Source organism: Lissotriton helveticus, chromosome 7 (assembly GCF_964261635.1).
Source record: "Lissotriton helveticus chromosome 7, aLisHel1.1, whole genome shotgun sequence".
NCBI classification, from domain to species: Eukaryota; Metazoa; Chordata; class Amphibia; order Caudata; family Salamandridae; genus Lissotriton; species Lissotriton helveticus.
The window spans coordinates 171,094,299-171,238,477 of NC_136068.1; positions in this window are offsets into that span (position 1 = coordinate 171,094,299).

Consider the following 144,179-nt stretch of genomic DNA (forward strand, 5'->3'; position numbering starts at 1 on the left):
TACTAACTCTGTTGTGGTTTCCAGTTCTACAGCTCAGCTGGTTCATCCAGAGGAGGTTGATGTAGAATACAATTTACGCCCCTTCCCACGACCCTCTGTCCCAAGTCAGTGTTGTCAGTGAAGTTCCCATGAGGGCATATCACAACCTCACACCTCACCCGAACTGGCTTCTTCCCTTCAATTCCTGTCAGGAATGCAATAAGAGAATATGGAGAGGGTCAGCAAGTCGCCCTAGTAGACTCTAGGCACTTTAGTGGCGGGGTTGGGGTTGGGGATGTTTATTGCAGCAGTCTCCTGCAGCACGGCTGTGCTTAAAGAGCTGAACCATGGCTTCAAGGTTCCAGGTGTTATTCACATTTGTACTTTGCAGGAAACTCACAAATGCAGGATTAAAGCAACACAAACATGGGGTAAATAAATGAGTGTTTCAAATACGCAGAAATTTTATAAGATGTCCCTTTTTATTTGAATGGGTGTTTCAAATATGCAGCACTGTTATAAAGATGTGCCTTTTTATTTGAAGGGGTGTCTCAAATATGCAGCACTGTTATAAAGATGTGCCTTTTTATTTGAAGGGGTGTCTCAAATATGCAGCACTGTTATAAAGATGTGCTTTTTTATTTGAAGGGGTGTCTCAAATATGCAGCAATGTTATAAAGATGTCCCTTTTTAGGTCTCGCGACCTATCGATGCGCGCAAGCGCATCGAGCGGAGCGAGAATTCAAGTAGCCAAAATCCTCATGAAACCACCAGCTTTTTGCTGGCGTTTTCATGAAGTTCACGTGAAGCACGTGATTAAACAAGCACGCGCATCGGCAGCATTTCTCCTGCACAAGGCTCGCAAAAGGCTCTCCTCCCTCCCCATATCAAAGGCATCAATCACCCTCCCACAGGCTTCCCCAGCGCTGCCCCGCCCCCTGCTTCATGGCCAGGCCATCTGTTCCCTGCTAGACCTCTCACACCTCCGTCACAGCATGCCTGTTTATGTGCTTGTAATTATTCATGGCCGGCCGCAGGCCGGCCTTACACTTTTAAACTGTTTCTTTCTCAATGTTTCTTACAAGCGCCATTCCTTCATTCATCTTTGTTTCTTTCTTTTCTTCCCTTGTGTTCGCTTCCCTTTTATCCTTTCCTCTGCCCTTTGTACCTTTCTGCTCTTGTCTACAAAAGCGATCGCGAAACCGATCGTTTTCAGTCCCGCTTCAAACAGCCCCTTTAACGTGATCCCCCCCTTGCTGTAAGTGCAGTCCTCTTGAGTAAATGACAATCTCTTTCTCTTCACGTTGCTAACCTGAACTCTTTAAATAGGTTTTGGTGAAAAGAGACACACAGTAAGCTCAACTTTTAATGTATTTGGGCTAACCATGGCTTCAGTAATATCTCGTTTCAGATCGTGGGAGGGAAAAATGTTTTGCAACATTTTTTATTGTAAATATCAGGTGTCACCGAGACAGCACTACACGTCACTCCCTTTGCCAATGTTAAAGGGATGAAATTGAAATGTTGAGCGGTTCCAACCATGACTGAAACTTGTGACATTCGAACTGTGTACAAATCTCTGTGGCAAGTTCCTTATCTCACTGAGCTGTCTTACTCTAAGGTAAAGGCAGTGTTTCCTAATGTTCGAAAAGTAGCCCGAGCGTAGATGAATAGGTAAACCACTCAAACCAGTCCCTATTCTGCCATTTTATACTGACGCGACTTCTTTAAACCTAGCGTCTCATTTGTTTGATAGGGAATTTGATTTCTCAGCTCAGAAGAGGCAGATGAGTCGAGCATGCGTGCAGCGCGGTGCAGTCCGGCCGCTTGTCAGAGTTTGATGGGTTACATTTTTCAACATCTTTCTTCGCAGCAGGAGGTCGGGTGGGCACATTTTTTGTTTTCAGTAAAACAGTCTTCCCTGACCGACCGGTGGAGCTGGTTTCCCGGAAACGAGGGTCAGACAGAGTCAGAACTGTTGCCTTCCCCCGTCGCATGAGGATGTCATGTTCACACCCCGACAAAGGCGCGCACTCCACACCAACCCCAACCAAGCGTAGCAGGCGCCAAGAACAACTGCTCTGGGGTTCAGGGAGCGTTATGTGTGACATGCAAGGTAGGAAACATGCTGCTGCACAAACCTGTGTGAGCATGAATCTATTACCGTTTTGTTTGCACGTGGGTATTTTGCGTTCTTAACTTTAGTTTTTCTTCTTATGTTAATTGTTAATACACCTGAATTAAATGGAATTAAAGGTACACGCCTTGCATTTTAGTCACAAACATTAGTTAAGGATGCCCTCGTCCTCCTGTCCGATCTCTGTATGATAAGCTCGTTGTTTTACATTTTAGGGCAGGGCGGCGGAAGTACACAAGAAGGGAACGCTGCTCGTCTCATGCTGTGTTGCAGACTTCACCCCCTTGCTTTCTATCTCTTCAGACACTTATCTGATTTCCTCTTGCATTGTTTCGCCAACAAGTCTCTTTCTCTAAAACTGTGTCCGAGAGTTGGAAGACCCATGTTTACGCTCCGAAGTGGCCTCAGTCATCACCCGAGTCATTCAATAATAAACGAGAAGGTCCGGGTGAGATCTGTCACCTGCCTGGCCCGGGCGTGCCTGTTCTTTTTTCCATCTCTTGCTAAATACAGATCCTGCAGGGCAGATGGCCCCATCTGGCCGCCACGCACTCTGGTAGGTTTCCACTTCTTAGAACCAAGAGCCATCTTCCACATGGGGGACAAGCAGAGAAATTATACCAGTGTTTACTATTCAAACCTGCTGGCCCAGCTATCGCTGCACGGGATTTAATATTTTTATAGTGTGCAACAGGGGGGCTCACTTTTGGTACTGGAGTATTTTTTTCAGGCTGGAGGCAGTGCTCCTGATAATAAAAGCATACTTTGACTTGACTTGATAATCATATTACAGGATAGGTAATATTTAGCTCAGTGCTTAATTTGGAAATAAATAAGAGCCAGAGACCTAGTCATGAGGCCACTGCAGCTTGCACCACCCATGGCCTCTGCCAGCGCTGCCAAGTGTGACAATTCAAACTGTTCCCAGCCCCTGAAGCTATAAGAATGGCTTGGGTGAGGTGTAGTCTTTTTCAATGCACATTCAATTAATAAACTACTGTTTACCACAACCACACCTAACCAAACACACACAACCACACACGCACAACCACACGCACAACCACACACACAACCACACAATCACACCCACATAACCACACACACAACCACACGCACAAACACTCCACATAATTTGACATCAATCCACATAATTCAACTCAACAACACAATAACACAACCCACCACATACATCTAATCCACACTACAGAATTCCACATAATGCCACAAAATTCTACAGCACACCACTTAATTAAACTCCATCACATACCATTCCACAACACAAAATACCATTACACATAATTACTCAATAACACACAATCCCACTCCACACAATTCAAGTAAACTCAATACCACATAATTACTACCCACAACATTCTACCATGCCACACCATTTCACTACACAAATACAATTCACGCCACACAATTCAACAACTAACAATTCCAATCCAACCCACATAATTCCACTACACACCACATGCATACGCTCCATAACACATGGCTAAAAAACATTGCCATTTACAATGCCATTAGCTGTAACTCAAATAAATCCGAGACCTATTGCATTTCTAATAGCTCTCGCAGTAGGAAAGTTGGAGCTATTGGTTTTGTAAATGACAAACACCTTTATGTTTTTAAAATGAAAACAAAAATAAAAGGCATTGTTATTTGCAATTGTAATAGCTCCAACTTTCCTACTGCGAGACCTATTGGCAACGCCAGTGCTTGTTATTTGAAAGGGTGTCTCAAATATGCAGCAATGTTATAAGATGTCCCTTTTTATTTGAAGGGGGTTTTCAAATATGCAGCAATGTTATAAAGATGTCCCTTTTTATTTGAAGGGGTGTCTCAAATATGCAGCAATGTTATAAAGATGTCTCTTTTTATTTGAAGGGGTTTTTCAAATATGCAGCAATGTTATAAAGATGTCCCGTTTTATTTGAAGGGGTGTCTCAAATATGCAACAATGTTATAAAGATGTCCCTTTTTATTTGGTGCAAGAAGGCACCGAATTTTAGAAGATATTAATTTGCCCACATTCAATTGAAACGGTCTTAATATAGGATTATAAAATCTGTGAATGTGGGATGTTTCCCCCAGAATCTCCACTTGCCTGAAAGCAGATGAAATACTAGAATTACTGATTACCCCAGTAATTCCTCATATCTGAAGGGTCCTAGTGTCCCAACTTTAGTACCAGGGAACAAAATAGGGACATTTATAGTGAGGCGCTTAGCATAAGAAGAGAAGGAAAACTCTATGAAAATATGGGATGCAGGAACACAGGTCTCAATTGGAAATCAACATCTGAAACTGCAATGGCAGTGTGGGATGCAGACAGACAGGCCTCACTCTGATGGCAGCATGACTGAAGAACACGTAGGGCCTTATTTAGACCATGGGAGGCTGTATTCCAATAAGAAAAGGAACATCTCTGCCACGATCATGTCAATTAGATTTTTGGGAAAGTAGACATTTTCAGAAAAGGCTTCAATTGACTGCACCGATGAGTGCCAACAAAATAATTTTGGGTCTAATGTATCTTTGGGTTGGTCCTAAATAGTCGTTGCAAATTGTGCACCGAATTTTTTAGATCTGCCCAGATTTTAGCATTGCAACTGGTGTACTAATCAGCGGCATTACAAAATATGTTTTCATAGAGAGACTCAAAACTTCTGGTTTCATGAATATTAATGAGGCAGGTCACAGCTTATGACTGTCTATGAATGCAGGGATGCAGGCCTTTGGGATCAGCATGTCCCCATCCCTGCACTCGCATCCCCCGCATGTCAAAATGGGTTTTAAAAGAGCATTTGTCCTTTGCAGAAAAGGTTCAGGGGGAACATGTATTAGCCCTCTAAACCTCTATCCCAAGATTTCCAGAGTGTGAGGTATCCCACTGGGACTGCTTTCCACTTGCAAATCAGTTTCAACCTCAGCTTCTCGACTCCAGCTTCGGTAACTGATTAATGCTTTGCAAACCCACTCGAGGTCACTGACGCACCATTGTGATTGGCAAATAGGAGGTGAATGTCCCTTTCGTGCCCTTTCCTTTTTGTCATTCAGAAAGGATGCTACCACCCCTTTTGTGAACTGGAAGGACTCTTATCAAGCCGCACGTTTGCTGCTGCGAAGCCTGTATTTCGGTGATTTGTGACGGTAAAAGTGTTTTGTACATGAAAGCCCTTGTCTCACTTTGTTATGTTTTCTTTACTAGGACAAACAAAAGGCACGGGTAATATTAAGACCTATTTCTAGCACTGCTGGTGTTCTAACAGAGACACCAAATGTATGCATGCTATATTCTTTCTAAATGCGATCGGGCGCCTCACTGGATTTTATTGGACTTTCCTTGGCTTAGAAACATCTTATTTACCCCCCCAGAGCATGAGGCGTCCTTTAGGTAACATGCCAAATTTAGCTGAAACCTTACTATAGCGTGATTAGAGAACAATAAACAGACTCGGTTTCGAATAGCGCACAAAAACAATAAAAAGAAAGGTAGGAATGTAAAGAATCCCCTCTTTGTGATCAAATAGCAAGGGAGACATTTTATATCTCAGTAATCAGAAAGAAAGGAATTCTTTAAGATGACGCAGGATAGATTTCAATATTGAACAACACAACAGGCGGGATTGTTAAATCAATTGGAACGTGGAGTGTGGCCAATCAGACCTAAAGTTCTCAGCTGTTTTTAGATTCAGCCATTTTAATCCAACTTCCCTGAAAAGCTGTTTAAAGAGCTGTCGTTCAGAGTGTTTATAAAAAAAGACACTGCGCTATTGGATGGACACACAATAGCTTTAACAATGGCCGCCGCCTCGGCTGGGGAATGTATGGAACTTGGCCACACACTGAATCACACGTGCCAAAAAAAAAAACAGAAACCCCAACAGTAATCCTAAAAGGTACAGCAGTTTAAAATAAAGGTGTAGGGTTTGAGTTCATTAAAAGTTCAGATCACTCAAATGTTTGCTGTGCCAGTGAAAATAAATGTGGCATAATAAAACATGTTAGGAGGAAAAATGGTGATTATAATTATAAATAGTTGTTATAACCACTATACAGAGAAGATGGCGCTGAACCATGCTTGGATCTTCTCTGCTTTACACAAAGGGTCCTGGCAATGAGACTGTGCTCTGGTTCTCTTTAAATACCTTTTCTTATTACTGATCCACTTGGAAGATTAGCTTGGCATAAACTATCCATGCAACCTTTGTTGAGTGATTGTAGGGTCAGCATAACCTACTCGAGGTTTCACCTCGTGTGACTGTCGGTCCATTCCCCAGACGCAACAATGGTATTAAACAGCATGCTGCACTCTGTGCCTTTGCATATATACGCTCCTCTGGAATTAAGGCTGACACCTCACCACAGCTTGGAAATTCGATTTCTGTATCCTAAATACCTTTTTTTATCACCTTGTCCCATTTGCATTGCACTTGGAGGAGATTTTTGGGAACATCTCTAATAAGTCAAATGAGTCAAATGGTTTGAGAATGTAAGGGGTTCCAAATGTGTTTTTAATGATCATTAAAATAGAGTTTCTCTTAGGAAGTTTTGGTCCACACCTAACTCAGAGACTGGAGAATGGATGGTCACCACATTTTTTATGGCTCAGTGCTCTTCCCGTTATTTGGTGTCTATTCTTGGTTTGGTGAAAGTGAGTATAGCGATTTTGAAGCTATATAGCTATATAGCAAACTTGTATTGTCTACCTGTCTACTGGAAATTCAAACACAATAGAATCAGTGCACAAGTGCATTGGATACTCACAAATATTTTCCTCTCAATGTTTGGGAAGATTAGGAGGAAAGCCAAAGAAGTAAGCCTTTGCAATGCAATGACAATTCTTTTTATTTATGTTTTAAAAACCAAAACATAAAGAAAAGGCATTGTCGGTTGCAATGCCAATAGCTCAAACTCGCGTAAATGTGAGACCTATTGCATTGCAAATGGTAGGTATCACGGACAATGGGAGGGGGGGAAGGGTGGATGGACCGGGGGAGAAGGCACGGACAACGGAAGGGAGGGCGGGGGTAAAGAGGGCATGGACAATGGGGGGTTAAAGACGGCACGGACAATGGGAGCGAGGGTGGGGTTGTAAAGAAGGCATCAAAGCACCTCATACCTGCAGTGAGAGAAACTGGATAAAGAAAATAGTGCTTAAAGACTATATAACAAATACCTTGTAACAAACGTTCATGCACAAAACACGTGGATTGCTATAATGATCTCTGACAGACAGCAACATCACTTAGAACTCGCCCTCGCTTCATGCACCAAGTTAGAATGTGTTTCACTGTCTACAATGAGTTGAGTATCCATTAGCAATTCGCGGAGTGCTCTCATGAAGTCCTGATCTGCTAGTTGAAGCGTGCAATTTGCGGGCTACTTCAGACTTCCCCATAAAAAGTCAAATGTATTTTTAATGCAGGAATTCATAAACCATTGACCACTCATTGCCAGTCATGCTCCATGGAGTTCATCAAGCGAACTTGCTATGTCTTTGTGGGGCACAGCTATGGCAGTGTGGGTCTCCACCTACCTTTAAAGGAGTCCGGATTGATGGACTTCAGTGCTTCCAGCTCAGTGCACTGTTCCTCCTTGGTAGTCGATCATTGTCTGCGGCCTCTGTCCATGGGGCACGAGGCAGGCGGTGGGGTGCCTGGCAGCTACACACAGAGAGCATGACTGGAAGACGAGCGGGCAGCATAGGAGAAGCGGACCATCGGCCACTCGTTCATCGATTGAACTAGCCTGGTTCGATTTGTATGTCATATTCCATACAAACTGTTTGGTAACCGGGGATGCCTTTTTTTTCCTGCCACTCGTGTATCACAATGCTGTTGTAGAAATAACACAAAAATTCGAAGCCCTCACAGGTGGTCTAGTAGCATAAAAGGACAATCAATTTTTCTGGGGTGAACTTATCGGATTCCCTCAAGCAGACAAGGCACAGCAAGGTTCACTACGCAAATGTGCCAGCCATTTTGGCATGGAGAGATTTCGTCATGGAAGTTTAAGACTGTGGGCAAAACTGCAGGTTTATACAAATATACCAATCGTTACTCAGGTTGTCAGTCCAACAGAAACACATATATAAGAAAATGAGTAAACAGGGGGGAAGAAGGCACAGAGAATGGGAGCGAGGGCTCGGGGTAAAAAAGGCACAGACAATGGGAGGAAGGGCGGGGTGGTAAAGAAGGCACGGACAACAAGGAGGGGATAAAGAAGGAACGGACAGCGGGAGGGAGGGCGGGGTTGTAAAGAAGGCCCAGAAGCATGTTGTGTCTGCAGTAAGAAAAACAGGATAAAGAAAATAGTACTTAAAGACTAAGCAACAGGTACCTTGAACCAACCAAAGTAAAAGGTCCAGGCACCATGGTAGGTGACAAATGAAGAGGAGGAGGTACTAAGGAGGGACTGACAAGCCTATTTACGAATTAGAAGCCAGCATTTAGGACGGACAATGACACAAGCCAATGGCAAATATGGGCAGAGAGTGGGCGGGTTTCTGTTTCCTACTCCACTGCAAAAAGTCTTGGAGAGCAGCGCATGTGCGGTGGCTCTAGGCTTGAGCTAAAAAATAAATACAAAGAAAACTGCATGTTCTATCCAACAGTCTGGGGAGAGAGAAAAAACCGAGGTCTTTAGCCTTAAAGTCCCTTGCCAGAACGAGGGTTGTTAAACACAGACCTCACCTAACTGATCTGAGTGCAGTGAAGTTAATTGATTCCTGCTTGGTCCAGCCAAAGGGCCCATCAGGGCGTTACTGCCCCCTGTGTACTATCACCTATGCCTTGCTCAAGCTTATGGGGGGGGGCGAAAATGTCACATTACCCTCCCCTCTCCCAAGCACGGGGTGAAAATCTATTTCAACCATCATCATCTTGCCCAAGAGTGGGGCAGGGACGCATAGAGGGACTAAATCCCACAGCGGACCTACAGTCTACGGTGAGGCTGCAGTGCGGCGCACAGAGCTCTATAATGTTTTGGGCAGGGAGAACACAAGAGTTTCAGGAAGAACAGTATCCGACATAGGTGCCTGAGAGGTTGGTGGCATAAAGAGTGAATACAGGGGAGATGGCATACACACAGTGTGACAACTGAGGTGACATACCCAGAATTATATGTAAACACATAGAAAAACACACTGGCCATCACATGCCAAGACACTCATCATCAAAAGGCAACACACCCACCATTATATGGCCACATGACCACCCTAGCCTTTGTAGCCACACAATATTTTGTTAGACAAAGCTGTCAGTTGCCCTAGTATCCAATGGCCTATTCGCAGTTGCACACACTGCCCTTGGGCAGCTGTCAAACGTCCTGGTTCTCGCTAACCATCAAATATGCACTGGGGTTACTCACTACACCCAAAACCTTTGCAGGAATGGTGACCGGGAATGCTGACCTTGGACTTCAACCTTATCACGGGCTCTCTATGAAATGTAAAACTTATCAGGCAAGATAAGACCAATATCTTACTTTATGGCACCTCCCTCTGTGGCTGTCGACATTATATTAGGAGGGTAAAGCGGGTTAGTCCAGAGAGACATCATGTTGGCTGCCAATATATATACAGCACAAAGGCTGGATAATACTTTCAATAGAAGAATATGGAATGCCAACTTATGCAATTTGTGAAGAATGCAACAAAAGCAGACAACTAAAGTAGCTTAAAAAATGATGTGGCTTTTTAGCTTTATTCTGTACATTATACATATTTGTCAGATGTATGTTTTTTTATTTTACCTCACAGTTATATTGTACCCCTAGGAAAGTTATTGAATTCTATAGAATAAAATAGACTTGTAACAGACAAAAGTACTGAGAGGGATTGCTCTTCCACTGAGGACTATCCACCCTTGGGAGCTACATAAGTCATAGTTAATTCTGAGGAAAGGGGGCTGGAAGTAATTTCGAATTATGAAGTGTATCCTGAAGGTAACTGTAGAAAAGTGGCATTACGTTGTGAATACCAGACTCAATTTCCCCTGTAAATCCCCCATTTTCACCACAGAGGGTCAGCTGGGCATTTGGCTGTTCTCAGCAAACATAGTGCCCAAGAATACATCCTAGATCCAGGAATTTACCACAGATCTCATAATCCTGTTTTGTCGTTACTTCACATTATCGGTTCCATATGGATCAGAATGAGACTAGTAATAAGGCGATAAGAGGAGTGATTTGACTGAAAGAATGAGAATCAAGACAAAGGCTTCAACCAGACCCCGTCAACTCAATTAAAGAAAATGCAAGGTCCACACAGCTAAAGTAGACAATAAAATAACAAAGGCAAATGATTTTCATCTAAGTGAAATGCAGGACAAGAATGAGCAACCAATAATGGGACAGAAAACTGAAAACTTAAAGAGTTAGAGGGAAGTAATATTATTCAAAATAAATTACATGAACAACAATAATAGTTCTCTGCTAGAATAGGTGATTCAATAAGTGAAATCCAGGCTGCGAAACAACTTTGAGCTGAATTAAAAACTGAAAAGCAAACTCTGTACCTTTTATGAAGGAAGTTGATGGTATGAGAGACAAACAAGCCAAATGTACTGGTTGCTAATGATCAGATAAAGGTCCTAGCCGCTTTTAGGGAAACCTTTAAACCTAAACTTGTCATAGTTTACGTTCATTTAAGAATTGTAAGTAATTCTATACAGAGATTTCAGGCAGATGGAATTACTGATACTGGTTGGAATATCTACATTGAATACCTGAAATTAGGTGTTAGATCCCTTGGAAATGGGAATAACTGCACTGACCTGGAATTACCAAGTGGAATTCTGCACACTATTCACCTTTCCAGGTCGTTTAACACAGACATTTACCACCTGCTCTGCAGGACTCAAAGGCAGAGCAAGCAAGTATACAGGAAGGGTTGAGGATGGATGCGAGGGAATAGAAGAATATTGTTTTTTGGCTGAGAGTTAGGTGGCGGATTTAGAGCAGGCTGGCCTGGAAGATAGACCTTTCCTATTGTGATTTAATTGGTCGAGTGTTTCAGCCAGTAAAATCAGGTCTGATGAGCCTGCACCCAGAGAATCAGGGTGTGTGGTCACTGGCTATTTATAATTATGAAGAGTGGCCTCAGATTTAGACGACAAGTCAATGAAATGGATCATTACCAGTAACACAAGACCTACAAGGAGAGCAGTAACACAAGTACAAAAACAAAATCCCTCCTGCAGGAGACAAGAGATAAGCATGGGCGTAAAATCCGCTCCGCTCGCGGATTTTTCGGATTTTCGGCAAATTCGCAATCTGCGAACTCTCGCGAATTTGTCGAAAATCCGTGAATCCGCTCGCGGCGGATTTTTTGCTTGGTTGCGGCGCGCGGCGTGGTGCACGGCGTTCACTTTCCGTCATTTAGCGTTTGCCGAGTTGTTTTTCTTTGCGAGTGACGCGCCATTTTAGATCTTGCTGCGTGTTCCCGCGGGAGTTTGGCGCCCGCGAATACGTACTCGCGGCTTGCCACCTTGCACAGCACACCTCGCGAGAGTTCGCAATTGCGAACACGTAGTTGCGGCGGAAAGGAACAATCTCGCACTTGCGAAATAGAGATTTTGCAATTTCGCACAAGAAAATCACCAGCAAACAGGATAAACCTTCAGAAAATTATGATTTTTATCAGAATCACTCCTCAGGTTGACATTTGCATGGCCTTTTTTTTTGCAAGGAGTCAATTTTGGGGGGGGGGGGAGGAAGGAAGTGCCCCACAGTCTCCAACTTCCTGTTCCTGTCCAGCAGGCTCCTCCCAGTGCTTTGTCCATCTCCTGGTCACTTTCATTTGGATCTGGAGCTGGAAGGATTACTTTTTGTGGGTGCTGCTGGATATTTGGATTTGAGGCCTTTTTGACTGTCTTTGGATCACTTTTGGATTAGAAATCAACTTTTACAAGTAAGTTTGTTTGGGGCATTACAGTTGCTGTAAGTAAAATTTTGGAACTTTTTCAGAACATTAAATAAATTATATTGTGGGTAGCCACAGTATCCAGTAGGACCAGGGTTGGTTAGGGGTGCATGATACAACTGTTTTGTTGAATTTAAACATAATTGAGGCCATGGATGGGCTGGGATTGTGCTTATTTTATTGTTTTTTGTCGTTTTTGGGGGGGTGCTGGTGTGGTGGTGCATGGACTGAGTGTGCCTGTGGTGTGGTCTCACTCTCTTTAATGTAAACATCATGGATGGCATTGGATTGTGGTGATTTCTGGCTGTTTTTCTGTTTTTTGGGGGTGTACTGTTGATGTGGACTGGCCATGTGGGTGGTGGTGGTGGTGGCCATCTTGAGTGCTGGCTGGTACAGGCAACATGTGCTTGGGGTGTAAGGGGCCATTTTGAGGAGAGGCAGTGTCTGAGGCCTGCACTTATTTTGCCTACTTTTCATCCATTATGCCCAGGGGTAGTGAGTGTTGCATGGGCCTAGTGTTTCTGAGGGGTGTCTTCTTGAATTTAAACACCATTGAGGCCATGGATGGGCTGGGATTGTGCTGATTTTATTGTTTTTTGTCGTTTTTTTGGGCCTGCTGGTGGGGCCCTTTGGCCAGGGGTGGTGAGTGTTGCATGGGCCTAGTCTTTCTGTGGGGTGTCTTCTTGAATTTAAACATAATTGAAGGCCATGGATGGGCTGGGATTGTGCTGATTTTATTGTTTTTTGTCGTTTTTGGGGGGCTGCTGGTGTGGCCTTTTGCCCAGGGGTGGTGGTGCATGGACTGAGTGTGCCTGTGGTGTGGTCTCACTCTCTTTAATGTAAACATCATGGATGGCATTGGATTGTGGTGATTTCTGGCTGTTTTTCTGTTTTTTTGGGGTGTACTGTTGATGTGGACTGGCCATGTGGGTGGTGGTGGTGGCCATCTTGAGTGCTGGCTGGTACAGGCAACATGTGCTTGGGGTGTAAGGGGCCATTTTGAGGAGAGGCAGTGTCTGAGGCCTGCACTTATTTTGCCTACTTTTCATCTATTATGCCCAGGGGTAGTGAGTGTTGCATGGGCCTAGTGTTTCTGAGGGGTGTCTTCTTGAATTTAAACACCATTGAGGCCATGGATGGGCTGGGATTGTGCTGATTTTATTGTTTTTTGTCGTTTTTTTGGGCCTGCTGGTGGGGCCCTTTGGCCAGGGGTGGGTGGTGGGTGTTGCATGGGCCTAGTCTTTCTGTGGGGTGTCTTCTTGAATTTAAACATAATTGAAGGCCATGGATGGGCTGGGATTGTGCTGATTTTATTGTTTTTTGTCGTTTTTGGGGGGCTGCTGGTGTGGCCTTTTGCCCAGGGGTGGTGGTGCATGGACTGAGTGTGCCTGTGGTGTGGTCTCACTCTCTTTAATGTAAACATCATGGATGGCATTGGATTGTGGTGATTTCTGGCTGTTTTTCTGTTTTTTGGGGGTGTACTGTTGATGTGGACTGGCCATGTGGGTGGTGGTGGTGGCCATCTTGAGTGCTGGCTGGTACAGGCAACATGTGCTTGGGGTGTAAGGGGCCATTTTGAGGAGAGGCAGTGTCTGAGGCCTGCACTTATTTTGCCTACTTTTCATCCATTATGCACAGGGGTAGTGACTGAGTGTTGCATACTTGCATGTCCCACTCCCTAGTCTTTCTGTGGGGTGTCTTCAATGTAAACATCATGGATGGCATGGGATTGTGCTCATTTTTCTGTGCTTTGTCGATTTTTTGGGGTGTATAACTGAACTGATGTTCCTCTGTCTTCCATTGCTTTTAGGTGCACAAAAAGACTCAAGAGAACCACCAGTGCCAGGAAGACGTCCTGCAGCGGTGTGTGTGTGTGTGCAGCATAACGTCACGCGACGTCACGTCTGGACACAGAACCCTCTGCAACTCGTGCAACTGCTGCCGTGCTGACCTGCTCTGAAGAAGATGGCCCCAAAAAAAGTAACCCGTAGCTCCTCTAGCAAGAAAGGTGCCAGTAGGGAGCAGAAGAAGCAAGTTACCAAGGACACTGGTGTGCTGCCCGCCCCTTTTTTTGGAGTTAAAAAAAAAGTATGCCTGCAGCAGCGGGATCTGCTGGGGACCAAGCTGGCAGCAGCACCCCCGCTCCATTGGGCTCAGTGCCACCACCACCACCACGCCAACTTAAGTCCAAGCCCTTGAGTGCTGCAGAGGCAGCCAGTATAGTTCTTCAATCACCATCGACCAGTGATGTTGGCTCATCGCAAGAAAGCAGCAGCAATGTCCCTCAATCAAATCAGGTTGTTGTAGCTCATCTGACGAGTGTTGCACAACCACAGCCGCAACAACAATCACATGTGCAAGTACAAGCCCAAGTACATGTGGAAGGAGAGGCAGCGCAAGGAGATGCGCAAGCAGAGGTGCATGGAGGGTCACAAGTGCCCACAATAGTTGTTCCTCCCGAAGTAGGGGCACATCAGGAAATCGACAATCAAGGCGAGGTATCATTTGAGGAAGCCACTCCTCCTGATGATCCTTCATTGTCTTCCACACCCCTAGCAAGGAAGAGATCAAGGGTGGTGTCTACATCTTCTTCAAGCACACCTCCTTCTGATGATACGGATCAAACTTGGGAACCAGCACCACAGCCGTCTGAGAGTGAGGCACACCATGATCCGACAAAGGTAGTTAAGCGTAAAAGGAAGCTCGTCCAAAGTCTCAGAGTTATGGAGTGTGATGAGTCTCAACAAGAAGTGGCGGATACTGCTGCTGATGAAGACTCTGCCAACGACGACCCAGTCATCATAAAGGTCACTGCAGCCCCAGCGGGCATGCAGCAAACAGACATTTTGACCCTAGCCCGAAGAGCTGCTGAGTGTGATGATGATGATGATGTTGTCGATGAGGAGGCAGTGGAAACACCACAATCATTGGAGTTAAGTAGTACACCAACTCGTCCCGCTTCCATATTTCTTTCTGGCAAGAAGAGACCTCCGTCAACCTCGACCTTAATTAGTGGCGGTGAAAGTGCAAAACGTACAAAAGTTGGGCAATCCAGATCCTCCACTTCATCTGGCATTAGCTTCATGACCACCACCACCAGTATCGCCGCCTCCTCCATGTCCCACAGACACTTCAAGTCCCCAGTTTGGGACTTCTTTACTGTTTGTCCAAAAAATCCAAAGTTTGCCATTTGTACCATTTGTAAGCAAGCAGTTAGTCGTGGTAAGCCAGGTACCAACTATGGTACCGGAGGCCAGAGAGGTCATCTTAGGAGACAGCACACTGTCAAATGGTTTGCGCACCTAGATGCGATCAGGAAAGGCCAAATTCAAGGAAACGTTGATGTTTCATCTGATGATGACGAGCAGGAAGAAGACGTGTCAAACACTTCCCTTACACCCAGTACCCCTGTCAGCAGCACACCCAATGTGAGGCACACTAAGAGTGTTGGAGCGAGTGAGACACCAACGCACAAAAGTTCACCAGCGAGCAAAATTGGGTCAACGAAGTCATTATCAGCCCGTAAATGCTTGGTCCAGGGCAACATTAGAACAATGCTTACTTCAGACGTGCCATATGAACGCAACCACCCACTGACGCGTCTGTATAACACTAAGCTGGCTAAAATGCTAGCTGTGGACCTTCTACCTTTTTCTTTTGTAGAAGCGGTAGGTTTTCTTGAATTAGTGGCAACGCTCTGCCCTAAATGGAAGGTTCCGAGCCGGTTCTATTTTGCCAGAGTTGCGGTTCCAGCACTACATGAAGATGTGCTGGAGGCGATTGGGGCAGCTTTGCAGAAGAGTGCTGTTCAGACAATACATCTGACAACAGACATGTGGACCAGTGGCGCAGGCGCTGATTACATGTGCATCACTGCACACTGGGTCTCTTTTTCAGGTGTTAAAGCAAAGCTAAACGCAGGTGTTGACCCGGACAAAGTTTTCAAAGCTGCTCGGAAACATGCACAACTAGCCATGTTTGGCTTGAAGAAAAGTCACACAGCAGAAAACCTTTTGGAAGAGTTTGACAAAAAGGTCTTTAAAATGCTATCCCCCCCTAAAACGCAAGATTGGTTATGTTTCCACGGATAATGGCGCCAATGTAGTTAAGGCCATGTTGATGGGTGACCATGTTAGAGTGCCGTGTTTGGCGCACTGTATCAACCTGGTAGTTCAAAAATTCTTGATTGATAAACAGAGTCCAGCGTTCGAGGTAATGGCCACCTGCCGCAAAATGTGCAACCATTTCAGCCATTCTTTTAAGGCCCGGAAGCATCTGCGGAGACTGCTACTTCAACGTGGAATGCCAGTGAAAGCACTCATCCAGGAGGTGGCAACACGTTGGAACTCAACCTTCTACATGCTTGAGCGTCTGTATGAGCAGTATACGGTACTCGATCACTATTTCTTCACAGAGGGTACATCTCAGAAGGAGGACCTGCGGATGAGTGCGGCGCAATGGGACATAGTTAAAAGCCTGACAGACATGCTTCTTCCTTTTGAGTTCTTCACGCGTGCAGTCAGCCAGGAGGACTGTAATTTGGGAAAAGCTATCCCATTGTTGTGCATGCTGGAGCACCAACTGATGGCGGTGTCTTCTGAGTTTGAAAAAGATGTTCCAAAAAAAGACCATTTTATTTTGTCTGAGAAATTATTAGAGCGCCTACGTGGTGATGAACGTCTTCAAAAGATCAAGTCAGATCAGCATTACATTTGTGTTACTATTCTGGATCCACGCTACAAAAAGGCGCTGGCAGGCGAAGCATTCTTTCCTTTTGCTGATGCAGATGTTCAAAAGTACAAACATTGGTTAGCCTGGTCAGCCAAGAGGTTTGAAAAAGAACGGCAGGTTATTGAAGGAGAAGCCAGTACATCAGCATCAGCATCAGCAGGCCATCCCCAGTCACAAGAATCCACTTCTGCACCTGTGGCTGGGGCACAAGTGACCTCTCAGCCGTTAAAGACACCGGCAACTGGATCATCTGCACCACACACAACAAAAACAGTGGCTGTTGTAGAGGATTGGCTAAGTTTGCTTGGGTATGGTTCTCGAAAAAATGTCACAGCCACAGCAAAAAGTAAGCAAAGTGGAGGAACCGTTGATGACCTTGAGTCGATGGTGCAGGACTATCTGAATGACTCAACAGAGGTCTTTCTTAATGATGAGCCATTGCAGTATTGGCATGGCAAAAAACAATTGTGGCCACAGCTCTTCAACCTGGCTATAAACTATTTGTCTTGCCCACTCGCAAGTGTGTCTTCTGAACGTGTTTTCAGTGCTGCTGGTGGCATTGTAACTCCCAAACGGAGCCGCCTCTCGCCCAAAAATGTGGAGCGGCTGACAATGATCAAGATGAATCAGCACCTCATACCACCAGATTACAAAGTACGAGAAAGCACGCCGCATGAAGACGAGGAGGACGGCAACGTAGATGAGGGGATTTGTTCTCTGTTCGGTGGCACTGACCTCATCCAGCCTGAATTCGCAGAGTATGATGACGAAATCTTGTTCTTATTCCCTGACACCGAGCCCTGAAAATGAGACAATCAATCAAGAACTTTATTTTTCGTCCTTATTCACTTTTATTCCTGTGTGCTTTGTGTCTCTCTTTCTTTGTTTTGCACAGTTAATTTAATTCAAACTTTAATCACCTAATCCCAAAAACAAGACCATCATCAGAACTGTCTTCACTTGTTTGCTTATTGATTTGAAGGTGCCGCAGTCTACATTCCTCAGGTTCACAAGTTCTGAAGAACATGCTCCTCTATCCTCCTCCTCCAGACTGCGATTTCCCTCAAAGCAGAGTGCTGGATTACGCCCAATGAAGAAAGACTCAGCACTTGTGGGGGTGTTGTACTTCTTTGCGGGTGAGTTGACCGATTTGGGCCCATTGCTGTGAAGCTCTAATAATGGACAAAAGTGTTTTGGACCAAATATGAGGTGGAAATTTCTTGCCGTTTTTGCTGACTTGCTTGCCTTTGAGGTGCTCTTTGGCGGGGTTCCGGGTGTTTGTGGGTAATTTTTGGTGTCTGGGAGCACTGTTGCGACAGTCTAATCTTGATTGCATTTGCTTTTCAGGAAATCCGTGGTGGAAAACAGGAGTTATGATGATTGATGATGATGATGACCTAGCTGCACAGCGCCGCGTTTGGACCGAAGGCCGAGAGATATTGTAAGTATGAGATTTAGCTTTTTCGCTGTTTGGGGGTGTTGTCGGGTGGTTTTTTCCGGGTGGGTTGGCGGGTCTTGCCTGGGGCATTCCTGGGAAGGTCTAATACCTGATAGAAGTGTTTTGGACAAAATCCTGAAGGAACAGCCTTTTTTTTGCTATTTCTTCTGTCATCTTGCTCAATGTAGCGTTTTGGGGGGCTTCCTGCTGTTCGTGGGTGGGTTGCGGCCGGGGTCTCTGTCGAAGCACTGCTGCGACAATCTAATCTTGATTGCATTTGCTTTTCAGGAAATCCGTGGTGGAAAACAGGAGTTATGATGATTGATGATGATGATGACCTAGCTGCACAGCGCCGCGTTTGGACCGAAGGCCGAGAGATATTGTAAGTATGAGATTTAGCTTTTTCGCTGTTTGGGGGTGTTGTCGGGTGGTTTTTTCCGGGTGGGTTGGCGGGTCTTGCCTGGGGCATTCCTGGGAAGGTCTAATACCGGATAGAAGTGTTTTGGACAAAATCCTGAAGGAACAGCCTTTTTTTGCTATTTCTTCTGTCATCTTGCTCAATGTAGCGTTTTGGGGGGCTTCCTGCTGTTCGTGGGTGGGTTGCGGCCGGGGTCTCTGTCGAAGCACTGCTGCGACAATCTAATCTTGATTGCATTTGCTTTTCAGGAAATCCGTGGTGGAAAACAGGAGTTATGATGATTGATGATGATGATGACCTAGCTGCACAGCGCCGCGTTTGGACCGAAGGCCGAGAGATATTGGAAGTATGAGATTTAGCTTTTTCGCTGTTTGGGGGTGTTGTCGGGTGGTTTTTTTCCGGGTGGGTTGGCGGGTCTTGCCTGGGGCATTCCTGGGAAGGTCTAATACCGGATAGAAGTGTTTTGGACAAAATCCTGAAGGAAACACCAGTTTTGGCACTTTTTGTAAGTTAGGGTTCGTTAGGGTTAGCCCTACCAGCACGATTGCATGTGTTTCGGGGGGTTCTATTGCAACGCAGTTCTGGTGTTGTAGAGCACTGTTGGAGCGATGCTGGCTATGGATACTTTTGCTTGCTTGCAAGTGGTTGGAATACAATCCACGGTCTGTATTTGGGCCTACTGTTACTTTCAAAGTACGTTTTGTAACCATTTTTCTGCTAGGCATCGTTTTTGGAGATCTGATTGGGGTTCTTCTACATTTTTGCGACTGGCTTTAGTAAGGGTCTTGGTGGGAGCATTGCTGGGAAGGTCAAATTTTGTTCTAAAACACAGTTTATAGTACACCTTAATTGAGGGGAAAGATCCGCTATAATATTTTGGCCATACTTATTTATCTTTAAAAAGGTGAGTCCGACAGAGCACGCAATTTCAAAAATATTGTACTGTCTATTAGGGAAATCAAAGTGTCACATTTTGAACCACACAGCGTACATACCTTTTATTTATTTATCAGTGGTATTGTAATAGCACTTCCTGTTTTCCGTTCAATAATTACAGGCCGGGTTTCAGTCAACATCCGCCAGGCAGGCAGTGGACAGGGTGTCTTCTGTCAGTGGTCACCAACATTGATGGACGAAGCGTCAGCTGGAATGGAGGAGTGCCGCCAATAAGAGGAATTGTTTGCTGCATGCAACTTACTTACCAAATTCAAGGACAACACCAAAAACATACGCAATACAGATACAGTATCCATTGTATTATTCTATGAGTGTGACTGCATGTGCTTAGCTTTACTTTGTAACCAAAGATTGTCTTTATCTTCAATTATTGTTTGTCCATGCTCTGCTTTTTTTTTCTTCTCTCAACAAAACCTACCCAAAAGAAACCCCCATTCCCATCCATTTTACAAACCCTAACCCTCTTCCCCCGGGCTGTGTTGTTTTGCTTGATGTCTGACTAAAATGACATCAATAATTCCACACACTTGCTGGGGAGGATAAGGTCATAGCAACAGGCTGGTGAAGGAATACGAGGATATCTTCTAGACTTACTCAGCTTCAGTACTATATCTTCTAGTAGTAGTAGCCAATGTCAAATAAATTCAACGCAAGTACTAGTTATACTTGCAAGCAAATACTTTACCATTTGTTAGGCTACATTATGGCACTGTTCTGTCTGTCACCTGCTATATTCGCGATCGTACCGTAACCGTTGTAATGCTACAGTAAGGACAAACAAGGTTTCGTTTTCTTTTTTTCCATAGGCATGCAACTGCCACTGTGTCACACCACTAGTACCACCGCAATGAGGAAATGTCACCCGCCCAGGATTGACAACGTTAATCCCCATTTCACGTGGAGCCAGCCCTGGGCCTAGCCCTAATTTCTAACACAAATTACAGGTAAGATAAGCGTTTGGTGGGAGGTAGTATAATGGAGTATTATTTCGGAGTAGACAAGAGATTGACGGTTGTACTACTAAAGTCCTACGACTGTTCAGGAAAACAAAGTTACTGTTACACCCCCGCCCCCCACCCACCAGACTGAAAAGCAGTAAAAAACAGGTATGGTCAGATAAAGTTTAAAAATATATTTATGTAGCCCTAACAAAATAATCTCCCTCACCCACCCTAACCCCAACGATTGTCTTTGAAACGTCCCAAAACGATCCCAACTCCCAAATCCCACCCCCCAAAAGTCTATAAAAAAGGGCAAGGGACACTCCACTACTGGAGGGTGCTGGTGCTGGGGCATTTTGCGGCATGGGCATCATACTCCTTGCGGAGGGTGGCAAGCTCGGAGCGGAGGCCCTTAACCAAGTTCTTATACTTCAGGACCTCCTGCTCCAGGTTGGACATTCGGATTCGTAGGCGGCGTTGGCGTTCCTTGCAGCTCCTGTGGGGGGCAGCTGGTATTTCTGTTGCTTGGCGGTGGCGGTTGTCTTTCTTAGCCCGGCTCGGTCCCGCTGGCTTAGTCACGGAGGAGGATGCAGTGGTCACAGTCGAGGATGTTGTTGTTGCCCCGCTCGACTGCGTGTCCTCCTCCTCCTCCAGGGCCACCAGCCGCCGATATTCGGCGACAGTGGCCTCCAGCCTCCGTTGCCGGGCCAGTCTAGCCTGCTCCCTCCGTGTTGTTGATTTGGAAGGAGCAACTATATGAAGAAAGAAAGACATAGTCTGTAACCAATGCTCCTTAGCATTAATAACACAAAGTGATTGAGCCGAAAGTTGGGTCACAGTACAAGTAGCAAATTGAAAGCACAGTACATAACTATTGAGGACAGTATCTATGTAACCTCCCACTTCTGCATCCTTGCTCTAACATTAGTGGTAGTTTAATGAACAAATTCTACGACCACTATGGACTTCCATTACAGTCGACTATGACAGTACACCAGTCTTATTCTTCTTCTTCTCTCTTGTTTAGGGAAATTGGTACGTTATCTTATGCAAGCCGGCAGAATGACATGGACAGCACAGTGAACTTGCACCCGAGAAAAAAAGTTGCACACCATGATGAGTGAGACAGACTTGCGTTACTGTACCGGTCCAGTACATGCAGGTGGTGAAGCTATTACTTTTCTATTACGGGTGGCACTGAGAATACTCTGTTACAAGGGCTACTGCTTAATTAATTTACCTTTCACCCTACAGTGCAAATGAGTACTAGAAAAGGAAAATGAAGAAGCTAACTAATTTGATTATCTATCACTTCACATGGGACGTATTTGATGACATATGGGATGACTTTAGGTGCTTTGCTTAATATTGAGTGAACAGTGATACACCCACACATGAATGACGTACTACAAGTAAACTAAAGTTATTAAGAGAGGTACGGAGTGTCCACCGTAATAACCAGATATATGCTGTGATTGCAGACGCAATACAAAGTACTGCTACTATTCATGGTAGTATTGGACACATTTACAATTTCTTTTCCTTGCCTTCCCTGCACTGGAACGGACGTGCGGGTGCGGTGGTACATGCTCTTCAAGGTAACACTTACTTCATCTGGCGACCATCTACTCTCTCTAGATACACATGTGCTATCTAATAGTCAGAGAATACCATGCTCCAGGCATCCATTCAGTCAAAGTATACGCACATATACAGTTTCTGTTTCACCCACCCAGGCTGCTGTCCTTCCACCCATCCTTGCTTCATCATTGACCCAGCCATGCACCATACCATATTCTTTCCTTCCCAGCCACCTCGGGGGCCAAGCAAACACATATCGTTCTTCTTTGCCAGCCATCATACAAGTTCGCGTCCCACTTACTTACACCCTTCTTTCGCTTTTCTTTCATCCCATCCATCACGTTCGTCTAAGAACTTATTGGGATTCTTCTCACCAAAAACTTCACAGCTAAGTCGAAGTACATTTCGAGGAGGCTACTACCTGGTTGATTTGTAATTGTAATACACCCGTGCAGAAAGCACACTATGCAGTCTTCAATCTCAATAAGTAAGGAATATATAGCTTACCTGTTTCCGCCACCACCGTTTGAAACCCCACAGGACCGTCCGCCGGCTCTTGCACCGCCTCCTCCCCAGAGTCCTCCGAGTCCTCGCCCAACACAGCCACCTCCGCGCTGGCCCCGTCACCAGATGTTACACCTACAAAGTACATTTAAGAATGTTAGAATACACCACTCACTACTATATAATATTTGGTCTAGGAGAAATGTTAAAAAAACTGAATACAATTAATAATTTGTGACTGTCTACTCCATAGTAAAAATGTCCCATTTTCCAGGGAAGGCTGTTGTCTTGCTGCACTTTTATGCACAACTGATGAATGCTTGCTTTTGATTTTTAACACGCACCACTTTTTCTCCTAACAGACAGAAGCTTGACTCCTAAGAACACGACCAGGATCAAGTTCAAACCAGGTGAGAGCTCGGCTCGACCACAAGAAATGTGTCCAATTAATCGTCAGCACTAACCACTTTTCCGTTTTCAGTTAAATAGTTTTATGACAAAGTAGATTTTAATAAATGTGTTTACTTTTAATAAAGCTTTTAAACTTAAATAGACTCTGTGGTTTTTGTTCCTCCAGACTAGAGTAGATGAGCTAAAGGTTTTGGAATTTTTGCAAGCATAAGTGCCTCTGACACTTCTTGACTGTGCTGTGACTCCGTACTCTCTTGTCCTGCGTACGATAATCTAGAGATCATTGGGGATCAATCATTGGTGACTTCGGGAGCTGAATGACTCTGCCACACTATCTAGTCAGTAAGGAGACAGTGCATAGAGCTATTGCTGAATAGAATGGGAGTCCAATGGAATTGCCAAATGTCCAATCTTAGTTAGCTACACAGACAGACTAATAAGAATAGTCTAGTAATACCACAGGGAGTCATATTCGAGGCAGGATAAGAATTTATATCCAGTCTACAAGAAGATCAAAGACGATTTAGAAAAAATCGAATGAGGAACGCTAGGAAAAAATAGGTACTGTTTATTAAAATGTAAACTTACTGGGGCCAGCAAAGGAGCCCTCGCCTGCCCGATCCTGCCCTGCATCCTCAGCACCCTCCTCCTGTGTCCTCTTGCCCTTGGGGGGAGCTGATGTACAACATGAAAGAAAGAAAAACCAAAAACATGGATGAGATTTTTCAACCAAATCAAATATTTCAAAAGAACAATAACAAAATATTTTGGAGAAATAGCAAATAGATAGACAACTATTCCACGGGATCTATCTCATGTGGTATACTACGTTATTCGTATTGCCTGATTTGCGGAACGTTGACTTAGAAAGTTCCTATGTAACTCAATAAACAGACTACTAAAGAGGTTTGCCTAGGCCTGGCACTGCAGGCAGCAGTCCGCAGCACGCGAAGTGACAGACAAAGTCCATCCTGCTTGCAGATCAGTGAATACTCAAACTATCAATCCACCCACCACCGCCACTATTTCTTCTTATAGCCATGTGTCTAAAGGAAGGACTGGACTTCAGTCTGTTGGGGCTGATTTAGAAGTCCCTTGCGGCTCATTTTCCTCCATTGTTGCGTGCCTTTTGTGACGCAGCGGCAGAACAAAAGACTCGCCATGGTGTTGGTGCGGCGTATATATAAAAAAAAAACACATATGGGCATATGGGCGATGCATCACGTTGTAAAGCCCTGTGCCATCAGGGGGCGTTCCGGCGCAAGGGAGGGCGTACCTGCGCAGGAACGAATCCTAAAAGTGGCTGAGGGAAATCTACAAGATGTCAATCAGTCACTTTTAGGACAATGATGCATGACTCAAACCCTGCGCGCTTGAAGCCGACGTACGGCTTGATGCAGCATTGGGGAGATAGGGTACCCCAGAGCATTGCTGGAGCTGCGCCATCGTTGGCACACAACTCCAGCAATGCGCTGCCTTTACGGCACAGATGCGTAAGGCTTCTGAGACGTTTTGGGCCAATGGGTGGTGGTGGCATGGCACACAATTACTGCCGCATCCCTGCTACTTTGCAGGGATGCGCCGGTAATTGAAAATATGACCCTTACTGTCTAGCATTACGCAGTTCTTATCTTTACACTACACTCATACATAATTTCTCAGGCCAATGAAATGCTTCTGAACACAACATACAAAACAAAGAAGCATAGTAGCAAGCAAGGCTACTGAGAAGGAGAGCAGTGCACCTGAAATGCATAGAAGATTTTGAAATATAATTTACCTCAATGTAATCGGCAGCATTATTGCTCTTGGTAAAGAACAAAGATTTGCAAATAACAGAGCCGGATAAAACAGAGTAGTAAATGAATAGCTACTACTACTCACCAAGCCCGGGGACCTCTACGCCGAGCGCGTCCAGCAAGTCCCGCTCCCGGTCCATGACATCGGTCCAGCGGTGGGTGGCCTGGTTATATGTGCGCCGGACCCCAGAGATCTTATACATGGCCCGGCACACCTTCTCCCACCGCTTGCGGCGCTCCCGGATGCCATAGCCAGTCGCGATCTTGCCGCCTCCCAGGATCGTCTTGGGGAGGCGGCGCTGGACGTGGAAGATCAGTGCCGCCACTTCCTCCGCGCTGAAGATCTCCCGCGGGACCACTTGCTCCCCCCTCAAACGCCCGCACGGGAGCCGGGCACGGGGTGCGGGACCCTTCCCCTTCTCAGGGTGCTTCCCGGCTCCCTTTACCATGGTCTGGGCAGAAATACAGTTAAATGATAAACAAGAAATAGAATAGTGAAGAAGAAAAGAGTTTAAAAAAGTAGTTTAAAAGTAACTAAAAGCAGCAGAAAACACAAAAATATAGAGCTAGAAAAATAGAGGGATAGATAATAAGTAAAATTAGATCAAATAAACTTCAAACAAGCAAAGGATGGCAGAGATTGAGAGAGGATAGAGAAAGCATGCCCAGAACCATAGCAATGAATGAGAAACAAGATGGCCGCGCCCGTTCACGACCGCGTGGGTAAGTTCGCGCGAGATTTTCCTTGCGAGCACGCGCGAAATTGTACTAGCGAGCAGCACACTTTGCGAGATTACACATAGCGGCCGGAAACGGAATTACGTCACACAAACAAGATGGCCGCGCCCGTGTACGACCGATAGGGTAACTTGGCAAACGTATAGCTAGAAGCGCCTCGCGAACACGCGCAAGATCACGCGAACATACACGTCGCACAAAAAACAATTTTGTATTCGCACGTATTCGCGACTTCCGAAATCGATCTCGCACGGATTCGAGCCCCAAAAAACGCGCGAAATTGCAGAAAAAACGATTTTAGCTAAACTGAAAGCAATGAGCAGGTGCAAAAGTTCAAACTTAACATTAGTAACATTCAAGGTAGTGCTTCCTGAGGGGCCCCTCCAGAGTTTGCAACTATTCTATGACCCTGCTATGACCCAAACAGCAGGCTCATAGAATAGCTACAAGTAGACCATAAAGGTCCTGTGAAAAAAATTTTCACTGCAACAAAAAGCAAATTACAGATAAGGAAGGAAGCAGGTGCCAGCCAGACTGGAAGTTTCAAAATTACTGACACATTAATGACCCACAAATTAATTGATGGCAGTTGAAGAAGGGCAGGTGTGCTTGCTTTTTTCAACCACCATAATCTACAGTGATAAATAAACCTAATGGGTGGCAGTGAGGATGTACCAGAGGGTGGCATGGGTGTCCCAGAGGGTGGCAGTGGTGAAACAGAGGGTGCTGTGAACCTGTGATGATAAACCAGACGTAGAAACAACATAGTCGCGGCCGTTGCGAGCCGAAAAGTAAGTTCGCAATTGCGAACTTGTCCCAAAATCAGTGCGAACGCGCGCCAACACAAAAAACGGGAAAATCTGCAAATCCGCTAGAGTTCGCGGATCTTCGCGGATTGCGAATCCGTAAATCCGCAAGTTCGCGTACGCGAGATCCGCTAGATCCGCCCATGCTTAACAAGAGAGTTGTTGTTAGGAGAAGCATTGGTCTGTGATTACAGTCAGCTGAGCTGAAGATTTATTCGCAAACAGTTATAACCCAGGAGGAATTTGCGTGTCAAGAAATGACGTAGCAAATTGCAACAAAAATAATTATCTTAATTATCTCACCCCAACATTTGAATAAACTCAAGGTACAAGGGATATAACTGACACATGTGCGCTAGTCTTTAAAACTGCATCAAAATGGGAGGAACGGAGAACAGAGGAGAAGAAGACTTGGCTTGTTCAAGGTTCAAGTTCAAACCAGGGGTTTGATCAGTGTCCCCCTTCCCTATTAGGGTTAAGGACCATTCTGGCATTAATTGGTATGCTCATATATATCATCAAGTGGAAGGAAAAGTGGAATCTTTAACAAACCACAGATGAGACCTCAGAGTTGCCAGAACTCTCACCCAAGATCAATTTCACATGTCTCAAAGGAGAAAACATGGACAAGCGACCTAATATCTATTTGATTAGTAAAGTTTGCTGGGGTAGCAGGTAGCACATTCCCTTCCAAGGGTGTTGCTGGCTTGTGCTTGCCAAAGGAAGGGGAACTGAGAGAATTGTTAGGGTGCAGAAAAGATAAAGGGAAAGAACAAAGCACTCTTGTTAATTCTAATCTAGGATAATGGCTATTGAAACTGGAGTGACAGAAATCCATATTTAAATAGACAGGATGGTATAAAGCTATTGGCTGTTCGAGTGTATCCTTACTCTTCCAAACCAGTGCTTGCATTGAACTGCAGGATGGAGAACTTTACAACTGTAGCCCTCTCTTTCCATTCCTGCTGCTTCCTCTCAAATGTCTTACTTTAATGTGCTTAAACAGCAGGCAATATCACATTATACACGGAACTAATGGCTTTGCCAATGCTTATTTTCCTTTTTATCTAAAACCAATTTATCATCAGCATACTGTAGGACGTTACCTTACACAAAGCATCTTTCTGGAGTATTCAAATCTTCACCATTAAAATATGGCACGATTCTAAATGCTTCTACTTTCTATGATCCATTGCAAGGTGGGTATCAGGATTCCTACCACAGCTCTCCTCACTTGACTATCACTGTATACAGGCATGACTCATATCATTCCTCCCAATATTATGAATGAACAAATGTCTTGTTCCCTGACTTTTGACCATATTAAATGCAATTTGTAATAGCTAGCTGCAGCTGGTGTTTCTCAATTTGTTTGAAAATACTTAATAGCTTTTACAAATGTTTTACTGTGCATCTGCAAGGTCAGGTTACAGGCACCACGGAAACATCCAGAATATCCATCAGAATAAGCATCAAGCAACTGGCATAGATGACATCAATGTGAACCTTCTGGAAAACAGCCCTTGTCAAATTAATCCCTTGCACCTATTCCTTGCTATAAGCAATTAGAATGGGACCATTATGTACATTCTAAAACACCTTCTTGAAGACAGCCATATCAAATTAAACATCTACACCTGTTCCTTGCTATAAGCAATTTGAATGCAACCCTTGTGAACAATCAAAAACACCTTCTAGAAGGCAGCCCCATCAAGATAATTATCTGCACATTTCCTTATCACAAACAATTAGAATGTGACCTTTATGAATGTTCTAAAGCAGTCTTATTTATTGACCTTCCACACTCCTCCCCTTCACGTAGCCTCTTCGCCTGCCACTTACCTGTTTCCCGGCTTCCAGGACGCTGTCTTGCCAGCTCCCTTGCTCCTCCCACTTTTACCTCACCACAAAGAACGTCCTAAATTAGTTTCGCATCTGGATGGAAAAAAGAACAAGAAGAAAGGGAGAGACACATTAACAGACTTGATTTTACCATGCCCTGAGCGAAGTTGCAGCATTGTGCTGCAAACAAAAGTAACCTGTGTTTTTGTTCAACTTGTACATACTGTTGGCAGGGCTCTGCCAGAAAAGACTTGGGTGAAACTAACCCTGTCCAAATTTGCCTTTCGGTTTGATGCTGAAATCATACTCACTACAGTTTAAAATGTTTTGATAAAGGAGCCTCTAAGGACAATCTAAATTAACACAAAACAACGACAACATTAAAGGTTGGTTGGGATTTGAAAAGCTTCCATGAGGTGATACCTCAGAAGCAGAGTTAATACTAGGCTAAAGACGTATTATTTGTTTGTTTATAGGTACAATATCTGCTGGTACTATTCATCAGACTTGTGTGAATGCCTGCTACAGTGGTGCCGTTGAGTAGACAAGCAACAGCATCTTTGGCTCTTCATGCTCTCTCCATCCCAACCCCCTTAACTGAGGGATTTGCCACCGGAGCAGCGTCTTCTCCTGTAAACAGAGGGCAATTCTCAGGAGGATTCGCGAACTAGTGTCACCACCCCTTTGGAATCATCTGAGATCCAGGTATGTGTCTTATGATATTACAAATTTGCAAGCAAATAAAGCTAATTTATTCCAGTAACTTAATGAAAGTTATCAGCTAACATTAGAACAGTTCAGGTCTTTCTGGCTATGAAACCTGTGGTGGCAAAAAAGACGAACTTGTATGTGAAGTTTTAGAGACAACCTGAATGGGGGCATTAGAAGATTCCTTGTCGTTTACCAACAATATCATCTGGTTCTTTGTAAACCTCAGAGGTCTCATCCCAATTATACTCACAATGAAGCAATTCAATTCAAAGGCTTTATTCGAGGATTTGTCTCATAAAAGCACAAACATACATTTAAAATACATCATTAAACAATTGTTTCCTCGTTTTATACAATGGTTTAGAAAAGATTAAACAAACATACACAATTGATTAAAAACGAATAGATATAAAAGCTTTGATACATAATTTCACGGGTGCCAGAAGAGATGCTCCATTCAGTATACTCTTGGGAACAGCCCTCCGTCTAATAGACCATGCCCAACCCAAATACTTAGCTGTTGCTAAAACTACAGGCATATGAGTGGAGGTACAAATGATTCGTAAGGCCTCTACACCCCTAGATTTCCCTAGGTTTTTACAGACAGGGACTAGCCAAACTTTCCTCGGGATGGCATAGGCTTTACAGGAAAATAAAAAGTGGCCTATACTTTCATTTTATGCACCACAGGCTGGACAATATAGAGTGGAGGAGCTCCTCCACCTACCTGTCAGTGATCTCAATGGAAGGGCACCTGATCTTAACTGGAAGAAAAGCTTCCTTTCCCCAGGGTTGGTTATGCTATCCCAGTAGGGTTCCAAAACTGGATACAGTTTAGCTTTCACAAAACGCCCCGTCATGGAATCAGATTTAGTTTTACTCCAAACCCTTGCAGCTACATGATCCCAGTATAGATCTTTAATCACTTTTTTGCTCGGAAAGAGCTCCCCGGTTGGATTATCCCATAAATTTGAGAGACCAAGATCACATAAAGAAGTCCTAAGATTTTTTAGCCATTCTATCCTATGAAAGATATCAGCATTTATTATGGCTAAAAACCCCTCTGCATAAAGCAGGATCTCCGGGGTAGTCCAGAGCCGTCTCCAATAAAGAATCGGGCGCAACCTCACTAGATCACTAACTGCTCTCCTCCCCAAGTCAAGACCAAGGGGAATCAGTGGGGTGCTCTGCGGGAGTCCTGTAATTCCCCTAAAAAACCTGTTCTCAGAGGTCTGCAAGGGGAGAAGCTTCCCAAAGCCCCACAGCTCTGCCCCATATAGAGCAGACCCAAGAGCCTTGGCCTCATACACTGCCAAAACGGGTTTTATTGGTTTGGACCTGGATTTTTTGTGCTCCACCTGAAGTGCCCCCGAGATTTGTTGGTGCCTCAAGACCGCCATTTCTATATGCTGGGACCATCTCGAATCATTTGTTATCTGGATCCCAGGATAGGTGAATACGGTAACCACCTCTAACAAACAATTGTTCAAGAATATTTTCGACCTGGGTCTACGTTTTGGTGCAAAGGCCATCAGCTTGGTCTTGCCCACATTGACTTCCAGGCCATGCTCCCCGCAAAAAGAATCGAAGATGTTCAGAGCTCGCTGCAGACCGCCTGGAGTTTTGGATAGAATCAGCGTATCGTCGGCGAACATCAGGATCGGACCCCGAGGCCCGCCAACGATGGCGCATCTACGCTGGCGTCCAACATTCGAGCCACAATCCCATTTATGAATAATGAGAAAAGCAGAGGAGCCATTGCGCACCCCTGGCGCTCTCCACGTTCAACCGGGAAGTCATCAGAGGATTCGCCATGCATGCCCCATTGGATTTTAGCGAAGTTGCATTCATGCAACCTCATAACCAGGGTAAGTAACTCAGCCGGGAGACCCATTTCACTCAAAACTGCCCAGAGCTTTCTCCTTGGGACCAGGTCGAAGGCAGCCCGCAGGTCGACAAAAGCAACATACAGACTGCCTTCGCCTAGCACCACTGTCCCCCACTGTAGCAGAGTAAAACAAAACACCTGGTCAACTGTACTAGTGGACCGCCGAAAACCAGCCTGGTAAGGGGACAGGGCGTTGTTCTCATCAGCCCAGTCCATCAATTTATTAACCACCATCCTACCTACCACTTTTTGAACGGTGGCAATCAGGCTTGTCGGCCTGTAGTTAGCTGGAAGAGACCGATCCCCTTTTTTATAGATGGGTATGATGATCGCTCCCTTTCATAGTTCCGGGACGGCAGATCCCTTCGCAATGGCATTTCCCAAAAGGAATATATATCTAGCCCACCGCGCCTTGTCATTAATGAAAACATCAGCTGGTACGCCATCTAAACCCGGGGCCCTTCCCCCGGGGACAGTGCATAGAGCATCTTCAGTTTCTTTAAGAGTGAATAAATTCCCAGTGGAATATACAGCTAGAAGTTCTTCCATACCCTTATACTGTGCAGTTTCTGCATATTGGGGTTTAAAATGATCTACCCAGGCACCCTCTGGGACATTGTTGCCGGGTTTGTCTGGAATTCCACCTCTACCCCACTTAACAATGTTCCAGAATAACCTAGAATCCTTAGCCCCCGAGGCCTCCTTTAGTTCGGCCCAATGCTGTTCATCCCATAGTTTTTTAGCTAGGGATAGGCTGGCCTTATAATGCTTTCTGGCACCACTAATCACTACCCTATCCCTATTCCGGATTGCTCTGCCCAAGCTTAGCCTAGCTTCCCTACAATGGTGATTATACCATTTAGCTAGTCTAGGTGGTTGTTTGCTATTTATCTTACAGGGCCTCAGGAAGTGCGGTTTTAGGAGGGAAAAGAGTTTATCATGAATATCAGTTATTTCCCTTGACCCTGGAATTACTAAGGCTGCATCCTCCATAGCGGTGATTGCAATGCCCATCTCGGAGGTTATAAATGCCATGGATTCCGCATTAGCTAGTACACATGGCCATTTCAATCTACGCATGTCATTGGTCATGTCAGGCAGCGGGGCATTGGTCGTTTGAGAATTCCCTGTTGTGACCGACCACCAGTTGTGGGCCACACAGAGAGGGTTGTGGTCACTCTCCAGTCTACCCTTTACTTCCATGTCACATACTAACTGCCACAGGTTCAGGCTACAAAGGACATAGTCTATCCGACTTTGGCTGCGACCATTGTCAAATGTGCAGGCACCTCCCCTGTTACTCTTCGTTCTCCCATTTAGGGCTCTTAGTCCCTGTTCCAGGCAGATGGCATTCAATTGTATGATGTCATTAGTCCACCGCCTAACCGGGGCCAGATCTAAAATTGGAACGCCCCATTGCGTATCCTCCTCCCGCCCCAAAGAATTGTCAGAGATATCTAGGGGTTCGAAGGTCCGGTTTAGATCGCCAGCAACAATAACATTGTTGCCCGGGGGAAAACATGGCGACCGCCGGCTAGGGCGGGTCGCGTCTCTCCAAACGGAGCTCCTCGTAACCCGGCAATGTGCTGCTGGACCGGTTGAGACTTACCCGGACCAGCTGGATGTGTTTGCTGCCTCTTCGTGGTCTTCGTGGTGTGGCTTTGTTACCGGCATACACGGGGGTGAGGATCGTGGTTTGCGGACAGCGGAGTTTCGGTGTTCGGCGTCTGGTGCACTGTATACAGTGCGCAGTGCACAGCAGCACAGCAGTGCCAGCGGCGGCGCTGACCGGCTCTTTTTCGCTCTGGTGCCCGTTTGGGGTGTGCTCCTAGTCGGTGGCTCCTGCTTTAGTTTTGGCAAGGAGGGAGTAAGGAGCAAGGAGGGCGTTGGTGCAGTTGGAAACAGCGAAGGTAGAAGGAGGGGGACGCCTACTAGGTGGATGTGCGGTGTCAGGGTCCTACCTTCCGCCTCTTTTTCCCGGTGGGTAGAGGCAGCCGTGGAGCTGCGACGGAGCCGCAGAGCGGCGGCTCGTGGGACATTTGGAGGTGCCGGTAACCCGCGATTATTGAGGAACCGTCCTGCAGCACCAAAGGCAACGCTATTGGGCGTCGAACCCCCACCTCGTGCTGACAAAGTGAAACAGCGTGTATGTCGCCTTAAAGCAAGGATTGAGGGTAAAGCGGCTTCGGCAGTAGTGGAGGAAGGACCCGCAACAGACCAAGAAGTGTTCCCAAGTAAGGTGAACGGGCAGGAGTGGGGGGGGGGTTAAAGCCACTAAAGCCACTAATAGCCCAGCAAGTGGTGAGAAAAAGGTAGCAGCCACTGATGATATCAATAGAGATGTCACTGATGAGCAGCGGGCCAGCCCCAGTAAAGTAAACATTAGCACACTGAAGGACGGGGGAATTGAAGGGGAGTCCGTGACTATCGAGACTACTCTAGGGCCCTCGATTTTTGTCTTTACGGGGAGACACACTGCCACCACTGCCACCACTGCCATTGCCACTGCCACTGCTCCCACAACTGTTAATTCCCGGCCTCCTAGTTTAAAGGACTTAGAATCGGGTACTAAACCAAAACGGAGGAGCGTTCAAAGCGCTAAAAATATCAAAAGTAGCGCTGCGAGACTTACCCCCTCGCTTAGGTCATTTTTCAAGGTTCTGCCACAGGTCCTTGAAGTTTCCTGTAGTGCAGGAGGGGATAGACCTCAAGGAAAAAAAAAGATGAGTGCTACTGGCAGCGCCCAGGAAATCGCCTCCGCTAATCAGACAATCGTGGACCTTAATGTTCCAGTCGATAATATCCCGGAGAGAGCATCAATCTTACATGTTGAGGGAAATGGTAATAAAACTATCCCCCCTGGAGGTGGAACACGGGAACCGCAAGAAAAGACATCAATGGATGATCTTTTATACAAGATCAAAAACGGAATCGCCGAATCTAAGCGTAACCAGCAAGAGATAAAAGCTGCGTTTGAAGCCCTTGACATGAGAGTAGATGTACTTACTGAAAGGACGGATACTTTCGAAAGCACAGTCGGTGAATTAAAAGCCAAACTGGAATCCGCTCAAGAAAGGATAAATTATCTAAGACGTGATGGGAATGCAACAAAAGAAAGAGTGGAATCCTTGGAGAACTATTCACGGCGGAATAACATCAGACTTCTGAAGGTTCCGGAAGGAAAAGAAGGGGGAAAAGAAGGGGGTGAACTAAAAAATGTATCGCCTGCCTGCTTAAAGAGTCCTTGAACTTGGAGGAGTCTGTCGAAGACCTGGAAAGGGATATCCAACGAGCCCACAGGGACCCATTCCGTCTAAAGCAGGGGAGATCTAAACCGAGAAAGATCTTAGTCAACTTTTTAACCTATTCTACCAAGGAGAAGATCTTGAATTTAGCGCTTAAATTCACGGCTATAAAAGCCTCAGATTTCTCCTATGTTATTAGGTCTGACTTGTCAAAAACAACCCTTGACAGACAATGGGAATTAGGACAGAAAATTGAGAAGTTCAGGGTACTGGGCGCCAACGTCCAGTTGAGGTTCCCAGCCTTCCTTAGAGTTATGTACAATAACAAAATGCACAACATCCATTCCCCTTCGGAGGCAGACGATCTCCTGGCCTCCATCAGTGACCACCAACAGGGAGCCGTCTAGTCGTCGGTACCCTATAGATTAGTAGTTTTGTAGACAAGGGGGTATAAGGAGGTATAGAGATAAAAGATAAAGATACTCTAGCTCTCCAAACCACTCTACATTACTCCACTTTGCCCTCCTTCCATGGGACAATCTCGTTTACTAACTTTACCGGCTAGTTTAGCATGGCTGAAATCCACTTAAGGAGATGAGAAGAAAAAAAAAAAAAAAAAATAAATAAAAAAAATAAAAAAAAAATAAACAAATAAATAAATAAATAAATAAATGTATATAGGGAAAAAGGAAGACTTCACGGATGGTGTTTCAAATAAAAGGAGAAAAAATAAAGGAAGGGAAAAAAAAGGGGGAAGGGGAGATAGAGATAAAAGAAAAGGGGAAGGGAAGGAAGGAAAAGAAAAGAAAAGGGAAGGGAATAGAAAAAAGCAAAAAAAAAAAATAAATAATAATAAATGGAGAAATAGGAGGAAACCCCTAAGATTCCTGCTTGCCTTGAAGGCTAAAACTCTCTGTAATTGTTTCTTCTCATTACGTTTTCCCTTTAGGGAATCGATTAAGGGTATCGACTATGATAAAGCCGGTCTATATTTCAAACAAACATACGTAACTACGCTGGGTGAGGGGGAACTCCTCAGAGAGACAATTCTGGCATCAACGGCCAGATTAAGTAAGGGGGGGTTTTCCAGGGAGGGGTGGGGGGGGGAGGGGTCACAATTGCAAAATATCCTCATTTGACAGACACTGTTCTACACTTATACACCTTACTTGGCACACCTCAGGTTTGTTTAACCTGCCTCGGGAGCTGCTTTTTATACTTGGCCTTTAAGAGTCGGAGTAGAATTATTATAAGATGGGAATAACATTTTTGTCCTGGAATGTCAATGGCCTGCGTGTTAAGAGTAGGAGGTATAGAATATTACAATACTTGAGGGACTCTCCTGCGCAGGTCATTGTCATCCAGGAAACACATCTTCTCCAACAAGAAGTGAAAGACATGTTGAGGAAAATAAGATGGGTAGACTGTTTTATTTGTACCAACCACAATGCGAATGTCCGGGGTATCCTTATTATTTTCAAAAAGCAAGTTAGAGCTCAGATTCTTAATCATGAAGAAGATTTTAGTGGTAGGTGGCTATATGTCAACGTAAGTTTGGAGGGCAGACCCTATAATCTGGTGGGTTACTATGGACCCAATCAGGACGACCCTTCATATTTGAACAAAGTCCAGAGCAAGCTCTTAACAACCCAAGGTCCAATAATTTGGATGGGAGATTTTAATTTAGTACTCAATCCAAAACTGGATAAATCCCCCAACTCAAGGGCATTAACCTATAAGAAATCCAGGCAGGTATTGGGGGTTGTCATGTCAACGCTCGGATTGGCGGATCCATGGAGAGAGAGAGCAGGTGATGCACTTGGTGTATCATACCATAATCATAAATATAATCACAAATCGAGAATCGACTATGCTCTTTTTAGTTATTCACTAAGAGAGCCCCTAAAGGACTTAATATACTTGCCCTCGCACTTATCAGATCATTCTGCCATTTTTTTTTCCATTCAACTGGCTCAGCAACCCTCTCATACTTCATGGTCATTTGACCGTACGATTCTTTTAGAGGATGAAGAAATCGATCTTCTCATCCAAGAAACAAAAATGTTTATGGACACCAACATAAATTCAACCCAGCTAAGTATAGTATGGGAGGCATATAAGGCATATTTGCGAGGCCACATAACCAACAGGGCCTCGTATCGAGGGAAAATCTATAGAGCAAAGATCGCCAATATCGAAAAGGAAATTGCTCTTCTTGATCAACGTACCGGCTCCAGATGTGGGACTAACAAAGAGCAGGAGAAACGTAAGGAATTAAAAGAGAAGCTAGACAGCATTCTCCAAGAGAGGGTTGCACGGAGATGGGAAGTGAGTAGGCTCTCCAACTTTGAGTATGGTGAATCCGCGGGTAGGGTCCTAGCCTGGAAAATTAAATCCAACCAGGCCAAAAAACATATAAAGTTGATCAGTGTAGATGGGGAGACCCACGAAAGATCCTCTATTAAAGACATCGGAGAAGCATTTCTGGAGTATTTTCAGCAAATCTATAAGGAGGAGATCCCGGATGACCCGACATCAAAGCTTAGATGGTTGGAAAAGATCACCCTTCCCACTCTCACTTCAGAACAAAGGGACCGTCTTGATGGGCTTATCTCAGAGGAAGAAGTGAGTGAAATTATCAAAAAGGTGAAGCGGGGTAAGGCAGCGGGCCCTGACGGTCTTCCCGGTGAATTATTCCGAGTATTGGCACCTGAAATTGTCGCTGTGCTTACAAGACTTTTCAACGACATCTTAGTTAATGGTGCGACCCCACCGAAATCATGGGGGGAGGCAATTATTGTCTTGATCCCGAAACCCGGGAAAGACCCAGCTAAATGTGGCTCTTATAGGCCAATCTCGCTTTTAAATAGCGATTATAAGCTCTTTGCGGCTGTGTTGGCGAATAGGCTGGGACGTGAGGTCGGTTCAATAACTCACACCGACCAGAAGGGCTTTATAAAAGGTAGACAGCTCTCTGACCTCACTTATGACCTAATAGGGGCTGTGGACATAGCCTCAAAATTTTCACTCCCTTTGGCCATTATGACCCTCGACGCTACAAAAGCTTTCGATCGAGTAAACTGGGCATACTTAGCCGAGGTCATGAAAAAATTAGCATTTGGACCTAATTTTCAGAGATCAATAGGCCTCCTATATGCTAATCCCAGTGCAAGCATTATGGTCAATGGTTCATGTACCCAGCCCTTTCAGATTACTAGGGGAACAAGACAGGGGTGTCCCCTGTCCCCTTTACTTTTCAACTTATATATCGAGCCACTTGCACAATCCTTCAGGGATGACCCGAAAATTTCCTCATTTGAATTTGGTGGATGGGAAAGGAAGGTAGGGCTTTACGCTGATGATATTGTAATTTTCACTAGCGATCCGGTAAACGCTTTTCCTATTGTGGTTGAAAAGGCTAAGGAATTCGGAAACTTATCAGGCTATGATATAAATGCCGATAAGACCGAGCTAATGACATGGAACATTGTTAATCCGGGCGTTGGGGTGGCATCCTCAATCCGCTACCTTGGACTTACAATTACGCAAGACATTGACACCTTAGCAAAAGTTAACTTAGACTTGGTCTCCAGAGAATGTAGGGCCCTACTGAGATCTTGGGCGGGCCTTCAACTGTCAATTTTTGGGAAAGTCAACATCGTAAAAATGTCCATTCTTCCGAAACGGACTTTTATTTTCAACACTATTCCCTTTGCTTTTGACTCCAAGCAACTTCTTAAATGCCAGCAAGAAATAAACTCTTTCATTTGGGGCAATAAAGCTACGAGATTGGCCTGGAAAAAATTAAGAAGGAGGAGGGAAAAAGGTGGATTGGCCCTACCAGACTTGCAGTATTATTCTTGGGCATTCCAGCTTTCCCACTCAAGAATGCTCCTGAAAACACCAGATCTCTCTTCAAATGGGAGATTATTCAAGGCAATGCTGGTAGGGGCAAACCTCCCGCTAGATGGGTTTCTATTTAAGTTTGGAGACCGAAAATTCTTCAAAAAGGTGAGGTTGAAGACTTTGTTAACACAATTGAAATCATGGGTACAAATTAAACGTAGGGTGGGGCTGGCATACTATTCTAACTATGCTCAGATATGGGACTCTCCCGGGCTTCCACCGTGCCTGCAAGATTCTCTTGCAACTCCCCTAATTACAGCAGGGTTCTTAAGATGGGGCGAACTGATATCTGGAGGCACCTTGATAGAGTGGGAGGAGCTCAGGGAGAAAGTAGGGCCGAGCCTGTCAAGATTTAAATATGTACAAATTAGGAGCTGGGCTAGAGAATTAATTAGGAAAGATCCTAACACCGGGAGACTTAGCCCCCTAGAACAACATTTAGTTGAAAAACAGACAGGAGGCAAGGAGGTGGCCCTTTGGTATTGGTCCATAGTGGAAGAGATAGATGGGGATTTCAATCTCCCAATGGAGCTATGGGGTAGAGAAATAGTGGCATTAGATGAGGATCTGTGGATAAAATCTTTCTCCCTTTTGTATAAAATAGTTAAACCTGCCTGGCTTAGACGAAATCATTTGTTTACCTTACACCGGGCATACCTTTCCCCTTTACGTTTATCTAAATACCAAGAGGGAAAACGCTGTAATAAATGCCAACTGTTAGCAGCCTCTGATATACACATGTTCTGGGAATGTCCCCACATATCCGCATTCTGGAAAGAGATTAAAGCCACTTTAGACTTAATTATTAACATCAATATCCCTTTAACTTTACCACTTGTCATTTTCGGGTATGACCAGACTATTACAGGGGTAGCGCGGTCCTTTTTATTTTATGCTATTTTACTGGCAAGACGGCAGATATGTATGCACTGGGTGGATACCATCCCCCCCACCCACTCCGCGTGGCTAACCTCACTCTATGTAACATCCAAGGTAGACTTGACAAGATCTTGTAGATCCCAGAACCTCACATTTTGGAAGTTTTTGACAGATTGGAAGTGAAGCCTCCTCCGCCTTTCTGGGTTTGTTTTTCCCTCCCCCCCCCCCCCCATAGATCCAATGATTAAGCCCACTTACTCCATGGCTCAGTTTTGTGGTCTGCCCCGATTCCGATATATACATACTGGCCTGTCAGGCAAGAAGGTGCCTGGAGAAACGTTAACAAGGTGCATGGAATTTCCTACCAACTCGTTATAACTTCTGCCTAGCTGCGTTGCGGCTCAATTCCCAGGGCCTGCTCCCATTGGCAGTGAGGTGGTTGGGTTGTTCGCTTTGCTCCTAAAGAACGTGTGTCGGGCAGATGAGGATAAAAAATAAAAAAAACAATAACATTGTTGCCCAAGGACAAAAGAGAGGACAAGGCCTCTAGGATAGGTGACTTCCCTCTTATATTGCCCCTAACGTAGACATTATAAATGTCTAATTCTCCCCTGAGGTCTAAAACCATTCTTATCAATTGGATATCATTGCTACCCGATTCCACCACATTAATTGTAACGGGTAGACTTTGACGTATCCAAATAGTTAGACCCCCCATAGGTCGTCCCTTGGCACCTTTGCTAGCCGGTATTGAAAAATGTAGGTAACCCGGGAGGAATATAGGATCACAGGCCCATGTTTCTTGGAATAGACATACATCAAAGCCGTTGATGAAGTCTATCCAATTTTGGGATTCCAGCTTACTACTTAATCCCGCGATATTCCATGAGGCCATCTTACCTAGACTGGAACCATCTACGGGAGCTAGTCCTGCAGGAGGAGCCCCAGGATGACTAGTTGAGATTCCTACGTACCCCTCCTCTTCTAGTTTTTTGTCCTCCTTGTTATTCGAAATATTTTGAATGCCAAGAATATCAGAAGGCCCCGGGTTTTCAATACACCCACGTCCTACATGGTTGAGGCTGAGTCAGTCGCATTCGTTGAGACCAGATAAAACATTAAATCTATTTGAAACCCCCACCCCACCAAAACCAGTTGCACCACCATTTGTCCAGGGACCAGCTGACCTCGGGTGAGATTTGTACCACCCTGCACAACCCCCGATAGAAGAATATGGGTTAATGGGTTGCCTTCTGATGTTATTGCTGTAGGTTGGTACTCCCAGCGTTTCTGGTCTATAAAAGAAGCCGAGGGGTAAAATCTCAATGCCATTACCCATAGCCTGAAACTTGTGTTCGAATTCCCAGAGCAGCCTATCCACTGATTCAGTATTGTTAAAATTAATTACTAGGCAATCCCCCCTCTGTTCTTCCTTGAGTGACCTACCCATCCCACCCTACGTGCCATGATAACATTATGACCCACATCCTGGCCAATATCCAAATTGGATGATAGCAAATGTATGACTTTGTTTTTCAGTTGGAAGTAATCTTCGGTTAGGCAAGCAGGGAGAGGAGGGATGTTAGCCATAACCAAGACTAACGGAGCGCATTGAGGGGGAAGGTCGAGGATTACTTGGTTACGAGTACCGGTCTCCCCAGTCCCAGTACTTGCGAACACAGAACTAGGTTGGTATAGTTGCGTTTTCTCAGTAGGAGCACCAGAAAGTGTCCTGGGGGGGTTAGCATGTTTGGGTCCCCTGCTACCATCGAGCCCCTCCCTATATCCATTCTTCTTATAGGGTCTACTAACAAGGGGTCCTCCCTCTGGACAGATTCAGGGGCCGTCCCAATATTGATCTGGTTGGGGGGGGGGCGTTAGATTCACATGGTTTAGTCTCAGGTGTTACGAGAGTTTTTAGCATGTCTGAGTTAGTTTTAATAGCAAGTTCTAATTTGCATAAGCTTGCAGAGACAAGATTACGCCTCTCAAGTAGTGGGAGTGTTAGGGAGCAGATCATATGCTCTATATGTGTCAATAGGGCCCCATCAACCTGGGTAAGAGATGTTGGCTCGGGTGTGGGGACCGTCTGAACCACCTTAACTGGCGCTACATGCTTTCCCAATCCATGGTGGCGACCCCTTTGACTAGCTAGTCTAGGGAGTTTAGCTTTTTTCCCCTTTGGTCCACCCCCTCTTCTTTTCCTTTTACCAATGACAAGGGTTTCATCTTCTAACAGGGTGTCCCTTGACAGACGAGTGGATACACCAGGAGAGGATTGTGAGCTAGCAAGAATCTCTATCCGCTCATTTTGATCCCCGCTACCAGCATGTATATCTAAGGTATTATTTTCTTCCAGGATGTTAGCGAGGGAATCCAATGCAATGCTAGTTTCAGGAAGACCCAAATCACTGAGCCGCTTACTCACACGGTTGTCTGGTGATTTGCAGTCTCCAATGGGGCCCAGGGAAGACCTTTTCTTAAACATTTCAGAAGACAGCCGTTTTTCCACATCCACTACTTGATGCTCCAAAGCAACCGATACCCTGGTGATGTAATTATCCAGGGTCCCCATTAAGCTGCCAGTAATATATTTTAGACCTGCTTTACCACCCTTGACCAGTTGGGAGGCCATATTAACCAAGTATAAATATACACAGGCCAAATAACAACACAGAAATAATACAAATGTAAATGCAAAGGGGATGGCCCAGCCCGGCCTTGTCTGACCTAGGACGGCCTAAGATGGCCCGCCCTTTGCCCGGACTTAGCCCCGCGCTTTGACCCGCACGCGTCCCACGTACGCGTCAGACATTGTCAATATATAGCGGGAGGGGGGCGGGAAGAGGACCAGCTGCGGCGAGTCTTCAAGTGCAGCGCCCGCTGGTCCTCGCAGTCCCGCAGGGGTGGGAAGTCTCTACTCGGCTCCTCGGGGTGTCAGGGAGTCCTCTCTGATGATGGCCACGAGCGGCTCCCGCGAAGCGGGGGCCGCGAGCAGTGGGTGAGAAGCTGCAACAAGCAACAGAACCACGTCGTCCCTCCTTGGAAAAAGCAGTACAAGTTAGCACCCGACCCTCAGTTCATTAAATCCAGGCGGGAGGGGGGCGGGAAGAGGACCAGCTGCGGCGAGTCTTCAAGAGCAGCGCCCGCTCGTCCTCGCAGTCCCGCAGGGGTGGGAAGTCTCTACTCGGCTCCTCGGGGTATCAGGGAGTCTTCTCTGATGATGGCCTCGCGCGGCTCCCGCGAAGCGGGGGCCGCGAGCAGTGGGTGAGAAGCTGCAACAAGCAACAGAACCACGTCGTCCCTCCTTGGAAAAAGCAGTACAAGTGAGCACCCGACCCTCAGTTCATTAAATCCAGGCGGGAGGGGGGCGGGAAGAGGACCAGCTGCGGCGAGTCTTCAAGCGCAGCGCCCGCTGGTCCTCGCAGTCCCGCAGGGGTGGGAAGTCTCTACTCGGCTCCTCGGGGTGTCAGGGAGTCCTCTCTGATGATGGCCTCGAGCGGCTCCCGCGAAGCGTGGGCCGCGAACAGTGGGTGAGAAGCTACAACAAGCAACAGAACCACGTCGTCCCTCCTTGGAAAAAGCAGTACAAGTGAGCACCCGACCCTCAGTTCAGTAAATCCAGGCGGGAGGGGGCGGGAAGAGGACCAGCTGCGGCGAGTCTTCAAGCGCAGCGCCCGCTGGTCTTCGCAGTCCCGCAGGGGTGGGAAGTCTCTACTCGGCTCCTCGGGGTGTCAGGGAGTCCTCTCTGATGATGGCCTCGAGCGGCACCCACGAAGCGGGGGCCGCGAGCAGTGGGTGAGAAGCTGCAACAAGCATCAGAACCACGTCGTCCCTCCTTGGAAAAAGCAGTTTTTATAGGTACCATATCTGCTGGTACCATTCATCAGACTTGTGTGAATGCCTGCTACAGTCGTGCCGTTGAGTAGACAAGCAACAGCATCTTTGGCTCTTCATGCTCTCTCCATCCCAACCCCCTTAACTGAGGGATTTGCCACTGGAGCAGCGTCTTCTCCTGTAAACAGAGGGCAATTCTCAGGAGGATTCGCAAACTAGTGTCACCACCCCTTTGGAATCATCTGAGATCCAGGTATATGTCTTATGAAATTACAAATTTGCAAGCAAATAAAGCTAATTTATTCCAGTAACTTAATGAAAGTTATCAGCTAACATTAGAACAGTTCAGGTCTTTCTGGCTATGAAACCTGTGGTGGCAAAAAAGACGAACTTGTATGTGAAGTTTTAGAGACAACCTGAATGGGAGCATTAGAAGATTCCTTGTCGTTTACCAACAATACCATCTGGTTCTTTGTAAACCTTAGAGGTCTCATCCCAATTATACTCACAATGAAGCAATTCAATTCAGTTTCTTGCTCTAAAATAAATTCAAAGCTATGTAGCCAGATTAATAGAGAGTGAAAATGTCTCTTGGTTGAAACCTGCCTGGTCATATATGTTTCAGAATTCATGGTGGTTCTCGTGTCACATGCCTTAACCATGTCTTGTAGAATCCAGTGTCTGTATTGAAGATGTTGAACATGGCATCTTCCATATACCAAGGTTATCAATGCAGGCAATAAAATCCTTTAGGGTTCCATTTGACTATATGTTTCACAACAATAGTTGTGATTCTCTATTCTGGTGATTGAAGAGCACAAACAGGAATCTCGGAATGAAAAAAATCTGGATGTAGTTCATCTTGCCAGACCATGAACGTTTGAGCCCAACTTCTTCTGCTCTCTTCTGTTTTCTACCCCATCTTCCCCACCCAAAACTACCCTTCCCTGCCCTCCCCCACTTGCCAGAAGATCCCCACTACTGACTTGGAAATCTTGGGCCTGATTAACAAAGAGCTTCCGCACTCATGGGGGAGGCACTGCAGTCATGGTGGGGCCCGCACTGATTGTGGGACCTCCGCATTGCAATGTCTCATTGCAGAGGTTCCGCCGCGATTGCAGGACCTCTGCCACAAGTGTGGAGGCCCTTTGTGAATCGTGCCCCAAGAGTGCACCTGTCAGAGAGTCCTAGCTTGCCTATCCCATCCCCTCCATGTCGCTCAATAGAGGATTTTATATCCCTCTCAATTGCCACACTAAATGTTAATATCATGTCGTATTATATAAAGCACCAAAAAGACCTGCACTACCTAGGAATGAAACAATTTGACGCTGCAGTTCTTTTAGAAACGCACCTGACCCCAGACAAATCCCTGAAACTTACACAGGCGTAGATGGCATGGTGATTAGTAGCAGTCATCGGCTGGGGAACGATGGTACACACTCACCCACTCACAGCTACTCGAAGAAATGTGCTGTAGCCAAATCCCCTACAAAGTACTTAAAACCTGGAAGGACAAGGAGGACTGTTGGGTTTTTGCTAAAAGATGCTGATATGACCTGATTCTTGGCCAGCCTCTGACCTTTGGCCGCACTCCCACCCCCACTCCTGGGAGGCGACGGGAACCTGGCTCGAGAGGTGCTTCTGGACGGGACTGGTTTGCCTGAACCACGCATCTGACAGGACCATCTTGCGTGATCTTCTTATCTGGCCTTACTGGATTTATAGCATCTTTTCCATTCTACAGACAATGAATATACTTTCATCTCCTGTCCACATTGATTATTTCCTGCTCCAGAACCTGCTCCTTGCTTCTTTTGCAGGATGCACTATTCAGGAGGCAGCTGCCATGGATCATGGTATGGTCTGTTTATACTTAGACGTCAGCCTGACCCCACCCCCCACCGAGCACTAGTAGATGCAGGCTTTTCCTTCACTCTGCCTGTATGCAAAGAATTCTTTTGTGGCCATATTACCTCTTAATTGATGGATAATGTTGCCTCTATTGCTCCAACCAGGACCCTATGGCTGCTCGGAAGGGCACCCTACTGTGTGGTCCTGATGCAAGACTCCGCTATCCCTAAATGTCAGGCTCAAACTGACCTCCAACCTGCAGAGGAGGATATGAAAGACATTTACTGCAAATACATGTTGTCCCCAACAAGTGCCAGTCATAGAGCCTTGGAGCTGACCATAACCCGTTTGAATGCCCGTTTCACCACAGCTGCTAAAAAAGCGCTGGTAAAACTAAAACAGCACAATATGAATTGGGAGAAAAAACTGAGACCATCCAGCTTCGTCAATGAGAATTGGCAGATGGAGGCCTCTTCTATCAGGGATGCATCCGAGGTTCTCCTGACCCACCCACTAGATATAGTGGAACGGTTTGCAGAATTTGGCTCAGTGCTTTGCTGCTTCAAATCTGCCAACTCTGTACCACAGATTGATGACTTGTTATTGCCAGTAAACCTCTAGGAGAGAATTGGATTACCCAGGGAGTTATATAAAACGGGCAAACCACAACTGCTTCCCCCTCCTGACCCAAGTATATAAGGAAGCTGTGGAGCAAGGTTTCTTAGGGTTGATCTCCAATGAGGCTAACTTCACAGTTCTCCCCAAGAAAGGCAAGCACCCATTGGTGTGCACCAGCTACCACCCGATCTCCTTGATGAATGTGGATCTTAAAATCCTCACCAAAATCTTAGTGTCAGACTGGAAAAAGTTAATCTCCAACTGATTCATAAGTTGCAGGTGATTTTTTGTCCCAGGCCACACTTCGCGAGACCACCTACGGACCCTCACCCATGTTTTGTGGCATGTCAGTGATGATTAAGAGGAAAAACTGGCACTCTCCCTTAATGCCAAAAGAGCATTTGATTGGGTGGAGTTTCCCAAACTCTTTATGGTGATGTAAAAAATGGGCCTCAAAAACAATTTCATCTCCAAGGTACAGCTCGTATTCAACTACCCATGGCAGAATTCAACTGCAGGGGCTTTCTGTCTGACACATTCCAGATCTACAGTGGGACCGACAAGGTTGCCTGCTCTTCCCTTTGCCATTCCTACTGGCTCTGGAGCCCTAGTGTACTGCATGCACCTCTCTGCAGAAGTGCCAGGAATAGCTATTGAAGACAGTGAAGTGTAAGCACTACTCTACGCAGATGACATTCTCCGCCTCCTCTCCCATTTCAGCTCCTTGTTGAAGGCAGCCATGTCCATTATATAACACTTCTCATGTCTTTCGGGATACAAAATTAACTGAATGGAGAGTGAGGCCCTCCTGCTGTCTAGGGGAACCCCCATGGTATTTCTACTTGACCGGGATATGTGATAGTTATCTAAAGGGCCCAACACCTTGGCATTCCAGTGAAAAGTGGTCTTAAGCGGATAGCAGAGGGTAATCTTCTCCACCATGAGCAACAGTCCAAACAGGATTTTCTCAAATGGCAACATTTAAACCTATCCCTGTGGGGCCGGGTGCAAACCGTGAAGGTAACAGTAGCATTAGGATGTAAATACATCTTGAGCATGCTGTGCTTAATATTCTCCTGCATGTAACATCCGGTCATATATCTAGAGCAGTCAACACCCGAGATGGAGGGTCTTCAATTCATGGGCTGATGCAGGACGCCTACATTTACCAAACATGTTCTATTACAGCCTGGTGTTTCAATTCTCCTAATTAGAGCCTTGCCTCTAAAACCCCGCAGAGACACCAACTTGGGTGCAGATTGAATGATATCTTACCGGTACCTCCTGTTTGTCACTTCCATGTAATCTACTGTCCTCGCAACCTCCCTGGAAGGGTTTTAGAAATTGGGTCTCTAGTTAGCAAAGGTATGCATCCTGTCTAAGTAGGAACCACAATCCTAGTCAGGGTAAGTCAGAACCCCCCCCCCCGCAAATTTACCTGTGCTCACCCTCTGGTAGCTTGGTACAGGGCACTCAGACTTAACTTAAGGGGCAATGTGTAAAGTAATTGTGCAACATTTAATACACTGAAACAGTGAACAACACCACACAAAAATAATCCACACCAGACAAATAGAGGCTAGTTTATTGAACAAAACAAGACCAAAATGACAAAAATCCAATAAGTAGAACCGGAGCTATGAGTTTTTTAAGTTTAAATCAAAATTCAGTGCTTAGAGGTTACTTGAGGTCACGCTGTTGTGGTAAATAAATAAATAATTACCGGTACTATTTTTCTATGCATTAACTAAAAAGGATAGCTCAATAAATAAGAGGCAGAATCCGGGGTATCTGAGTCATACGGGCTTTAATTAGATGGCTCGAGCCAATGGACCATCGGGTTCCATCACCTGCAAAGGTTCAGGAAGGGACAGACACAGGACAAAGGGAAATGGCAGCTGCAGCATCTCATTAACATCATACAGTATATATAGTAAAACAGTACAATTGCATTGAATACAGTAGGCGTAACAAGTGACAAACGGAAGATAAGAACATATGGGCGTGAAAAGAAGGCGTGCACAGGGCGTGCACGGAGACATGTGATGTAAACGTCACAGAAGTGTCATAAATGGGTGGATACATGGAGGGGGCTACCTGGGCAGCTGGAACCTTTAACCTACTGGTGCGCGCAAAACGGGCCATGACGTGTAACTGGGGAGAGCTGGGGGCTCTGACTTCTAGTACTAGAAGAGGAGACTAAAGTCTGGGATGTCAGGACGACATGTACCTATAGCATATCTGGTATCTTGTGTTTGGAGTACATGTTGCTTGAATCTAAAAGTCATCAGGGCAAAGGCTACTTGACACTAAGGCTAGTGCATGCATATATTTCTTTAAGTATTGCGTGTGCTATGAATCTTCTATGGATATTAATTCAGTAATTCTCTTGCATGGAGACAGAAAGACTAGACTATAGATGAAGATGTTTATGCAGTTCGTTAGCTAGGAATGTGAAGCCGGGGAGCTGAACTGATAACTAGAGGCATAACATATTCTTGGCAGACAGGCAGGCAGGCCAGGCCGGGCACCGCGCTGCTTGGCAGAAAGTAAGTGAAGGGTCAGGGATGCGGGAGGGGCTACATCGCTCCTCGGAGTGGTTTCAGGAGACTTGAGGCTTGAATCTGGTGTCCGGGCCCTATGAGGCCTAGAAACGGGGACAACTCGATGATTTAACGTGCACAATGTAAAGACGTTGGCAACATAGGCCTAATACTTGTTGCTTTCAGGGGGACTGGATAACTGGCATACTGACGTTGGACACAACTATAATTGCGTCTGTATTCGGGCAAGGGATAAATATGCATATCGATCATGCACATATAACATATAATGGGGAACACGTAGGGACACATGACAGGGCAAAATTCATTTTTCCTCATTCCCTCCTTGTTCCCTACGTTTCCCTCAGGAAACATCAATATTCATGATACCATCTATCTGTTCATACAGCATCATTTGCTCGTCTCTTATTTTCTGGGAATGGGACTTTGGACTTGGAATACAAGAGGTAGCGCACAAGCCGCAAATCGCAGGGCCACATTGTAAACAGAGACAACAACTGAATATGATCATTACTCCTATTCCTAGAAATGACATTACTTTCCATCCCCAGGCAGATATTATATTCCAGAGCCAACCGGACCATGTCCAGGTGCCTGGATTCTGGTGTAACTGATGGGCAATTTTATGAAGTCTTGTTATAGCTGAATATACAGACGGTGCGTTATTAGGAATGAAAACGCAACAACTAGATCCGATGACTCTACAAGCTCCGCCCCTATCGGCCAGTATGACGTCAAGAACAAGGCGGTTCTGAAGAACGACAAATCTCATAGCAGATTGCTCTTCGGTTAAGTTACCTAGAGCGGAAGTAGTCTCATTCACTACTGCTTCAAGGGTTCTGGTTAGCCTACGTATTAGCTTACTATTCTGGATAGGTCCTATGAAGAAAAAGAAACCTTTATTGAAATCTGTATACTGTTCTAAGGTAGTTTCAGTTTGATCGACAATTGGGGACTCGATCTCCCTTCTATGTCTGACGTGTACTAGATGTGTATTTCTATGATAATCGGATGGGGCTAGGAAAACTGGTGGTAGTAGGAAGGCAATGTAACATGTTCCATCCCAATCTAGGGGCAGACGTACATATGCGGTCTGACCACATACAAAATATGAATGACGTGAGGCTTTGAAAGAAGATTTCCCACTGTCACTATACTCGACCACAGTATTACAATCACTGTGTCCTAGATGTACTGAACCATTCTTTCTAACACATAACTCGCCTTTCACTGGTAGAACTGTAATATCAGGCAAGTCTGGAGTAGTCTCGGACTGAACATTTAAAACCATGAAATTCGAGGAGAAATTACCTAGATCATATACTTCATTTTCTAGATCTAGCCCTGTCCTATGGGATAGACCTTCCTTGTCTGGAAAACATGTTCTATTCAGAAGGGACTTATCGTCTAAGGATGATGTTATCGTAAACCATGCTCCACACGACCCATTGTGTGAAAACGGAAAGGGAAAGAGTGGCAGAACTCCCTTCGGTGTCTGGTAAGGGGGGAGTCAACCACACACCCAACAATTAGTGGCATTGCTGGTCTGGTGTGAATAGTGTAACATACGTATAAAAGTATTGTTGCGCATGGCAAGTCGGTAGGATAACTCGTGAGGAGGTAGTTCACTAAACGTGTGCTCTACTGTATCATTAGAGGAAAAATGTACATGCGAACCAAGAGGAGGAAAAAATACATGTAAAACATAACTTATGCATGTGATCGTAAGACTCAGAAATAACATAAACAATAACGTAATAACGCATCTGCTGCGCAGATTCTTACAATAACGTATTTTCTTGGAGTTTCGTCTAACTCTCTCACTATGGGGGTCTATCTCATACATGTCAGGAACCTGTCTAACCGCTTCACCCGAGAGGGACTTAAACAATTAAACTGTCTGACTTGCTAGACCGTAATTTGATTTTATACTCCTGCTGCGGAGTTTTTTCTAACAGGGGAAGTTTAGAGTCAGTATCGGGGCAGTCCTTGAAAAAAGTCTTTGGACGGAGTCCATGAAAACGCTTGATGTGGCTGGAGTGTAGCCAGCCCTTCCGGCCCTCCAGTTTCACAGCGGTCCTTGTGGTCATCAGAACAAGTTTCGGTTCTTTCCAGCGGGGCTCCAGCGGACTTGAACGATCAAAGTTCCTTACGAGGACGAGGTCGCCTGGAATGACCTCGTGCGGTTTCACTTGGGTATTGTCTGGAAAGGCAGCCGCGACCTGTGAACGACAAGAGAGTAGTGCAGACATCAAGGAAGCTAGGTAATCTGTCAGCATATTACTGTCAACATCGGTAATTTTACGTGGCATAGGTGTACCCCACATGTTTGGGGGACGACCAAATACAACTTCATACGGTGACAGACCCGAACGGGAGTGAGCGACCATTCTCATGTAGAAAAGGGCGACTGGCAGAGCTACCATCCAATCTACACCTTTCTCGGCACAGACCTTTGCAATACGGATTTTCAGAGTTTGATTGTGTCTCTCGACGAGGCCAGCTGCCTCGGGGTGTCATACGCAGTGGAACTTCCACTGGTACCCTAACAGAAGAGATACTTGTTTCATGAGTTCGGATGAGAATGGCTGTCCGTTGTCTGAATACACGACCCTGGGCAAACCATAGCGTGGGAAAAACTCACGAACCAACTGCCTGGCAGTGGTCGCGGCAGTGTAATCTGGAACTGGATATGCTTCTGTCCATCTGGACAAAGCGCATACAACTACGAGGACATACTTGAAACCTCGACATCGATCCATCTGGATATAATCCATCTGGAGGACTTCAAAAGGGTGGTCAGGAGGATGGAATCCACCTTGTTCCACCGGAACACCTTTACCTGGATTGAACTGACAACAGATCATGCAGGTACGCACTTTCTGCTTCGCTGCTGCTCGTAAATGCTTGTTAAACCAAAGGTTCTGGATACTGTCTAACATGGCTTTTTCTCCTAGATGTGCTGGACTATGTGCTGTATTAATAATGACTTGAACCATAGAGTCAGGGAGAAACCATGTGGCTTTTCCCTTCGTCAACCATCCTTGATCTGTCTGGACCCCTCCTTGTTCAGACCATTTCTTGATTTCGTCTGGGGTAGCATGTGTCTGTATGTCTAGTACGTCTTGTGTAGGGTCCTTAACTGTCATACAAGTCGTCTGATCTGGAACATCTGTCTTTGTCGAGTTAACTGGAATGTCTGGAGTCTGAGCTGTAAGCTTGGCTGTTCGATCTGCTAGATCGTTACCTTGGGAAATAATGTCAGTGACTTTCGTATGTGCTTTGCACTTCATAATGGCAATAGCTGTCGGTAAATGTATTGCTTCTAACAGAGCTTGAATGAGGGGGCCATGCTGAATCTTGGCTCCATGAGAGGTCATGAAACCTCTTTCGTGCCAGAGTACTCCAAAGTCGTGTACGACTCCGAATGCATAACGTGAATCTGTATATATGTTTACTTTCAGGTTCTTAGCTCGTATGCAGGCTTGGGTCAGAGCGATGAGCTCTGCTGCTTGAGCAGACAGGGTATCAATACGATGTGTTTCTATAACTTCAGTTTCAGTAGTCACTGCATACGCGGCTACTAGTTCTCCTGTACTTGTTCTCATACATGAACCATCCACGTAAAGTGTCAGGTCTGGGATCAGGTAATGCAATGTCCGTCAAGTCTTGTCCTGGCTTTGTCATGGTGTTAATAACTTCCACACAGTCATGTGTGGCAGGATTTGATGTAATCGAGGGTAACAGTGTAGCAGGATTTAAAATGTTGCAGCGTCTGATTTCTATGTGTGGCTGAAACAGAGTCAGTTCATATCCTGTTAAGCGTGCAATTGTCAAGTGCTGAGTCTGTGTTCGGTTTAAAAGAACTTCCACGGAGTGTGGAACTTGTACTGTCAGGGAATGTCCTAACACTATGGAATCACTTTGTCTGATAGCTAGAGCTGTGGCTGCAACTGACTTGAGGCACGCAGGCAGAGCCTGGGCTACTGGATCTAATGTGCTAGAAAAATAAGCACAAGGCTTGTGTTGTCCTGCTTGATCTTGCGTGAGAACAGATAATGCTGTACCATCACGTTCAGTGACAAAAAGTGTAAAAGGCTTACTGTAGTTTGGTGTCGTTAAAACAGGTGCATTACATAAAGCTTTCTTTAACTCATTAAAAACAAGTGTATGTTCCTGGGTCCAAGGGAGGACAGTCGATGTGGCTGCCTCCTGTGTTGTCAATTGTATCAGTGGTTTGGCTAGATATGCATACTGAGGAATCCATTGTCTGCAGTAAGAAGTGAGGCCGATAAAAGCTCGTACCTCCTTCTGTGTCTGGGGCTGTGGAAGATGTGCTATTAACTGGATACGGTCTGGTGTCAACTGTCTACCCCTCTTGGACAGCAAGTTTCCAAGGTATACCACTTGCTGGACACAGAATTGCAGTTTCGAAGGGGACACCTTGTGTCCCATCTCTGCCAGAAAATACAAGACTGTCAGTGACGCACGTTCGCAGTCACGTTCTGTACGGGCTGTGATCAATAGATCATCGACATACTGGAGCAGGGCAGTGTCAGTTGGCATGTGAATACTGTCTAGTTGTCTCTTAAGTGCTTGACTGTAAATACTAGGACTTTCTGTGAAACCTTGAGGAGCACGTGTAAATTTATAGCTTCTTCCATTTAAACAGAATCCGAAAAGGAACGGGCTGTCTGGATGAATGGGGACACTAAAGAATGCGTTCTTGAGATCAATAACAGTAAAGAACGTAGCTTCAGAATCAATGGCAGTCAATAGGGAAGAAATATCTGGAACCACTGGGTACTGGGGTATGATACATTTATTAAGTTCTCGAAGGTCAATCACTAATCGATAAACAGGAGGTGCATTTGGATCAGTACGTTTAAGAATCGGAATGATAGGAGAATTACATACATTGGAGTCAGTTTCTACAACTACTCCTTGAGCAATGAGCTCGTCAATAATTTTCGATAAGGCTGCTACAGCCTCAGGTGGCAACTTGTACTGTCGGATTCGTGGTAATACAACACCTTGTTTCAGAGTGACACGATATGGTGTAATGTGCATACAACCTACATCAGTTGGACCTTGCGCCCATAAATGCTGTGGTACATTCAGTAGTCTTGGATCAAAATCAAGTAACACATAATGACCTTTAAAATCACGTAAAAACAATCTCACTCCTTCCGGAGAACAGCATATGACTTCTCCTAATTCTTTCAATGTTTTAATACCAAGTAAATTTTCAGGACATGATTTCGTAAGTAACAAATCTGTAGTTCGGGACAATGGACCAACTTCTAGGGAAACTGGTTTCGATATTTCATTAACAATCGGCTTTCCTGAAAATCCCAGGAAAACATTTCTTGAGCCTGAGAGTGGAGCCCCTGGAACCTCGTCATGACTGATGGTAGTCCTACTTGCCCCTGTATCAATCAAAAACTTTCTGTCTTTCCCTAATACTTGACTGTGTACATAGGGACCCTCTTGATCTACAGGAACCTCAATGAGAGGCAAGCCAACCTCCCTCTCTAGGCTGTTTCATGAATACTGCTGATATTCTGGATAATCTGACTGTGCGTACTGGTACATCTGTTGTGTAACGTGTTGTGTGGCAGCTATAGGCTGCGGTACTGTAACTGTCTGTTGTGCGTTCTGCGGCGGTTGCGAATTCTGCGGAACATGTTCTTGTCTAGGAGGACGCGGTCTCTCTTTCGTCTTACCTGTAGCTATGTTGTGTTTCAGAACTGCACATTCGTTTATATAATGACCTGGCTGTTTACAATAATTGCATGTCCCTTTAACGGGAGCTGCAGAATGACTAGTCTGATTCCTACCCCTCTTCTGACTATCTGCTGGAACAGACTGTGCAACTAGTACTTTCATTTTCGTATCTTTCATACGTCTTCTTTCGTGTTCTTGCTCTTCCCTGATTCTATTCTGGTGATACTGTAACATCTGGAGCATTGGGACGGGGTATTAGCTTGCCATGTACTCTCGACCTTTAATACTCGATTTTTAACTTGTGGTAAAGAATTCTCAACTAGTTTAGTAACAAAAAGATGTGGATACGACTCACTACTTGTTTTCAAACCGCTATTAATAATGGAACATTTCTCAAATCTGGAATAAAAATCACTAGTGTCTTCGTCTTGTTTCTGTTTACAGGCTGAGATGGCATCCCAATCTTCCTTTTTCGTGGCTAGTAATCTTGGCAAGACTTGTATTAATAATTCGGGCAATTCTTTAGCTTTATCCCCAAGACCAGTACCTGGGACTCGTGTATTATCTTCGTTCTCTAACGCGGTCCAGTCAATCTTTTTCTCTCCCACCTCCCATTCTTTCTCTTTGAGTTTTTCATATATGCCCGCAGGCAACAGGACCTTTAACATTTTGATGATATCAGGATACGTGTATTCCCCCATACGGAGCATGTCTTTTAACTCACGGTGGAACCCTGCTGGATCTTTATCGTGACAGGGCACTAACTTTTTCATTTCTAGTAGTTCTATTTTCGTTATAGGGGTGTAAACGAATACTCGTTCGAGAGCACCCCCCGTTCCCTTAACAGGATGCACTTCTCGCAACGGATTCTGTCTGTCTATGTAGAATGGGGGTGAAACAGGAACAAAATGCGGAGTCAGGAACGTTCTGTATTTGTGGCGTTGTTCTAAAAGGACGCTAATTAAATCGGTACCTAGACCTTTCCATCTGTTTAGGAGTAACTCGTTCAGTACATTATATAACGGACCTGGATCAGAATGCTGATCCTCATACAGCGTAATGATCATGTACATACCCACCAGTCGCTGCTCGGCTGGGGGCAGTTTCAGAAACATTTGAGCCTCTACTTCGTCTGAATACGTGGTAGAATCACTAGTCCATCGGACTGCTGATCGGGCTAGTTCCTGTTCATGCATGGTACTAAGTTCACTGTAACCTATTCGTAATTTCTGAATTTTATCGGTAGCCTGGAATACTTGTTCAAGAGAACACTGTTCTGGTACGGGAGGAGGAAAAGCTTTCTTGTAATCTAGGCGTGTGTGTCTATCGGAAGGTCTCGTCCTACCTACATACGCTATTCTAGTGGGATTCTCGTTATCTACATCTTCGTCTGAAGAGTCATTCTCTTTCTCTGCTATTATCCTTGCTTTCTCCCTCTCGTGTATGCCTATAATTTCTTTACGGATCTTTCTGTACATGGTTTCTATACTATTTTGTGTCTTGTGTTTTCCGTCTGCTATATTGTCACTCCATCTTATCAGGACTTTCATCTCTTCTTTGTCTTTATCAGGACGATCCTGTTCTCTTATTAAACAATTTATTAGAAATTGCAAAATCATGCCTTGAGTCTCGACTTTCCTATGTGCCATGGCTTCGTGAATACTTTCTGGTTTCTCCCCTGTTCGAATGAAATGATATATTCTGTCTAAATGTTCGTTCATATCTGATATGGTAATCAAAAAGTCTACAACTCGTCGTAAACGTACGGAATGCAATATCATGTGATCTTCACCTGGCACTGGATCATATCTACAATCAGTAAGGTACTTTTTGAGTGCTTCGTACGTAGCCACTTTTGGCTACGCTGTAATGCTGCGTCTCTCAGCGTCAGGCGCTTTGTTTGAGGCGGGGTGATAGGAATACCTCCCCCTGCTCCTCCTGAACTGGAATCGTCAGTTAATACTGAATGTGCGGCTGCTGGTAATGTGACTGGCAAAGTAGGAGTACGTAATGTGGGTTGGTCCTGGGGTACTGGCACATGGACAGGATTCCCGGGACCCACGGCTGGAGGCACAGTAATTTCATTATTAACAGGAGGTGGAAGTTGAACTGGCGGAGTAGGATTCGTATTAGCATATTCTGGGACAGTGTCGTCTAAATAGGAAGAAAGGAAAATTTCAGCTGCAGTCGGTTTATGACGCAGCTTAGTCGGGACCAATGGTGGCGGTAGATTACAGAGTGTTTCCGGGGTCGCTTTAGGCAGACCCTCGGCGAGAAGGGGATACATACCTTTAATAAGGGCATTTCTCTGTCTGTCTGACTGTTCTGCTCTAACTCGTTCACCTTCTTCTAGTAATTCCCTTTCTTGGGCTTTTCCTGAGGATTCTCTACTTAATTCTGCTTTTCTGAATTCTTTTTCAGTTCTTTTATGTGATTCTTTACGCCATAATTCTATGGCATCTTTCTGGGATTGTCTGGCTTTCTTTTTCCATAATGCTTCTTCTACTCTCATGATGCACTCGGCATCCCATGTTCCTGAAACAGGCCATCTATATTTCTCTTCGAGATGCTTGGTGTAGTCCACCCATAAATCTAGATACAGTATGGCATCTAAGCCATGCTTATGGTACATGAAATATCCAGGACTGTCCCTAGGAGGGACAGGAACTGATTCTTCGAGTAACCCTTTTCTGGTTTTTATCTGACGTAACTTAGAAAACAGCGGCATATTTGAACCGTACTTGAACTTGAACACAATACACAATGAACACAGTAATGAACAGCAAAACAATCATTCATACCACGACATCAAAAATACATTAATAACAGTTCGAACAGATACTACCTAATACATTGAAAGCATAATACTTGAATTTCTCGAGAACAGACTTACTAGAATTACTGGATGCACTGCTAAAACAGTACAGAACATACCGGTCTCCTAAAGAGACACGTCATACCGTATCCACCTAAGTGAACACGTCGGACCGGATCTGTGTACCCAAACCCGTCGGACCGGGCACAAATTAATGAACCCGTCTAGATACGTCCCAGCAACGGTACTCACCGGGAAGCAAAACTGAAGGCCTCGGACTGGACTGGACAGCTACGACGTCTGGTTACTGCTACGCACTACGCATGCGCCTCGGGCTTCGGAAACAGGTGGGCCTCCGGATACCTCGGACCTTGCTCTCTCGGCTTGGGCTCTGGTCGGGACGATCCGCCTTCCTCACCGCCTCGTCTGGATGCCGGACCGCAGTCTCCGTCTCCTCCGTGGGCCTGAGGGAGACTTGAAGCAGAAATATCTGCACGTGCACAGTAGGGGTCCATCACGGCTGTAGAAGGGTCAGGGGGCCTGCGTTACATCGCCGGCGCGTGGGGAAGGGGCTCGTCCCTGTTCGGGCGCCATTATGTGGTAAATAAATAAATATTTACCGGTACTATTTTTCTATACATTAACTAAAAAGGATAGCTCAATAAATAAGAGGCAGAATCCGGGGTATCTGAGTCATACGGGCTTTAATTAGATGGCTCGAGCCAATGGACCATCGGGTTCCATCACCTGCAAAGGTTCAGGAAGGGACAGACACAGGACAAAGGGAAATGGCAGCTGCAGCATCTCATTAACATCATACAGTATATATAGTAAAACAGTACAATTGCATGGAATACAGTAGGCGTAACAAGTGACAAACGGAAGATAAGAACATATGGGCGTGAAAAGAAGGTGTGCACAGGGCGTGCACGGAGACATGTGATGTAAACGTCACAGAAGTGTCATAAATGGGTGGATACATGGAGGGGGCTACCTGGGCAGCTGGAACCTTTAACCTACTGGTGCGCGCAAAACGGGCCATGACGTGTAACTGGGGAGAGCTGGGGGCTCTGACTTCTAGTACTAGAAGAGGAGACTAAAGTCTGGGATGTCAGGACGACATGTACCTATAGCATATCTGGTATCTTGTGTTTGGAGTACATGTTGCTTGAATCTAAAAGTCATCAGGGCAAAGGCTACTTGACACTAAGGCTAGTGCATGCATATATTTCTTTAAGTATTGCGTGTGCTATGAATCTTCTATGGATATTAATTCAGTAATTCTCTTGCATGGAGACAGAAAGACTAGACTATAGATGAAGATGTTTATGCAGTTCGTTAGCTAGGAATGTGAAGCCGGGGAGCTGAACTGATAACTAGAGGCATAACATATTCTTGGCAGACAGGCAGGCAGGCCAGGCCGGGCACCGCGCTGCTTGGCAGAAAGTAAGTGAAGGGTCAGGGATGCGGGAGGGGCTACATCGCTCCTCGGAGTGGTTTCAGGAGACTTGAGGCTTGAATCTGGTGTCCGGGCCCTATGAGGCCTAGAAACGGGGACAACTCGATGATTTAACGTGCACAATGTAAAGACGTTGGCAACATAGGCCTAATACTTGTTGCTTTCAGGGGGACTGGATAACTGGCATACTGACGTTGGACACAACTATAATTGCGTCTGTATTCGGGCAAAGGATAAATATGCATATCGATCATGCACATATAACATATAATGGGGAACACGTAGGGACACATGACAGGGCAAAATTCAATTTTCCTCACTGTACTGGATCAAATCTAAAAAATACAAGCTGACTGCAATGGAGTGCTGGTCAGATCCATAAGCCACACATACCACACTGAAAACAGTACCTTTCTGGAGACTGCGGTGACGTCGCGGAGCTGCTGGGCCAGTTCAGAGTCACTCAGTCAGGTCTCACATCATCATCGAACCCCTTTATGATGAAGGTAATGCACTGGCATCAAACCTCGCAGTCAGGTCCCACATCGGCTTCCGCTCGGCGCTGCTTCTGTGTCAAAGGAGCTTGCGTTAGTTACGATCGGCGCACAGCAGGCAATGCGTGTGCTTTGGTAGAAAACCTCTGCATAGCCCCCTTGGAAGGCCCAGGACTGGATTGGCACCCCTTGGAAGGCTAGACTCACAGTTGGAAGAGTCCAGCAGCTGAAGCAGAGTTGAAGGAAGTCTTTGATATCCCTGAGACTTCAGAATAGTAGGCAAGTCAGCAAACCCTTCGAGTCACTTGGTCTGGGGATGTGGAGAATCAGGGCAAGTCCTTCTCACCACCAGGCAAGGGGCAGCAGGGCTGGCACAGCAAAGCAGGAGTCAAGCAGAGTGTCAGTCTTTTCAGCAGCACAGCAGTCCTTCTTCCTGTCAGAGTGTCCTCAGGTTCAGATTGTAATGATTGGTGGCCTCAGAGGTCTAGTGATTATACCAAGGTGTGCCTTTGAAGTGAGGGAAATGTCAAATCGAATCCTTTGAAGACCACACGGTCCCTGCCCATCCTACCTTGGCTCAGAATCACTACACTGGGGTATGCAGCCCTTTGTGTGGGGACAGCCAGATCCCTACTCAGGTGCAAATGTCAGCTCCTCCCTCCCATCTAGCTCAGGAAAGCCCATCAGTCTGGTGATGGGCCATCAGGGTGTGAATGACACAGCTCCGCTCCCTTTGTATGTGACTGTCTATAGGGAAGGCTCAACAAAGTCCAGCTGTCACCCACCCAAGTGAGTATTCAGATACAGAAAGAAGCACAGAATGGAATTTTCAGATTTACAATTTAAAATCTAACTTCACCATACGTTGTGATTTTAAATTGTAAGTCCAGAGACACCAAACTCAACATTTTGATCTTGTCCCAATTGGAAATTACACTTATAAGATGACATAAGGCAATCCCAATGTTAACCTATGGGCAAGATAGGCCTTGCAGTAGTGACATACAAATTTAAGGGGTTTTCACTACCTAGGCATGTCAAATTTAAAAGTACATGCCCAACCTTTCAAACACACTGCCCCCTTCCCTTGGGGCTGTCCAGGGTCTACCTTTGGGGTGACATATGTATTAAAAGGAACGTTTGGGCCTGGCAAGAGGGCCTTACCAGGTCGAAATGGCAGTTGAAAACTGTATACACAAGCTTTGCAATGGCCGGCCTGAGACATGTTTAAAGGGCAACTTCGTCGGTGGCACAATCCGTGCTGCAGGCCCACTAGCAGCATTTGATGTACAGGCCCTGTGCACAGGGAGTGCAGTTTACTAGGGACTTATAAGTAAATTAAATATGCCAATTGTGGATAAGCTAACGCTACCTTGTTTCAGGGAAAGAGTACCTGCACTTTAGCTCTGATCAGTAGTGGTAAAGTGTCCAGAATCCTAAAGTCAGCCAAACAGGAGGTCGGAAAGCAAAAAAGTCAGGAAACCATGCCAAAGATGGCAGGTCTAACAGGGCAATTCAGTTCTCATTGCCACATACACAGCTTTGGTGGCGGCCCACAAACTCCTAGCTACAGACTCGTGTCTCCACAGCTAGACACCAGTGTTGCATAGTGCATCACTTCGTATAGCTGGCATACCGTTAAACCACATACATGTTTAAACCATCCACGGTGCTGGGGGGGGGTCTCTCCCAGTAAGACTACTGGAAACACAACCTTCGATCAGTGTTGGGCTACCTGTCTGGGGTACTCCCTATATTCCCCATTTTGTAAAACCTTTGGCTCTGTGGCAGATATCGGGGACAGGTCTTTGGCTTATACAAGGTTCTCATATATAGATTCTACTCGGATCCTACCCTCACCCTGTCCCACACCAAATGGCAGGCAACCCTTGGCGGGGAATACACCTAGGATGACTGGGTGGTTCTATTTCAAACCCATGATAGAGTCCTTCGGGAGCCCTGCCCCAAATTTCTGTACTTCAAGATCCTCCTTGAGTGCTACTGGACCCTGTGGAGAATATACTGGGCATGGATACTACCTTACAGTTATTGCTGAAGATGCTAAGATAGTGCTGTGACATATACTATGTTCTTTGGAGCTGCCAGAGACTCCAACCTTCCAAGGAGGTTGTGTGGCACACTTGCAATGCCTCCATCCATAATTTGTGCACTCCTCCATCCACCTGGCCCTTCTTCACAATGTAACAGATACATCCAAAATGGATGTTAAAGCCATCGCTAGTTAGCTAATGCATTCGCAGCGTAAACACTTGTATCCTGCATCACTGGTATCAGCCCACATGCCCTACACACACAGAATGGGTCATAGAAAATTAGATGCCTACGAAAGAATATGGGGAAATTTCCTATCTGATGTCTCCAATTGGGAAACGATCCTGTAACGCTCTGCCCCTGCCCACAGATTTCAAGTTGATATTCTTTTTCAGTACTAAAGATGCTGCTGAACTGATATGCCACTGCAATAATGGATCCTCCACAGTCTCTAAGGGAATGCTCAAAGTGGATTTGCATGAAAACATTGTGCCTAAGCCCATTTCCAGACCTCTTGTAGTATTTTCAGTTGATATGGGCTCAACCATTCGTTTAATGTCAGTTCAGCATGGTAATAATAACTTTTCTAGTTTATCCAAGCCTAAAGAAGTCACAGTATTGAATACTTTTTTTGTGTTTGTCACTGATCCTGACACCAAGCGAGAGTTTCCATCCACTCTTGTATGCAAAAATACATTCAACGTTATCTCAATAACAACTTTACTTGTAGCTGGAGATCTTTCCCATAAGAAATCTTTAATAGCCCTTCGTGAAATCAAGAACTCAGAGCAGTTACAGGACCACAGTAGAGAAAGACATATTCTCTAACATTATCCTCCAAGACCTTCAGTTAGTACTGTACTGAGCATCATGCTGTTCTCCTGCTTACCAAATGTAGACTCTATACGCTTCTTTTCTTGAATGCTACTGCGCTCTACATAACATCGTTGGTCAGTATCTCTTGGTCATTGTAATGCTTTCTCAATATGCGAATAAATAAAGGTTGTAAAAAAGAACAAGAGCCCGGTTTACAGATGTATGTGAGTGGAGATACCTATTGTGTGGAGATTTTCAGTTTTCTTAAGAGATGGGTCTTCAAGTCCTTCCTGTTTTTCAGAAGGATTGAGGCAGTTCTGATGTGGACATAGATGTTGTTCCATATCCTGGGATCATAAATGGAGCATGTTTGTCTTTTTTGTTAATCTTTTTTCAGGTGTTTCGGTCTGGCTCTGTTCTGTATTACGATGTGGTGCAGTCCACCTGAGGTAGTTAATTTCTCAGCAAGGTTGCTGTTTCTGGCTGCCTTGTGTTTAATGCAGTTTATCAAGATGATTCTTGCTTGGAGGGTGATTCAGCAGTAGCGGCCAGTGCATGTAAGCGTGGTAGGGCAGTGGAGCGGGGCGCGATGGGGGGAGTCGAAAGACGACGGAATAGGTTTTATTTATATATTTAATTTTACCTATTCCATCAGGGCTGGAGTTATACATTTATACTTTTGACGGCTAGGACTCTAATGAGACTTGTCTAAACAGTTGTTATGTGTGCCCTCTTCACTAGTCTTAGTTGTTTAGCTGCAAGACGAAAAAGGATAACCTGTCATCCAGGTGCTGTACATGAAATGTGACCTAATACTAGGGGCATGATTACATGTGCTGCTCTGACTGCAACAATCAGTTTAGCATGTTAAATGAGCCAGAGTATTTTTGTCATCTTTAAGCACCCACACAGGACACTTATGCTTCATTTTCATATGTAAAACGGCATGTCCTCTGCATTGGTAATGCAGTGTTGCAAACGGTGTGTCACTGTGATTAACGAAATTAATGACCATGAGTTGTTTTAGTGCCAAGTTGTGAGAGTAAAAGTGATTACAGGCTTGAGACCTTCACAAGTCTTGATATTCGAAAGTGGCAACGGGAGCTCCTGTCCGTTCAAAAGCTTTTATTCGGGTTGTCATAACAATCCATATAAGCACAAACAGCAAAAGTAAAATAAACAACAATTACGATAATAATTAGTCACAATAGCACATTACAACTAACAAAACATATTACCTACTGGCGGTCGCCAGTAGGTATATATAGTTAGGATTTTTTCTCTATGGGTTTTTTGAAAATTCTATGTCTAATAACTTTGGTGTTTGTGGACGGAATTGGCTGAAATTTTCAGGAAAATGGAACATTTTGTTTCTGAGCAGCCCCTGAAAATTTTGGGGGGGTTCGTCAAGGGGGGGGCCGAGAAAAAAGGGGGGTCCCAAAACGCGTTTTTCCCATGTTAATTTCCATAGGGCGGTTGGCCTCACTTTTAGCGCGAACGGCTGAATGGATTTGCACGAAACTTGGCAAAATTGTAGGGACTGGTAGCCCGATGTGCCTTTTGTAGGTCTCAATATATGTGCTCCAGTGGATTTTGAGAAATTAACGTTTAAAAAAAGATATATATCTGTAACAGCGGACTGGGCAGCGGCCCAGGACGCGTACTTTTCGCGCAACGGAGCTTTGTGAAGCGAAGCTGATTGGTTCTCCGGCGTCTGTCAACATTCCAAACAGTCCGTAGCGGCCGCCATCTTGTCTCTCGGTAGGATCGAGAGACAAGAGGAGGCGAAAGCGAAGGGGCAAATGACCATAAGGGGGAATAGTAGATCCTCGCTGACCCCCTAGGTTTGATGTGGAGGTTTTAAAAGGGCCCCGCGAGGCAAAAAAAAAAAATAATAATAATAATCGAACGGCTGAATGGATTTGCACGAAACTTGGTAAAATATTAGGGACTGGTAGCCCGATGTGCCTTTGCTAGGTCTCAATATATGTGCTCCAGTGGATTTTGAGAAATTAACGTTCAAAAAAAGATATATATCTGTAACACCGCACCGCTTCGCGTACTTTTCGCGTTACGGAGCTTTGCGAAGCGAAGCTGATTGGCTCTCCGGTGTCTGTAAACATTCCAAACAGTCCGTAGCGGCCGCCATCTTGTCTCTCGGTAGGATCGAACAGCTGAATGGATTTGCACGAAACTTGGCAAAATTGTAGGGACTGGTAGCCCGATGTGCCTTTGCTAGGTCTCAATATATGTGCTTCAGTGCATTTTGAGAAATTAACGTTCAAAAACAAGATATATATCTGTAACAGTGCTCCGCTTCGCGGAGATAAAATTATATGTGTATTACCTAGCTGTTGCTAACACCAGTTAGCGACGGCTAGTAGAAGATAGCGACCATCTTGGGCCCCACTTTGCATGTGAGTGATATTTATCACTAATGACATGGAAAGTGGGCATGCCAAGATGTTAGCGACTGGAAACAGTCGCTAACATCGCTATCTCCTATTATCAACTTTTGGAAATATTCGAGATAAGCGCGAATATCTCCAAAAGCTACCACCTGCCCTGAGCAGTTCTTAGCCATGTTATCCAATGGGAGGTGGATAACATGGCTAAGAGCATTAGCTCGGTAATGCATGAATATCGCTGAGTTTTCAGCGATATTAATGCATTGCGGTCGTTTTTTATCGTATTTCCGATAAACCTTGATAATAGCAAGGTTTATCTGCGATAATTTCTGACGGTAAAAAAATCGTTGCTAAGCATCGTTAGGGATAAATATCGCTTAACTTTGGTAATATGCCCCAACGTCTGTTAACGTTCGATTCAAAGGAAATCAGGAAGTGTTGAAAAACATTGTCTGCGCCATCTTGTCTTTTTTCAAATGCCACACTTTTGTCGTGCACGGCAGCCATTTTAGATGCCTTGACCAGACCCACTCTGTGCACGCTGTCGATCCTTAGCATGGCTCCCCACCCTCGCAAGCATCTCCCCCAGGCAGTGGTCACCCCCGCTCTCTGTCTTATGCATGGGTAATAAACCTCCCCCATCTGCGCTGCTCTTCCCTGAGAATCACACCCTGTGCCCGCCCGACACCTCCCTTTCGCCCTATTCACTACCGCACCCTCCGACACTCCTTTTCCTCTGTGTCCGATTGTCCAGGCTGGTCCTAGGGTATCAGCTAGCCCTGCAGATGTAGTTTATGGCCACAGCTGTAAAGAATCACCCCTCTTGAAAGGAGTTATAGTAGATCAAGGCCCACACTCGATGAGATCCGGCACAGCAGAAGCGTTGCTATTATCTGAAAAGCATCCTGTATTGTGATTGGGGAGGGGACCGAGCCTGAAGCGGAAGATTCCAGGGATGACTCTTTGTACATCAAAGTTTTTACAATTATGTGTCACATTAAATATATATAGCACTCCGACAAAGTAGTAAGATTATAAAACTTTAATAATTTATAAATATATACAAGAAAACAAAAATAGTAATAACATATAAACATTTTTAGGGAAAAACAACGAAGTAGCGGTCGGCTGTGCGAATAGTCCCAACGCAGCACAACGTCCAGATTTCCGGCGTGGGGCGTCGCGGGGGGTGGGTCATCAGTAGCAAACTGTTGTGCGAATAGTTCCAAGGCAGCAGAACGCGCCGAAATCTAGATGACACGAAAGTGATGTCTAGTAAGTTGCCACCCAGCAAATAACGGCATGGGGCGTCGCGGGGGGTGGGTCATCAGTAGCAAACTGTTGCGCGAATAGTTCCAAGGCAGCAGAACGATGGCACCAAGGTGATGTCCAGTAAGTTGCCGCACTGGTTTTGGTATCCTACAATGCTGCTCCGAATAACGGCGTGGGGCGCCCCGGGGGAGGCGGTGTGAACGGGCCTCTCCAGGTGGAGTGTCATCTGTTGTAGTGGGGCGCCCCTTTACCGTTTCAGTTGCCATTCCGTCTGTTTTTGGTCCACTGTGTCAAATGCCGCAATTCAGCTGAGTTGCGCCCACTCTTGCGGTGCAGCGATAGGCGGCTGTCACAGGAGTCTCAAAATGGCGGCAGGCTCTTTCCTTTTTGGGCCTGGTCCACTGAAATGGCCCTGGGACACCTTGGAAATCGGACGCTTGTCTGCTAGGTCTTGGACCCCATTCTCGAAAGCGTCCCCTCCGCCTTGAGAATTCATCAAAAGTTTTGGGGGCTCCGACTCCTGCAGGCTTTTGGTGGGGAGCGGCTGCCATGATTGCTCGCGGAATGACCACGACTGAGCTACGAGATGGTGGTGCTCTCATGCTGACGCCAGCTTCAGTCTGAAACATCCAGAAACAAGGTGCGGCTTTCATCGTTTGGGGAAAAAAAAAAGTTTTCATCCAATGAAAAGTGTTGTTTTTAGGTCACATGATCAAGCCTTCCATCATTAGGAAACCAAAAGTAAAATGAACCAATGAAAAGTTTTATAAACAAGTCACATGACCTGTTATGCGGCATAGGGTGTAAAATGCAGAGAAAATACGTTGGTACGTGAGGCGGCGTCAGTAGCGGACCGATGTGCGAATAGGCCGAAGGCAATACAACGCGCCAAGATCCGGATGGCACCGAGGTGGTGTCCAGCAAGTTGCAGCACTGGTGTGGCCATCCTACAATGCTGAAAGTCGGCGTGGGGCGCCCCGTTGGCCTGTGAGTTTGCGTCAGTAGCGGACCGATGTGCGAATAGGCCGAAGGCAGCACAACGCGCCAAGATCCGGATGGCACCGAGGTGGTGTCTAGTAAGTTGCCGCACTGGTGTGGCCATCCAACAATGCTGTAAGTCGGCGTGGGGCGCCCCGTTGGCCTGTGAGTTTGCGTCAGTAGCGGACCGATGTGCGAATAGGCCGAAGGCAGCACAACGCGCCAAGATCCGGATGGCACCGAGGTGGTGTCTAGTAAGTTGCCGCACTGGTGTGGCCATCCTACAATGCTGAAAGTCGGCGTGGGGCGCCCCGTTGGCCTGTGAGATGGCGTCAGTAGCGGACCGATGTGTGAATGGGGCCGAAGGCAGCGCAACAATATTTTCGGAATAGAAGACACCACTAGGCGCTGAGATGCCAAGATCCGGATGGCACCGAGGTGGTGTGTAGCAAGTTGCCGCACTGGTGTGGCCATCCTACAATGCTGAAAGTCGGCGTGGGGCACCCCGTTGGCCTGTGAGTTTGCGTCAGTAGCGGACCGATGTGCGAATAGGCCGAAGGCAGCACAACGCGCCAAGATCCGGATGGCACCGAGGTGGTGTCTAGTAAGTTGTCGCACTTCTGTGGCCATCCTACAATGTTGAAAGTCGGCGTGGGGCGCCCCGTTGGCCTGTGAGATGGCGTCAGTAGCGGACCGATGTGCGAATGGGGCCAAAGGCAGCGCAACAATATTTTCTGATTTGAAGACACCACAAGGCGCTGAGATGCCAAGATCCGGATGGCACCGAGGTGGTGTCTAGCAAGTTGTGGCACTGGTGTGGCCATCGTACAATGGTAAAAGTCAGCGTGGGGCGCCCTGTTGGCCTGTGAGATGGTGTCAGTAGCGGACTGATGTGTGAATGGGGCCAAAGGCAGCGCAACAATATTTTCTACTATATTTTCGGAGTAGAAGACACCACAAGGCGCTGAGATGCCAAGATCCGGATGGCACCGAGGTGATGTCTAAGTTGCGGACCGATGTGCGAATGGGGCCAAAGGTAGCGTAACAAGATTTTCTGTATGGAAGATACCACTAGGCGTTGAGATGCCAAGATTCGGATGGCACCGAGGTGATGTCTAGCAAGTTGTGCCACTGGTGTGGCCATCGTACAATGGTAAAAGTCGGCGTGGGGCGCCCTATTGGCCTGTGAGATGGTGTCAGTAGCGGACTGATGTGCGAATGGGGCCAAAGGCAGCGCAACAATATTTTCTGACTGACACCACAAGGCGCTGAGATGCCAAGATCCGGATGGCACCGAGGTGATGTCTAAGTTGCGGACTGATGTGCGAATGGGGCCAAAGGCAGCGTAACAAGATTTTCTGTATGGAAGATACCACTAGGCGTTGAGATGCCAAGATTCGGATGGCACCGAGGTGATGTCTAGCAAGTTGGTGTGGTCATCCTACAATGCTGAAACTCGGCGTGGGTCACCCCATTAGCCTGTGAGATGGCGTCAGTAGCGGACCGATGTGCGAATAGGCCGAAGGCAGCACAACGCGCCAAGATCCGGATGTCACCGTGGTGGTTTCATAGTTGAGAGGCACTTCATCTGCAGTGGGGCGCCGAGATCCGGATGGCACCGAGGTGATGTCTAGCAAGTTGCTGTACTGGTGTGGTCATCCTACAATGCTGAAATGTAGTGGGGCGCCCATTTACCGTTTCAGTTGCCATTCAGCTGAGTTTCGGCTGCTCTTGATGCTACAGCGACAGGCGGCTGCAAGAGGACTCTCAAAATGGCGGCCTGTTCTTTGTATTTGGGCCTGGTCCACTAAAATGGCCCTGGTACACCTTAGAACTCGGACGCTCGATTTTTTTTCCTTTCCTGTACATGCAAAAAAAGGTAAATGCCCGGTACGTTACACGCTTCATCTGCCACGATGAACTCTCCAGAGGAACCGAAAAAAAATATAGTTGTGGTAACTATACCATGCATCGTCATATGGAGAGGTGGCACCAATTAATTATAGTGCTGCATAAAAGAGAGATTTGGAGGAGAACCCCTGACCTGCTAGTACATTCATCAAAGAAGTGGCACTGAGAGCTTCAGAGGCAAGGGAAACGGTCCCAAATATTTAGAAGAACTTTGGAAAGATTAAAATGACATGTTTAGATTGTGGTAAATTAATTTCATGTGGACAGATGAGTGTTACTCTAATAAATACAGCATATGAACATCATCATAGTCGATGGTTGGTAGAGACATTTTGAGTATATTCTGGACCTGCCCGTCCTCGCCCAAAATGGCGCCGGAATAAATGGGACTCGTAACTCCTTGTTGTGTACTGGTTGCAGAACCTTGAAATCACGAGATACGTATGCAGTTTTGAAGCACATGGCGGGCGGGGACGAGAATTGATTGAATATTTCGACATCCCTATTGATATTAAGTTCTGATGTGTTATTGATTACTGTGCTGTTGAAAATTCGAATTAACGTCACCCATGGTACTTGCCCGCAAATGTATATCTAGATAATTTTATTGTAACTGGCCCTGTCGTATTTTAATTATAAAATGTACGTCCACCGATTCCGTAACTGTTAGACACCTTAGTTCTTGCAACCTAATGGCCCGCCCGTTACGTTCCTCTACAGTGTAAATGTCTATTCATCATATACGATTACAGTTTGCTCCGTGGCAGGCCCACGTGGTTATAGGCTCGTATTTGTATAATGAAATTTTCACAATAAAGGTTTTTAAAAGAAAACATGGTAGTAGTATATACATTGGTAAAGTTTTTAATAATAGTCACTGTTTTAGAATCATTAAAAGGCAAGTGAAATAAAGCAGACCAATTACATGAAGGGTAAAAGGTATAATACGAAGGAACGCAGTAAAGATAAATGGTCAAGGGCTGTTGTGTTTTCTATTCCTGCAACATAAAGTGATCGATAAGAATCTCATATTCAGGCGTATCGGCGACTAAGACAGCAGGTCGACCCTCTTTTGCTCAACGGCTCCGTCATGGGACGAAGAAACGCTCTTTTTCTCGAAAAAAGAATATATTTTACTTGCAGGACAGTTGTAAAATTTCCGGGAAAGTACATTAGCCTGGAACATTATAACATATATTTAAGAAAAAATAATGTTCGGAAGTAATTAAAAGCGTAATTTTTAGGTGATATGACCAAGGCTTTCATCATTAGAATAAGAAAAGTAAAATGAACCAATGAAAAGTTTTATTAACAAGTCACATGACTTGTTATGCTTACGTTACGCGCTGCGCGCCCCGGATGACTTCCGGATGCGCTAACGCGGCGCGTCATATGACGCATTACGCGACAACGCAGGTCCAGAATATAGTCAAAATGTCTCCACCAACCAGCGGTCGAAACACAACCCCTTTCAGCAGGCTAAATAGTTCTGTTAAATGACAACAGAAGGGACAGGCAACAAGAACCATCAGTCAAATAGGGGAGGGCTAGGTCTTCTCTACCGGGTTACATTGGGGCGCTACCGGAACTGATCGAATTGGTAGTCTACAGTGTTTCTGGATGTTTCAGACTGAAGCTGGGGTTAGCATGAGAGCACCACCATTTCGTAGCTCCGTTGTGGCCATTCCGCAACCAATCATGGCAGCCGCTCTTTATCGTTATTTTGGGCGGGGTGGGTGGCGGAGCCGAGCTGTTTTGCAGCCATCATTGTGTGGAGTTCAGTTCATCTTACTAGTTTTGTATTTGTCATGAGGGGTTGTTCCTAATGTTTCTATTTTAGCGAGGTCAAAAAGAGATCCCATTAGTGGCCTACTGATTTTACTCGATTCCTTTTCTTTTTTTTTACACGATTTTTCGTTATCTGCAAAGACTAAACAGAGTATTGCGACTCTGTGTTTGTTTGTAAATAGAGAATGAACCAAAGAGAACTAATTCTAAAACAGTAAATACTTGGATAACAATCAATCAAATGGAGAGAGAAGCAGGCACGACGGATTACAACGGGGGCAAAGGCCTGCGTTAACTACCTTTCACTATCTGCAAAGAGAGAGTACTCCTAATAGAAATGAGGGGGGGGGCACCATTCAAAGCAGATCAGTGTGCATAAACACGAAAATGTTTTCACTTACCACGTACTTGACATTCGACAGCTTATGATATTTGCTATTAAAAAACCATTGAAATTCACTGAAAAAACCATAGGTTATAGACCATATATAGTTAGGAATTAGCATTTACAAAACCTTGAAAATTCACTGAAAAAACCATAGGTTATAGACCATATATAGTTAGGAATTAGCATTTAAAAAACCTTATTTTACTCACACAAAACCATTGAAATTCCATATATAGTTAGTTGCACTAACTATATATTGCGCACCCGCAATCCACTGCTGATGATGTCACATATTACATCATTCATGACATGGTCAGTGACATCACTGATGACATCACTGATGACATCTCAAATGACATCACTGATGACATCACTGATGACATCTCATTTGACATCAATGACCACATCACTGATGATATCATTCATGTGACAATACAATGCATCTCCTCACATTTTAATATAACCTCTGTTTCACCCAGTGTTAAAAACAGAGTATAATTTTTGAAACCATTGACACACCAATACTAGTTACTACATACGTACTCACTGATTCCTACGTCTACACACACATTCACTCATTCACCCATACAATCATTCATACATACAATCACTCATGTTTACAACACTATCATATGCACTCATACACCTATACAGACACTCACACTCTGCCACTCATCCATGGAGTTACTCACACACCTAGTCAGTCCTGTAAAGAATCAATCACACTTCCATTTTCTACTCTATACAGTTAAACATAGAGCACCTTACGTTTTCAACCATATACTAACACATACTTACTCTCTTATACAATCATTGATACAAGTACACATTGATCTGTACAGAGTCACACACCTCCCAGCCAGCCACACACACACTCAGTCTCCCATGCAAATACTTGGGCAATCAATCAATAACCCATATAGTTACTCATATAGCTACTGATCAACACATGCAGCAGTTTACAGAACAACAGACATAATGATGCACAAATTAAGACACTTTAGTCACTAACCCATGCACTCAGTGAGACACATTTAATCACTCACTCATACATTCAGTCATGCACCTACTAAATCCTTCGTCCAGACACTTATACATCCACTCATTCTTCAATATGTAAGACATATTTTAACTTTACAGAAACATAGTCACTGGATGTTGTCATCAGTGATGTCATCAGTGATGTCATTTGAGATGTCATCAGTGATGTCATCAGTGATGTCACTGACCATGTCATGAATGATGTAATATGTGACATCATCAGCAGTGGATTGCGGGTGCGCAATATATAGTTAGTGCAACTAACTATATATGGAATTTCAATGGTTTTGTGTGAGTAAAATAAGGTTTTTTAAATGCTAATTCCTAACTATATATGGTCTATAACCTATGGTTTTTTCAGTGAATTTTCAAGGTTTTGTAAATGCTAATTCCTAACTATATATGGTCTATAACCTATGGTTTTTTCAGTGAATATATATAAAAATTATTTGAGGGATAGCCAATACATTTCTCTTTACTTTACACGTATGTACAAGTTAGGTCCGCTTCAAAAGAGGTAACGATACTCTAATATATTTTTATCTAAGGTAAGATGATTTGTTCGTTAAATAAAGTGACAAATGCAAAAGACGATGTTGTGCAAAAGTTGCATGTGCAAAAAATGCGGCTAAAAAGTGCCGTGTGCTCTAATACAGTAAAGTTATTTACCTAGACAAATTAATACTCCTGTGCAAAAAATACAACCATAAAAGGGAGGGTACATTGATAGGACCGACTTTACGTTAGTACAAGGACTCGACTATAAAGTGCCATATCGTTCAGAAATGAAAAAAAGTTATAAATATACGTACTTGCTCCAGTCATACACTGCCTCGTGTTTTTTATTTGCTTTTCCTCAATATTGGGCACATGGGCAGCAGTACATGAGGCCAATAATTGAAGAAAATCTATATTAAAACACAACGCACATCAGGAATGAATTAATGAGCGGGTTTTGTAGAGTGCACAGCTACTACAAAGCGTGTCCTGGAGCTGAGAGATTTCAGGTACGGCCAAAAACTTAAGAGAAAGGAAAAGAATGCCTGAATACCAGATTAAGCAGAAGAAAATAGCCAGGTGTTGCATGGGAACACCATACAGTGAGTCTTGAAATAGGCGTCCTGGCTTGTTATTGCCCATTGTTCCTGAAGATCTGTAAATCACTGTAGAAAGCTGGAAATACACCATAAAATATTGTGCTCCAAAAAAATGTGCATGTCAGAATTCTACCAACCAGCCAACAGGTGATGCTCATTATGGATGTGTGGGGTCCAGGTGTTACACCAGAACATGGCAGAACTCTTTACAACCCCTTGCATTCCCAGCTCCACATCTCATCCCAGTCCAGGGTTCTGAGCCATCTTCCCGGTGCATCATTGGTCTTGTAGTCCTTTCTGTCTCCAAACCCTGCCCCTGTCATGATCAGGGGGTGGTGCTCTATTCTCTCTCTTGAGTCCCGGATCATATGGCGTCTTCTGGATTTTCTGTTTCCTGGCGTCTAGCTCTTAGTTTTGCTGTCCTTTCTTTCCAAGTCCCAGTTCAGTCTTCTCTGCATTGGAGATCCACTGATTTCTTGCACCTGGTTTATATCCTGCACCTGGCTCTTTCGGAGTCTTTGCTCCTCCACCGAGCCTCCAACTATACAAGCCCTGAGAGCTCAGTTGCACAGTAGCTAGCAAGTGGCATTGCTGCTCAGCCTACTTGCACTCTGGTGTGATCCTGCAGCTAATTTTCCAGGTTTGATCTTTGAATTATGTTTCCCTTGTTATTTTGTTATTTTATTCCATTTTCATGGCTAGATATTTGTTCTTGTTGCCTGCCCCTTGTTTGCTCCTGCGATTGCTTTGTTCCAGTCTTCTCTGTAGCTTGTACTGATCTGTCATGCTACACCAAGACGTGTTGCTTTGTGTTATGTTTTCCCTGTTTGTCTGCATATTTCTCTCCTGCCTAGTTAGTTGACACAGTTTTCCTAGTCTTGATTTCGGTATTCATAATTCTGTGTATTCCAGTCTTGACCTTATTTCCAGGCAGTCTTTTCCCCAAGGCCAGTTTCTGTTTTGGTGTTTCTTTTTCGGTTCCCTGTTGTCATGTCTTGTGTATATATTATAATCTTGATTATCGTTATTACCAAGGGTGCCAATTTTTTTTCTTAGACCTCACGCCTCTGGCACAGAGCTCCACCCAGAGCTCTTCTCCATAGGAGCTGCTAGGTGTTTCCCGAATTATGTGGCATTAATCGGCTCCTTGCTTTCCTATCAGATCCTTTCACCTCACTATCCAAGAGGCATACAAATTATGATTTCTGATAGCTTGTTTGCTGTCGCTTTTGTACTCCTTTCTTATTGTACTTCTGTTCTCTTATAGTTTCAGTTTACAGACTTTCAGTTTTCTGATCCTGTTCCTGCCTTCCCCAGCCTTCAGTTTCTGGTTGCTCTTCCTTCCCAGCGTTCGAGTTCTTACTTATATATGTTTCGCCCCTTCTTTTGAATCCTTTCCCCCTACTAATAGCACACACCCCCAGCCATCCACCCATGTCCTGAACATACCCTACTAGTCCCTTGACAGATCGCAAGCCCAACCCAATCAATTCTTGCCAAGATGCTCAGCTACAGATCCAGCAAATGTATGCATGTAGGTAGATGCCCATTGCCAGGGTAGCATATTTCCTTCCAACCTGCTAGAAAGTCCTTTGACTTAAGAGACCAATTTATGAAGAAAATTGACATTTGCTTGCTGAATATTATTCTTTGTGGCAGGCACACCCTTCCATGTGAGATTTACATTCCACCTGTAATCCTGACCCTCTCTCGATGCCGCTATTGAGTTATGGAATGAAAATTAATTTTTGCAAACTCTGTTAGCTGCTAAAAGACAGAATGTTTAGTATAAGAGTAGTGCCATAAAGGGGAATTTTTCTCAAGTTTTTGCAATTGGTAATACAATTCCAAAACATTGTATGTTGAAACATCTTCTCAAACTGGTAGTTTGGTGCCACCAGCTAGTGCTGGTGTAATTGTGTCCTTTCTGTCAGTGAACTTAAGAATCAGTTTTCTGACAGAGATTTTCCTTTTGGTTCACAACAAATCATTGGATTTTTCTGAACCCATCTTAATGAATTTCAGCTTTGTGAATTGCCACCTAGCCACCCTGCATCTAAAGAGAAGATTCCAGTGGCGGCTTGGGCTTATTCAGCCATGTCAGATGTACAGACAAAACAAAATTGCTATTTAGAATGTCAGCTATGCTCCCTGAGAAAGCATCTGAATTGGAGTCAGCAAATGAAGAACTGTGGGGCAGATTTACAAGTCCCTTGCGCCACTTTTGCGTCACTTTTCCCATGTTGAAAGTGACACGAAAGTGGCACAAGGGGCGTGTAAATCTGCCCCTGTGTGTCTTAAAGAGATCACGGACTGATTTTGATGATCATTTCTACAATGCCAAAATATTGCAAAAGGATAGGTGTCCTCTATGACTGAGTTCTTTTTCAATAAACCAGACATTCTCTCCGGGCATCAGTGATATTAAACCTTCTACCGATTAGCTTAGGAGAAGGGATTCATCCTCAAAACAGAAGGCAGAGCTAGAGAATTAATATGCTTACCAGCTTCAGGTTAAAGTGAAACACTTTTATTTCCCTACTTAGGAGATTAACAAGGCTTTCATTGAAACACATTCCAGCAATACAGATTTCAAGTTGATATTCTTTGTCAGAACTAAAGATGGAGTGGAACTGAGATGCCACCACAATAAGGATCCTCCACAGGCTCTAAGGGAATGCTCAAAGTGGATTCACATGAAAACATTGGGCCAAAGCCATTTTCAGACCTCTTGTAGCATTTTCGGTTGAAATGGGCTTAACCATTGCTTCTATGCCAGTTCAGCATGGTAATAATAACTGTTCTAGGTTACCCAAGCCTGAAGAAGTTACAGTATTGAATACGTTGTGGCATTCTTGTGTTTGTCCTTGATTCTGACACCAAGAGAGAGTTTCCATCCACTCCTGTATACAATGCATTCAACTTTTTCTCACAAACAACTTTACTTGTGGCTGAAGATCTTTCCCGTAAAAAATGTATAATAGCTCCTTCATGAAATCAAGAACTCAAAGCAGTTACAGGACTACAGTAGAGAAAGACATATTCTCTCATAGTATCCTCCAAGACCGGACAGTTAGTACAGTATTGTGCATCATGCTGTTGGAATCTGTGGGTCGATGCAAAGAGGCAAATCACAAAAAGGCATTCTGACTTCTACCATGCTATTTTTATCAGTGTTATGGTACAAATCACTGATGTCCAAATTACCAAGATTCTGGGTAGGGGTAAGCCCAAGAGGAGAAGAAAGACCAATCTTATTGCAAGATGAAGCCTCACTCACAAAACGCGACATGCTTCATCATAGGCAACCTCTCCCCAATCTGGTAGGTCAATACCACAGGGCGGACTAGACCTCCTATTACAACCCGGTGGAGGCAGTTGTTACATAAGATAATCATCTGAATAAAACAGGGGGGATCAAGATAAAGTTAAAAGCACCAAGAGGTAAGCAGGATTTCACCTTTATTAGTGCTGACCTATGGTGCATCTCAAACCAACCAATAAATAGCAAAGGGGCCCCCTGAAAGAGCAAATGTAGGGCAGACTGGCAGGGGAGTCAAGCACTAAACGGGGAAACAAAATAGAATGCCCTATCTGATACAAAAGGCCCAGTAAGGGTCCTTCCAATAAACTCACTGACCTGTAGTGTGATATACACGGAATGACTGAAGGATGTGTGAGTATGTCTGAACTCTATTGAGGTATTGGATGAATGAAGAGTGTCTGGAGATAGTTGAGTCTTATTGAATGTATGAAGGGATGGATGGGAGATTGATTAGATGAGATAACCACGATGTATTGCTAGGAATGTATTTTGCTTTTTTATGTTATCACTGTTTTGTAAGAAACTATATTCATATAAAAGAAATGAAATAAAAAATAAAAAAATGGATCTTGTTTTATAATGATTTGGTATTGGAAGTCTTGATTTGCTTCTGGTCTTAGTGAGCTCATTTCTGTGAGTTTATTGGAAGGACCCTTACTGGGCCTTTTGTATCAGATAGGGCATTCTATTTTGTTTCCCCGTTTAGTGCATCTCAAACCAACTACGCGATGGAATGAGAGCACAATGGCTCAGACCATCGTCTTATCGCCAACATGTTTCTGCCCTGTTCTCAAACGCCTCTATCTGGCGGGGGCATCCATTAGGGCTAAGGATTCCTGAAGACCTAGACTATCAAATAATCAATAGTGAAAAGTTAAAACCATGCACTAGGAGAATCAGAGTGAATCCTACCTGGACGTAATGCTAGTAAACCCTCACCAAGGGGATACCTGCCATCCAGTTTGGGGAGGGATGATGTTTTCTCTTGCCATACAGTCATCAAGAGATACACCATGCTCACCGAGCCACATGGTCAATGGATGGATGTATGACGTTACAACGCATACTTTTACAACGCCTACCTTTACCAGGCAATTTTTACAACGCAGGGTCCATTACAACGAAGTACCATTACAACGCATGTTTTTACATCGCAGATACCTTTACAACGCATACCATTACAACATAAGTATTGGTAAGTATATAATATTTTTTTTAATGTAAATTAATTAAAATTAATATAATTTATTTTAATTTAATTTAATTTAATTTAACTTAAATTTAATTTTACTTTTTTTTACCCTGTACCCCTGTACCCCAAAACCCAAACCTAGCCCTGAACCCTAAAAATACCCCTTTACCCAAAAACCCAAACCTAGCCCTGAACCCTAAAAATACCCCTGTACCCCAAAACCCAAACCTAGCCCTGAACCCTAAAAATACCCCTTTACCCAAAAACCCAAACCTAGCCCTGAACCCTAAAAATACCCCTTTACCCAAAAACCCAAACATAGCCCTGAACCCTAAAAATACCCCTGTACCCCAAAACCCAAACCTAGCCCTGAACCCTAAAAATACGCCTTTACCCAAAAACCCAAACCTAGCCCTGAACCCTAAAAATACCCCTTTACCCAAAAACCCAAACCTAGCCCTGAACCCTAAAAATACCCCTTTACCCAAAAACCCAAACCTAGCCCTGAACCCTAAAAATACCCCTTTACCCAAAAACCCAAACCTAGCCCTGAACCCTAAAAATACTCCTTTACCCAAAAACCCAAACCTATAATATTTTTAATAAAATTATATACTTACCAATACTTACGCTGTAATGGTATGCGTTGTAAAGGTATCTGCGATGTAAAAACATGCGTTGAAATGGTACTTCGTTGTAATGGATCCTGCGTTGTAAAAATTGCGTGGTAAAGGTAGGTCGTTGTAAAAGTTGCGTGGTAAAGGTTGTATACCTCAATGGATTATTACGATCATGACGTAACAATCAAATAGGTTTCTATAATCCCAAGCAACAATAACAAGGACAAGTTATTTACAAGTTCACGGTAAACAACATGCTTGATGTAAGAAGTATGTCCTGCCATGGAAGGATTCCAAGTACCAGCCTGTGATGGTGCTGATCTAATTGACTCTTCATTTATGAAAAAATCTTACACACTACCGGTAGATGTAAAAAGAACTTTGAAACAAGACATTTCTGTTTAAGATTTTGAATGACATATGTCTTATTTTCTTCAAGAGACAATTGTTTTTATCTCAGAAGAAACTCCAGCATTGTTGTTTGTTTCAGACCCCTCTGTTCTGAAGAAAACTCCTATACCAGTCACCAACCAAGAACAACCTATTCTCCAAGAAGGTCCTCACTCCAGCTCTTGTGACTTCTCCAGAGAACAGTCTGAACACCAAGAGAGTACGCACTCTGGAGCACTGGCTGGGGCGGAAGAATTTACTGACTCTATCGTCTGTCACCTTTTTGAAGCACACTTCTGGCACAACAAGACCAGACACTCAGACACATTTAACTCATCCCAAAAATAAACCTGTGTGCCAGCCAGTTCAATCCAACAACGGTTTATTCCTCCAATGACCGCAAAAGTTTCTAATATAAGTCTTCTTAAGGCACCATATACATTACTAATATCTGGTGGCTCCAAATTAAAAGAGCCATAGATAACCAGCACAGTTCTTTACGTTCATGCCCCAAAGTACAGTTGCAGTTTGCTCTCAAACCATTCACCCTTAAGGATTTGGACTCTGTTTCATGTTTGGGGTGTGCTTGCATTTGGGCACCAGGGGGTGACCTTTTGGTAGGGGATACTGCTAGGTGTCTACCATCCAGCCATCAGGTGGCTCTCACAAGGGCCCTGTGGGGTCCACATGTTACACCAGAATATGACAGAACTCTTTACAACACCTTGCATTTTCAGCTGCACATCAAATTCCAGCTTTTAAATGATCTTCCTGATTGATGCATCATGGTCCTTGTAGTCCTTTTTTGTCTCCAAACTCTTCCAGGTCATGCCCCAGGGGAGGTGCTCTATTGTCTCTCCTGATTACTGGATCCTACGGCCTTTCTCACTTTTTATACTTGACTTCTCGACTTTTCACTCTTTTATCCATACTCTGTTCCAGGCTTGTCTTATGCCTTCTCGTTTCGCTTGTGTTTTCCTTTCCAAGTTCCTGTTCAGCCTTCCCTTCATTGAAGATTCACTGTTTCTTTGCACCTGGTTTATTCCTTGCACCTGGCTCTCTCCCTGCACCTGTGCTCCTCCCCTGACCTTCCTTCAATATCAACCCCGTAGAGCTTAATGTGTGCTCACCTTGGAGATGAGTCTCCTTCACTCTGTTTTGCTCTTGGTGCTGAATTTTCAGCCTTGCTCCTTGATTCCTGTTTCCATTGTTACTTGTTTCCATTTTCCTGTTCTGATTAGTTATTTGTCCCTGTTGCCTGTCTCTTCTTTACCCTGCTTCTTTTTTCCTGTGATTCTGTACCCCCAGTTTTGTCTGTACCCTTTCCTGATCTGTCGCATTATTTGTAGGCTGTGAAAAATCAGATTGTTGGCTGGCAAGCAACAACCACAAACTTGTCAGGGTCAAACAGAAAAAGAAACATTTTACCTGTGATTAACCCTCTGGTAGTTTCGCACTTAAACAGTTAGGTTTAACTTGGAGGCAATGTGTAAAGTGTTTATGCAGCACTCAAACAGTAATAAAGTGAAAACATGGCACAAGAAAAATTCCACACCAATTTAGAAAAAAGAGTAATATTTACAAACTTTTTGACACCAAAACAACAAATATCCCATCAATAGAACCATAAATATGCAATTTCAAAGATTTAAGGTAAAAATAGCACCTAAAAGCACAAAGAGCCACTCACAGTTTTCTGGTTATGCTACAATGGATGAAAGTCACAAGTTCAAGCTGACCACGATGGAGTGCCGGCTAGATACAGTTACCAGGTGATTCTCAATGAAAAAGTGAACTGAGCAAAGTCTGGCATGAAGATTCCAGATTGGAGGATGGGTGGCGGGGAGAGCATTGAAGATGGTCGTGACTGTAGTGTGAAGATCAGGCCAGGATGATCGCTGCAGGTGTTTTGTGTTAACGGTCCCCATGGGCTGTTGATGCTGTAGCGTGAAGTGATGATCTTCCGTTGCTGATTGTCACTGGCGGATGCTGTAATGTGAAGAGTAGAGGCCATCAGAATTTCATGTTGGTCGCTGGCGCTGGCAGCAAGATCTCAGTAAGAACTATCCCATTCATGGTCGCAAAGAGCCCAAAACTTCAGGATTTCTCTTTTTCTTCCAGTGGAGTCACAATGGCCTAGTGTGAAATTCTTTGTGTATGTGCTGAGGCAGTGTCTGTGAACTGTAAGTGGAGCTGTGCACAGCTCCATCCCCCATCCTGCCAGAGTGGCACATCCTGCCACCACCCAGTCCCTCTGTTGCAAGTCTGTCTGAGTGGAAAGCTCATAGACCAACTGCCAGTTACACCTAGTCATGTGACCCAGGAACATGCTGCAGGCTTCAAACGGTTAGGATGAGGAAATGCTGACTTTATAAAATTGGCTTTTTCAGAATTGTGAATTAAAATCTGACTTTACCATTAAAGGGGATTTTAAATTACAATTCTCTAGACACCAAACATGATATTTCTACCAGTACCCAAATAAAACGTATCACTTATTAAATGTACTAAGGTAAACCAATGTTATCCTATGGGAGAGGTAGGCCTCACAGTAGTGAAACATGAATTTAGGAGTTTTTTCCCTACCAGGACATATAAAACTGAAAAGGACATGTCTAACGGTCTAAATACAATACAACCAGCCCTAGGACTGTTTAGGGCCTACCTTATGGCTGACTTATTGGTATTAAAAAGGGAGTTTTAGCCTTGGCAAAGGGGGTATTTTGGGTCAAATTAGCAGTTTAAACTGCACTTCAGGCTGCAAATGTCAGGCCCATGACATGTTTATGGCTGCTTAGGTGGGTGGGACAATACATGCCCTAGGTCCACTAGTAGCATTTGATTTATGAACCCTGGGTATATGGAATACTGCTTTATAAGGAACTCATAAGTAAGTTAAATACGCTAATTATACGTAGGCCAATGTTACCATGTTTTTGGGAATGAGCACAAGTTCTTTAGTACTGGTTAGCTGAGGTAAAGTGGACAGAGTTGTAAAGCCAACAAAAAAGAATGTCAGCAGAAATGAAGGCAGCAGTACAAATCTTTGGAGAAGGCAACCCTAGGGCTGACAGGTCTAAGACATACTTTTCTCCTTGTGTTCTGTGTCCCTGTTTGTCTGCATATTTCTGCCCTGCCTGGTTATGTTACATCATTTTCCTACTCTTATTCAGTATTCCACGTTTTGTGTATTCCAGTCCTGTTCCTCACCTTGATGTGTTTATATCATAATATTGATAATCATTGTTACCAAGGATGCCAGGTTTTTTTTTCTGAGGCCTCATGCCTCTGGCACAGAGCTCCACCCAGCGCTTTCTCCATAGGAGGTACTGGGTGTTTCCTGAACTCTGTGACATTAATTCTTTTTTCTTGTAAGATCCTTTCACCTCACACTATGATTTATGATAGTTTGTCTGTCTCCCTCATGTGCATGTTGTTATGGTATTTATCTTACAGTTTCGGTTTACAGACTTATTATTTCCCTGATCACAGCCTGTTCCTGCATACTCCAGTCCTCAGCTATTGTCCTCCCTTTCTTCACACCCTTCAGGTACTTACTTATACGTGTTTTACCCCTTCTTTGGAAATCCCTTGCCCCTAAAGTTAGCACACCTCCCCTGTAATCCAGTCTTGCCCTGAACTAATCCTGCTAGTCCCCTGAGAGATCGCGGGTCCAACCTAATACATTCTTATCAAGATTTTCAGTGTCAGATCCAGAAAGTTTACATATGAAAGTAGATACCCATTGCCAAGCTAGGGCTTTCCTGACAGCCTGCAAGAAAGTCTTTTGACTTGAGAGACCAATTTAGGAAAGAAATTGGACATTTACTTGTTGAATATTGTCCTTTGTGGCTGGTGCACGCTTCCATGTTAGATTTTTATTCTATCAGTCAGCCTGACCCTCACCCAATTTCAGCTACTGAACTACAGAATGAATATGAATTTTTCCAAACCCTGTTAGCTTCTAAAAGACAGAAGATTCTTTCTAGGAATTATGCCACTAGGGGAAATTGTTTCTCAAGTTAAGAACTCAAAGAACCAGCGCCAAGACAATTCCAAAACCATATATATTGAAACATTCTATCTAACTGGTAATTCAGTACCACCAGTTGGTGCTGGTGTAACTGTGCCCTTCATAACTGCCAGTGACCTTAAGAATCAGTTTCCTGACAGAGATGTTCTGTTTGGTCATAGCAAACCAATGGATATTTCTGTAACCAGCTTAATGAATTTCAGAGCTTCTGTGAATGACTGTCTAGCCATCCTGCATCCAAAGATATGATTCTATTGACAGCTGAGGCTTATTCTGCCATGTCAGATGTACAGGCTAAAGGGCATTGCCATTAAGAGAGGCAGCTGTATTTCCAGAAGAAGCCTTTGAATTGGAATCAGCACATGAAAAACTGAACATCTTGAAGAGGGAGATTATAAATTTATTTGATAATTATGTCTGTCTATAGTGCCGAAATAATGCTGAAGGGTAGGTGTCCTCCAAGGCTGAGCCCTCTTTCAAGGAACCAGGCATTCTCTCTCTGAACATCATTGATGCTAAAACGTCATTTGAATTGCATAAGTGGAGGAATGAATCCTTAAAAAAGAGAGAAGAGCTAGAGAACTAATATGCATACCAGCTTAGATAAAAGCGAAACACTCTTCCTTTCCTGATCAGGAGATTAACAAGGCTTCCACTGAAACACGTTCCAGCAATACAGATTTCAAGTTGATATTCTATCCAAGTACCAAAGATGCTGCTAAACTCTGAGGTAATGCTCAAAATGGATTCACATGAATACATTGTGCCAAAACTCATTTCCAGACCTAATGTAACATTTTCTGTTGACATGGACTTAACCATTACTTCAATGACTGCTCAGCATGGTAATAATGACTGTTCAAAATTCTTTAAAACAAAAAGTTCTGATATCCAGAAATCATTGCCTGCCATGTTTGAACCCCCTGCCATCCGGATCGGCTCAGCTATAGGCTCACTCAGTTTAGGCCTACACCCTTTGAACAGTCCACAGGTGCCATCTTGAAATGGAAGTCTGGGTCTCCTCTCGATGTGTGCCCACCGACATTGCTTGCAGTAGCTATAGACCTTATCAACCCTGTGATTAACTCTATCTTCAATCTTTCTCTCCCTTCCATGGTTGTGCCTGATGCCTGGAAGCTTGCCAAGTGGTCCCTCTGCTCAAGAAGCTTGCATTGGACCCCAGCATTTTTCCAACTATTGGCCCATTTCTTTGTTGCTGGGCTTGACAAAAATGATGGAATATCTTGTTAACATTTATCTTTCGGAATATCTTGCGGAAGGGAATTTGTTACATCCCAGCCAATTTGGTTTTCATCCCTGTCATAGTATACGATCAGTAGTGCTAGAAATCTCTGACCATATGAAATGGTCATTGGATTTAGGGTAAAATGCAGCCTTGATCTTTCCTGGCCTGTCTGCTACTTTCAACGCTGTCCCACACTCTATCCTCCAGCACCGCTCTGGGTGTGGAGGATTCTGTGTGAGATTGGTGCAAGTCATTTCTGTCTGCCAGAGGTCAATCAGTTTGGTTTGCTCCTTTTTTCTCTGAGGTTAAGGCAGTTAACCAAGTGGTACCACAGGGCTCTTGATTGAACCCTACACTTTTTAATTGCTTCATGGCTCCCTTGGCGTCTGTTGTCAAGCCTTTCGGTTGTAAAATAATTTTTTACACTGATGACACACAGCTGCTCTTTGCATTTTTAGGGCCTGCCTGCCTGCTCTATCGCAGCTCCTTTCTTGGACTGCATGCGTGCCGTCTTCGATTGGATGGAGAGCAGCCTTATGAAATACAATGTAGAAAATACTGAAATTATCTTTTTTGGGTCTCATGTGTCCAATTGGTGGGAAGATCTTTAGCCCTCTGCATTGCCAGTCCCGCCATCCCCTTCTCCAGTGGTCAATACTTGGGAGTAACGCTGGACAATACTCTCTCTATGAAAGCTCATATTTCTGGGGTGGTAGGCCAATGTTTTTGTGCTGCTCTGTACCATCACAAAATGTCTTCCTCTCCTGCCTCTGGAGGCAAGAAGCCACACATATCTGGCCGAGAGATTCACTCAGTACATTCCCTCCAGAGCACTGCGCTCTACCTCTGCTTCTCTTTTGGTTATTCCATGCTCCAAGCAGGTTAGCAAGGATGGTAAAGCCTTTTATTTTTTGGCTACCAAGGCATGGAATGAGCTCCCTCGTGAGCAGCTACTGACTGCTCCTGAGTTCATCTTCAATAAAAAACTTAAAACCTGGATCTTTTTCCAGGAATAATTAGGTCTTCTGTTATGGGGTTGCGTATCTGGGCTTGCCCAGTAGTACCTGGACACTTCTTTGAGTAGCCGAGAGCTCTATAAATTGTAATTCATTCATTCATTCATTCTAAGTTAGCCAAGTCTAAAAAAGCCACAGTATCAAATACTGTTGTATAAGTTACTGGGTCTGTCTCTGATTCTGACATCAAGAGAGCGATTCCATCCACTCTTGCATCCAAAAACACATTCAACGTTAGCTCAAGAACAACTTCACTTGTGGCTGTAGATCTTTCCTGTACGACATTCTACAATAGTTTTTCATGAAACCAAGAACTCAGAGCATCAGTGCAGTCACAGTACTACAGTATAGCACAACATCTACCTTAACAGTATGTTCCAAGTCTTGGAAAACAGTACTGTATTGAGTGTCATGTTGGTAGAATCTGTTGGTCAATACAAAGACTATCCTGAAAAAATATTCAAAGAGATTTCTATCAACCCAAGCAACAAGGACAAGTTATCTACAAGTTCACTGAAAACTACAAGCAAGACATAAGAAGGATGTCCTGCCATTGAAAAAATTACAAGTACCATCCTATGATGATGCTGATCTTATAGAGTCTTTATTTTTTAAACAACCTTAAAACCCTGTGGTAAATGAAAAAAGTACTTTGAAACAAGGAGAAATCGATGTTCGAGGCTTTGAATTACATATGTCTTCTTTTCTTCAAGAGATACGTTTTTCCATCAGAAGAAATTCCTGCATTCCTGTTTATTTCAGACCCTTCTGTTCAGAAGAAGTCCCTCTTTATTAGTTATCAAGAAAAGTCATCTCATATGAAGCTGCATATCCAGAAGTAACCTGCTCCTATGCCTTTCACCAATCTTGAGCATAACCTTCTCTCTAAGAAGGTCCTCTCTCCAGCTCTGGTGACTTCCCCAGGGAACAGCCTCAGCCTGAACAATAAAAGAATACTCACTCAGGAGCACAGCCTGGACATGAAGAATTTACTGACTCCAGTAGTTGTAACCTTTTGAGGCACAGTTCTGGCACCAAATGACAGGCACTCAGATACCGGTAACAAATCCCAAGATCAACCAGTCTGCCAGTCAGTTAAATCCAACTACAGTTTACAGCTCCAATGAAAACAATAGTTTCAAATGAAAGGCTTTGCAAGGCATCATAAACACTACTAATATATGAGGATTACAAATAAAAAGATTCCTAGATAACAAGCGTAGTCCTTTGCATTCATGCTCCAAAGTACAGTTGCAGAAATCTCTGAAACCATTCACAAGTGAAAAAGGATTTGAACTCTGTTTCATGTTTGGACTTTGCCTTGCATTTGGAAACCTTGGGTGATCCTTTGAGGGGTAAGTGGTAGTCTTCACAACACCTTGCTTTTGCAGCTCCATATTGAATCTCAGCTCCTGAATGAACTCCTAGTTCATCATGGTCTCTATAGTCCTTTTTATCTTCAATATTGGTGGGTCTCTTTTCTCTCTCTTGATTCCTGGAATCCATAGCCTTTCTTACTACTTATATCTGCCTCTTGCATTTTTCACTCTCTTCTCACCAATCTGTACTCCATTCCTGGCTTTGCTGTTTCTTGTATTGTGCCTCCAGGTTTTTGCTGGCCTTTCCATTTCTACCATACCCTAAGCATTTTGCGCAGAGTGTTCCGCTGGTTACCTCTATCTGCACGTAGAACCCTGATTCAGGCTTTAATTATTTTCTGTTTAGACTATTGCAATGCTCTGCTGGCATCTACAAATGAATCCCTTCTCAGCAGACTTCAGATTGTACAAAATGCGGCCGCACGTCTGGCTCTAAAAAAAACTCCTTGCACCTCTTTAGGGCCATTGTTGATGCAACTCCATTAGTTCCCTATCAGCCAGAGAATTAACTTCAAGCTCTAGACTAGACCCCCCCTCTCCACATTTTGGCCTGTTAGGTATGGTAGTGGACACTGCACCTGGCAGTAGGAAACTGCATGCTTTGTTGTTACTATATGCGAGGCGACAGATTGCTCTCAGATGGGGGCGGAAGCGACTGCCAACGTTCGATGCCTGGCTGACAGCGGTCGCATATGGTCACACACAATTGGGAACATATTGGGAGCTTATGCCTGCTGCATCTAGACCCCGAGACATTTGGGAACCCTTTATCCAATGGACTAGAGCTAGAGTGACGACCCCCAATTCGGCTGGGGAAGAGACATCAATAGACAATGAATCTGTGCCTGCACTGCATTGAGAACCCCATTTACTGGTAAGAAGGGACACGTCTGGTCCCCCCACTTCCCCCCCTCCCCCCACCTTCCCTGTGCCCCCCCCATCATTCTGTATGACCCCTCACCCCCCTCCCCTCACCCCCCACTTACTCTCCCCCCCATTCCTTACCTTCACATACATGACACTCAGGTAGAAGTTGCCCTTGTCTGCTGTCCCTAGAGCTACTCCCCTCTAATGTCAGGCTTTCCCACTGCAGAAGGCTCGAGGCACGTTGTGCCGCGCTCCCGGGGCATCTGCCAGACTCTGTAAGCTAGTTGTATGGATGCTCTTGAGAAGGGCTCTTACACGCTATATCCGCTTAGGATGAACAAATTGTTAATGTGACCTATGTTGTTCCTGGTTAGAGTTATGGAACGTTATAAATGCAATCGCCTTCAGGAATCAGACGCACCTACACCGGATCTTCTTAGTCATGCTTCTGGGTGAAATGTCGGTTGATGGAAGCATCTCCTCCATGCTCAGTTAATCTGGGGTTATAGCGCTTCACTGGCATGTGTTTGCGACTGTACTCAGGGCTCGATGTATGGATATGTAATGATAATAATTTTTGAGACGCGGCCGGCCCGATGTGGTTGTAGGCGACCTGCTGTGTATGAGTAGACAATTGCTATGCCTCAATGACAGATTGGGAGCTGTTACATCAATGGAGCTGCCGGCCAAAATTACACTTGGTTGTAGGCATTGAGCTGTGTAAACTGTATTACATGAAAATAAAGGTTTTTTGAAAATTAAAAAAAAAGAAAAACTTCAAGCTCTGTTGTCTCGCCCATAAAGCTCTATATGGTGCGAGCCCCAGCTACCTGGCAGACAAGTTTAAAGTTTACTGTCCTAATCGATATCTTAGATCGGAAGGTAAAGGGCTGCTAGTGGTCTCCCGCTTCCAGAAAATTCGAACAGGAGGCAAAACTATTACTTATTTGGCCTCAACATATTGGAACACCTTGCCTGAGGACTTGCACAAATCCCCTAGTCTTCTCCGCTTCAGGAAACTCCTGAAAACTGAATTATTTAGGGCTTTATCTTAGTCTGTTTTTGTTTGTCTGATTTCCTCTCTTTGATAGCGCGCTTTACAAATCCTGTACATACATACATACATACATATGTTCCAGTCCAGCCTTCACTTCATTAGATGTTCCCTGATTCCTTGCATATGATTTATTCCTTGCACCTGGCTCTCTCTACCCACTTGTGCTCCTCCCCTAACCTTCCTTCTGTATCTACCTCGAGAGCTCAAAGTGCTGTAGCTTGCAACACACATTGAGGCTGGGTCTCCTTGCATTCTGTTGTGTTCCCGCTGCTAAATTTCCAGGCTCGCACTTTGATTTCTGTTTCCATTGTTATTTGATTCCATTTTCCTGTTCTAATTAGTTATTTGTCCTTGTTGCCTGTCTCTTCTTTATCCTGCTTCTCTGTTCCTCTGGTTGCCTTTCTCCCAGTCTTGTCTTAACCCTTTCCTGATCTGTCATGTTAAATCCAGACTTGTTGCCTTGTGCTCTGTGTCTGCACATTTCTGTCCTGCCTAGATAGTGTACAGAGATTTCCTAGTCTTGTTTTCAGTATTTATAGTTCTGTGTATTTCAGTCCTGCTCCTGACCTTGAATCCAGTCCTGCTTTTCCCTGAGAACAGTTTGCGTTTTAGTGTTCCTTGTTCTGTTCCCTGTTAGCCTGTCTTGTGTTTATGTTGTACGGGAAACATCCTTTACAACGCAACTTTTACCACGCAGTGCCGTTACGACGCAACTTTTACAACGCAAATCATTACAACGCATTGCGCTGGGGGGTGCTCTAGGATAGGGAATAGATTTAATTTACTATCCAACACCTTCCCTACTATCCATGGGGACTGGAGTTGGAATAGTAAATTAAACTATTCACTATCCAGCACCCCAAAGCGCTATGCGTTGTAAAGGCATGCGTTGTAAAAACTGCGTTGTAAAGGCATGCGTGGTAAAAGAATGCATTGTAATGTCATACATCCATGTTGTACTCTTAATTAATTTTGTTACCTAGGTTTTCTTATTTTTCTGAAACTCGTACCTCTGGCACAGAGCTCCGCCCAGCACTCTTTCTCCATAGGAACTGTTAGATGTCTTATGAACTCTGTGAGATTAATCTGCTCCTTGATTTCCTGTAAGATCTTATCACCTCACAGACAGATTACTATCGAAGAAGCATACAAGCTGTGATTTATGATAGTTTGTCTGTCATCTCCCTTGTAGCCCTTTGTTGTAGTAATTGTGCTACCAATATATTGCAGAAGGGTAGCTATCCTCTAAGACTGAGTGAGCCCTTATTCAATGAACTAGGCATTATCTCTCTGAACATGAGAAATCTAAAAACTTCGATTGAATTGCTTAAGTGGAGCAACAAATCAATAAAACAGAGAGCAGAGCTAGAGAACCAATATGAATAGCAGCTTCAGACTAAAGCGAAACACTCTTTCTTCCTTGCTCGGGAGATTAACAAGTCTTTCATTTAAACACGTTTCCAACAAAACAGATTTCAAGTTGATATCTTATTCCAGTACCAAATATGCTGTGGAACTGAGAGTCCACTGTAATGAAGTATTCTCCACAGTCTCTAAGGTAATGCTCAGATTAAACTCACATAAAAACATTGTGCCAAAGCCCATTTCCAGACATTTTGTAACATTTTCAGTTGACAATGACTTAACCATTAATTCCATGCCAGCTCAACATGGCAACAATACCTGTTCTAGGTTATCCAAGCCTGAAGAAGTCACAGTATCAAATAATGTTGTGTCTGGTGCAGTGTCAGTCCCTGATTCTAACCTCAAGAGAGGTTTTCCTTACACTCTTGTATCCAACAATACATTCAAAGTTATCTTAAGAACAAATTTACTTGCGGCTGAAGATCTTTCTGGTAAGAAATCCACAATAGCTCTTCATGAAACCAAGAACTCAGAGCATCATTAAAGTTAGTGGACTACAGTAGGGGAATATATATTCTCTAATAGTATGCTGCAAGACCTGTTAATTTGTACCGTATTGAGTGTTATGTTGTTGGAGTCTGTGGGTCAGCGCAAAAATGATCCCGATATAACACCAAAGTGGTTTCTATCAACCCAAACAATGATGACAAGAACAAATTATCTACAAGTTCACCGAAAACTACAAGCAAGATATCAGAAGTATGTCATGCCATGGAAGAAGTGCAAGTGCCAGCTTGTGACGGTGCTGGTCTTATAAACTCTTTATTCATAAAACAGCCTTACACCCCAGTAAGCAGTAGATGTACAGAGAACTTTTGAAACATGAAGAAATGGCTTTTCAAGGCTTTGAATGACCTTAGTCTTCTTTTCTGAAAGAGACAGTTCCTTCCATCACAAAAGAAACTCCAGCAATGCTGGATGTTTTGGACCCCTCTATTCAAAAGTCCATCTTTATTAGTTCACAAGAAAATTCATCTTATGTGACGCTGCGTATCCAGAAGGCACCTGCCCCTATGCCAGTCACCAATCTTAAGAATAACCTGCTCTCTAAGAAGACCCTCACTTCAGCTTTTGTGACTTCCCCAGAGAGCAGCGTGACTGCAAAGAGAGTACCCACTCAGGAGCAGAGTCAGGGTTTGAAGAATTTACTGACTCCAGAATCTGTGACCTTTTCAAGGACAGTTTTAAAACACTAGCGCAGGCACTCATATACAGGTAACACATACCAAATTCAACCTGTGTGCCAGTTAGTTCAATTCAACAACAGATTATGGCTCACTGGCAACACAAGTTTCAAAGGAAAGGAATCTCAAGGCATCATAAACATTATTAATATCTGGTGATTTTGAATTAAAAGAGTCCAGGACAATCAGCACAGTCTTTACATTAATGCTCCAAAGAACAGTTGCAGTAAGTTCCGAAACCATTCACACTTGTGAAATGATTTGGACACTCAGTTTCATCTGGTGGTGACCCAAAGGTCCCTATGGAGTCCAGATGCTATAACAGAATGAGACAGAGCTCTTCACAACACCTTGAAATCGCAGCTCCTCATCACATCTCAGCTTCTGAAGGTTCCTCCTGATGCATCATGGTCGTTGTAGTCATTTTGCCTTCAAACACTGTCCTGGTCATGCCCTGGCTGTGGTGCTCTTTTACTTCTTGATTTATGGGGCCATTCTCAACATTTCTGCCTGTCTTCTTGACTTTCCATTCACTTGTCCTCAATCCTTATTCCATTCCTGGCGTTCCTGTTTCCTGTCTCCTGTCTCATGGGTTTTCCGGTCTTTTCATATTCAACTCCCAGCTCGTCATGAGGCACGGTCCATTGGAACGGGCATGGTCGTGACGAGCTCAGCTCGTCATGAGCCCAGCGCCACCATGTGCATGACGAGCCGAGCTCGTCATGAGCATCGCGGCGCTGCGCGCACCGTCCCTCCCCCAGCACAGCAGGGGAATGAGCCCCGCGGTGGAGGGGTTAAAGATACGATTCCAGTGACAGCTGAGGTTTATTCAGCCATGTCAGATGTTCAGACTAAAGAACATTGCCATTGAGAGAGTCAGCTGTATTCCCAGAGGAAGCCTCTGAATTGGAGTCAGCACGTGAAGAACAGTATGTCTTTAGAGGTAGATCATAAACTTTGATGATTATGTCTGTCTACAGTGCCAAGACATTGCACAAGGGTAGGTGTCCTCCAAGGCTGAGCCCTGTATCAATAAACCAGACAGTCTCACTCTAAAAATCATTGATGTTAAAACTTCATTTGATTGGGGAGAGGATGTAGCGTTACGGCTAGAGCGTTCGACCTCGAAGCTGGGGAACCGGCTTCGAGTCTCGGCATGAACACTCAACATCCTGTGATTCTGGGCAAACCACTAAATCTCCCTGTGCCTAACAAATATGAATGTGTCCATCTGTACGAAACTGGTGCTTATGTAAAGCGCTCTGATATCTTCGGGTCTACTTGCTATATAAAAGTCTAAAAAATCAAATAAAATTACTTAAGTGGAGGGATGAAGCCTTAAAAATGAGAGCAGAGCTAGAGAACTAATATGCATACCGGCTTCAGATTAAAGTGAAACACTCTTCCTTCCCTGGCCAGGAGATTAACAAAGCTTCCATTGAAACTCGTTCCAGCAATACAGATTTCAAGTTGATATCCTATTTGAGCACCGAAGATGCTGCTAAACTGAGAGACTACTGCAATAAAGGACAGGCACAGTATCTGAGGTAATGAATCAAATGAAAACATTATGCGAAAGCCCATTTCTGGACCACCAGTACAATTTTTGGTTCACATGGACTTAACCATAGCTTCAATGCTAGTTCAGCATGATAATGATGACTGTTCTAAATTATCCATGCTTGAAGCTGCCACCGTATCAAATATAAGAGTATCTATTCCTGTGCGTGTTCCTGATTCTGACTCCATGATAGAGCTCCCATTCACTCTTGCATCTAAAAACACATTCAACCTTAGCTCAGGAACAAAATCACTTGTGGCTCAAGATCTTTTCTGTTAGAAATCTACAGTAACTCTTTATTTAACCAAGAACTCAGAGCATCAGGGAAGTTGCAGGACTACAGTACAGCAAGACATATTCTTTAACAATCAAAGAGATTTTCATCAACCCAAGCAACGATGACAAGGCCAAATTATCTACAACTTCACTGAAAACTACAAGCAAAACATCAGAAGTATGTTCTGCTAAAGAAGAATTGAATGTCCAGCCCGGGCTGGTGCAGATCTTATACATTCTTTATTCATGAAACAGCCTTATACCCCATTGGTAGATGTAGAAAATACTTTGAAACATGAAGAAATGGCTGTTCAATGCTTTAAATTAATTATGTTTTTTTTCTTCAGGAGATAATTGTTTCCTCCACAGAAGAAGCATTGCTGTTTTTCTCAGACCTCTTTGTTCAGAGGTCTCTCTTTATTAGTTCTCAAGAGAATTCATCTAATATGAAGGTGCATATCAAGAAGGCATCTGCTCTTATGCCCATAATCTTAAGAATGGACTGCTCTCTAAGAACTCAATCGCTCCAGCTCTTGTGACTTCCCCAGAGAACACCAAGACAAAACTCACTCTGGAGTACAGCCTGGGCATGAAGAGTTTACCGGCTTCAGTGTCTGAAGCACAGTTCTGGCACCACAAGAGTAGACACTCAGACACCTGTAACTCATCCCAAAACCAACCTGAGTGCCAGTCAGTTCAATCCAACAACAGATTAGGGCTTGAATGGCAGCAACAGCTTCAAAGGAAAGCCTTCTCAAAGCAACAAAAACACTACTACTATCTGGTGACTTTGAATTCAAAGAGTCATCGATAACTATTGCAGTCGTTTATGTTTGTACCCCAAAATACGATTGCAGCATGCTCTGAGTCCATTCACACTTGCAAAAGGATTTGGACTGTGTTTGATGTTTGGACTCTGCCTCTTTGACATTTGGGCAATGGGGGTGACATTTTGGGGGAATATCATCAGGATTCTGACATTCTGCCAACAGGCAGTGCTATGGGGTCGAGGTGTTACACCAGAATATGGGAGAACTTTCAGCACTTTGAATTTCCTGCTCCACATCAGATCCCCGCCTCCAAACTATCTTCTTGATGCAGCATGGCCCTTTTAGTCCTTTTTACTCCAAATCCTGCTCAGGTCATGCCCTGTTGGTGGTGCTCCATTCTCTCTCATGAGTCCTGGATCCTGTCTGTCTGTCTTACCTTTTATACAGGCCTTCTGGACTTTTCACTCTTATCTCCTATTTGTACTCCGTTCCTGGCTTTCTGAAAGTGGTATTTTTAAAACTGTAATTTGAAATCTGACTTCACCATTAAAGATCATTTTTCATTTAATTGTTATGGATACAAAACATGAAATGCTTACTGTTATGGCTATGTGTATATTTAGAGAGTTCATGCAGGTGTGCGCTTTGGCCATCCACTTCCAGAACGCGTGCAGGTTCTGGAGGTCGGAGCGGCAGTAACTGTTGAGGGAAGCCAGTGACCGGGGGGCCGTTCCTGTTGACTGACTAAAACTACTTGAAAATACCTTCTTGTCCACTCGTCTTTTACACTCAGTTATGTGACCCAGGTGTGACTGCAGGCACCAAATATCTAAGGGCAGGAAAAGGCCAACTTTCTGAAAGTCAAAAGTATCTGGGTGAGGGTGCCCTCCTTCCCTTTTTAGTAAAGCAAATTTTGTTTATACGTGTTTCAACTTGCGTGCGCAACAATCCTAGTGACCCATCCCCGGTCACTCTTTCAAAATGAGAACAATGAGGCACGTGGCGTCCGCACCAGGCTGGCGCACTGCAATGCATGGGATCTTTTCCCTTTCAATCCATCAATTTCACCATTTTCTTTTCTCCCAAAACCTGACCATTGATTCAATATTTAATTCCAGCTTTTCCATATCCATGCCACGGAGACAACGAAGTTCCATTAAGATGTTTATTATACATTTTCAGATGCAGCTGTATTCCATTGCAGGTATTTTAAACAGCAACACGTGATTTCATAAACACCAGCGCAAGCAATGTTAGTATTACCCAATGCATTTCGAGCTGACGGCTCTACGTCAGGGGTTTCTGGAAAATACAACAAAAACAGCTGTACTAATTGCGCAGGATTTAAAAGTGCTCTTAAAACAAAACCATGATGCCACCGAAATCAATTAAATCTAACTTACCACTCGCACCCTTAAAGACGTGCTGTCCAAATGATGTTCTCACCCCAATTGTGACCAACATACTCGTACCAACCCATGAAATAATGACCCGCTTTACCCTAAAGTGAATAATCGCCACTCTAATCTGTACTTCCTTCACGCTTAATGCTCACTCGCCCGTACTCTAGATTCGGCCGTCAACCTCCTCATCAACTCTCCCGAACAGCTCTCCCAGCCACGCTCACACGCAAACTGTTATAAGACAAAAACTCACACCCACATGTCCTCAATCAACATTCGCCCACCTCCTGCAGTCACAACCTATTCAAAATACTATAAACCCCAGAATACACCTCGCTTACATGAAAAACACACTTGAAATTCACTACGCGGACTCTCACTCGAACTGCAATCGAACCAATCCGTGCAAACCATACACTCGCATACGAAACACAATCTCCTCTCATAACTGACCTCACAACAAACACCCGAAAAAAACTCCCCAGAAAAACACACATTTGACGTGAGAACACGTCCTCTCCACCCTCAACTCCTATATCACCCTCGTATAATTGCTCTCCAACAAAAAAACAGATAACAACCAAAACTTGAGGTCAGAGACAACATAGAAACATGTGTAAAAATAATAATAAATGATCCATAATCCAGCTCGTAAACTACAGCAGTCCATGATGTACAGAGTGTAACACCAGTATTTTATCCAGGCTCACATTGATAGAAAACTCTTGTGATAGTCTTCCGATGTCTCCGATATCAACATTTGAACTTGACTCACCATCTGAAAATGGGGTGCACCCTTGGTAGGGATGAAATATTGTGAGCGACAAAAGTATCGGGTGAGGGTGCACTCCTTCCCTTTTTAGTAAACCAAATTTTGTTTATACGTGTTTCAACTTGCGTGCGCAACAATCCTAGTGACCCATCCCCGGTCACTCTTTCAAAATGAGAACAATGAGGCACGTGGCGTCCGCACCAGGTTGGCGCACTGCAATGCATGGGACCTTTTCCCTTTCAGTCCATCAATTTCACAATTTTTTTACCCAAAACTTGACCATTGATTCAATATTTAATTCCATCTTTTCCATATCCATGCCACAGAGACAACGAAGTTCCATTAAGATGTTTCCTAAACATTTTCAGATGAAGCTGTATTCCATTCCAGGTTTTTAAACAGCAACACGTGATTTCATAAACACCAGCGTAAGCAACGTTAGTATTACCCAATGCATTTCGAGCCGACGGCTCTTCGTCAGGGGTTTCTGGAAAATACAACAAAAACAGCTGTAGTAATTGCGCAGGATTTTAAAGTGCTCTTAAAACAAAACCATGTTCAACTTTCGGGACCCCAGCAAAGTTAGTTCCCTGATTGAACAGATCGAAGCACATTTAAAAGAAAAGATCTGACGTTGCCGTGAGGTAGTGAGAGAGCTCGAATCGGAGGTACCCATCAGTATACCTCTAGTCCTTTGGGAGGGTTCCCCAGGGTGGGTGCGGTGGGTTGGGTGGGAGGAGCTGGTGGGTGGGGTCACAAGCAAAAAGAAAATAATAAAAACAAGCACATTTCACATCTGCACTAGGTGGGAAAGCATGTGGGTAAAAAGAAAAAAAGTCCTCATTTATTAATAAGATTCAAGTGTACTTAGGTGGTTTGTATCGATACTTTGGCTTTTAAATACTCTTAGTAATTCCAGGCTGCTTAGGTCACAATATATTTATTCACGTTTTCCATGACAGATCTATATAGACCTAAGAAGCTGAAAATTCTATCATGGAATGTAAATGGCCTTAGGGTTCCCTCTAGAAGAATGAAAATCTTAAAGTACTTGAGACTCTCTGATAGTGATATCTTCCTGTTACAGGAGTCGCATCTGCTTAAAGAGGAGTGGGTGGAGGTAATAAAAAAACTGAAATTGGTAGATCATGGGTGTGTACTACACAGTTGTGTTCAGTGAAAGGAGTTACTCTCCTTTTTAAAAAGTCTACCCAAGCTCCACTTGGAGATTGTGTTGTAGATCCGCTTGGTAGATAGGCAGTAGCTAGGGCCAAAATTAACGGCTCTTGGTTAACCTTTGTGGGATACTATGGCCCTAACTTGGACGATCCAATTCCATTTCGGACCTTACTCCTTCAGCTGGTTGACATTAAATATCCCCTTATACTGGGTGGAGATTTTAATGTAGTTGTGGATCTAACACATGACTCAACTTCTAGGAGGGCAATGGCTGTGACTCATATTATGAGAGTCGCCTTGAAACAATTGATGACAGATATGGGCCTCACAGACAATTTGGAGACTGATGGGAAGTAAGTCAGGGATGACAGGGGGAAATTTTACTTTACATAATAAAAAATGTGGACATCAATCTAGGATTGATTTTTTTCTTGGTGGATTCCTTTATTAGCAAGAATTCAACAAGAGTCAATCATGTCCCGGAACATCTATCTGACCACTCTGGAGGTTACTCTTGTGAATAGGCCTCTCCCCCTAAGGTGGACCTTAAACCGCTCTTTACTTCTTGAGCCATATGTAATTGATAAGCTGAAAGTTGCCAGCAAAGACTTTTTCCTATTAAATATAGATTCAGTCTCCCCACCTACACACTGTATTGGATACATATAAAGCCTTTTTCAGCGGTACTTTAATTGCTCCACCTGCTGCATAAAACAGGAAAGCCAGAGAAGAAATCAGAAAATTTGAAGCCGTAGTACATATTAACCATTTAGCGCTAGAACAACCCCCAAGGTCCAAATGCAATACAAATTGAGCAAAAGCTACACTTAGCAAAAACTGAGCTTGCTGACTATCTTGAAGCAATAGTCAGGAGGAAATGGGAAGCCAGCAGGTTATCCACCATGAATATGGGGAGGGGTGCGGCAAATTGCTTGTATGGAAAATCAAAACTAACCAGACAAGGAACCTGATAAAAGATCTAAGATGCCTTAACTCAGGTAACATTATCTCCGAGGATGTTGAGATTTAAAATGTATTTGCCCAGTTCTTTCAGGATCTCTATACAGAGGATCGGATAGTGAGTGAAGAACTCATTGAGGACTTCCTTCAAGACCTAGAACTTCCTATGCCACAGGTGCCGGAAAAAGACAACTTAAACAGGCCCGTTGGTCTTGAGGAAATTCTTCAAACTATCAGTACCCTAAAAAAAGGGAAAGCCGCAGGACCTGATTCCATCCCCAACAAAATGTATACCATATTGAAAGAAGAACTCGCCCCAATACTGCCCCAGTTTTTCAATTCTGCCTTTTTATCTGGCCAGGATCTTCCATCATCCTGGGATGCTGCCACCATAACTATACTCCTTAAACAAAATAAGAAAAAGCAGGTGTGCGCCAGGTAAGGAAGTCCAAGATATCAATGTAGTATTTGTAACGTCTTTATTTCAAATCAATGTATTCACACGATAAAAGAACACTGAAATCAGCCAACACGTTTCGTTCTCACATGGAGAACTTCACCAGGGTTTATGTAAAGTGAAGTATGCAAATATCATGTAGAGATTGTCCACAATAAACGCTCCAGGTAATTGCACTGAACGCAAAGCGGGAATTCCCTCGGGCAAGTCCGACCCTAAGGCAAAGATCTTAGATCAAGTGAAGTATGCAAAAGTCATGGAGAGATTGTCCACAAAATTAACGATCCAGGTAATTGCGCTGGATGCAAAGTGGGAATTCCCAAGGCCAAATCCGGTGACCGGCACCGGAAGGATCTTAGCTTTAGGGCCTGATGGTATCGACAGTGCAGATCTCTACCAATACTATTGAGCTTTCCATCTGAAGAACTTTCAACAGTTGTTCATGGGAAGCTCCCACTTGTCCCCGCTCTTTAGGGCTCTCTCTGCAAGTTCTCCACACCAAGCAGATTCCTGTCTTCTAAGGTTTGGCCACCCTAAATTCTTCAAGAAAGTCAGGTTAAAGGTCCTTTTAACGGCATCCAAGATTTGTTATCAAGTGAGACTGTCCCTACAAATACCTTATTATAGTGACATAGCACCTATCTGGGATTCTCCTGTTCCCCCGGATTGTTTACTAGATGCACTCGCCATCCCACTACGGGACTGCGGTATCCTTAGATGGGGGCAAATTATAGTGGACACTAAACTGATCTCTTAGCAATGACTTTTAGAGATCTCTGAAAATTCAGTCTCTAAATTTAAATATTTTCAACTCTCACGCTGGGTTAAAATGTTGGGGAAGGAGGGCAAAGGGAACATGCAACCAGTGTCCAGAATTTGTTCATGTCCCTTTCTGCCGAAAGAAGTCGCAAAATGTTACTGGATGCTAATGCAAAATGTAGAAAAGGTGCACAATCCATTTACAGAGATCTGGAGGAGGGAACTGCCAAACCAAAACCTCGAATCTCTAGAGCAAGTATCTATGTCTCATTTGTGGTCATATGTGAAACCTGTTCCATTAATGAAGAACCATCTTTTTACTGTCCACAAGGCCTACTGGACGCCATGGAAACTATCGACGCTGGGAAGTCGAAGAGCGAAGAGATGTCCAAAATGTTGAGAAAACAACACAAACGAGGCCCATATGTTTTGGCAGTGTCCCTCAATCCAGCTTTTCTGGTAGGAAGTGGGTAAGATCATCGCAGGTATCCTGGGCCAGGAGATTAAGATGAGCTTTGCTCTTGTGATTTTTGGAGTGGCCTCCTGAGGGGTGGACAATCAGGCCTCTCAAAACACACAAAGCCATTATTTTTGTTCTTGTCCTCCTTGCTCGCATGGAGCAGTGTTTCAAGTGGATCCTTCCTTGCCCCCTACTGCGTCTGAATGGATTTGTTCTATAAAAAAACATTGCATCTTGACTGGGCTAATAAACTCGTTAGGAGAACAACATTTTGGGAACTCTGAGATGACTGGTTTAAGTCTTACGTCTCCAGCCTATCACACTAAGTATGGAAATCTTCTCCCTTCCCCTCTGATTCTCTTCCTGATTTATTTCTCTTCTTTTTCTTCCTTTTTGTCTATTCCCCTCCTCTACCTTTTGTATGGTGTATGTTTCTGTTATTTTAAATCTTATGGTCTAATGATCACTTATATGCTACACAGGTTACATCAGTCCTGGGTCACATATTCAGCACCTGTTTCATAGGAGTCAGCATTACTGACTATCCAGAAGGCATTTGTCTTCGACCCAGGAGATTTCTATTTTCCCTCCCTTGGGGAGAGACCGGGTGTTTTTCATCACCTTACCTTGGTCTGCCTAGTCTGGCTTTCCTGAAAGCCGAGCATAATTTGATAAATGAGGGAAAAATAAAAAGAGCTTTGCCTCTCCTACTACCTCCTCCCCGCAACACATTCTGCAACTGTGAATGTGGTCCTTGCTAGGAAACATTTCACCTGTAATTGAATAATAGAAATAACGTAAGCTTAAAAAGTACAGACTAGTGTTGGCATAATCTCATCCCCTAGGATGTATGATGGTACGACGCGTACTTTGACAACGCGTACCGTTACAACGCTACTTTTACAATGCAAGCCGTTACAACGACTTGCGTTGGGGGGCGCTGGATAGTAAATAGTTGTATTTACTATTCCAACTCCAGTCCCCGTGGACTCTAGGGAAGGAGTTGGATAGTAAATTAAACTATTTACTATCCTGGAGCGCCCCCAGCGCAAGTCGTTGTAACGACTTGCGTTCTAAAAGTAGCGTGGTAACAGTACCGCGTTGTTAAAGTTTCGTCGTAAAGGATGTTCCCCCATCCCCTGCATTTGCTGTTATTACAGAATGAAATATGTGCAATGGAATCTAAACAAAATGAAATTATAAAACAGATACATTCTCAGAGTTACCATTAGTTAAGACTCATTTACGACTGACGTTTTCTACATATAGAAAGGTTGAAAATAAATAGCTGGATAATGTTTCAGAAGTTTTTATACTGAACAGCAGCACAGTGCTTCCAGCCAGGAAAGAACATATTTAATTAATTGCGGATAAATTAGGAGTCTATTATGCACCTTTAAAACCTTCAGACTCAGAATAAATAGCTTATAATTGCGACCTAAACCTTCCTGGAACCTTCTCAGCTTTGATTGTAGCTTTTAAATAAAACAGAGGGTTGAATTCTCGTTGAAATGAAGCAATCACGAATGAATCAAGAATGCTGCCTTTAATAATCAGTCACTGTCTCTAGCACAGTATGTGACACCAAAGGGTTTCTCTTTGGCATTGAAACAGCAACATTAAATGCAATTTATCACCGAATGCAAGCTTGCATAGCATGTGCTAATTACATCGACAGCAGACATTTATGGGTAATAGTTATTCAGTCCATCATATTTTATTTTCTAAAATATGGATTCTAATAAAAGTGCCAGGGTCTGTTTTCTCGTAAGATAAGATCAAAATAGATTTATCCCAAAAGCCAATATATTCGCTGTTTTTCAAATAACTTTAAATATTACAAAAAGGCTCAATACAGCTGCAATAGTGGCTTGAATTTCATCACAGCACGGATGGCTGAATGGACAGATGCATGCATGCATTATTGGTTGCATTGACTTGTAGAGTTATATCTATGAGCTGAGTCATTCCAGGCGATGCAAGAAAGAGCTTTTCTTAATCAACTGCTTTGGTAGCTGTTCGAAAATATATATTTTTAATTTCCACCTGAGTGAGTTGATCAACAGTTTTGGTGTTGTTCGAAAATAAAAATCTTTAATTTCCTCCTGAGTGAGCCGTAGAAAGAACTAGTACAGATGCCAGACTGAAGTGTTATCCATTGTCAAGAGTTGGCAAACTGATAAGTGTCGTCCCCTGCCCTTTTTTGCGTTCTTAATTCTTGTCCTTAAATCAAAAACCTAATACAAACAACCCTGGTATCCAGTGCTTTCTCTACTGATCATGGCTGCCTCCAAAGTTGGACTCCTGTTGTTCCAAGATGAAGTGATGACGGAAGATCAATACAGGACTACCGCCCTCTCCTCCCCTCACATTTAAGAATAAGGGGGTATATTATCAAGGGGGTTAATCTCCGCTTTTTTGGCTTTAAAAGCCAAGAAAGCGGAGATAAAATTATCTCCCTATTACCTAGCTGTCGCTAACACCAGTTAGCGACAGCTAGTATGAGATAGCGACCATCTTGGGCCCCAATTTGCATGTCAGAGAAATTTATCACTAATGACATGCAAAGTGGTCGTGCCAAGATGTTAGCGACTGGAAACAGTCGCTGGCATCGCTATCTCCTATTACCGACTTTTGGAGATATTCGCGCTAAGCGCGAATATCTCCAAAAGCTAACACCTGCCCTGAGCAGTTCTTAGCCATGTTATCCAATGGGAGGTGGATAACATGGCTAAGAGCATTAGCTCGGTAATGCCTGAATATCGCTGACTTTTCAGCGATATTCATGCATTGCGGCCGATTTTTATCGCATTTGCGATAAACCTTGGTAATACCAAGGTTTATCTGTGATCAAAATCGCCGCAGGTCGGCGATACATTTTTGTCTCTAACCAAGCAATAGCGATAATTATCGCTATAGCTTGGTAATATGCCCCAAGGACCTGTAAACTGTGCCTACTTTTTATACATAAAAGTAAACAATTAGAGTCAAAGAAAACAGGATCCTCAGTATTAGATCAACATTGGAACTGGAAATGGTGGTGGAGATTATGGAACACGATGCACATATAGTTTGCTGTGAATCAAAATGTTGCTACAGCACATCATTAAAAATGAATAACCAACATCTGGAAAGGAACCTATTACGTTTGAGACATACTTTTTAGATGTATTATTAAGTTGTGCAGGGTCAATAATACTTTCAGGGAAATTGTGCACTAAGCTAAATAATGTGATTCCCATCCATCCATTAGATAGCATTGACTTTCCACTGAAGCAGCAAATGATAACTGCATAATATAGCGTAAAATTACATATTTGATAAATGTATGGTAAATAAGGTAAATTGGTCTTGCACTAAATAAACAATACAGGGGATCATTTAGAGTTTGGTAAACGAGGACGAACAATTGCCAACAAGTGACAGCTTAAAACATTTTATCCATTAAGGGCATGTTAAGGGGGATCCAGCAGGATACTGGATTTTGCAGTTATTATTGAGCTGGATCTGGGCTGGACTTAATGAAATATGGTTAGTTTGCCAGCGAGTAATTGGTCGAGAAAGGGACACATTCAGCAGCACTCACACAGTGTCTATTCTCTGATCTGAGCAGCAACCTGCAGACTGCAAAGGGGATTTTGTATGTTCACTTCCAGTAGGGCCCATAACAAAGTTCAGATGGATGTATGACATCACAACGCATGCTTTCACAACGCATGCCTTTACAACGCGGTTTTCACAACTCATACGATTACAACGCATAGTGCTTTGGGGCGCTGGATAGTGAATTGTTTAATTTACTATTCCAACTCCAGTCCCCGTGGATAGTAGGGAAGGTGTTGGATAGTAAATTAAACCTATTTCCTATCCTAGAGCGCCCCCCAGCGCAATGCGTTTTAATGGTTTGCGTTGTAAAAGTTGCGTCGTAATGGCACTGCGTGGTAAAAGTTGCGTTGTAATGGATGTCACCCGTTCAGATTTATGTGCCATCAGGCACGGCCGACACAGGCAACAACGGTGGGGTGATGTGGGGTGCAACAGGTAGGGCGGAAGTAGTCAGACGACGGGATTGGGAAAGAAAATTGAATAAAACCGCTTACCATGAGCTTGCCGCACCACAGAGTAAGTGATGCGGCAAGCGCAAGGTAAGTGGTTTTACTGATGTTTTTATTTTGCTTACCCTATCCCGTCATCTTCCCACTTTACCCACACACGCCACGCCCCTGCCCCGCCCCACCGCAACTGCCTGTGTCATCATGGCTGGGAACTTTCTGAAGCCTACCACCTAGAAGCGAGTGCTGAGGAGGGAAACAAAGGCCCACAGAATACTATCCTCTCACAGGTACTTAAGAAAAACTATAACTTAGGGGCAGATTATTGTTTACTTCCTGTGTGTAAGAGATATGGATACAGTGTGAGGATTTTAGATGTATCTGTCTGTAATTACATAAAAAACTATTTAAAAGTACTTACTCATTTTTTATTTAATCATCTCATCAGGCTACTTAACCCAATGCAGTTTGTCAGAGTGCTTTACATCACACGCACACACACTCAGCATAACATACCTATTAGGTTCAGAATCAGCCATTGAACGTGATGAAGTGTGTAATTACTATTCTAACTCCACGTGAGCTTTGATAGACTGATCCTGTACTCATAGCCTGCCACACACACATACATATGCCTGCTGTGTTGTATCATCCTCTTGTATCATGAAGGACAACAAGTAAACCAATGAGATGATTTGTTGGGGCAATGCACCTTTTTACAGGGCAGTTCTTGTAACATAAAGCCTACAAGTCAAAACTCTCAGAACCTGATTTACAGTTCATCCTTCCCCAAAGGATATGATGGCCTAGGGGGAGGGGGGTGGGCGACAGCCTTTACAACGCAGTCATTACAATACAACATCCTTTACATCGCATGCCATTACAACGCAGCAATTACATCGCATGGCACGACAACGCATGTCATTGCAACGCATATCACTACAACGCATCTCATTACAACGCATTATAAGGTAAGTAATGGGGAATAGTAATTTTTACCCCTACACTGTTCAACACTTACCCTACTGTTGCAGTCACCGGAGTGGTAATAGTAATTTACACCCCTACACTATCCAACATTTACCCTACTGTTACACTCACCGGAGTGGGAATAGTATTTTTTACCCCTACACTATCCAACACTTACCCTACTGTCGCACTCACTTGAGTGGGAATAGTAATTTTACCCCTACACTATCCAACACTTACCCACTGTGGCCCTAAAAGTAATATGTGTTGTAATGGTATGCATTGTAATGGAATGCGTTGTAATGGAATGCTTTGTAAATGTAGTTTCTAAAAATGCGGTGTGATGGCATGGGTTGTAAAATATGCGTTGTAAAGGATGTTGTGATGTAAAATCTGCGTTGTAAAGGCATGCGTTGTAAATGTTTGCATTGTAACGTAATACATTTGCACTGGGCACCTTGCTAGAGATGCAGCTCAATGGATGTGATGTAGGCTTGTGCACAGTGTGAAATCATGTGGGGTAAAAACACCATGGGGACTACCTACTCATGCATAGATATACATCTACACCTGGGTGTTAATCTACTATTTCTGAGTGAGGGTCTACGCCTGGATGTAGACCTAAGAGTCACAATACCCATAATAGAAGGGTGTAGTCTCTTACAAACCATTTTACAAATGGAAAGTTGCTAACAGGAGTTCTACAGTCGTAAAATGGGATCTCTGCTACTGGGGAAGAGATCTCTGTATAGGAAAAATAGGGACGAATATTGAAGTGCATTACTTTTTTAAAAATAAATAAGTAAAGACTCTTCTTAATATATAATATAAACATGAAGTAATATAAAATAATTATTATTAGCCTAAAAGTAGTAAAATGAAAAGTTGCAAACACATTACATCCTCAAATTAAATTAGTATTACATTCAATAAATGAAATAATTTGAGGGTATTAATTTAACTCTTAAATATTAGTTTTTAAACAATAATTTAAAAATAAAATTGCCCAGACTCACTGACATCATTGCAACAACTTTGGTTCAAACTTAAGGTATTTCATTCATTTAAAACATCTTTATATATTTGTATAATTAAAAAATAATAAATAATTATAGTTAATTTTGCCTCTAAAATTCTTTTTATAAATATGTTTTAATTTTAGAAATAATGTAATTAATTTAACATTAATTTCTATGGAGTGTTAGTTTAATTCCCAAACTCCATTATTTTCAGCGTGTGTTGCTGTACAAGTGGTTGGCCGTGTGTGGTGCTTAACTTCCTGTTTGACTTAGTCCATTACTACAGTTAAGCCTTTTTTGACACTCTGAGGGCTGTGGTAATCTAAGTAGTGTATATTGTGAATTAAAATGGTCTCACTCTTTTGTGGGTGTGTGTTCTGTATTGCGATCCCTAGGCCTCCCCAAACCCCATGCTTGCATTTCCCTTAAACCCATTCATATAGTAGTAATAATTCCACATTTTCCTACCACTCCACCTGTCACTCACATATTTGCTAGTTAAATATACACCTGTGTGTGCGGAGATCTCCGACACCAAGACAGATATCTCTCCAAAGACAATATTGTGAATTGCATTTTGTAGTATGTGAAGAAGTATTACCTGAATACTACTTTATATATACTCCAAAATACCTTTTGTGAATCAGCCCCTATGTGATCACATGCACACTAGGGCAGCATTTCAGCTGGCGCAACAGAAATTACCCAGCTCTGCCTTACATGTAGTAAGGCCACCGAAAGTGCAAGCACAGATAGTTATAGTAATTAAGCCTGAAAAGTAAATATGAGTGCTCCAAAGTGGTGTGTTGTATCATGAAACGTTTAAGTTTAGTGACATATTATTACTTGTTGGACTTTTACACTACAAGAGTCAATCAAAAACCTGCCACATCAATCATTCGAGTTTATTGACCTGTCTTTGGTCAGCTAAAATGTAACACATTATTACTTCACAACTGTCTGGTTTCCAATTGGAGAAAGTGTTGCCACATTTTAAAGTTCATTCGCCCATGCACAGCACCACTCTCTTACTCACTGAAGGGAAATACTTAGCAGACATTGGAGATCAGACATCAGAAATGACTAACACTTATTTAACAACAATAACAGTGAGTTACATTAGAAGAATAGATGGTGGTCAGAGGAGGTATGCCTCATCAGCACAGGTTGGGCACCCTACATTGGTCTGTAGTAGGTCCAACGTGGCATACTGATTCATTATGGTGTAGATTGGTTAGAGATGGACACCGGAAGGAAATGATCATCTAACAGTTAATGATTCTTCCCACCCAGGTAATTTACATGAACAATTGCAACTTGTTTGTGCAGTATATCAGACAGAGTGCACTACGGTCCACATAATACCTGATGTACTATTCCCAATCACAAACCAACAATGTACAACTTGTACACCAACTGGCTTGCAAATGGGAAATCAATTTGCGATGCAACCTATGTACTAAGAATTTTTTTTTTAAGTTCAAAAAGAATTTTAATAATCAAGTCAAAGGTGTCAATACAATAGAAAAAAAGTAATACAAGAGAGGAATAATAACAATCAAATAAAGCAGTGCATCAATATTAGTAAGTAAAATTAACTCCGGAAAAACAAGTGAATTATGATAATCTATATGGAGCAATTATAAACAATAATATAATATAATAAAAAGCGAAGAAAAAAGCAACGCTAAGGTCAATCAAGGGGGTTTTGGGACTTCTTGTTGAGTTGGGCATAATTGAAATGAACGTTTAGCACATACATCAAGATATAACGTAATAGGGAGCCATAAATCCAAACGTTTTGTTGCTAAATGAATAGGAAAAACAAAAGCAGTGTCTAATCTATGATTATGACAAACATTGTACCACCATGCTCTAAAAGAAATATTAGAATTTTGTTTCCAATTAGCTGTAATCTGTTGGAATGCAACAGCTATCAATAAATCAACAATCTTAACATTCAGTTCAACATCATCCCAACATGAACAGAGACTTCCCAGAAAGATATGAGTAAAAGAAAAAGGGATGTGAGTGTGAAAAATTGCATTAATTTGGGACCAAATTTGTTTCCAAAAATCATGAGCAACCACAAACGAAAATAACATATGAAATAAAGTGACATGCGAGGAAGAGCAAGACCAGCAAAGATCTGGAACAGTGGAAAACTGTTTACTCAAAGTGTGTGGAGTGAAGAGAAGTCTATTATAAATAAAGACAAGGGTCTGGGTTATATTAGCTGCTCTAGACGATTTACGAAGTTTGGTCCATAATTTATCCCACAAAGATATGGGCCATGAGGTGACAAAATCAGATTCCCATTGTTCTTCCACCTTAGTTTTAGGCCTAGTGGAGTCTGGAGTGTGGAGGTGTTTATAAATGGAAGATCCTTTGGATGTGGTGCGTAAAAAGGAATGGAGCTGTGAGGTGGGGTTAAGAGGGTGAGCTGGGGAGTGTGTGAGATGAGTGTATTGCAGCAGTACCGCCTTTTGAAGTATAAGATACTTGCGAGCAAAAGAGGCAGGCAGGTTAAAAGATTGGCTCAGAGTCGAGAAGGGCAGGATGGTAGAATTGGAGAAGAGCTGAGAGACCCAAATTAGGCCTTTCTGCCTCCAAGACTTCCAATAGAAGGGTTTATTGTTAATTAACACATTTTTATTATGCCAAATGGTAGAGTTAAGAAAGTCAGTGACTGTAGTAGAAGGATTAGGAGTAGAAGATAAGCGCAGCCTAGTAGTAAACCTGTGTATAGGAGTGGATAATGTATGTGGTTTGCGAGAAAAAGAAAGATATTCAGCAAATGAGAAGGGGGAAAGGGAGGAACGTTCAAGTATCACCCATAAAGGACAGGTATCGTCAGGGTCGCGTGACCAGAAAGAGGCCTGTCGCAAGAGGAAAGCCTTGTGGTACATTGGAAAGTCTGGAAAATTGACACCTCCTTCTGATTTGGGGCGTATTAGTCTGAGAAGGGACATTCGAGGTCTTTTACCACTCCAACGAAAAGTGTAAAGAATTGAGTTGATTTTCCTAAAAAACTTCATGGGAATGAGAACTGGGATGTTAGAGATCGTGTAAAGAATGATGGGAGACAACATCATCTTAATGGTGTCAAGGCGACCCCACCAAGAAAGGTATAGAGGATGCCATCTAGTTGTTAAATCTGAGAGTTTCTGAATGCATTTATTAAGGCAAAGCGAGACTGTGTCCGTTATTGTGGGAGTAATATGCAGTCCTATGTATTTAATATGAGAAGGACTCCAAGTAAAATTAGAAGCAGTGAAATCAGGTTTAAAGGTGAATTTTTACCCCCGTAAAATTTCGCACTGGATTTTAACAAAAATAAAGAAGCATCCTCCGTAGATTGTTAGTTAAATTGCATCTTAGCGTCAATGAGAGCTGTCAAACTGTCTTGTGAGTGAGAGGTATAATAGGAGTGTTCCAATCTCTTAATGTTTTGAAGAAGAGCCCCAGTATATTTTCGAGCATTTCTCCGCTTCTTGGCGACAAAGCCAATTATGAAATCCCTCGCCGCCGCTTTAAAAGCGTCCCAAATAGTATATTTAGGGATAGTAGGGGTGTCATTAATCTCAAAAAATTCATTAAAAAAATTGGAAAAGGAAGCATTAAATATGGGGTCTAAAAGAAGGGTATTATTAAAGCGCCATCTCCTAGGTCCCACGCTTTTTGGTAAAATATCAATATTGATCGAGACAGGAGCGTGATCTGATAATAGAATAGGGCCAATTTCTGCACTAGTGAGAGTTTGGGAAATGTGATGAGAAACAAAAATATAATCAATTCGGGATTGCGAGTGATGAGAAGGGGAATAAAAAGTGAACTCTTTAGTCGCCGGATTACACAAACGCCAAGCATCAATAAGCTTGTGTTGTGAAATTGCCTGAGCGAAAAGCTTGTGAGACTTGTTAGGGACAAAAGGGACTTTGGATTTTCTATCCAGAATGGGGTCAAGAGGCTGGTTACAGTCACCTGCCATGATGAAATTGTCATCCATGAATCTAGTAATGTAGGAGGCCATCTTGTGCCAAAAAGGAGGATCACCCCCTGTAGGGGCATATACATTAAAGAGGGAGAGTGGAACACTCCTTAAAGAGAGTTTGACATATACCCATCTACCATCGGCATCTGATTCTTTAGCAACTAAAGAATAAGAAAGAGATTTGCGACACAAAATTACTACACCATTACGTTTACCATCGCCAGGAGCATAAAAAACCTCACCCACCCAGCCCCTTTTGAGTTTGGCAGATTCAACTTCAGACAAATGAGTTTTCTGTAGAAAAGCAAAATCTACATTCAATTTGGCAAGATGGGTTAAAATCCTTTGTCTCTTGATGGGAGAATGAAGACCTTTAACGTTCCATGAAACAATTCTTACAGACATCAGACATAGTAAAAAATATGACAAGCTCAAACAATAAGATCAAATGGGAAAATCAACTGGAGAAGTAATACAATGAGAAGAAAATAGACAAAAGAGCGCACCGCAGTTGGACAAAAAACATGAGAAACAACAAGGAAGAGAAAAAAGATATCGAAATTATAAAATTAAGAAGAAGAAGACAGAGGCCATATCATCAATACAAACAACAGATGACAAGTTAAAGATAGGAATGAAGAAGAGAAAGGGATGAAACAAAAAATGACACCTAATAAGAAGAGGAGATAAAATGAAGGAAAGGAGGAGGGGGTAACAAGTAATGGAAAAAGGATGTAGACCATGGAAAGAGAAAACATACCTACAAACGGGGGAAGGTGAGGAATAACAACCAGGAACAAAACCAGGAATGGAGGGAGGGGTGGAGCCACATGGAGCAGGCAAGACTTCCAGGGTCAGCGAAACGCACAACCGGGGGAACCCACGGAACAAGGTGATGAACCTGCGGAGAACATGAGGAGACAACATAAGTTAGAAATCCAAGATAGGAAAAAAGAGAATCAACAACAACTAAGCTAGTAAGGATATGAGAAAAAAGCAAGAAAGATTAGAACGGTACCGTAGTAAATGCAACAGTAGAAGAAGTAAGAGACAAGCAGAAGGAGAGCACAGAAGAAAAAAGTTGTAAGAATCTGGAAGTAGGAACAAGAAGTTCAAGGAGGAATGGAGGAAGAAGACTCTGAGAGATCCATAGCAGTCGTTCTGCATGAGTTCAGGAAGCTGCGAAGGCGGACTGGATCGTCATAAGTTGTCGTCTTGTTGTTGTATGTGACTTTAAAAAGACACGGGTGGAAGAGGCCGTATATAGCCCCAATGGATCGAAGATCAGATCTCATAGCCAGAAAAGCCTTGCGTCGAGATGCTGTGGCTTTGGCGTAGTCCTGCGCGAAGAATAGAGAAGAACCAGACCTAGTGAGCCGAGGAGAAGCTCTAGCTGCTGAAAGGACCTTCAAAAGGTCTGTGTATTCTAAGAAATACATGATGACCCCTCTTGGTCTTGAAGCAGTTGATGACGAAGAAGGAGGTCTATCAAATCTGTGTGCACGCTGAATATTGAGCAGAGTACCCTCTGGCAGATGAAGTAGCTTTGGAAGAAAAGACTTGAAGAAGGCGATGGGGTCGTTCCCCTCACAACCCTCCACCAGACCGTAAATACGCAGATTATTGCGTCGATTTCTGTTTTCAAGCTCCTCCACTTGCTGCTGAAGGGAAGAAACCTGTGTAGACAAATGTGAAACTTTGGTGGAAGATTCTTGAAGTGAGGAAATACTTTGCTCCACTGAGGCAACCCTTGCCTCCATTTGCGGCCAAATATCAGTTAGCACTTGTAGTTTAGCGTTGGTTTCCTCCATGAAGGGTCGAAGAGCCCTGATTTCTTCCACTAGAAGTTTCACAGATACAGAGGATAAGGGCTTAGGTGGAGAGGGAGGGTCTTTTTTCAGCCTCTTAGAAGTAGCTTTCCCTGAAGTTGGTATAGATGATTCCATTGTGAAATGCACGTCCTGAATAGGAGATGAAAGGGATGCCTCAAACTTAGCAAACTCGGAGAATAACTCAGAGTTTTTAAGCAAAATACGTTTTGGAGCAGTAGAAACCAAGTGCTGCCTGTTTCTGCCCATAAAAAGGACCAGTCAGGGAAGTAGAAAAACACAGGGCTATAAGTCAAGGCCGAGGCAAGGACAAGCTGACAAACGAAATAAAGGAGCAAAGTTTCATACTTTAAATCCACAAAGCTGCTTAAAAATAATAGCACATTGCAGAAGGGGCAGCTGAAACTTCAATAATGAAGAAAATAGAGAGACGCCACCTTCATAATCCAAAGAGCGCATCCCAAAAGTGAAATGATGAGATAAGGTGAAGAAAACTGTGAAGAGTCTCAAAATGGCCGCCAAGCATTGAAGGAAGAAAAGCTCTGTAAACTCATGTGGAGCCGCAAGTGTTAAAAATAACAAAAAGCCATTGAAGGACTGCCCAGAGAGAAACAAGTCATGATGGGGCAAATTAGGCCAACAGACATAGAAATGTGGCTGCGGGAGGAATAGAGGAAATGGGCATCCCGTCATGAGACAAAATGGCGGCCGCGGCCGTTGAAGAGCAGCGACCGGACTTACTCCGTGAAAAGCAGGGTGAATAAAGCCTCAGCAACGTCGGAGGAAAGTTCAAACCATGCTCGCCACCTTCGACGGCAAAATCCGGTGTTTGTTGTGCCGAGGCGCACCTCACACCGCGGGTCCCAGGAGCGTCGGCGGAGCGCTTAACCCGAAGCCGCCATACCCATCGGGTGCCAAGCCATGCCCCCCAACCTATGTACTAAGAATAACTTGCAGGGGTTGGCAAAACAACCTTCCTAATGAATATTCAGTAGGCAGGTTACAATTTCCAACCCCATGTAAATGCCTGCAAACGTAGGGGAGGAGCCTGCAAGGGGCAACAGACCTTCATCCCTGCATTTGCATTCCCAAAATAGGTTTTCTTTTTTTAAAGCTTCTGATGTCCATTACAAGGACCTGTTCCCCAAGTAATGATTTATAACGGAGACAGCTTCTCCATAACAAATGGAATAGTACACCCATTGTAGTGTTCAGTGGTTTGCATTTGCAAACAGAAACTATTGATACATTCCTCTGAGATTCATAGGTAGGTGTGGGGAGCCCTCTTTCCTACCCTCTAATATTTGTAATTCGGACAGGGTCACAAAATATTTTTTATATGTTTCAAAGACTTTCTCGACTCCTAAAGGGGCTATTGTAAATAATAAAAATTTACTTTGTGAATCAAAGGATTTGCAACTGCAAAATACCTTTGAACATCAGGTCCATAAACCTGTATCTGGGAAATCTCGAGTAATGTTGTAGTGTAAATGTACTGAGTTGTATGATCTGAAGTTGGCATGCAGTAAACACTGGCTTGGCACGCACAGGGCAGCTCTAGCTCACTCCACAGCAGCACTGTACAATCAAGCTGACTGGGTTTGTGGGATTAAATAGCTGTGCCTAGAGACAGTCAGCTGCCAACACATAAGCACAGCAAAGCAACACAAATGGTTTGAGGATTGCTCGAGAAATAGTTCTGCTTCTAATATCTGCTCTGCAAATCCACAGAGAATGGCAGTGCACTATTTGGGGAGCAGCCACATGACAGCACACATTCCTCTTTGAAAACATGATTTACTAGCTGACCTCACAGTACAGTGGTAGCTCAGGCATTCAAGATCAACCACAGAAAACACAAAATGACCTACTTTCGTGATTATATTTGCTTTGTCCTCTGTGCACTTAATTGTCCCTGAATGCAGCGACTTGCTCTTTCAGCAGAGACATTTTAAGGATATTTGGTGGCTTGTATTTTCAGTTTAAGGTACGATCAACACTAGGGAAGAGATGGGGGTAGTGAGTGAAGGATGCCAGGTAGGGATCGCGCCCCACATTTAGATGGACTGTTGCCACATAAAAATTCTGATCTTGTGTTGTGATCTGTACAGTGCTCTGAGGGATGTGTGTGTGGGGCAGCATGCACAACTATATCGATCTCTTACACAAATAATTGCAGGAAAAATTAATAGCCACTAACTAGTATAAAACACCCACAAAGTCAAGAAATTGATCAAACCTCGCATATCATCAAAGAGAGCATCTTAGATTCTGGAGGTGGCTGGGGGAACTCAGGGTTTGTTGTCACTGCATCTAGAGGCAGAGCTTTTTCTGTTGTTGATCTCCTCATTTGGAAGGAAGTTTAGCTGTTCGAATGAACTAAGTGTAGATTCATCTTTGTGACCTCGCCTTCATTAAAGACATTTTGGGAATCATTAAAAACCTTCTGACAGTGCTTTTGACAGGAGAAAATATTGTTAATGGGGTAGTTTACATTTTTTCTACTCTGAAGTCTCACCAACATATATGGTAATTACTGAGAGCTGCTGGGGTATGACTGGGATGTGTGCCATTCAGACCCATTTCTCTTTTTTTTAATCAGTTTTTCAGTCTTTTACTGTCACGGGAGACTTGTGGTAATGGGTGGTGGAAAATCCGTTTTCTGTCACTCAGGGCCATATGTATCAAGATACCCATTTGCGATTCTCAAATAGCGGTTTTTAAGAAATCGCTATTTGAGAATCTCTAATGGGTATGTATGTACAAAATTGAATTTTTTTTGCGATTCCTTAGAATTCCTTAATTGCGATTAGCAAATTGCGAATCGCAATTAATGAATACTTTCCCATTCATTTCTATGGGCCAGGAGGCCCATAGGAATGAATGGGAAGTTATTCTCAATTTGCAATTCGCAATTTGCTAATCGCAAATTGAGAATAATTTCAAGGGTGCAGGGATGTCCAAAGGACACCCTGTTGCACTCCTGAAATATGCATGCGTGCACATGTGGCACACATACATGCCCTAAGGGCATGTATGTGCGTCACATGGCACTTTGAAAGATGCAAAAATGTGCATTTTTCAAGGATTTCGCAACTTACCACCAACTAGAAGTTGGTGGTAATTTGCGATTCCTTATGGCATTTTGCTATTTTTTTTTGTGATTCCTTAAATGCTATTGCAAAATAAGGAATCGCAAAATTTGTGATTCCTTATTTTGCACCAGTTTTGCTTCATACATTCCATTTAGCAAATTTGCATTCGCAAAGGCCGAAATTCTTCGAATTTCGGCCTTTACGATTGCGAATTTGCATGATATATATGGCCCTTAATCCCCAAGTATATGCTTATGTTAAAATAGCATGGAAATGGGTTCCATCAATTTTGATATCAGCACCGCTATTTCCACAATACTTTATTTACATATTGGGCACTGGGAGCCACATTATCAAGAAAGGGCTATACATTATCGCCGCTTTTATCGGCAGGAAACTGCCGCTAAAGTCACGATAATGGGCTTGATAATATGCTCTTGTGAAATCCCATAGCAGCCACGGTTCTGGTGTTAACCTGGGCTGCTATGGGAATTCACAAGGGCATATTATCAAGCACATTATCGCCGCTTTAGCGGCAGTTTCCTGCCGATAAAAGCGGCGATAATGTATCGCCCTTTCTTGATAATATGGCCCACGGTACTTTGAGCAATAACTCATTATTTTAACATGTGGGGGTCCAAAACCCTTCAAAGTTAGATTTATTTATTTGAAAAGTTTTATAAAGCTGAACAGGACCTATACGGGTATCAGAGCGCGGCCGAAAGGCGCGGATGCGAAAGGAGTAGAGGCATTAACACAAAACCATAAAGGACCTTAAAAACAAATGATGCAATTCGGTATAGAACAAGGGCATATTAGTCAACAGTGTTACATGCTAGAGTTAACATATATAATTAGAAATGGATGACATTGAATTGCAGGGATGTTCTTCCCCGAGGGCTTCTGAGTGGCATCAAATAGACAACTAGAGTGAAGACAGAACAAGAGACCCCAGTCAACCCCAGTCCAAGCAGACAAGCTCAGCTGCACTAACAGGCTCTCAGGGAGACCCGTCAGCCTGGCTTGGAATGCCTTTATGACATCACAAAATTGGGTAACCTATTTTGTTATCAACTGTTTCTACGTTATAGCAGTGGGGTATGAGATTCAGACACTGAGATAAACGATAGAGGCTCTCTATGAGGGCCATACATAGCAAGAAAATGCATACTATTTCTAATAAAATTAACAAGTACTCAATTCCTATATGTTATGCTTGCAAAGGAAGTTTTTTTTTAAGTTTTCCTTTACACAAATTTACATATTTAGGTCTAGTTTTCAGCTTCTGGGACAGCTGGCCTATAGTCCTAACCAAAACATTCCCTTTTGAATCTGTAAAAAAAAAAACAACAGAATACGAGCCTTCAGCATGAATACAAAATCACTTAGCTACCTACGTAGCACCTTTTTAGATATTAAACAGTCAGACTTGCGGTCGGGGCAATATGCTATGTCAAAGTCTATTTCTGCTAATCCATTAAGTTTTTTACAAGTCTTCATCAGAATTGAAATAACTTCATCAAAAACTGGTAACATTTCCACAACATATGTAGAGAGAATATAGCCATTATCTATCTAGAGTCACTTCAATTGCTAGCATGTAGTCTCACTATTCTTAATTTCCAGTGGCAGGATAATTAAAGAGTCCTTTGCTTTTCAAGTCCCATTCTAAAAACGTGCATTATGCAAGACTCCATCCTTCGCAACTAAGGGGTCGATTACGATGTAATTCAGAAAGGTTTGGAACAGCATTTGATTAGTTCGATTACAATTCAGAAGCCTGTCCGACTCGGTTTTGAATGGCATTCGGGGTAACTGAGTCAGTCGGAACCGAATCGTAGCGGTCTATGGACCACGTTTATGAACGAGCGATTAGGATATCCAAATAGGTTGTTCCGACGCGGTTCTGTTGTTGTAATCTGACTTTTGGGGCCTATAGAAGGCCCCCCTTCACTCTGGGCCCTCCGAATCGGGCCCGTGGTGGGTATCTATCTGTACCCCCTTTCTATGCATACACAGTGTGGCAGGCACCATGGTATGCACCCCACAGGGTGCACGATTTTCCCCAACCACCCCTTTCTTCAATGGGAACCTGTGTAGTCAGTCAGAACACAGGCTCCCATTGAAGTCAATGGGCGTCTGACCGAACGATGTTCAGACACATCGTAATCAGTCGGTCGGACTCCCCAAACCTGAGTCGGTCAGAAAGCATTCTGAAACCGATTCGGTCGGACTTCTTTCCGAACAACATTGTAATCGACCCCTAAGATGCAACTAATGTCAAGAAATGGCAAGATGTAAATCACAATGATTTGTTTAAAGAGAAGGTGTTATCAGCCTTATTTATATTGTATGTAAACAGTACATTCAATATAATTGTACTTTTATTTAACACACAAATTTTATTATTATTTCGAATTTGTGTGTTTTAAGTGTGAGTTATGTATACACAGAATCTTCTAATATAGAAACAATGAGTTGGAACTACATATCCTGTGGGTAATTTGGCATCCTGTTTGTTTAAATAATTAGAATATGGGAGATGGATTGAGTTGCTTTCACATTACAGCCCTCTGTCAAGGAAATAGTACCTCTCAGAAAAGGGCCCAAATAGAAATTAGCGTTGAGCAAAATGTGCATAATTTACTTTTGCCTAATTATGTGAAATTTTGGAAAATTATGCAAAATTATGCATAATCATGCAAAATGTGTTGCATTGTGGGGGAAAAATGCCGCTGCGTTAATTTTTGACATAAGGACGCATTTTGTGGTTAATAAATAGACCAAAAAACACAAGTGGCGCGCATAACAGCCAATTGTGTTTGCATTCTTTTACTACAAACAGTGCGCAATTACACCACGCGGCAATATGGCATAATTTCGGGAATTTTGTACAAGCGGAATGCAACATTCCTGAAATAATGCAAATTACGTAACCGGAATTTAAATTTCGTTTGGGTTTAATTGAGAAGAGCACTTAGAGAGTCATTTATTTCTCGGCTGACGTGGACAAAAATTAGCAGCTGTTGATGTGAGCACGTGAACAGAGACACATGGATGTAGAAGTCAACCAAGTCATGCTCAACAAATATCAGAGACACTCTAGTGTACATTGTTATTAGTTTTCTTTAGTGGAAACGAGGTCATACTGTGCTAGTGAGGCCTTGTCGTGTGGACTACAGAAGACTGAAGTCCAGCTTGCACTGGGCCCCTGATACAATGTTGTACGTGGACTTAGTGTTGTAACCAGGGGGCATTGAGTGACTGGGACTATGAAAAACACATATTGGGACATGAGAGTAGTACCTTAAAGCATCACCAAAACAGTGAAGAAAGCTGGGACACGGCCATGTGTCTTTGTTCTGTGGATTCCTGCTTGATCGAATATGACACCTTTCCTTAGGTATTGTAGCTAGATGTGGCGCACACAGGGGCAGATTTACAAGAAAGTGGCGCATCTGTGAAGATGCGTCACTTTCCCAGCGCCACTTTGAGAAACCCTTGCGCCACTATGGATGCGCCGTATTTACAATATGGTACACCATGGAGCAAGGATTGACAGATGCGTCAGAAATTCTGACGCATCTATAGACGCAAAAGTCACGCATTGCTGGAGTTGTGTCGCAAGCACAAAGCAACTGCAGCAATGCAGGGGGAGGCCTAGCCTCATTGTGCTGCATCACTCCTTACCCCTGCTTCAAGCAGGCGTAAGAATTATGACACAGTGCCGTCTTAGAAGTGACGCAGTGAAATCTTGATGTTTTTCACTACGTCACTTCTACGAGGCTTTGTTGCATTTGAACGCCCACCCTGCATACATTATACCTGACACAGATATAATGTGACGTAGGGATTTACAACGTGACGCATCTCCCTAGATGCGTCACGTTGTAAATGGGCCGCATTTTTACGCTGCTGCTGCGTCACAAAAAGTGACGCAACTACAGTGCAAAAATGACATAAGGGGCTTGTAAATCTGCCCCTCAGTGTTTCTTTGGTTACAGTGCATAGTTAGGCTCACCAGCACTATACTATATAGGACTAATACTTAAGTAAATAAATAAATATATGAACTGCCAAATCACTAAAAAGGATGATACACCCCCAAATCAAGTGAATATTAATAACTCTATTATGTTTTTATCGTCAAAGAACGCATCTTAGATTTTGGAATGGGGGCGGGTTAGGAGGTAGCTGATTTTGTCACAATATTTAGAGCCAGGGCCTTTTTCTGCTCCTGATCTTATTTGGCAGGAGGTTTATCTGTTCAAATGTACAAGTTGCTGCGTCAACTTTGCAATCTTCTGTTCATTAAAGAAATTTGGGGAATCACTGATAACCTTGTTATAGTGCTCCTGATCGTGTGCTATAGTTACATCACAGGAGTTACATCAGGAGTCATTTATTCAAGGTAAGTTTTCCAGTCCTTTACATAGCAGGCAAGTTAGTTTAATGTGTCCTAACCTTAAATGTAACTTTATATAAACATATCCACACATAGATTGATAGATAAAAGATAGATAGTTAGATAGATAAAAGATAGATAAATAGATAGATAGATAGATAGATAGATAGATAGATAGATAGATAGATAGATAGATAGATAGATAGATAATGTACATATATATGTGTGTGTTGAATGGCAGATGAGGAGGTGACTGATGTTTCATCTCTTAAACCAATAACTGTGGGACCCTGCCCTGAAATAATTAGCATTTATCTTCGACACTTGGGGGTCGATTCCGATTCGGGAAAAAAACCGTCCGTACGATTTGTATCCGGAGCCCTCTCCGTACGAATCGTACCCGTCCGTCCGAGTCGCGTAGTACGATCCGTATTCCGTGAATCCGTCCGAATCGTCGCGATCCGTACGTATTGCAAGGCTGAAACCGTGAACCGTACGACTCGTACACATGCCGTACGACTCGTACACATGCCGTACGACCCGACGAGTATGACCCGGACCGAAGTATGAGGACGCGATTCGTACGGTCCACGTCAGGTAAGGGCGAGTCGTAAGGAAAAGCACACAAACACATACACACCGTATGGTCTGTACACCCCATGATCGCAGGGGTATGGTGCATACCCCTGCGATCATCGGGTGTACGCACCGTACCCCATGTACGCTGGGTGTACGCACCGTACCCCATGTACGCTGGGTGTACGCACCGTACCCCATGTACGCTGGGTGTACGCACCGTACATGGGGTACGGTGCATATACCCATCGTGCATGGGGTATGGTGCGTACAGCTGTCGTACATGGGGTACGGTGCATACACCCATCGTACATGGGGTACGGTGCATACACCCATCGTACATGGGGTACGGTGTGTATACCAGATGATCGCAGGGGTACGCACCGTACCCGGGGGGGCCGTTCCGTTGAGGTTCTGTAAATTACGAATTCGTTCGTGCTCAGCCTCCATTTTGTAGTCGCTGCCATTTTTGTTGCCCTCACTCAGGCAGCGCGGCGAACGCGATGTTTTTGTCGTTTCTGTATTTACTTGTCAGGTGGCATCTTTGCCTGTATTTACTAACAAGTGTCAGGGTCTGGCCGAGTACCCTAATTCCTGTCTGAGCTGATTAATCCCCGTCCGGACTATTCGTTGGTTCGCACCATTCTTTCCTCCAAGTTATCTTATCTGCTGTCCTTCGCAACATGTCTCATGCATTCTCTTGTTTCACGACTGTCCTTCTACAACATGCAGCTGTGTTTTCTCTACTTGTAAATGGAATTGTGTGGATTCACTTGTAATTTACTCAAGGGGTCGAGTGACAAACATAACCGGGAAACTTGAGTTGCTTTAGACTTAAAGCATTGTTTATAATGTTTGCCCATGTCTCATGCTCTTGTGTGATTGCATTTTGCATTGTATTGTAACGTATATAAACCTGTGCGCCACGGAGTTAAGTGGCAGTCTCTTTTGAACCTCGTTTTACTAACGACTTCTAAGACCACTGTACTAGCTGCAGCTAATAAATACTATCTTCTACGCGAGACGAAGAGTCCGTGTCTCTGTTTCTGACAAGGCAGGCGAATCCAGGGGATTTCAGGCGTACCCTGCGCCGCCGAGGCTTAAGGCTACGGTTCTCCAACTGCCGACCAACATGGGGCGACTTCAACGGTAGCAGTTGAGCCTGAGGGTCATGAGGAGCCCCGCAAGAAAATTCCGGGGGAAGCGCACCACGTGATCGACCCCTGTATGTTGAAAGTGAACCGAAGGTCTTTGACAGCGCGGCTACTCCTCTCCGACGGCTGCTGACGACTGCTGCCCTGACTGTCGCCCTGCCTTGGACCCTTCTGAGGATGTTTGGTAAAGCGAGAGGATAGTCGGACCTTCGCTGGTGTAGGACGATCCTTAGTTAAGTATTTGGTGGGTCGCTCCCACAAACCTTTGTTTTGTTTTGGTTTTTGGGTTTTTATTCAGGTATTGCAATACCCGAAGCCAAGGGGTAAGTACGTTTGTACTGTTTCATTGATTTACACCCCTTGTTGTTTGTGAGCAGTCTAGAGAAGTAACGATGCCTGGACGGAGTAAGTTCAAAAGAATTTGTTGTTTAGGTTGTACGAGGGATTCCCAGTTGGAGGAATCATGTCCGATCCCCCCAGTTGGAACTCCCACTTATGAGCTCTATTGGAAACATGGTATTGGTCCCATTACCTTTAACGAGACATGGGTTCGATACACGAAAAATAGTGGAGTTTTGAGATGGCCCCAAAATGGTAGTTTTGATCCCGCCATACTAGATAATTTGGAAACGATTCTGTTTAGAAGAAAAGCCCAGCCAGCAATGTTTGACTCTTTTTGCCTTTGCCGTAAGGAAGCCAAACAGAAGGAAATTAAACAAGCAAAAAAGGATAAGAAAGCGCAAAACATGTCAATTATAGAGGCTGCTCAGCAGGTTAAAAATAATGAAGTAGACGGTGCAAATGAGATACTAGAGAGACAACATCGCATGGCGATAGATAGATGCTATCCGATGCTGCCTACTTCCTCGTCAAATAAAAGTAAGGAATTGGAAGAAGATTCCCTAATGTCTTGTTTATTGAATTCACCTCCGCCCTATGCCCAAAATCCTAATGCACCTCTGTTACCCCCTCCTATTGCTCAACCAATGGTTGCTCAATTGCCGATTGTTCGGCAACCGGCTCAGCCTATTAATGCTTCCTTGCCTGCCTCTACTCTGTCTTTTCAGCCTGTAATTCAGCCCCCACCTCTTCTCCAATCCCCCGCTCTTGTTCCTCAGTCGGCTACGTTCCAGTCCCCATTGCCTTCTATGTCTGTAAGGCCTCCTGTTCTCTCAAGGGATTCCCCTACCTCACACAGGAGACTAGCAGATGCTGTTTCGAATTTCTTTTCTCCTCTTCTTGGGTCTTTGAACCTGTCTCCAGCTTTCTCTAGACGACAATCTCGTTGTCAACTTCCTCTCACGGATGAGAAAGTAGTTGTGGGTTCCCTAGCTCGTAAATGGATTGAGAATGGACTAGAATATAGTACAGGGGACATTATGAGTTCCTTTCATCAATGGGCAGAGCCCACACAAAGATATGTTTTTAATGTCATGTGTCAGACTCTTATCAAAGGTTGGGAAGATATGGAGTTGGATACAGTTCCTTCGGAGTTACTGAAATTACAAGCTGATTTTGATAAAGGTTTTATTGTAGGACCACGAGTTGAAGAGGCGGTGAATAAACTCGTTGCGTTCCGAACCATGTTTTTGTCCTTGTCCTTTTCCGAGACTGATCCGGCCAAAAACAATGGCATTAAGAATTATCCGATGCGTAAAGTTCCTCCAGTATGGAGGGAAGCGGTGAATGGTCCGCCTCCTGTCCCTGCTCATTTCCAGTGTATATGGGTTCACGAACCCTGGAAAAGGTCTGAAGTATTGGCGCTTAAACAAACTCTCCCGGACCCTCGTAAAAATCCGGCTGGATATTACAAGGAGTTGTCTCAAACAGTTGAGGCCTGTATTATGAATTTGGCCGATATTGATATGTTATTTGGAAATGTTGTTCCGCAAGCATTATGGGCGCGGATTCGTAGGGAGAATCATGTTGGTGAATTAGGTGGTGATTGGGCTGCTATTAGAGCCGCAGACGCAAATCAAGTGGGTGGTGCGAAGCCTGAGGATCTGATTACGGCCCTACCAGGCAGAATAATCGAATTGATGAAAACTATGATGCCCGCGGTGCGAGTTAATTGGGATAAGCTGGCTGCACGCAAGCAAAAGAAAGACGAAAGCGTCTCGGATTTCTTCACTCGTTTTGAAGAGACGTTTATTGATCATAGTGGTCAGGATTTGAGTGTAGAGGGTGGCCAGCGGTTGTTTGTGGAAAAGTTTGTATACAACTTGCTTCCCGAATTGTCAAATAAACTAAAGAGTTCTGAAAGTGCATGGGCTGTCTCTTCCCCTGCTAAAATCCTGGCTACTGCACAGTATTATGAGAATGGAGATAAGGAGGAGAAGGAGAAACAAGAGAAGAAAAATAAACATTTGAAATCGAAGGTTCTTTTACAGCAAGCTTATCCTCTGCGTTCTGCACAGCCTCAATTTTCTCAACCCCCACAGTTTCAGAAAGTGCTCTAGAAACCTGAGTACTTCGCACCACGTCTTTCGTTGGGTCCTAATCAATGTGCGTATTGTAGGGAAGAGGGACATTTCAAGAATAGTTGTCCGGTTTTATTACAGCGTAATAATGGGAGGTCTGCTCCGGAGAGGATCTAGAGTAGAGGACGAGGTGTGTCCTCTCAGGAGCAGCGTTCTTTTCCTCCATCTACTACGAATTACTTTGATCAGCAGAGAGTTCAGTCTACGCAGTATTATAATGACGATTATTGTGAAGAAAGGGCTGACGATTTTCAGATCAAATAGGACAGCCATGGACGAAGTGAGGGAGTTGTGTCGATTCCAGTACATCAAAATGGGCCATATGTCACTATCAATACTATGGGTGTTTCAGAACCATTTCTTTTGGATACTGGTGCGATGAGAAGTTCTATTATGCATACTAAACTCCCTGGGGCACCTTTGTCTGGCTTAATAAATACTTCTGTAGGATTTTCTGGCGCCCCAGTCCGTAATCCGGTTTCTTGTCCCTTGCCCGTTTGGATTGGTCCTTATGATTTGAATGCTCCACTTATTCTGACAACTGGTTGCGGCGAGAACCTGCTGGGTCTGGATTTATTGAAAATACTACATGCAACATTGTATTGTTCCCCTTCTGGTGTGCATCTTACGTTGGGGAAGAAACTGACGTCTTCCATGTGTTTGTCTCGAGACCAGTTCCCACCTGAGCTGCTTTCTCTTCCTGAAAGTCTTTGGGCTACAGGCCCGAATGACGTGGGTTGTCTTGCGATCCCACCGTATGTTGTTACAGTTAAAGAGAATGTGAGAATGCCACGCATTCCCCAATACTGTATCTCTACTGATGGAGAGAGAGCACTTTGGCTATTGTCGATGAGTTTATTCAGAAGGATGTGGTTGAAGAAACAAGAGGCAATGTTTGTAACAGCCCTGTTCTTCGATCCTTAAGAGAACGCATCCTTCACAGACTCATGTTTATTGATTTGTTATTGACCTTAGAGAGGTCAACAAAATTGTTGTGCCACAGTTTCCTGTTGTTCCGGACATTACAGCTTTGTTGACGATGATTCCTGCTTCGGCAACTTAGTTTTCAGTCATAGATCTTAAGAACGCTTTCTTCAGCATTCCTATTGCTGAAGAAAGTAGGGACATCTTTGGTTTTTCTTTAGGTGGGTGAAGTTTTAGATTTAAAAGAGCACCTCAAGGCTATTGTGAAAGTCCCTCTATCTATAGCAAGGCTCTTAAATCACAACTTGATGCTTTCTCTTTGCCTCCAGGTGCTACGCTTATTCAGTATGTGGATGATTTGCTGGTGGCTGCTGATACGGAAGATGTGTGTAAGAATGTGACTGTTGCGTTGTTGCATCATTTGTCTGCTCTACATCATAAGGTGTCTCCCTCTAAGCTGCAATATGCCCGCCAAGAGGTTAACTATTTAGGTCATCTCTTGTCGAAGGAGGGAAGGCGATTGACCCCAGAACGCATTCATGCTATTTCACAGATGTCTGTACCTACCACGCAGAGAGAAGTGCGTGCCTTTTTGGGTATCACTTCCTACTGTAGACAATGGATTCCCAATTTTTCACTTTTGGCTAAACCACTGTTGGTACTAACGTTGAAAAATACACCACATCCGCTCCCTTGGATGGATGAATGTCAGAAAAGCTTTGTTGATCTACGTACTGCTCTGTGTTCTGCTCCAGTGTTGGGTACCCCAGATTATAGCAAGTCCTTTACACTGTACGCTCACGAGAGAGAGGGTTGCGCATTGTCAGTTTTGACACAGCAATTTGGAGATAAGCAGAGGCCATGTGCCTATTTCTCCACTACACTAGACCCAGTAGCTAAAGCTTTGCCCAGTTGTCTCAGAGCTACGGCAGCTGCGGCGATTTCTATTAGACAGTCTGCCGGATTAGTGTTGGATAACACACTCATTGTTATGGTTCCACATGCAGTGGATACCCTGTTGAATAGGACAAGAACACAGCACCTTACGAGTGCTCGTTTGTCTGGATATGATCTGACACTTCTAGCGAGTTATGTACATATCAAAAGATGTAATACGTTAAATCGAGCTACACTGTTGCCACTCCCAGAGGAGAAAGACGCTCAGGAAAAACATGATTGTTTTCTTCGAACGGAAGAAGAAACGAAGGGTAGGATTGATTTAAAGGACACTCCGCTCAAGGACGCGGATGGGATACTATGGGTGGACTGTTCTTGTTTCAAGCTTCCAAACGGGGAGACTACTTCTGCTTATGCTATTACCACCTTATGCACAATTGTTGAGACGGCACGTATTAGACATAATTCAGCCCAAGCAGAAGAATTGATAGCCTTGACTAGAGCGTGTGTGTTGTCGAAGGGAAAGAGAGTGAATGTGTACACAGATAGTCAATATGCTTTTGGCATTGCACATAGTTTTGGTAAGTTATGGAGGGAGAGAGGATTCTTTACCTCTCACGGGACAAAGATCCAGCATGGTCAGTTAGTGACTGATCTTCTTGAGTCACTTACCTTACCTGCACAAATAGCGATCATAAAGTGCAGCGCACATAAGAAAGTCACAGATGATGTGGGTCGTGGAAATGCATTTGCAGACGAGGTAGCAAGAACTACAGCTAGAGACACCGCTAGTCGAATGTATGTGGCAGGTCCTGCAAACTGGGTTAGGGAAATTGGAATGTGTGAAGACACGATTGAGAGTGTGAAAACGATTCAGGGAGAGCCTACTGAGAAGGAATTGAGACCGTGGAAAGAAAGCACAGGAATGTTATACTCGACGGGTTGTTGGACGGAATTGTCGGAACATCAGCGATGGTTATTACCAGACGCTTATGTGTTGCCGGTTGTGACTATGGCTCATGGTCCAGCTCACATTAGTGCGAAAGGCATTTGTAAGCTTTTGGCTCCTGTGTGGCAGAATGAAGGAATTCCGAAATGTGCAGAGAATGTGATTAAGCATGGTATTGTTTGTCTAATGCATAACCCAGGAAAGGGTACCCCAACTCCGGCAGGTCATTTTGCTCCCCTGTCATATCCTTTTGAGGTGTTGCAGATCGATTACATTCATATGGATCGATGCAACAACCTTAAGTATGTTCTGGTGGTGGTATGTGCCTTTTCCCGCTGGATAGAGGCCTACCCCTTGAAAGATAACACTGCTCTGTCAACTGCTAAAGTGTTGCTTAAAGAGTTCTTCCCCAGGTTTGGTTTGCCGCGAATTTTCTGGAGTGACAATGGAAGTGAATTTGTGGGTCAAATTATGCAGAAATTGTGTTCTGGTCTTGGTATTAGACAGAAGTTCCATGCGGCAAACCATCCACAGTCAGCGGGTTTGGTTGAGTGTTATATGGTACACTCAAGCTTAAACTAGCTAAGATTTAAGCCAGTACGGGTCTTGCTTGGCCAGACGCCTTGCCCCTAGCTCTTTTGTCAACCAGAACTACTGTGCACTCTCGTATGGGACTAAGCCCTTAAGTATGTTCTGGTGGTGGTATGTGCCTTTTCCCGCTGGATAGAGGCCTACCCCTTGAAAGATAACACTGCTCTGTCAACTGCTAAAGTGTTGCTTAAAGAGTTCTTCCCCAGGTTTGGTTTGCCGCGAATTTTCTGGAGTGACAATGGAAGTGAATTTGTGGGTCAAATTATGCAGAAATTGTGTTCTGGTCTTGGTATTAGACAGAAGTTCCATGCGGCAAACCATCCACAGTCAGCGGGTTTGGTTGAGTGTTATAATGGTACACTCAAGCTTAAACTAGCTAAGATTTAAGCCAGTACGGGTCTTGCTTGGCCAGACGCCTTGCCCCTAGCTCTTTTGTCAACCAGAACTACTGTGCACTCTCGTATGGGACTAAGCGCATATGAAGTGGTATTCGGACGCCCAGCTAATATTTGGGGTGTCCCTCGTCCTAAGAAATACTCTGACATACCATATCCTCTGTTAATTGATTATTTGCATGACTTGACTACTAAATTAAGTATTATTCGTCAACAGGTACAAAGTGCTTTGGCAGAGGCCTCCACAGACCTAGGTCACACCATTTTGCCCGGTGACTGGGTCTGCGTCAAAAATTTTCAACGAACGAAGAATCTGGAGCCTCGTTGGTCCACGCCTATGCAAGTTCTGCTCGCCACCCGCACAGCTGTGAAGGTGGTCGATAAGCGAAACTGGGTGCATGGCGTGCACTGTAAGAAGGTGCCATTGCCATTACCCTTCGACCAGTGGATTCGCAGTGGTGTAAGGGAATCGGACACTGCAGCGGTTCCTTGTTTTGTGTCTTTCAGTGATGCTCAAATTTATGGAACTCAGTCTGAGAAAGCAGATGACCATATTCTTCAAGCCGCTGTGCCTGCGCATCTTCGAATAGACACTACGAATCCAAAAACTCTGTTTAAGGACCAGACGGTGCCGAGCAAAACCCGCTACAACCTGAGGCCGAGAGCTGACCAAAGGAACTGAACACTTTGAACATTTTTTTTTCTTATTGATCAGAGACATTTTTTTTGTTTGTATGATATTTAGTGTTAGATGTGCCATCTGTCTCTGTCGCAGGGTCACAGTAGGAGACTCAGACTGTAACCTGGTTTTTGTTCTTTTAGTAAGTGGCTAGTGCCTCAGGATATACAGAAGTACGTAGCTGAGTGATTGAGGAAGATTGCCGTGAGCGACATTTTTTTTGATAAAGATGGATGGTACCACAACCATAGGTAGGGAAAATAGGAAGCAGGAAATGAGATTGAAATATTGTAAATTATTGCGTAGTCGATTTGGCGTAACTTTGTGTATTTTCATGTTTTTGTGTATTTTATTAGCCTGCATAGGTTGGATTGTACATGTTCTACACCCGAGAAATGTGGCTAACTCTACAACTTCTTTGCAGTCTCGTCTTTCTGTCTTTTCACATAAAATGCATGCTCTACCCCCTCATGAACAGATAAGGAGAGCTGAATATATGAATGATACGTTTATCCAATTGTTACACCAACACTAGTTGGCTATTAATATGACTGATTAATATGTTGGGTGTGCGTCTTATGCCACACAATACACGAAAGGGGATGCCATATTTGGTTCTTCCCTTCTCATATGAAGGTTCAGCTTGGGCCTACTTAACTATGTTTTCGGCCGCATACCACAACAGACTTCGAAGCCCTGTAAAAACTTCTGGGAACAGATTGGATTTCAGCCACAGCTCTTTGATAAAAGTGACGATGGCTAAGATTGTAGAGAAAAGCAAGATTCCGTTAGATGAGAAGAAAGCTTATGAAGGATGGAATGTTACCCACTATGTTTTTAGCCTTGGTGACAAAAGTAGAAAGGGTGAGTCTTCTCCTGTGTGGTCTGTTCCCAATCAAGGTAATTTTTGTCTCCAAGTCAACAGTAAGAAAACTGACATCAAGCAGAGTTGTTTGCACAACTACATTTTCTCGTCCCCTGATTTCCCTCCGTTGGTTCCGTCTCAAGGAACCTATTTTGTTTGTAAAGATAGAGCTTACACATGGCTCCCTTCCAACTTTTCTGGAACCTGTTATATAGCTTTCCTTCTTCCCCCTACATATACGGCTCCGTCAGACCACCACAGAGTTAGATATAGCCGAGGTATATTTGATGCCAAGGACACGGCAGAACAAGAGGGAGGAGACTTCCTTAAAGGATTCCTTCCCTTTTGGGGCCCGATGGTCAACAGCAGAAACATCAGGCAATCGGTGCGTGTGGTTGAGACCACTATTAATGTTACTGCAGGTGCAATAGGTAACATTACAGCAGAGCTTCAGGCTGACCGTCTTATGACGTTGCAAAATCGAATTGCGCTAGATGTGATCCTAGCAGACCGAGGAGGCGTCTGTAGATTGATCGGGTCTAGCTGCTGCATTTATATTCCAGACGATGCTCCGGCAGTATACCAAGCCATTTCCAAATTGCATACCATCTCCGAGTCGATTCATCAAGACGAAGGGGATTGGTCCTTTATGGGATGGTTTTGGGGAATATTGTCAACTTGGGGATGGAAGATTTTAACGTTCCTTGGAGCAATTTTGGCCATCATATTCTCTTGTTGTCTGTGTGTTCAATGTGGTCCCGCAGTGTGTGGCCTGCTGGCTACTTTATGCGTTCCACGTCCTGCAACTCAGAGGACAGAGAATATTCGGATGATGGTACAGCAGCAGCTTGAGGATTTTATGAAAATCGATGCTCATTCCGACTCAGATTAGCATGAGTTGGTTTGTTTTTGCCTGAGTAATGGCAAAAGGAGGGTCTGAGGTTCTGTAAATTACGAATTCGTTCGTGCTCAGCCTCCATTTTGTAGTCGCCGCCATTTTTGTTGCCCTCACTCAGGCAGCGCGGCGAACGCAATGTTTTTGTCGTTTCTGCATTTACGTGTCAGGTGGCTTCTTTGCCTGTGTTTACTAACAAGTGTCAGGGTCTGGCCGAGTACACTAATTCCTGTCTAAGCTGATTAATTATTTGTTGGTTCGCACCAATCTTTCCTCCAAGTTATCTTATCTGCTGTCCTTCGCAACATGTCTCATGCATTCTCCTGTTTCACGACTGTCCTTCTACAACATGCAGCTGTGTTTTCTCAACTTGTAAATCGAATTGTGTGGATTCACTTGTAATTTACTCAAGGGGTCGAGTGACAAACATAACCGGGAAACTTGAGTTGCTTTAGACTTAAAGCATTGTTTATAACGTTTGCCCATGTCTCATGCTCTTGTGTGATTGCATTTTGCATTGTACTGTACCGTATATAAACCTGTGCGCCACGGAGTTAAGTGGCAGTCTCTTTTGAACCTCGTTTTACTAACGACTTCTAAGACCACTGTACTAGCTGCAGCTAATAAATACTATCTTCTACGCCAGACGAAGAGTCCGTGTCTCTGTTTCTGACAAGGCAGGTGTATCCAAGGGATTTCAGGCGTACCCTGCGCCGCCGAGCCTTAAGGCTACGGTTCTCCACCGTACCTGTTTCGGTGCGAGCTCTGCTTTTACGGCTGTTTTCAGCTCCCGTAGTAAAAGGGTTGTGCTGTGCATACCCAACACGTATCGTACTTGCTGGGTCGTAAAAAACAGCTGCGAACCGTACAGATGTCGCGTACAGCGGGTTCCGAGGGAGAATCTTACAGAGATTAGAGTCATACAGTCTCTGTACGACTCGTACGGAGTACGGCTCCTGGTACGAATCATACTTCGTCGTACGTACAGGGGATGTTGCAGGGTACGATTTGTATGGGAGAACGCTCCGAACGGCTATTTGGAACGGTTTTTCGCGAATCGGAATCGGCCCCCTGGTGTGTCTAATCCTCATTTTAAATTGATTTGGAATATAGCTGGTCTGAGGTCTAAATTGGGGGATGTATGTCAGTACAACGCGATCTTTTTGATCGTGGTACTTTACAACACGGTTTTCACAACGCAAGTCGTTACAACGACTTGCGTTGGAGGGCGCTGGATTGAGGATTAATTTAATTTTCTATTCCAACTCCAGCCCACATAACAGTAGAGAAGGTGTTGGATTACAAAGTCAAACTATTCCTTAACCAAGAGCGCCATCCAGTGCAAGTCGTAGTAATGACTTGCATTGTAATGGCTGCGTGGTAAAAGTCGTGCGGTGTAAAGACCGCGTTGTAAAGATGTTTCCCAAATTGGGGAACCCTGAATTGCTTGATGTAGTTAAGGATTGTTAGGTGTCTTCAGGAGGCCTGGCTACGTGACATTGTACATATTGACAGATTTGTTTCCATCCACACTCCAGCCGTTCATTCCAGTGGTGGACACCATTTTGGGTGATTGCTTACACTTATCTTCACAACACTAGCCTGGAGGACACACAAAATGTACCCTGACTCACCACAGTTTCAAATTATTATGTTACAGTGCAAGAAAGGAAAGGATCATCATGGTTAACTTGTATCATAATAATTTTGCAGGCAGACAACAGGGTAGTCTTACTGATTTCATTGGTCTTCCAATGCACTACAAGCATAACGTCACTAACTTTCAGATATTACAGAATGGCCTCAGTGACCATAATCCTCTGGTAATCTCCTTGGAACCAGGAAATGTAGTGCACCATTGTCAAGCTGCTATTGCTCCAGTTGTTTTAACCAAACACAAGGGACTCCTTTTAAAATGCGCCACAGTGGATATACAGCACTTGCTAAAAGACCTAGTTGAAAAAAATGGGAAACAGCTGTCAGTCTGCTTGGACGAGAAGCTGGATCCCTCCCAAATTTTAGCAGCTTTCAATGGGGTTTGCCACACCATTAAAGGGGCACTTAACAAAAGAAGATGGCTTGACAATTCCTTTTCCGCTGCTCACAAAGCACTCATTGCCACCTTAACGTGGGTACCTAGAGACAGAAAGGAGTTAAGGGCATGTAGATAGAACTATCGGCAACCATTTTGAAAAGGAAGGTGACAATTAGATAAGAAGCCTGGGAGAATTTGCATGTGGCCAACATAAAAAATGATACCCGCCTATTTTAGAAGACGGTAAATGCACCTTATCTCAGTGATAGTTATAACACTCTTTTGGGCACAAATATATATCCTAATAAATGAGTTGAGCACTTCTCCAGGTTATAAGAGAACTAAGCTGATCCCGATAGTGGACAGAGCAGTGTAAGAGTGGATTCCCAACTGCTTGTTCGGTTCTGCCACCCTTTACCAGAGTGGTGGTCAGAACTTCAATTGAGCAGATTATGATGAATAAGGCTCCCGGACCGGATGGAGTACCAATGGGTTTATTTAATAGTTATCTATTTAATAATAATCTCAATCTTTGGACTCCACTTATCACTAATGTGCTAAGAAGGGCCGCTGCCATTGGTCCACTTTAATCCTGGTCGAATTCTATTATTGTTCCCACCTTTAAAAAAAGGGCAACAGATCAGACAACTGTTGTTTTTGCTCTATTTCCTTGCTAGATTTCACAAGCAAGGTTTTGGGAAGGGTCTTGTAGGCTCGTTTGGTGGCACGGGTAGCCAAAGAAGGTAGCTTGTCCCCGATACAATATGGTTTTAGGAAGGATCTTGGCATGTCTAAATCAGCAGTTGATTATTAGTAAATATGCACAGGCGGAGAAGGACTGTCTTTCATCAGCTTTAATGGACCATACTTCAGCCTTCAATTGGGTGGATAGAGGCAAGCACTGACCAAAATACTTGGCATGAGAATGGAGGAAGCTTTGTTTCGCTTTTCGGAACAAATGCACAAGGATGTGATGGGCCGTATTAGGTATGGCACTTATGGGGAATGTACGGACTCCATCAAAATGAAGCAAGACGTGCAACAGATTGTGTGCTGGGCCTTTTCCTTCTCTGTCTATATATAAATGAACTGGAGACCTTGTTGGATTTGGACGAGGTTAACACTCCCAGGGTGGACTCAAAAAGACTCCCTGCAATGCTATTTGTAGATGATTGTGTACTGATGTCCAAGACAGGGGTAGGTTTATAACTGTTGTTAAATAGATGTGTTACCTACTTAAGTGAATTGGGCCTGCAGACAAATATTGCTAAATCTCACACCATGCTCTTAGGGCTCATTTGGTTGAAAAACCATAGCTCTCTAAATAAATAAAGAAAAACTAGCCTGTGTCACAACTTTTAATTATCTGGGCATTACTTTTGATCACAAAAGTGCCTTGTCTCACTCAATTAAAGCTTAATCAAACAACAGAGGCTATTTTCTGGTTCACTGAGAAACTCGGGTGCAAGCCGATGAATAACATAAGAAAAATACAAGCATTTACAATGCAATAGGTCTCGCAGCATTAAAGTTTGAGTTATTGGCATTGTGAATGACAATGCATTGCATACATTTTTTCGAAAACTCTGAATTAGTGTATAAAGATGATTTGCAAACTCTCAGATGTTGCTTAATAATAAGGAGAGTTGGGAATAATTAGGATATGCTATCTTTTGCTATCCTGTGTTTTTTTTGTTATGCTATGTTGTGTTTTGTTATGCTATGCTGTGTTTTGTTATGCTATGCTATGTTTTGTGATGCTATGCTGGTGAGGGTGAGTGTGAGTGAGTGAGTGAGGGTGAGTGAGTGAGGGTGAGAGAGGGTGTGTGAGGGTGAGAGATGGTGTGTGAAGGTGAGAGGGGGTGTAAGGGAGGGTGAGGCGGTGTGAGGATGTGGGGGCGAGAGGGTGCGGGGGTGTGTGAGGGGGTGTGTGAGGGAGGGGGTGGGCGTGTGAGGGTGTAAGGGCGAGGGTGTAAGGGTGAGTAAGGGTGTGTGAGTTCGAGAGGGAGTGAGGGTGTGTGAAGGTGAGGGTGTGTGAAGGTGAGGGTGTTTGAGGGTGAGGGTGTTTGAGGGTGAGGGGGTGTGAGGGTGACGGGGTGTGCAGGTGATGGGGTGTGAGGGTGACGGGGTGTGAGGGTGACGGGGTGTGAGGGTGACGGGGTGTGAGGGAAAGGGGGTGTGAGGGAAAGGGGGTGTGAGGGGGGTGAGGGAGGGTGAGGGTGTGTGAGTGTTGGGGGTATGTGAGCGTGAGGGTGTGTGAGGGTGTAGCAGGGATTGCATGTGACTTACTGGCAGCTCTCTTGTGAGGTGTACAAAGACAGAAGGTAAAGAGTAATACACAGGAGCTGATTAATTGCACACACATCTCAGGAACTTTGATTCCCACCCTCCGCAATTTTGCAGTACATAAAGTAGTCCATTTGTATGCGAAATTCGAACTATCGATGCTTTCGTACAGCGGGCCCTGTCTGGGACAGCCCTGCTCTGTTGCAATAGCTGCAGTGTGCTGCCAGGGGTGTTGGAGAGCTCTTTGCTACTAAGGTCGCTCCTTCCTCAGCGTGGTTGCTGAGCCAATTCTTTCAGTTATGATGCACCTTCATAGCTGAAAGCCCAGTAATTACTCTTGCTTTAATCCTTCAGTGTTTCCTCTAAAAAAACAAGTAAGTGTTGCAGGACAGACTGGAGGCCTTGGAACCTTAGTCCTGGACGTGACAGAAAATTGTGGGCGAACAGTGTCATCGCCTGCGTGAAGGGGCCGGTTATAAAGGGAAACCCCTGCCTGCCTGGTCTAAACTTGGGCTGCGCTGAATGTGTGCCACTCACGCTGCGAGAGTTGTTTCTGCAGCTGTAATGGGAAATCATTAAATGACCTCTCGGAACACATGCCTCAAACGGAACCCGCTGCCCCCTCTGGAGAGGAGGACCCCTCCTGGCACCAGTGCTGTACGGGCAAGTGTGCAGCTACCCCTTGGTTGGACTAGTGCACTGCCCCTGGTGTTCATGCCCACATCCTGGAGGTACCACAGCACAACAGCTGGATGGGCTCGTGTGAGCAGGACTGCGCCAGGCAGCACGTTGTGGAGTGGGAGGCGCTGGCTGCTCGAGGAAGCCGAGTGTCCCAGTGCACTACCACTGATGTGTATTACCACCTCTCGGAGGCGCCACAGCACCAGAGCTGGTCCTTGCCTGGGCACAGGGGGCCAGTGTCGGAAGCATTGCCTCGTGCAGCACGGTTTACACAGAGACACGTTGGTTGTCAGGGCAGGACTGCAGTCAATGTGCCTCCCTGTGAGCAGAAACGGAAGTGCACTCACTAGGGCTGTACGAGATAGGACCTGGATGCAGCAGGAGGACAGAGCAGTCCGCACTGTACGCACTGTGTTTGCCAGAAAAAAGAAAGAGGTGGATGAAACACGAATACAATGCGCTACGGCCCTGGCACTGCGCTGTCTCTGAGACTTCGCACACTGGCGCTGCCCCTGTGCCCTCATGCAGTGGGGTTATCTCGGCACCATTATGCTCTGTGCCTTATGTACTGAGACTGGCCTCGGTGCCCTCCAGCACTAACTAGCTCTGGCCACATACTCCGATGCATCCTCGGTGACCGTGTGCCTGCGTTGCCTCGGAGCCCTCATACACTGAGTCTGCCCCGGTGCCCCCGTGGACTTGCCCATGTGCCCTAGCGTTGCCTCAAAACATATACTATGTTGCCTTGGTGCCCCCAAGTACTTCTGAAGCCTCGGTGCCCACGCGCACCAGCATCTCCTCAGTGCCCTCATGCATCGGGCATTTCTAGGTGGCCACACGCACTGGGGCTGCCCTCACACCCCGGCTTTAGATTAGCGCAGGCACAGCACCCCGGCCGCTGCTCACATTATTGTCTCTAAGCCTATTAATGCACGGACGTGTAAGACGCGTATTGTTATTTACCGCATGCGGAGCCGGCGACTCTTAAAGCTGGGTTGCAGTGTATCTGGCCTTTGCTTTCTTTCAATACAGCAGCCTTTTCCGCAAACGCAACGCGCCAAAAGCGGTCCCTCAGTCCCAATACTGTCACCAAATGTGACGCATAATCTGCCTTTTCTAACAGCATAATTTAGCCTGTTGGGAGGCGCTGTTAACAAGGGAGCGAGAATAGAAAAGATGCTTGGGCAACCGACAGAGTAGGCTGATGGACCGGGGGTATTGAGGGCATGCAGGGAGGTGGGCAGCGCGCAGGCACAAGATGGGATAGGCCGGTGGGACGAGTGGGAAGGTAGTCAGTCCTCCGCTCTTGAAGTGACTGGTGGTCGGGTAGTAACTCGCACGAGAGGAAGGAGACACTGGTGTCCCTGGAAAGCGGTGCGAGGCCCAGTCTAAATTCCCTCACAGAGCGAGTTAGTGGCTCGAACCCGCACATAAGGAGAGGATGAAGCGAGCAGCTGGTGTCCCTTGTGCACCGTTAGATGCCCAGTCTTCATGTCCTCGGCCCTTAGGATGGATAGTATGTTAGGGAGCAAGGTAGTGCTTTGTGGGAGAGGATGGCGCTGGGGGGCCGGGCCTGATGCGGGGGTCGCACAGGGCGGGCATCCCACAGGGGCAGGAGCCCGTCTGCGAGAATCTCTTGGTAGCACAGCGCAGTTCTGCCCGAGGAAAGGGAGCGGGGCCAGGCAGCAGCGCAGTGCTTGCACAAGCATGGGGCTTGGTTGGCCGACAGTGGGGGGAGGTGGAGGCACAGAGGGGGGGGGGGGGGCGGAGGGGCAGGCACGTGTTAAAGAAAAGTGCAGCAATAGCTGAGTCGGGTGCCCAAGGGTAAGAAGGAAGGGGTCTAATTACAAAGTTGGGGGAAGGAGAGGGGGGTGTTGTTAGCCTGAACAGCATCTTGTGATCCTGGGCAGATTTATAAATGTCATCGAAGTACCAGAAAATGGATATGGTCCTGGCGTGCGCTATGGGTGCTCCGGTAAAGAGCATCAATGCTGGAGTCGCATTATGGGTACGATGTCAAAGGGCCATCCGTTTGGCAGCCGAAGAAAAGGCCGCAAGGAGTCTAATTACAAAGGAAGGGGGTGGGGGGGGGGGGGTGTTTCTCAGCCAGACTTTCATGGCGCGGCCTGCACGACCCGCTGCCAGCTCTGGGGGCTTTCAGCTGTAGGGAAGGCTGGACTCAGGCTCGGTGAGGACAGTGAGTGCCCGGGCCCCAGAGTGCCCCGCCGCTTCGGAATGATATGCGGAGGGCCCTCGGGGCGTGGGCATTGGGGGCAACTGAGCACCTGGGGGTGGCAGAGACACCTGCGAGCTTAGAGGTGGACAGGGACGCAGCCTTGCTCGGGATGGCAGGCATAGCAAGGAGACTGTACTATTACCTCGGTAGACCGGAGATGCATGCCAGGATTGAGACGCTGTCGGGTAATTGCGGAGCTGCACAATTGTGCTCCACAACTGGCTTCGCCCGCGCTCAATAGTTTAAATCTTACGCCTGAGGGCGGCTGGCTCCAGTTTGACACTTCCTCTACACCCACATCTTCCTCGTCTTCGTCGTTCTCGTCCTCTTCTTCCTCCTCATTTTCGTCTGGAGGGGTAGGGGTTGTGATCCTCGTTACCCTAGGGCGGCTTGTGATTGTAGAGGCGGCTGTTGGACGGGGCCAGTTTTGAACTACAGAGAAGAGCGAAACTGAAATCTGGTGCGGGGCGGGACTTCCGTCTTCAGAAGCCCGCGCACGCGCACACGGAGTGCCTGGCCAGAGGAGTGGTGACGCGGGGCTCTCATGTCCGAGGGAGAGCCCCACGGAGGCTGCAGTCCGGCGATGCGGTGAGTGAGGTTAGTTGGGGGGTCTCTCTGTGTGCGTGTGTGTGTGGGCGGGAGCGGCGGCGGCGGGGGGGCTGGGGACGTGTGGTGTGTGTCTGTATGTGTGCGCTCATGTGTGTGTGGGCGGGGGCGGCGGCGGGGGGGGTCTGGGGACGTGTGGTGTGTGTCTGTATGTGTGCGCTCGTGTGTGTGTCTCTGTGTGCGTGCGTGATTCATGGTGACTGAAGAGCCTGCCGGAATCGGAGCGCGCGACCTGATCCGATTCTGGCAGGCTGCATGCGTGCGCGTGCCAGTCTGTTGTCCCAAACCTCGTTAGTCCTTGAAAGCCAGAATGATTACAATAGGACTCCACTGCGACAATCGCTTTCGCGATTGCGTCGCAGTGCGAGCCCTAATAAACTGCTCGGTGTTGCTCTGCCATGATCTATGGTGCTAGGGTGTGGGGTTATTTTGACATTGCTCCTCTTCAGGCGAATGAAAACATGTTTGTCAGAAGGCTCTTATCTGTCCCTAAATCCCTGTCCTCATTCCTTTGTCACATGGAACAAGGTCTCCTAAACTTAGAAGACCGAATTAAGCTGCTACTACTTAAGTTGTGGCATTCGATGTGGGCAGAAGATGAAACAGCCCTAAACCAGGACATTATAAAAGTCTACACTTAGATAATGGCCACTGTATATCTTGGCTAATATATGTGAAAGACCAGATTGCCTTGCTAGGGAAATATGGGGCCAGATGTACAACCGTTTTTAGTGGTCACAAATGGGAAATCAGGCCGTTTAGGACAGCTAAAAACGGTTCTAGTATGTAGAAACCCAATTTTGTTAATCAGTAACCTATTACCGACTCGCAAAATAGGGTTTGGGAGTCACTATTAGGAAGGGACGTTCTATGGCGTCCCTTCCTAATAGCGAGTTGCAGAGAGATGTACGATTGTTTGCGACCGCAAATGAAGTTGCAAAACAATCGCAACTACCACCAACTTCAAATTGGTGGCAAGCCAGTCGCAAATGGGACTGGGTCCCCAGGACCCCTTCCTCTTTGTCTTTGGCAGCGTAAGTATTTTTTAAGAGCAGGAAGTGGTCCCACGGACCATTGCATGTCCTTAAAAATGAAAATGAAACTTTTCGTTTTTTTCTTTTAAACGCATCCCATTTTCCCTTAAGGAAAATGGGCTGCATTTGAAAAAAAAAACATTGCTTTATTTAAAAAAGCAAACAAAAGCATGATGGTCTGCTGTCCCCATCAGGCCACTAACCCTGTGATTGTAGCCCATTCCCAATGGTTCGCAGATTGCGACCTGCCTCATAAATATTGTTGAGGCAGGTAATTTGTGACCCCGTTGGGCATCACTAAATGTGTCTGAGGCACATTAGTACATTCCATTTTGCGAGTCGCAAATTGCGAGTCGCAAAAAATATCACTTTGAGACCCGCAAAATGGAGTGGTCGTACATCTGGCCCCTGATCTTTTTGCTAGTCCACAAAATATTATGGGGCAAATTTACAACCGCCTATCGCCACAGGAATGTCACTTTTAACGATGTTGCCGTGGCGATAGGGGATTTGCTTTACTTAGAAGGCGCCCTTTCACACTATACTATATGAAAGGGGTGGGCAATGGGTGTTGCAGTGGGCGTTCCATCCCAACACCCATTGATTTTGATGCTACCCCCTATTTACAAGTCATGAATAAGAGCAGCGCCAAAATTAAGACAAGGGAAAACCTGGTATTAACAGGGCAAAATCTTTATTTCTCCTCGTTTTTGCTGTTTCTATGTGTGATAGACAATACAGCACACATAGAAGTTTCAAATTGCCATATGGGATTGTTTATGTGCAGGAATGGACACCTTCCTGCACATAAGCAATCATTCCAGCAATGCATAGACCCTTGCCCTAGGTGCAAGGGTGCCTGCGTTGGTGCTAGGCAGCTTAATTTAGCACGAAGGAAAAAGCAGGGATGTGCCATATTGTTGTAATCAGGGCTCATCCAGGCATTTTCAGAATGGCAGAGCGTGACATTAGCATTTTATGCTTACCGCTATGCTCTGTCATTCCCTTGTAAATATGCCCCAATATATTTTTCCAAATAACAACTAAAGATAGATTTCCTGTCCTTCTTCTGGCAGTGAAGGCAAGTTGGGTACTTGCGGAAGCAAAGAGTGTCCAAAGAGTGTCCACATATATGCCCTAGTGACTACGGACCGGTTGAGACCTTATCTTTATTTTCCTTTACAGCATTCACAGAGATTTAACTAGAAATGGCTCAGTTTTCATATAGTGCACATTCTAGTCCTGTATCCTAGCAAAGATTTTCATGAATCCAAGCTCACACCATGTCCTTTTGACTCCAGTTCCACCCAAAATACACTTATTTTCTTTTTCTTCTGCAAGCTTTATGCCACTCCTAGCGAAAGATTTTTACTCGCATTCTTAAGGGCCCAAAATGTCAGGTCGTGTCGGCCTGCTCTGCACCAACTACAGCTACTATCATCTCAATACGCCTGTTTGATGGTGTATACATTCATCTCTGCAGCTGTGAGACTGAGAAAAATGATGGGGGAATAACTGCATTCCATACTCTGGTGCTATAAGTGTGTGTGGGGGATGTTGATCGATTATCAGTGAAATGTGATTGTACCTTTTTGTAAATGTAATGTTATATTATTAACTTTTTTGTAATCATGTTTTAAGGGAGATTTCTTTTATGTGGTACATTGAATGAATTTAGGTATTTAAAATAATATACAAGGCTTTGTATGTCTATGCTTTTATACTTACATGTTTTTTTATCATCTGAATAAAGCTTGTCATGACAGTGTGTGTGTTGGTCCATATACCAACATTACCATATATACCATATATTGTTAAGATTAGAACACTAAAAATATAATTTTCATGTTCAAAAGTACAATGAATTTACTACTAAGGGCCTGATTATGAGTCTGGTGGTCCACAGATCTCCAGACTCATTTTTTTTTTTTTTTTTTTTTAAAAAGACCTTTATTAATGGAAATATACAATACACAGCGTTCCGCTGACAACCCATCCGGGCCAGCCGCACAACATCAAATTAGTAGCTTTTGCAGGGAAAGAAAGGAATAACACAGCCATATAGCCGACAACCCGGAGGCCCGGTGGCATTGAAATGTGTGATTCTGTAAGTCGTGGCCCTGCGTGCATTCAGAAAGAAAAGGATATCATGAGAGAGAGCGACTGTGAGTCTGCAAGTCTTCATTTTCTTTTTTTTCACAGATCTCCAGACTCATGGTGGCAGTCCAGCCATTGCCACACAGGCAGTCAGACTGCCGCAATTCAAATTGGGCAGTTGGACCATCATTGCGCCACCTCAACCACCAGCGATCAGAGATTTGCTTGGGTGAAACCGCTGCGGTCCCACCAAGCATATTACGAGTTTTTTCCCTGCCGCGGTTTTCATGGCGGTGGAACAACCGTGAAATTGTGGCAGAGGGGAAACAGAGGGGGACCTGATGTCTCACACCCTGTGGATGCACAAAGGGTGCACAACATTAGACCCCCTGTGTGCATGCATACCATTTCCTGCACAACATGGACTATTCAGTCCATTCTGTGCAGGAACTGTTTTTTGGCATATCCATTGTGGTGCCCATTTTCAGGGCACTGCTGTAGGAACGTCAAAAACAAAGCCCACCAGAGAGGAGGGAACACCGAATCTGATGGGAGTTCCAACCACGGCTTTTGCGGTGCAGCGACAGGTCGAAAGTCGTAATCAGGCCCTTAGTAGTATGAAGTATCCAGAAGGCAACGTGTACAACATTCTGCAAGTAAAGAAATACCTTTTTGGCACTTGTAACAAATTATTTAAGGCACAGCCGCATGGGCCAGACTTCCAATGTTCCCAATTTTAGATAAAGATAATTTTTTAAGATATTAGTGCCATAACATGTGTTTTATTTAGATGCTGGTTCAAAGAAAACATGTGAAAAAAACATGTTCTCTAGCTTAGCGAAGATGTGGGAGCTCGGTACAAACCATTGCAAATTCAGATTTTGAAAGGAAATTACATATGTGATTTAGGACGTTGCTATTTAGATGTATACATCAGTTCTGAGCAGTACAGGTCAATCTTGAACTATAAGGATCACTGAGTAACCATGATTCTGGTTTCGTTGGGTTTCCATGCATTTTGGAGAAACCGAAAATAATATAACGTTTAAATTGATTACGATGTTGCCTTGGTAACATAAAAAAGCGTAACAGAAATGCCAAGCTGTTTGTTCTTTTCTCTCTGCCTTCATTTTGTTGACAGCTATTCCCATAAACTGTCATTTCTGTCTGCCTTGCCTAACTGGGTAGGCCCCTCATTCAAGTCAGGTTCTCTTTAGCTCATTGAAGTAGTGTGTTCCTGCTACACGCATTTCTGTGCTACTTGTTTTTGTCTTTCACTTCCCCTAAATTGGAGGTAAATTACATAACTGGTAGCATAGAAGTTACCAAAAGGAGCATTTTATTTTTCTTGTGAACACAACTTACAGGGCAGGACTGCCTGTTCATTCCATCCAGGATTTCTCTGGGTGCTCCCGCCATTGCAGACTGATTTCTGTGAGCAGGAAGCTGTTACGGGTGCCTTTGTCCCTTTCTCTAGCTCCCCCAGGTTAATTATGGAAGTGACACTGGGTGCTTTAGGGAAGAGAGAGAGAGATAGATGACAGTGAAGAGCGAGAATGGAGAGAGCAAGAAATGGGAGAGAAGGATGGCAGTTGGGCTGGTTTGGACAGTTGTTTCTACTACTGCTTTTGATTCCGAGACTAGCCCTGACAACTCGTGTTTTATATTGTCCACATTACAAATAATTATTTGTTTGATCTCAAAAAGTAATAAATCATTTCTTATAAACTATACCAACCCCCCATACTCCATCCTCCTCAACACTCGCTCCCTCACTAACCGCTCCACTGAAACTGGGGATCTGCTGTGCGATTACTCAACAGACCTTTTCTTCCTAACCAAAACCTGACACATTCCCTCAACGGCCCCGGTAATCGCGACGACAATCCGTCCCAGGTACAAGGTCACAAATTAAAGCTTTTTCAGGAAGAACACTTCACTGTGGGACTCTATCTGGTGGCCAACGGAGCTAGGACTGACACCCACCACCCGCACCAAGAACCATTGGAGCGTCATCTAGAGCAGACTCAACATGACCGCCCAAGTCAATGCCGTCACCGCCTCATGCTTCCATATTGTGAAGATGCAGATGAAGATTTTCAAATGGCATTTCTCTAGCACCCGCTAAACTGTCATGAATGCCCTTGTCACAAGAAAGCTGGACTATGGGCACACCTTCTATGCTGGGATCAACCAAAAACTCTAACAGAAGGTTGCAGACCATTCACCTGGCAGTTACCAGAACCACTCTCAACCTGCCATGCCACACTCACATCATACCACATCTGATGGAGCTTTTTCCCGGACACTTTCAATCTCCTCTGCCAAGTTCCACAAGAATCGTTACTCAGCCCCACTCTGTTCAACGCGTACATGACGAGAGTCACCAGCATCATCCATGTCCATGGAATCAACATAGATCCTAGGCCGATGGTACCAAGCTCTCCCTCTCCAACAAAACAAAGACCAATTTCTCCACCTGCATGACTGATGTCACTAGATGAATGAAATCCCATTGCCTCAAGCTCAACATAGACAAGACGTAAGTACTAATCTTCATCAAAGACACATCATACTGGGACTCCAACAGGTGGCCTGCCGAACTCTGATCCATACCCCTCCTGGTAACCCATGCAAAGAACCTTGGAATAGTAAATGATAACCAAATCACCATGGCCAGCCAAGGGAATGTTGTCACGGTTTCCTCCTTCCACACACTCAAGGTGCACAAGAAGATCTTCAAATGTCTTCCCACCAAACGCTCACAGAACTGTCATGCAAGCCCTCATCACCAGCAAGCTAGACTATGGCAACACACTCTATGCTGGAATGAATACTCAACTGACCATAAGACTTCAAACTAATCAAAACCCCGTGGTCAACCTCACCCCCAACCTCCGATTCAATCCTGCACACACATCACACCACACCTCAAAGGGCTTCACTGGTTACCAATCCACAAACGAGCACTCTTCAAACTCCCCCCACACACATACAAAGCCTTGCATAACATTGGCTCCATGTACTTCAACAACCACACAAACTTCCAACAACCTACCAAACACCCTAGCTCAGCCGGACTCCTACTCACACACACCCCCTGCATAACCGGAACCAGATCCTGTTGTCGTGACTTCTCCTACCTCACGCCGAAAGCCTGGAACGACCTGCTCCAGCACATCAAAGCCCCCTCCTCAGTTCTTGAATTAAGCAAGAAACAGAAGACTTGACTCTTCACTTAGCCCTGAGCCTGGCTCATAACATAACATAACATAACATAACATAACATAACATAACATAACTTACAACACACTTTCCCTTTTTCGCCAGTAAGCATGGCGATGTATAAGTCTGCATGCGTTCAAGTTCCCCGGAAGTCGTTAGTATAATGAATTATAAAAAAAACTGCCCGACTTTTTATATCTGCACAAGGCTGAAAGTACATTTATGGTCACATGTAACCACCAAGAATTGTTTCTTTACATATTCCAAAGGGTTGTCACCCATTTTTTATGCTGTTGCTTGTATGAGTGTGTGCCATGCAGTGTTCGCCAGATCTAGTCCAAGCTCAGAGTTCAAATGCAATGAGATTCCTGGAACCTGATGGGAAACATCTTAGCCAGAGCAGCAAAAATGCTAATTTCCTTCTTCCGCACGCACGTTATTGCTTTCGTTCATTGATTAGTTGGCGAGCTGCTAATTTGATGGATGTTTTCATTCATATAGGAGCCTGGTAGCAAACCGCAAGTAATGCAGCTCTGCCTAATGTACAGAACACGATTTTTAGACAATCTGTTTCAATTGGCTCTGTTCTAGTTCCTGCTGGTAAATAGAAACAAGCATTAGAAATGCAATAGGTCTCGGATTTATTTGAGTTAGAGGTAATGGCATTGTAAATGGCAATGTCTTTTATCCATGTGTTATGGAGTGTATGCATGTGGTGTGTAGTAGAAATATGTGGGTTGGATTGGAATTGTATCAATGGTGGCATGCTGCGCTTTAGATGAATTTGTTTAAAAGTGAAGTGCACCATACTGCGATTGCTACAATAGTTTATTGTGGATGCATTAACAATTGATGTGTGCACTGATGGCTGTTGGTGTGTGTGCCTGTAGAAATTGTTCACTGATGGCTGGTGGTGTGTGTGCTTGGTGGAAGCGTGCACTGCCGGCTGGAGGTGTGTGTGCCTGGTGGAATCGTGCACTGACGGCTGGTGGTGTGTGTGCCTGGTAAAAGCGTGTACAGATGGCTGGTGGTGTGTGTGCCTGTGAAAGCGTGCACTGATGGCTGGTGGTGAGTGAGCCTGGTAAAAGCATGCACTGACGGCTGGTGGTGAGTGCATCTGGTAAAAGCGTGCACTGACGGCTGGTGTTTGTGTGCCTGGTGAAAGTGTGCACTGATGGCTGGTGGTGTGTGTGTGTTTGGTGAAAGCGTGTACTGACGTTTGGTGTTGTGTGCCTGGTGGAACCCTGCACTGACGCATGGTGGTGTTTGTGCCCGGTAAAAGCGTGCACTGATGGCTGTTGGTGTTTGTGCCTGGTGAAAGCGTGCACGACTGGTGGTGTGTGGTTGTGTGTGTGGTTGTGTGTGTGGTGGTGAGTGTGTGGTGGTGAGTGTGTGATGGTGAGTGGTGGTGAGTGTGTGGTGGTGAGAGAGTGGTGTGTGTGTGTGGTGTGTGTGTGTGGTGTGTGTGTGTGTGGTGTGTGTGTGTGTGGTGTGTGTGTGGTGTGTGTGTGTGGTGTGTGTGTGGTGTGTGTGTGGTCTTATGTATGTGTGTGTGGTGGACTTGGTTCGAGTGTTTGTATCCTGCACACTCACACACTGCCCCTGCACACACACACACACTGTTCACCCTGCACACTCACACACTGTTCACCCTGCACACTCACACACTGCAGTCACTCTGCAGTCACACTCACTCTGCACTCGCAGTCACTCTGCACTCACTCTGCACCTGCGCTCACTCTGCACTCACTCTGCACCTGCACTCACTCTGCACTCACTCTACATCTGCACTCACACTCACTCTGCACTCACTCTGCACTCTGCACTCACACTCACTCTGCACTCACTCTGCACTCTGCACTTACACTCACTCTGCACTCACTCTGCACTCACTCTGCACTCACTCACACTCTGCACTC